Raw genomic sequence first — 144,179 nt, forward strand, 5'->3', positions numbered from 1 at the left:
AACAATTCCCCAGTGAGCTACTCCACCTAATTATTCTAGATTAGGTGCCAAGGAAAATCAAGATATAATAGCTCCTTCCAAAAGCTAAAACTGATACTACAAAATAAACTGCTGTTATTAGTATTGATTTAAACATGAGCTGGTAGTTTATAATGCTCGAATGCATGGTTTAATGAGTTCATCAGTTTTAGAGTATTAGTAACATAAACGACCTGAAAACATTCCATTTAACCGAAGACTATTTGTTAGCTCCACAACTACTCGGGACAGCGAGTGTCCTCCTCAAGAGCCGCAGTGTCATTACAGGGCCGAAATAGGCGGGCTGCACTCAAGCGCGTGTGGCGTTTGACATTGGCGCGAGTGGAGAGCAGGTCTCGGGGGCAGATACTACTGCAGCTCAAAACATGCGAGAATGTTACCTTGCAGCGTGCTGTTAAGAGGACTTTAGAACACGCATTCCTAATAATGACATGGCGACGAGTCCCAAACATCGACTTCTCGCAGCGGTACCCTCACAAGCGAGTCTCAAACGATCTTACTTGCTACGTCGAGAAAAGGATGCCCAGGTGCAGAAGAGCTCTACCGAGGTATGAGGCCTTTCGTGTCACGCACTTACTGTCCTCCCACTCTTGCGAGGTAGACAGGCATACATTGTAGTGGCTGCCCTCTCCTTTACTGCCGGGCAGAGGTCTCGCATTGAAGAGGCAAAACGGGTGAATTAAACGTGTGCTCCTGAAAAGCTAGCTAGCCCTTTCTGCACCAATGCTCTGCTATAGAATAACACCGCGATAACATTTTCATTAACAAATGAGACACTAAATCCATGCAATCTTCAATAAAACGAGGGGAGGAATAGCTTAAAGTGCACGGATACATTTGCTTAAATGTCATTCACCGAATAAATTGGCAGTTTTTCTTGAATCTACTAATAAATGCTTTATGATCTATGAATGATCTCCTTCCTTGACAGGTTCTTCGACTCTCCTTTTGCCAGTGGACAGCAGCAAAAGGGTAAAGGTCCTTCCAGTCCAGGTGTTCCCAGCGGACCCTAATTAATATCCAAAAATCAGGTTTAAATATTTGAGCTGCAGCAATTATCCAGCCAAGGTTTATGTTCTGAAATGTGCTTGACCTTCTTCCATCCACTTGTAAGAATTTAGCAAGAAAACTCTCATGTGGTACATAAGTCTAGATTACAGTCGGAAAAAATGCATGGATTGTGTATCTGGTTGATATAACTCAGTACGTTGTAACTATATCTGATTAATAGTGATGCATTTAAAATTTGTAGATAGTCTGCGTATGCGATGCTAACTGAAAGTGTTACAGCAATCAAATGATGGACGGAATGCTGATAATCCAAACATTCTCCCCCAGTCAAATCATCTGGGTTAAAACCATCATTCTTTTGCCCACTACGCCACCCCAATTTGGACCCAGCCATATGCGGATCAGTCTCAACCCTGTGCCCCATGGGAACAGTCCAGACCGAACTGCCAGGCCAGGTCATCCCTGGACCTGAAATAAGCATCCTGGGACCGGATTCAGGGTATGTTACCAGCCGGACTGGGAACCAAAACTGGCCCTGGCAAAGTGCTCGGCAGGCCCCCCTCGAAGAGTTGGGGGTGACGGCAGAGCTCTTTGCCAGGGCCGGTTTCGACCAATTTTGTTATTGTCGCTATGCTGCAAAAACGTCCCTGTAACAAAATCGGCCCCCAGGGGGCCAAAACCGGCCCCCACCCTCGCAGACCACTGGGGAAACACCCGGTGCCCGCAACGGCCAGTACGGGCCTGTATGTTACCCTTCTTCAGCCAGGCTAGCTTGAATCCAGTGGCACAGTGGGCAAGAGACCCACGTCTGGGCATGCCCATCCCACTTAGGGCGAAAAGTGTTACAGCAAACAAATGATGGATGGAATGCTGACAATGCAAACATTCTCCCCAGTCAAAAGATCTGGGTAAAATCCATTGTTCTTTTGCCCACTACGCCAATCCAGTTTGGACCCAGCCATATGCAAATCAGTCTTGACCATGTGCCCCATGGGAACAGTCCAGACAGAACTGCCAGGCCAGGTCCTCCCTGGACCCGAAACAAGCATCCTGGGACCAGTTTCAGGGTATGTTGCCCTTCTTGAGCCAGGCTAGCTTGAATCCAGTGACACAGTGATCAAGGGACCCATGTCTGGGCATACCCATCCCACTTAGGGTGAAAAGTGTTAGAGTAAATAAATGATGAACGGAATGCTGACAATACAAACATTCTCCCCAATCAAAAGGTCTGGGTTAAATCCATTGTTCTTTTGCCCACTACACCCAGGTGCGGAAGAGCACTACTGAGGGATGAGGCCTTTCGTGTCACACACTTACTGTCCTCCCACTCTTGCGAGGTAGACAGGCATACATTGTAGTGGCTGCCCTCTCCTTTACTGCCGGGTAGTGGTCTTGTATTGAAGAGGCAGAACAGGAGAATTAAAAGTGTGCTCCTGAAAAGCCAGCTAGCTCTTTCTGCACCAATGCTCCGCTATAGAATAACACTGCAATAACATTTTCCTTAAGAAATGAGACACTAAATCCATGCTCTCTTCAATAAAATGAGGCGAGGAATAGTTTAAAGTACAAGGATACATTTGCTTAAATGTCATTCACCGAATAAATTGGCAGTTTTTCTGGAATTTACTAATCAATGCTTTATGATCAATGAATGTTCTCCTTCCTTGACATGTTCTTTGATTCTCCTTTTGCCAGTGGGCAGCAGCAAAAGGGTAAAGGCCCTTCCAGTCCAGGTGTTCCCAGCGGACCCTAATTAATATCCAAAAATCTGGTTTAATTATTTGAGCTGCAGCAATTATACAGCCAAGGTTTATCATCTGAAATGTGCTTGACCTTCTTCCATCCACTTGTAAGAATTTAGCAAGAAAACTCTAATGTAGAACATAAGTCTAGATTACAGTTGGAAAAAATGCATGGATTGTGTATCTGGTTGACATAACTCAGTACGTTGTAACTATGTCTGATTAATAGTAATGCATTTAACATTTGTAGATAGTCTGCTTATGCCATACTAACTGAAAGAGCAAACATATGTGTTTTATTGCAAGTGTGAAGGCTAAAATAAAATAAAACAGTTAACTGTACGTAGCAGTAGTTAGAGAATATCATAGAAAAGGGAGGTTGGTATAAAAAGAACGACTCCAGTTAGTGAATAGAGCAACAGGACCATAAGGGAGTTCTATGGCCTCATTTAGAATTTCGCAGACCAGGGGCCCCACCGTTAATCAGAAAGGCCCTACAACCCTCTAAACTGGTAGTTCCACTGCTCTTTTTAGATTCAGGTGAATAGCTGGGCTTATACCATCAGAGTCTCATCTGGCTCTTCTGGAGTTATCCTTTCACCTGAAGAACAATTCAGCACAGTTTTCTGGACAAAGTGACAGTCATCTTATCCCATTTAGAGAGAGACAGCCATCACCAGATTTCCATGATGACGACCCCATTTGCTGTTCCTTCTTAAAGGCACTTTTGTGACGTGTGTGTTCTGGCTCTTTTTAGTTCTGATGGGTATATGTAATGTGCATTTGTAAACCCCACTATCACCTATAAGGTTATCTTGGTGCTGAGCAGGTGTGTGTGCCTAGCCCTGCCTATGGTAGATTGGTTAATTGAAAAGCCCGGTCTTCAGCTATTTGCAAAAATCAAGAAGGGAGGAGAACACTATGATTTTGAGCAGAAGATTGTTCCACCCTATAGGAGCATTGTAAACGAGTCCCCATCCTCCTAATCTGGAGTTGCTTAAATGTGGGATGTGTGCGAGCAGGAGTCCTGTGGGGTGGAGGTAACTGGGTGATCAGTGAAAGGAGATGCAACTGTTCAGGTAGGTGGGGCTGGACTTGGGTAGTGCCTTGAATGTGTGTGAGGAGTTTGAATCGTGCACATTGGTGTGTCAGGAGCCAGTTTAGTTCTCTGAGGTGTGGTGTGATGTGAGGTCTGGGTGGGAGGTTGAGGATGAGTCTGGGTGTCCAGTCCTGGGTGGTTTGTAGTTTTCTAGTGAGTTGCTAGGTGATCCCAGAGCTAAGTGTGTTCTCATAGTCCAAATTGCTGATGACTAGGGCATGAGTGATAGTTTTTCTAGTGTTGCATAGGAGCCATTTATAGATCATTCCCAGCTTTTTTTTTTTTTTTTAAAACATTTTTATTGCAGATACACAAGGGGCCATTATACAATCTGTCGGCGTCAGGCACTGTGAAAAGCATTTGGTAGTGCCACGCACCCTGAAAAAATACACAGCCCTTCAGCCCACACCCCGGAGGTCGGGCGGCGTGTGTCGTCAGCGCCTCATTTACACTCAAGGTTGTCAGTCATAATCAGCCTTTGGCTACCCAAGTTTCCGCTTTTTCTTTTATGTTGTAGGTAGTTAACTGCCCCCTTCCCACCCCCTCCCTCAACCCACGGTGGTCAAACGTTAGAAGACTCAGGATAGAAAGCAGCAATATACAAGCAGTTTATGGAAAAACGTATCAGTATCTCATACCTCTCCCTCCATCGCCCTCCCACCGTCCACCAGGTGTATACATTTGTTCAGAGCTTGTTATGTTCAGTGACCCTTTATACTGTTTGCGGGTGAAAGCATGCCCCGTCGGTCCCTCCTACACCCCAACCGGACAGAAGCAGCGGTGCTACCCTTCTACCCTAACCCATCCCACTATAACCCCCCATCCATACCATGGTAATGTCCCCACTTAGACCAAACTTTCCTGAATTTCCGGGGACAACCTCTCGCCTTGTATGTGACCCTCTCCGCTGCCATATACAGGTCTAAACCTCTCCTCCACTCCTCCAGGTCCGGGGGTTCTGGCACCCCACAATGTTTTGCAATGTCCCGCTTGGCAACTACTAATGCCAGGACCAGGAAGATGAGTAGCGGGCGGGTCAGGTCTACCTCAGTCGTCATACCAAGCAGCGCCAACTTGGGGTCTGTAAGGATGGGGGCCCCGAGGATTTCTTCAAGCTCCTGAAAGATCTGTGACCAGTATTTCTGTATAATAGGGCAGGTCCATACTGTATGGAAGAAGTCCCCCCCCTCTTGTCGGCACCTAAGGCATCTCGTTCCTTCTATTTTCCCCATTTTGTATAGACGTACTCTGTCAAAGTATGTTCTGTGGAGAAAGTTAAATTGGATCAATCGCAGCCTGGACTTAATGGCCACTTCCCGTGGGTGTGTCAATACTATCTCCCAGTCCAAGTCTTCCATCTCTCCTACCTCCGCCTCCCATACCTGTCTAAGTTTAGTTAAGTCACCCAACATATGGTTTGTCAGTGTCTTGTATGTGAGGGATACCACCTGTCCGACCATGTGTTCCTGGAGCAGTCTCCCCTCTAGTGGTGCATACTCGGGAATATCCAGCAGTGAGATATTCTGGGCCTGCCAAGCATGGCGCAGTTGCATGTACTTGAAATGTTGCGTGGTGTGTAACCCGAACTCCCTCTGGAGTGCCCTGAACGACTTTAGTTCCCCTTTGGCTATTACATCTCTAATATTAGAAATGCCAATGTCGTCCCATCTCTGGAATCCACGTAGTTTATGTAACCCGTGTAGCCAGTGGCAATGCCATAGAGGTGTCTGTCTTGTAGGTTTGTGTTCCCACCCCATGCGTTTCGTAGCTTTCGTCCAGGCCCTCAGCGTTAGGGGCATAGCAGAGAGAAGGTGCGCTCTCCTCGCACTCCCATAAAGATACTGCAGTATATTTCTGGGTGCCAGCTTAGCTCTTTCCAGGGAATATGTTGGGTGGTCCGCCGTCGCATGGAGCCAATCATTGATTGGAGTCAAATGCGCCGCCCAATAATAGACTTCCAAGTTGGGAAGCGAGATTCCCCCGCTATATTGGTGTCTTTGTAGTGTGGCCAGGGCCACCCTCGCCTGTTTCCCGAGCAAGAGGAAAGATCGCATGTCTGCATGGATCCTGGCGAAGACCGCAGTTGGCAGTGGATAGTACTCATTTTGGAGGGCGTATAGAAATTTCGGTAGTATAATCATCTTATACATGGCCGCTCTTCCCAGGAGTGTTAAAGGGAGGTGTCTCCAACGGTCCATATCCGCCACTGCGTTCATGATGATACGCTCTACTTTGTTTTGGAACGAGAGAGGGATGTTCGTCGTAATATAAGCCCCCAGGTACTGGAACCCGTCAGTCGTCGTCGACAGCTCCCCTGGTAGACTCCCCCACTGATTACTTCCCTTTGGGTCGTATAGTACTGATTTGTGCCAATTTATCTTGTGGCCCGCCATCTCCCCATATTGCTCCAATTCTCGGAAGAGCTCCGGCACGGTCGTCTCGGGCTCTGTTATGTAGAGCAGTACATCATCCGCGTAAAGCGAAATCTTTTCGGGGGGGAGCGCTGCTGTCCCGTCCGTGAAGCCGTGGATATTCGCATTAAGCCTGATCTTGTCTGCTAGGGCTTCTATAACAAGGGTAAAGAGAAGTGGGGACAGGGGGCATCCCTGTCTACTACCTCTCTAGATAGGGAATATTCGGGAGAGCGTTCCATTGACCTTCACCCTGGCCCTTGGACCGGTATAGAGTAGTCTGATCCACGCCGTGAACTTTGGGCCGAATCCAAGTCTCCTAAGCACTGCGAACAGGAAGGGCCAGTGTACCGCATCGAACGCTTTCTCAGCGTCTAGGGAAGGGAACCAGTGTGGGTCTTCCCTCTCCTTGACCTCCTGTAGCCAGTTGTGAGTTCTGCGCAGATTTAGCTTTGTTGCCCTGTCAGGTAGAAAACCTGACTGGTCCATCTGTACCAGTCCCGTTATAACCGCCCTCAAACGAACCGCTAGGATAGTTGCCAGTACTTTCACTTCCGTGCTGAGTAGAGATATCGGCCGGTAGGAGGCACATTCAATTTGTGGCTTACCCTCCTTGTATAGTGGTATAATTGTGGCCATAGTGAGGTCCGGCGGGAGTTCTCCCACCTCAAGGGCGTCCATTAGGAGACCCGGAAGGTGTGGAGTTAGCAGATCTAATGTGCGCTTAAAGAATTCTGCCGGGAATCCATTCAGGCCTGGTGTTTTACCCGGTCCGAGTCTGGCAATAGCGATCGTGATGTCTTCTGACGTTATGTCAGCTTCTAATGTTTCCGCGTCTTCCGGTGAAAGGACCGGCAGGGTGGTGTCATCTAGGTATTGAAGGGCCTCCTCGAAAGTTGTCAGGTCGTGCGCTTTGTAAAAGGTTTCATAGTGGGCAGCGAAAGCCTCCGCTATTTCTACGTCGGTATTGACTGTAATACCTCTCACCGTGACTATGTCATCTATCCATCTCTCTGCCCTCTCCTTCTTGCTGAGCCACGCCAGTAATTTCCCCGACTTATCCCCCACGTCATACAATCTGTGTAGGGTCGCTAGTGCTTGGGTCTTGGCCTCGTTGGTCACCAGTTCCCGATACTGCTTCTGAACGTCAAGCAACCGCCGCAGGGAGTTCTCGGACTTATGGGCCAGGAATTCGCCTTCCCATTTTAGAATAGACTGCTCCAGGGCTGCTACCTCCCCCTGAAGTCTCCGTCTATCTTCTCCTAGTCGAAGTCTAATCTTATCGCGCATGACTGGTTTCAGGGCCTCCCACAGGGTGATGTTTGAGTCAACCGAGCCTACATTGTCTTCGAAGTATACCTTTATGTCTGTCCTCACATCTTTTAGCAGTTTTGTATTCTGGAGATCCCATGTCGCAAGTCGCCAGCACCCCGCGTCCCCCGCTCTGCCATGCCCCACTCTAACATACAAAGGCGAGTGGTCAGATACGCCCCTAGCTCTGTACTCTGCTACATCCCCTACTGCTAGCTCCTGTCTGTGCATGAAGACATAGTCAAGATGGGAGAACGTTCGATGTGCCCCTGAGTAGTAGGAGTAGGCGCGCTGTGTCGGGTGGAGCTACCGCCATGTGTCAGTTAGCCCCAGGGAGGACATCAGGTCAAACAGTGCCGTTCTGTTTCCGCCGTCAACTGAGGTGCCTGATCTGTCGAGGGCAACGTCCATGACATCTTTAAAGTCCCCTCCCACCACCTGTACTGTGTCCGCCGTGTCTAAGAGAATGTTCGCGATGGAGGCATTTGTGCACGACTGCAGCTTAGGTGGTGCGTAAACAGAGATTAAGGTGTACGTGTTCCTATTCCATTTGCCCTGGACTCCCGCATAGGTACCCTGTGAATCAAGCCACGTATGTGTGATGGCGAAAGATTGGGATTTTTTAATCAAGACTGCCACTCCCCTAGAGTCCGAAGTGTAACCCGCATGGACCAACACCCTGTATTTGCCCCTAGCCACAAAGGCACACTGAGTACCCCTAAGATGCGTCTCTTGCAGAAAAATGATGTCTGGGTCAGTCTTCTTAATGTAGGCGATTACCAGCCCTCTTTTGATTTTCGATCCCAACCCGTTGACATTCCACGTCATTATAGTCAACCTCCTTCCGGCCACGTGCGGTGCTTCTACGGTACCGGCCATGGGAGAGAGTAGTGACCTTGTGTGGCCCAACACTTACGGTTGGCAGTGGTGCGATAGCACAAATTGCCGAAGTGATCATCTACCTGAGCTTTCAGTGTTCCCACCTGAGTCCCTCCCCGTACCCTGCCCCAACAAAGTAGTAGTGCAAAAAACTGTAATGCCTTCCCCCCTGGATCCCCACCAACTTGAGCATCCCCCTCCCCCACCCCACCTCCCTCCCCTTCCAGACGTGTCCTTACACAGGACATAGCTTTCCGAAGGAGTAGGCCTGTCGCCCACCCGCCAACCCACCCTAATAAACACCCAACAATTCTATCTACGTGTCAAACAAAGCCCACTAAAGTGGGTATGCCAACTTGTGTGCTTCCTGTTTGGCAGGCTGCCACTCCAGACCTCCCAGTCCTCCGGACGAATGACATTTCACCTGCCTCCCCGTGGCTCCAGACATAGAACGCAGATTGCGCTGCAGTCTCTTTTCCGTCAGGATTTGGAGTCCGGGTGTTCAGATTCGGGGGCACTGTAGTGTCCTGATAGTTCATGTTCCATGTCCCGAATCTCTTTCACCAGCGGATGGTCTGACTGTCCACCCTCCTCCTCGCCCTCTCCGCCGGACGATTGGCTATCCAGTGTCTCCGCTTCCTCGCCTTTCGACCTTGCAGAGGTGCACAATGCCGCGCCTCGCTACCCAGATGCCGCTGCCCCTCTTGGAGATGCGGAGCGCCCTTTCCTGGCCTATCCTGTACCACGGCTTCTGTATGGCGTCGCTGGGGTTTGCCTTTTTGATCTCCTGGATTTCAGTCTTTGCGATTTCGGATGTTCCCAGTGTGTCGCATTTCTCCGTGACCTATCCAGCACTTCACGTAGTGCACTCTCCCTACTGTTGAGGATCGGACGTTCCTCCAGCCACTGCCAAGCGTCTTCCGGGTGTACAAAAAAGAGAGACCGCTCATTGAAGATCATCTTAAGCTTCGCAGGGAACAGTAACATGTACGAGATTTTTAAGTCTCTGAGTTTAGCTTTCACTGAGTCGAAGGATCGCCTCTGCTTTTGCACCTCCTGACTGTAGTCCGGGAAGATCATAACATGCACGTTTTCCAGACGGATCTCCCCCATCTTCCTCGCCTCCCTCAGTATCAAATCTCTGTCTGCAAAGTTCAAAAAACGTGCAATGACCGGACGTGGTCGTGCTCCCTCAGGCGGCTTCGGGAGGAGTGCTCTGTGTGCCCTCTCTATTATGAAGCACGGCGAGAATTGCGCCTTAGGGAATGTTTCTCGTATCCACGCATGAAGGAAGGATACCATGTCGTTCTTCTCAATTCCTTCCCTGAAGCCTACAAAGCGCAGATTGTTGCGCCGAGCCCTGTTCTCTGCGCCGTCCACCTTCCAGGTGAGCTGGCGATTCGTGGCCTGCAGTTCCGCCATGTCTCTGCGAAGAGTTGTCATCGAATCCTCGGCTTCCCCCACTCGAGCCTCTGCAGCGGTGACCCTGTCTGATTGCGGAAGTCCTGTCGTAGGAGTGTCACTTCCGAGCCCACCTCGCTGATTTTAACCTCCAGTGCCGCCCTGGACTCCTGAATTTCTGTGCGGGAGGCCTGCATTGCCGCCATCAGTAGCTCTGTGTCTGAGCGGGTGGCCGAGGGCGCGGGTGGACCTTCCGCCCCCTGGCGCGGTGCCGCAAAGTTGTCCATCGGGCCTTGTTTGGGACCTTTCGGCAGGGCCTCTTTTTTCCCCATGGTTCTGCGGGTCGTCAGCGTCCGGGCACTCCGCAGGCCGGTCACCTCCTGCCGCCTGATGTCGTGTGTTTCCCCCAGGTGTTCAATTACTGCCTGCGGTCTTGTCAGCCTTGTTCCTCCGCCGCTCCCCGGTTGGATGTCTCACAGTGCGGCCCTCTGACTGGTCCTCAATTCCCTTTCCATGGCCCCGGGTGTCCCGCCTATCTCCACACCAGCTGTGGCCCCGTCCGAGCCACTCGCCCTCTCAATGGTTTCTGCTGTAATGCCTCAGATGTTGGTCCCTGCTGGCCCCCTGCAGTAAGTGTCGCGGGCGCCCTCCGAGCCTTGCCTTTTGGGTGTTGACCCTCCCGGGTTCTCCTACACTTCCGTCGCCCCCTTGCAATGATGTGGGCGTCGTACACCAGTATGTCCGGCCATAACCGTGTGCACTTCAGCCTAATACGTAGTCATGTGTGGCTGTCTGTGCTCCATTACGCCTGCGGATGCCCCAAGATCTGAGCAGTGGATGTAGAGCACATGCTTGTAGCGACGGCCTGCCGCAATCTCGCTGCCTCCCAGAGTTCACAATCGTGGTCAAGCCCCCAGGTTGGTGCTGGGTGAGTCACGCCTGACTCTGTTTTGCAGGCACTGGGCGCCACGGCCACCGGACTCCCGAGTTACTCTCCAGGGTGTGGCACGTGTAGCGGCACAGACTCGGCCCCCGCCTCCCGTGTGGCACTTCGGGCAGTCCAGGATGTGTCTCATTTAGGCCTCCAAGCGGCAGTTCGCTGCCAAGCGCCCCCCACAGGGTTTCACTGAAGGCGCCACCTCCTCTCTCCCAGGTGCACTGATTTCCCGGGCGTCCGCCTCCTCCGCCGTAGCACGGGTGTTATCTAGGATCCCGTTCTCGGATGTGCTGCGGTCCACATCTGCAGCGCGTCTCTCGCCCCCAGCAGCTCCCCCTCCGCTCCGCCGCCGCTCCGAGCACTGTGTAGGTCGGGCGGGATTCCGAATCACGGCATTCAGGGCCGACAGCTCACCTTCGCTGCCACGGGCGCCATGTTGGTGAAGGAGATTCCTCCACGGCCTCTCTCCAGACGCACCAGGCGGGGGGGCCGATGTCCGGGCTCCCTCGGGGCGCTCCTGTAGTTGACCGCAGCGCCCACCTTGGCCTCAGCAGACAGGGGGGGAAGACAGGGGGGGGGAGGCGCTCACTTGACTCGGGGTCCTCTGGCGCCAGCCACCCCCATGTTAGTGCAGCACGAAGACGAGCAGATGACTCCGGAGCTTGTCCTGCTTCCCCTACACCGATTTTCTTCCCATTTTCGGCACTCGCCAGCTCCAGGCACCTTCCGCCTCAGTGTAGTACCGGTTTGGAGGTCCAGGCCGGATTCTATATGTCGGATTACCAGGCAGCCTCACAGGAGCCCTGCAATTGCGCGTCCTAACCGGCCATGCTGTTGGCCACGCCCCCCCATTCCCAGCATCTTTAATGTGGGAAAGCAGAATGCAGTGGCGGTATTCTGCTGTTGATTCTTAGTCTGTGGTTTCTGGCATGGGTTCTGGGTGGGGAGTGTCCAAGTTCGGCCTGCCACGAGTTGGAATCCCATGTTGAGGTGTTATTGCCAAAGATCCCTACTTCTGTCTTGTCAGTGTTAAGCTTGAGACAGTTAGCTTTCACCCACCTAGCGACTTTGTAATGCAAGAGGTAAACTTGTTTCTTATGTTTGGGCCTTGTCCTAGAGGAAGAGTATGAGATCCATGTCATCTGGGTAGGAGAGACTATTGACATTGTGTCTGCAGATGAGGTTGGCAATGGGATCATGTATGTGTTGAAGAAGTCAGCTGAACAATTGAGCCTTGAGGTACTCTGCAGTTGAGTTTGTTGGCTCCCAAGAAGTAAGGTGTCAGTCTGACAGCTTCCTTTCTATCTGTTAAGAATGAGCTAATCCAGCAGACAGCATGTCATTTGACGCCAATCTTGTGCAGGTGTCTGATGAGGATGGAGAGTGAGATGGTGTCAGATGCTGCAGAGAGGTCCAGGAGAATGAGAGCTGCCGTGTCTCCTCTGTCAAAAATCATGTGGATGTCATTTGTGGTGGTGATGAGTGCTGTTTCTGTACTGTGGTTGGGCCTGAATCCAGATTGCATGGTGTCGAGGAACTGATGGTTGCTGAGGCAGTAATTTACTCGTTTGTCTTAGTCCTTTGCTGGGTAAGGGTTTGTCATTGGAAAATGTGGCACAGATGATTTCTTAAGCCAGGGCATGGTGGTGGCATGTTTCCTGGTGTCCAGTGTAGGATAGGTGTTACTGCTATACTGATTGATACGAGTCCATTACTGAAGATGTGGTGCAAGCAAGAGTCAGACGGAGCCCCCAAGTGGGAAGCAACGATTTTGGCAATGAAGACAGCTGGACACAAGGTCAGAGTTCATTCAGCAGCAGTGATGGGAAGTTCAGCTGTAACAGAATGTGGTTGAGGGCTGAAGTTGCTGTACCTGGAGATGATTTTGTTACTGAAGAATTCCAAGAGCTTGTTGCATAGGTCCTGTGAGGGATGATGTTGGAGGCAGAAAGATGCGTGTTGAAATGTTTGGCAAGATTTCCTTGCTTCTGATGGCGCTGGCATCAATGCAACCTGCAAGAGCTGTGCACTTGCTGTTCCGCATCTTCTAGTAGTAGTATTTTAGGTCTGCTTTGTAGATATATTTATCTGAGGTGCCTTGACTTTTTCTCCATTAGTACTCCAGTTACTTGCAGTGGCTTTTTGTTAGCCTGAGTTCATCAGTGTACCAGCTGGACTGAGGTCGGGCTCTTGCTGTTGAGTTGTGCTTGAGGGGTTTCAGGGTGGTGGTGCATGCAGTGATACAGCTGTTGACATTTTTATGGCTTTCGTCAAATCACTGGTAAGCTCTGACTGGTGCTCAGAGAGTGAGTAAGCCCACTCCTCTTATTAGATTCTTTTCCATCTGTGACAGGCGGTTCCATTAATGGTAGGCATGTGATGGTGGGTGATGTGTATGCTGAAATTGAATAGAGCATGTTCTATCAAGGTAATACTTTCTGGCTTATCACTTGTGACATTGCTGATTGAGAAGAAAACTGGGTATAATTGTTTTTTGGCAGTGTGAGTAGGTTTGGCAATGTGCTAGATACGTCCAAAGTTTCTGAGGATTTCTGGAAGAGCCATAGAGTTTGGGTCAGTGTGGTCTTCAAGATGACAGTTAAGGTCTCAGAGGAGGATGAAGCTTCTGCCATTGATTATGTGAGGTGTGAAGAAATCCATGATGTTTCTGGCAACCTTGTTGTGAAGTCTCCTGGTCTTGATACCAGGGTTCTGCGCAGGGAGAACTTGGCTGTGATGAGTGATTTGAACTTAAGTTGATCACTGCAGCTGGTGGGGGTGTCTATGTAGGCAGTTCAGCTAATGGTATTTTTGAATATGATGGTGACTACTCCACTCTGGGGTTGTGCTGATTGTCTAGCCTAACAATATTTTAGCCGGCAGGGATGGCTGTAGCAATGTCCCATGCCAAGGTTGAGTTAAACCGTGTTTCTGTGAGAAAGAGCGGGTCTGGAGCATGGCCATGAAGTATGTCCCACATCTCTGGGTATGTTTGGGAGGAAGCAGGTTTTGTGGAGCATGCATGCGAGTGGGGCATGCTGTTTGGTCTGTGTGAGCATCAGCAAATGTCTGGTTTGTGCGTGTGTGAGTGAGTAAGTTGCTGGGTGCTGTTGGTGTGGAGGTGTAGGAGAGTGCATGAGAAATTGCAGGAGGTATATGTGAATGCTCCTTCTATATGTGTCATGTGGCAAGGCATCAGTGCAATGAGTGGCAGCCAGGGTTAAGAGCATGGAGGTGTGTAGCAGAGTATCTGTGGGTAGTAGCAAAATCAGTCTTTCTGGTGCAGTCCAGGCAAGGACAGGCATAGCCTGGTGCAGATAGGGCTGTGCTTTACATGCTTATGCTACTTCTGCCATTAAATAGGTCCTAGGAGAGAGGGTGGAGCATAGGGTACTGTGGGTGGAAAACCAGTCATATTGCCCCCTGTGCCGATGCATGATGGGATATCAAGTGATGTCATTTCAGGCGCAGATGGATGAAATCCAGTGATGACACTTCCTGTGCATATGGGCAATGGAAAATGAAATCCCCTTGTTTGGCTTCTTCTTTTAAACATTTTAGAGGGAAACTAGTGGTGTCACTTCCTGTGCAGATGGATGATGGGGAATTCAGTGAAGTCACTTCCTGTGCAGATGGATAATAAGAAATTCAGTGATGTGACTTCCTGTACAGATGGGCTATGGGAAATTAAGTCCTCTCCCTTGGCTTCTTCTTTCAAAGACCGTTTTGGCAGGACATTAGTGATGTTACTTTCAGTGCTGTGCTGTGCTGTGATGGGAAATCTAGTAATGTTATTTCCTGTGCAGGTGGATACATAGGAAATATGACAGACATACATAACATAACAAAATATAACATGTGTATTTGTAAAGGTAGACAGAGACATGGGTGGTGTTTAGTCTCCATTAGTGTGAGCACATGGCTGGTTTGTGCATATATGAGTGAGGGGAGCTAAGTGCTGTTGATGTTGGGGTGGAGAGTGTAGAGGAGTGCACAGTGGTTGTAAAGATGCTGCAGTAGTCAAAGTCAAAGTCAAGTTTATTTGTTTGATTAAATAAAATCTTACAAAAATGCTTTAAAATTTCACCAGAGAATAAAAAGTTTAAAACACCATGTACATAATTATTGTAATATCGCATAATTTGTCAAATTAAAAAATATTTTCTTCAAGTTTTTTACCAATCACAGATAAAAGTTTTACAAATGCAGAATTCATAAATACGTCATGTGGGTTTAGGCATGCCATTAACGCTGGTCTACATGTTCTTACTCCACGAGCATTAAATAGTCTCTTAAGGATAATTTGTCTTTCAGCTTCTATTGCAGGACAAAAGACATAGTAGGTGTATAATATCCTCTTGGCCACATTAACATAGCCTACATATAGCATTTTCCTCACTAATCTTCCATGACGGCAGATGACACAAACCTGGCCAAAGTCCAAAACGTGCTTTTATAAAAATTTGCTTACTTTGCTGTGACCATGATGTTTCAAGATATTCTTAGACTTGCTTTTTTTTAAATCCATTTATAATTGGCCATGCGTTTCTTCTTTTTACAAGTACCTCTTTGTCTTTTATCAGCGAAAGATGATTAGTCAGTTTATTAATTGCTCTTTTGAAACTTTCCTGGGTAATTGTATTCTCCCAAATTGATATTACTCCGAATTCTTCCTTCGCTTCCTTAAAATATGCCCAAGCTTGCAGTTTCCGGTTGTCTTTCACTTCTTGCCATAGTATCCGGGACATTTGATTGTCAAGGTCATTTTTAATACGATTCCATACTTTCAGGATTTGACCTTTTCGTGCGTGTTGCTGATTATTTATCCCAAACTCCAACCGCACCTGTGCTTGCGAGGCATTATATGGTAGATGGAATAAAATCTTGTAAGTTTTCGCAACTGCATTATTAATTATCTCCGCATCCTTACCATTTAAAACTTCAGAGCCATATGTCAAGGTTGGTAATAATTTAGCTGATATGATCTTTAATAAAGGGCCACAGGACAGTGCTGTTAGTTTTTTTTTGTATAATCCTAAATGCAGCCACCAAGCTATTAGCTTTCCTAGTAATGTCTTTTTTCTGTGGGAGAAAATGTCCACTATCATTGAATATAACACCAAGATACCGGTAATAATCAACCTGCTCTAGTTGAGTTTGTTCCAGCATCCCTTTGCATTTATTTTTTTGTCGTCTGTTCTTTGTGACTACCATTATATTCCTCTTTGATTCATTTATTACCATTTGGTTCTCTTGTGCGTACATTGATATGCGATCAATTAGTCTTTGCAGGCCCACCTTAGTTTGACTTAGAAGTACAACGTCATCTTCGTACAGCAGATTTGATATTTGTTTTCCTGCTAGCTTCGGTGGGTGTGCATTAACTTCATTCAATGCAATGGTGATGTCGGCTATAAATAGATTAAAAAGTAGTGGAGCAAGGACACAACCTTGCTTTAGTCCTCGTGTCATGGGTATTTTATTAGATAATGTTCGGCCATCACCGATTCTCACCCTGACCCAGGTTTCAGAATATAATAATTGTATAAGTATTAGTAGTGGGTCCGGAATTCCTTGGTATTCAAGTTTTTTCCATAGAAGGTACCTGTTTACACAGTCAAATGCCGATTTAAAATCGGCGAAACAAAAGTAGAGAGGCTGTTTAGCTAAAAGCGCCTTATCCATTAGAACAGATAAAATTAATATATTTGTGGAAGTTCCTAAACCTTTGATAAACCCAGTTTGGTTTGGTGGTAATATTTGATTTTTCTTAACCCAATCTGATAAACTTGATAGTAAAAGACCCGTCAATAGTTTTGCGTCAGTATCTTGGAGGGTAATCAAGCGATAGTTCTCTGGTAGTTGCCAATTACCTTTTTTGTAGATAGGAGATATTAGTGATCCTCTCCAAGATTTTGGTATTTGCCCTGATCGGACAACTTCATTAAAAACCTTAGTCAAATAGGTAGCCCATAAATCTGGATCTTCCTTGTAAAGAGCAAACGGGATTCCATTAGGTCCTGGGGCTCCATCTTTTTGTTTCTTTATTAAATTTGTTACTTCAATTTCTGTGAAAGCAGTTTCCAGATCAGATTCTCATTCTTTTTCTATCATTATTGTCTGCTTGTCTTTCTGAATGTTAAGTTCCATTCCAGGGTCTAAGGTCTTTTTGAGGAATTTCAACCAATCATCTTCAGTTAGGGAGGAAGCTACCACAGATTTGTTGGGTCTACTTAGACCGTTAATAATTTTCCAAAACTCCCTCGAGTTTACTTGAAAGATTTTTGTCCATAACTCTTGCTGGATATTTATTTTTCGTTCCACAATAATTTCCTCAAGTTATTGTTGGTGCTTTTAAGTAGCATTTGAATTTCCTCTTTATTCGGGAGCCTGGTTAGCTGCTTCCTCAGTCTATTACGGGTCCGCCTGACTTTTTTGATCACGTGTGGGAGATTAATATTAGTATTTCTTTTTTCCATTTTAATCTGTTGTGTTTTTCTACTACAAGAAGTAACATCATTTGGTTGAACTTTTTTCTGCGTGAAATGTCCCCATTGCTTAATTGCTGACTGCATAATATGTTCTTTGATGCAATCTTTAATTAATTCTTGTGCCTTTTTTTCATGTCATCTTTATTATCAGTCTTCCATATAGGTTTCCTATAGTTGATAGTACAGGTCCGGCCTTGTGTAGTTAGATAATTTTGATGTTTCGAGCATGCCACTTTTATTTCTACTATTTGTTGGTTATGATCACTATCTTGCACTTTCTTTAAGCGATAGGAAACAATTTTATCAAAAATGTTAATAGATATCATTGTATTGTCTATTCTTGATTTTGATTTCTGTGTTTGGAATGACCAAACTGCGGGTGTATCGGTTGAGAACCTGCCATTTAATACTCTTAGTCCCAGTTCTTCCACATCCATCAAAAGTTTTTTTCCGATTGGATTATGCTTAGTATTTATGTTGAGATCCAGTGTTTGTTCGGGAATTGACCATTGGTGATTTTGGGACTGTATAACATCATCCCTTGTTAATTGTATTAACAAATTTATATTAAAGTTACCTGTAATGATAAAGTTAACAGTCGGGTCATCTATTATTTGTTCCAATAAAAATCCTGTTAGAGCGACACTTATATTCTTCTTTGACGAGTACTTTGGTGGAATATATATATTGATTACATTTTTAACGTTTTTATGTTTTTTTCCTCACTTGTTACATATTTTAACTTGACTGCTTGGATGTTCGAATTATTTGTGATCAACTGTTCATGTTCAATTCTCAAATTAATCAAAATAAATGTTGCCAAGCCTCCACATGGGCGACCAAATTTGCAATTTCTAATTGTAGGCACATAGTATCCTTTGTACCCTTGTAGCATAAATGGGTACATTTCCCATGTCTCCTGCAGAAATATGATTTGATAGAAGTTTGACAAAGTATCTATTTGAGCATTTATTTTTTTACATAATCCGTTAATGTTCCATGAACATACTCCTATCGATAGCTGATCCCCATTCACATCTTCTAGTTTATATTGCGATCTATCCTGTCACTGTTCATGTAATGCTGTCCTAATCCAATTTTCATTAATTTGTTTTGTTTCTACAAATTTCATTTCCTCCATAGCTTTTTCATCATCCCGATGTGTATTACCCAAGGGGTTTTTAATATTGAATACACTGAATTGTTCTTTCTCATTTTAGAGTTTTTTGTAGGGAATTCTTCCATTGTAAATGGAGTCGGATAAGGCTTGGAGGCAGGTTGAGTAATTTTTATCCCCCAGCCTTGAAAAACTTCTTGTTCCTGCAGGATTTGGTCCACTGAGTAAACTGTATTTAAGGTTAGGAGTGTTCGCGGTTGGATGCGTTCCGGGTTTGTACAAACCCCACAGAATCAATATCTCTTGTTGTCACTTTTTCTAATGAGGGTACTGATTTCATCAGCTGAAGCATATTACCTCTATTCAAAATATTGTTGTTTACCTCGTGAGTCGTATAATGGTGTAAGAAATATTTGAGCAGTCTTCTTCAAAGGCAACGATTCTTTTTGTCATCACAAGTTTGATGGTCCTTATAAATAATATGCTTATCTTGACCGACTTTTGTAATATTTATATCTTCCTTACTGCGTTTGTAATCTTTATCGTTGATCTCTTTATTTGATGTTACAGTGTTAGTCACAGATTCATCTATCCGGTGTTCTTTGAGATCTGGATGTTTTTTTTGTTGTGACAGACTCCTGTTTAATCTTAGAGGGTTATTTTGATCTTGTTGAATTGTTCTCTGTAATCTTTGACCTGAGCGATTTTCATCTCCATTTAATAAGGTATTAGACTCTACCAAAGTCAGATAATTCTTTTTTTCCATCGGGTTACTTTGGATATCATTTAAGTGGCTCCTAATAACACTTCCGTTTCCTTTTTGACCACATGTTACTTTTTCATCTTGGTCTCGGTCTTTCTTACCCTTAGTTTGCTTTGGGACCGGTTGCCGATCCATAGTGTCCACTAACGTAGTTGTGTTAGTTGTATGTAGTTTGTAGTCTGTCAGGTTTTTTCCAGACTTTGTAAATATATCATAGTATTTTCCATTATTTTCCACTGTTTTTGACGCCTGAGTCCTCAGTACCTCACTATTTTGTATTTCTGATTCCTCCTGAGTCAGTCCTTCATGTCTCATTTCTATAGGTCTTTCTAAATTAGAATATACTTTTACTGCATTTTCATTCTTTGCCTTATTTCTCGCCTTGCAAATTTTTTTTTCTATGTCTCTTTGTTATTATGTAAACTTGATGATTTTCCTTATCTGTATTTATCCTTTCATGTGCTTCTTGTGTACTTTCTGTTACCAATTCAATTTCCACATTCGGGTCTATTCCTTTTTCCGTTTTTCGTTATTATGATCTTCGTGTTTATTACATAGAGAGTAACATATCTCCTCTTTTTAGTTGTCATATTTTTTGTGTACTAAAGTCTTTAACATCTTCCAATATGGTGTTTACTACATCTGGGATAGTCGAAAGTTTATTTATGATAGGTTCACAAGTACATTCGAAGTAGTTGGAAGCGGCATCTTTTTGGGCTTTGTTTATTAAGTTATTTAACTCGGCCAGTTTTCGGTCTATTCCGGTGACTGCGTTGGCCATTGCTCCAAGTATTTCAATTTGGGTATCCATTTTTTTTGACTGGTATGTCAGTGCCTCTAATGCTAATGTTGATGTTTGATAAAATATATCCCATGTAGATCCACGTCTTGCTTTTCTGTATTTTTTGGATTTTGGTAGAATTGTATCTTACTATTAGTAGGATGGTTTTTAATATCAGCTTCATCAGTGTGATGATCTCCTTCCAACTTTTCAGTTTTAGCCGAGTTATCATAATTACCTGTACAATCTGCTTTAAGCTCACCTTGGTCTATACTTTCTGCATTTATTCCCTTTGAGATGGCACAATCTGAATTTACATAATTCACATCCCTGTCTTTTTCCTTGATATTGAAAAGTTTTGGAGTGACACTATCCTGATTTTCATATATTAGTTCACTGTCTTTTTTCCAGATTTTTTTTATTGGGGTTGTTGCCACTACGACCTTATTCATTGTGTCCATATTAATTGCATTTACTAGTTCCTGCTTTTTCTTTATTTCAACTTTAACTTCTAGTGATATTGGGATTTCTGCAGTTATTGAGCTTATAAAGTTTTCGGGTAGTTGTGAATTTAGTATTGACGCTTTCATCTCATTTTTATCCATAATCATTCCTTCCATTTGCGTTAGCTTTACTGGGCTATGATCTTTTAGTTCCCCTCTTAGATCCATAATTTCGCACAATAAGTTTTTATGTTGCGTATTGCTAATATTATTATATTCCTGGTCCGATTTAAATATTTTGGGTTTTTTTCCGTCAAAAATGTTTAGTGGTTTAATTGGGACCTGTAATCGGTTTTTGGCTATATCTGATTCAATTGACATAAGGGCTCCTGCTGGATCTACCAAATAATCGAATTTCTGTGGTATTTTTGTCGATCTTTCGAACATCCGTGCTATTGGTGAGATTAAAGATTGGTTTGGTCCTTTTATCTGTGCTTTTGCCTTTTTTTGCACCTTAGATGCTTGGGTTTTTCGTGACCGTCTCGTCTGGGGACCTACTGTTCTTTCCTTTCCTGAACGCATTCCCAATGTATTGTTAGTTTGTATGTTTGTAAAAGAATTTTTGTATCGCTAGTGTAGTAGTTAGTGACTTTCCGTTTCCCTTGCAAAATCCTGTTTGTCCTATTTGAGCCCAGGAGGGAGTCATCCAGAGGGTGTGAATCTACAGTTGACTCCGGTTGCCCCCTGGACCCACACCGCTGTAGCACACCCCCAATAGGTTGCCTCCACTTGCCCCAGCCTGTATGCTCGTTTCCTCTGCGAGCCCGTATCCCGACACAAGATTTATTACCAATGCCTATTCCAGTACCAATGCCGCTGTCACCAGGCCGCCCAGAACTGTTGCCAAGGGCAGCACAGCACAGCACAGTACAAGTAGCAGCGTAATATCCAACAGGCAGATGACACTGTACCGGGGCTACCGGGCTACCGCAGGGATATAAAGCACCTGTCGTCGGGGACTAACAATGGAGGGCCTTAGGTGTGATGCAGTTGGTTAGTTGGACAAACACAGTCCACTATGCTGGTATTAGACCTCTTTAACTATGTGGCCCCCCCAGCTCCGGCCTCTAGGCGCCTCTAGCCACTTTTTTTTCTGCAAGTTACGTGTTACGAGGGTTACGTGGCTCTCAGCACAATTACCAAGCTGTAGTTCAATTGAGTCTGAGCACTGCTCCAGCTACGGCTCGTTTTTTCCGTTTTTTCTACCTTTGGCTCTTGGTGGAGGGGCTCAAAACTCGAGGCTCAAGGATCACCCTCGCTGCCCGCTTCCTCCTCACCTCTTGCACGGCCCAGGACAGGGACAGCGCCTCTGCCACCTTGCTTCCTTGCTTCGCCGTTGCCTCGTCCCACCTCAACCACGCCTCGCATATTGAGTGTACAACTGAGCACCACACACGGCCCACAGGATCACCCTCGCCGCCTGCAGCCTCTTCTCCTCTGCTGCGCTTTGTTACTCAAGGTTTCAGTGGGGGAAGGTGGGTCTGTGGGAGCTGCCGCTTGCTCTTCCAGCCGCTACTGGCCGCTCCTCTCAGGCAACAGGTACCGGAGCTGTGTCCAATATGCCAATATGACTCTCTTGGGCCTCAGAGTACGAGATTCAGGGTTCAGGGTTCAGGGTTCAGGGCTTGGGCTCGGCACTCTCCGTCTCGGTACCAGCCCAATTTCACCCGTCAGCTCCGCTCCGTGCTCCGTGCACCGCACCGCTTCAGCGTCTCCCGACTCGATGCTCGCTGTGCTGCTCAATCTGCTGCAGTATGAAATACAGCTATGCAGCAATTTTGGTTCATCTACAGAATTCTCATAGACAGGTATAAAGCATGTAGGTTTGTTGAGCACTATTCCTGCCAGAATGAAAGCAGTGATGAATCTGATGATGAACAGTAATAAGACAGGCTGGATGAGTTTGTTTTTTGCATTGCAGATGTCTGAAAGTATTGAAGCAAGTTTAAGCATTTTAAATAACTTTTGTGATCATATCTATATTTATTGGGGCAGATACTTCTAAGGAACAGTTTAGGTTTGTGGAGGAATGCTTTTTTTAAGAGAGAGGAAGGTTTCATAATTAATGAGAATTGGTTGTTTGATGAAGAATAAACGTTTTTTACTGAGCTACTGATTAGAACATTTCATTGAACTATCAAGACGGGGTTACAATTGCTTCTTTGTAAATCCAGACTGGTACATTTGATGAGGGACTAGCTTGAATTATATGACTGATAGTGGGCATTTTTCTCTGAGCATGAATGTTTTGTAGACTCTGCCATGGTCAATACAGATGATTTTATTGAGTGGGAGGTGCAACATTTTCTGCTTTCTTTGGAGAGATCTACCTCTTTGTTTTGGATATCATTGTTGTTTGGAGAATTATTTGTTGTGTTTAGGTATGGATGATTTGAGTTTCTTATAAGTGATATCATCATATGCAGTAGTGATGATATGGAGTAGGCAGTCCAGCATGTTCAATGGATCCTCAAAGCATGTGCAACCCTTAAATCCAAGATCACAATGACACACCATGTTGAGATCATAATTTATGTTTGTTTTCTAAAGTGCGGTGATTTACCAAATGTTTTATGGTCCTATTACAAGTTGTATGGTAATGGTCGGAGGGAAGCCTTGCCCTTATAAACACCAGTACTGTGTGGCAACATTCTGACAGTACTTTGCAACTGCAAAATAATCCACACTAATTGCGGAATAACTAATCAGAGATGTTATGCCTGACATCTTTTGGCCGAGTTTCCTCTGTCCTTTTACCTCTGACTTTCTGTTTTGATTTGTGTAGTGCATTTTGTTTTTGCTGGTTTTAGGATTCTAGGGGGCATATTATCAAGGACCGGTGTTGAAATTATCGCTGTTTTATCGGCAGGAACCTGCCGATAAAACTGTGATAATGGGCTTGATAATACGCCCATGTTAATTCCCATAGAAGCCCATGTTCTGATGTTAAAATGGGCTTCTATGGGAATTAACAAGGGCGTATTATCAAGCACATTATCAATGTTTTATTGGCAGTTTCCTGCCGATAAAACAGAGATAATTTTAACACGGGTCCTTGATAATATGCCCCTCGTTGCTTTACCACTGCTGACCAGTGCTAAAGCGCAAGTGCTCCCTGTGTAAATTGTATTGGTGATTGGTGTATCCATGATTGGCATATCTGATTTGCAAGTAAGTCCCGAGTAAAGTTCACCAGGTGAGATCAGGCCTATAAGTCAAATGTGTCTAGTGAGCCTGCAGCACTGGTTGGTCCGCCCACATGAGTAACCCTGCAAACATGTTGCAGACCAGCCACAGTATCTGTGTTAGCAACCTTAAACTGCCAGGCCTACCTGGCAAATGCCGGGCGCTGACGTGGGGCGGGTGAGGGGCAGGATCAGGGGGAGTAAACTCCGGATTATGTTCTAATGGAGGTAAGTATACAAATAAATAAATAAATAAAAATCGGTACGCACTGCATCGCCAAATGCGATGCAGCACGCGTAATGAAATTCATCGGTTCCTTACTGCTAGGCAGGAGAGGTGATGCGTCATTCTCTTGCCCCGCAATTTATTTTCTCCTCACAGGCTCTGAGGAACAAAAGACAAACTTATATAAAAGTTATATATTTCCAATGTTCATAGATTCTGATTGTACTTTCTAGTGTTTGCAAACAATTTGCCAAACTCAAGGTCTCTCCGTTTTCCCCCTGTACTGTTGCTGGTTCTAGCATTCTTCGGCTGGTGTTTGAAAAAAATTGCATTTAGTCGAACTTTCAATGACAATGTGTTTCTGAAGCTGCTCAATGTTTTCTTAGAAAATGGGATAGTGATTACATGTATTTCTCTGATTTGTCAAAAATTTGATACATGGGCTCATTCCATGCTGATACTGTGAATTTTCTGATTTGATATGTGAAATTTGTGATTAAGAACGCTTGATTCTGGGGATGACTTTTCTGTTTCCCTAGGGATGCCGGCATTCATTTAGGAGGTTTTTCTGAACATTTGTTAGCAAGGGATACTGTCCGTTCCTCTCATGATTTGTGCTCTTCATTGGGACTTAAAATGATTCTGATTTATTGACTATGTACTCTGTATTTGAGCCTACATGCAATATATTTAGCATTTCTCTCTACTCCTTAGTTGAGGTTTTGTAATTAAATCATTTAACTTTCCCTAATCTTGAACTATGTTATGAGTGGTCCCATTTAGTTATTTACAACTCTGCTAAACTAATGTTGGGTCTGATGTTAAGGAGACTGTATTTTATTGCAAGATCAAGGGAGATGGAGCAGAACATCTAAGGTAAATCCGGTTGACCTAATTTTGGGGTGCATTAAATGTGGCCTTTATGAATTCGATCAAACACTATGCTGATGTGATTAATAAGATTTCGGAAAAAGCATACCCCTCCCTTATTTTATTTCTTTACTGCATATTATCTGAAAGATGTGGATGGGTCAGCAGCTTCTGCTTTAAGGAGTGTTCCCAGATCGGACCAGGAGAGACTAACACAAAGGTGATCTCTATTCAGAGGATGAAAAGGGAAAACGTATGAGCAGTCACAGGCAGTAACTTAATAACCAATTATATGATAAGGATATGAAGGCCCAAATCAATGCAGTCAGCATCTCCTGCTTTCACATCCTACAAATGGAAAATCTTCAAATAGCTGACATAGCACATGTACGTACAGTCACACAAGCGCTCATCACCAACAGGCTAGACTATGGCATGCCTCTATGCCAAAACCTCCAAACAACTTCTACAGAGACTACATACCATTCAGAACGACGCAGTAAAACTCATACTCAACCCGCCATGCCACACCCACATTACATACACCTCAAGAAGCTTCATTAGTTCCCTATCTACAAGCGCAGTCATTCAAACTCCTCACAAACACTTGCAAAGCTTTGCACAATACAGGACAAGACTTCTGACACAGCTGCTTTCACTTTCACCAGCCCACCAGAAACCTGCGTTCTGCCTCACTTTCACTCGTATACATAAAGGCAGGTAAGCAGGTTGGTCTTTCTCTTATGTCTCACCAAAACATGGAACGACCTCCCATAACACATCAGAGGATCCTCCTGACTTCTTGAATTCCGCAAGAAACTTAAGACCTGGCTGTTTGACTAAACCGAGTGGCCCACTCATCTACACACCAAACAAATCCTCTGGATACCGTCACAGGTGAGTACTACACATTGACATAACATAACAACAAGTGAAACATGAAACTTTGCTGCATTTTAAAACACAAATGTTGAATTGTGCGCTTCATATTAGGGCACACCACATTTTTAAATCTATCAGTTACAAGAAGATGGAAAATCTTTGGGAAAACTAATTGTTCTTTTAGAGTGCTAACTAATTTAATATCCCTATAATCATGGACGAGGGATATTAAGAGAAATTAGTACTGCAACATGAGAAAACAAGCAAGAAGGTAAGTCACTTTGGATGTTCACTTATGTAGGAGAATGCAGAAACCACCTCTCATAAACTCTTATTGCAGTCATATTGTAGAATGACCCAAAATCTGTCAAGAACCCAATAATTAATGTAGTTGGCAGAAGAGAGAACCCAGCTTTGTGCAGACTACCAAGGGCCTAGAATGTCGTAGCAACTGTATTTGGTATAGGAAGTTCATGGCCATATGAAAAAACTAATTTTAAGTTGGCAAAGAAAGGAAGCCTGCAACTCTGTGAACAAATTTTAATATTGAAGAATGAAGGGGAAAATAATTCATACTGAATGTAAGTATTGTCCTTATAATTCAACAAGATTTGTTGTAGCCTAGTCGATATAAAACTGCAGAAATAGGAGGGTGGTAAACCTTTCACGTGATAAAGATGAAGGGTCATGAGCTTTTGCATGAAGAATGGTGCAATATCTGTGGAACAACATACAATAAAATGACCACATTTGTAAGAGAAGTGACGATGGCTAACTCCATGAGCTAGCAGTGGCTCTTCACCTCCAAACAGATAAGTGCAGATACCATCACTAGATCCAGCTCTTTGTGTTTCTATGGAATATGTCTCTTTACACCGCGGGAAAATACCACGCCGTAGATTACAACGCGGACTTACATCGCCCGCGTTGTTACCACGCATGGCTTTACATCGCAAGTCGTTTCTACAGCCTGCACTAGATGGCGCGCTGGACTTAGGAATAGTATAAATTACTATTCCTACTCCAGTTAGATCAACAGCAGGTAATGTGATGGATTTAAAATCCAACACATTCCCTGGTGTTGCAGGCCATCTAGTCCAAGTCGTTAAAATGACTTGCGATGCAATGCCATGCGTGGTAACAACGTGGATGATGTAACGTCCGTGTTGTAACCTACCAGCATGGTATTACCCTTGTTGAAACCGCTGTTTCCCGTTTCTTTGCAGTTTTGTCTGAAACACATCCTGATAACCATGTCAGTGATTACCATCTCCTTCAAGACTACCAGTTTATCTTTCAATCACGCGGCAACTTTGAGACTGCTAAACAATGCGCACCTGACCACAGATGGCCGTCTGAAATGCTGGACTGCTTAGCTGCCTTCAACACTGTTGAACGTCCCACCATCATACACACCCTGGAGTCTAGAAATTGATTCTTTGGCAAAGTCCTTCACTTACCAACCAACACCAGTTTTTTCACATGGGCGCCTTCAGAACCTAAAAGATCCATATTCTGCTTCACCTAAGGCTCCATTCTGTTTTTTTGTCACCCTTAACCTCTATATTTAACTGTTTGGTTCTCTAATCACAGACAACAGCATAAAGATTCACACATATGATAATGAGACAGAGTTTTGCCTGAAAGTCTTCTCAGTTTGAGCGATCCAGGACCTCAAACACTGCCTGCATATCGTCCAGATCTGGATGTCCAGCCCCTACCTAAAACTCAACCCAGCAAGACAGAATTCCTGTTATTTGCCAAGAACAACAAACAAGAAACAGTACAAACCTTGGACAACTACATGCACCATGACGGCTTCAAACACGAACTGTCACCGAATGTCAAGTCTCCTGGATTCACCCTGAACACTACCCTTACCCTCAAGGAGCACATTGCCAAAAAAAATAGATGGTTTGATACCAGCTATTTCATCCAAAGAATGTGAAACAGTTTTTTCCAGAAAGTGATTTCACAACTGATGTTCAGGCTCTTACCCTCACATCTGGATGCCTGTAAATTCTCTCCCTTTATTCCCCCACACTCCACACTGACATTCATTAAGGGCATCGTACAATCCACTGTACATCTCATGCAGGACCTAAAGAAATATCAACACATCACGCCTATCTTGATGGAACTCCATTGACTTCCCTTGCTGGAGCATAACATCTTTAAAACCATCTGCATCATTTGCAAAGCCAGAACCTCCAGCTCCCTCGCTTATCTTAAAGATAAGATCACCATGTCTGGTATTTATCTGTACAGTCACAACCAGAACATCATCAGTTTAAGAAATGTGAAGAAGGAAAGAACAAGGAGCAGCTCTTTTCCATCTATGAATGCAGGATCTCGAACAACATTCCTGTATCTATCAGGGTCGCTTCACCGCTGCTCAAATTTAGGAAGCAGTTGAAGACACACCTCTTTAAAGAACACTACATCATAATGCATTAATAGTCCACATAGCAGCTGCCTGTTCTAGCACTCATTTACTTTTTTCTTGTCTCCGAGCCAATACAGCACCCTGCTGCCTTTTAGACATTCTATTGACATCCACACATACATATGTCCTAACTCATAAAGTTAGCACACTAAGGAGAGTTGTGTAGGCAGAGTGATCTGATTGTTTAACATCTGCATGTCCTGGTCTTAGTCATACAAGCTTGCACACAGACATGCAAATACATTTCTACCTCCATTCTGACACTAAAAAGTGTATGGCTAATTAGCAAGTTATTGTAAATGATTAATCTTTTCTATTTCTACAGTTTTTGTTTTACAAACATACTTTATTGATTTTTATTTGCCAACATCATATTCCAAGAGCCACATTATACATTCATCAACCAATAATAATGTTGACATGTATAAGCAAGGCTTGCACTTGGATAGTTAATAATGTAACCAAAATCAAAAAGAAAACACAACCATCTGCGATCAATATAGAATGGTAAAATATTATTACAGAATAATCTAACCCCTGGGTACTGTCTTGGCTTGCCCACCCAATCAGTAATTCGGTGACCGCACATATAAAAACAGCATTATGAATTGGTCCCCACCTTCAAGTCTAGTAAAATAGGTGGTGGAGTCAGAGGGGTCAATACAATTCCTCTATAGTCTGCCCATTGCTGCCATATATGAGTATGTTTCTGAAGACAAACCCGGGCCTTGAAAACAGGTTCTTCCATCCCCATGCAAAAGTCTAGACCCTGATTTCAGACACCTAATAGCGGTGGAGTGGGTGCTTTCAAGGAGCACACCATGTCTCCTTTGGCCAAGGTTAATCCTAAAAACAATAAGTGGCGCTTATATCTATTGCCCCCAATATCTTCTGCAATATGAAGTAGGGCTACTTGTGATGTACTGCCTATGGTCCATCCCAGCACCTCCGCTAAGCATCTATGAACCCCCCTCCAGAACCTATCAAGAGCTGGACATGTCCAAACCGTATGTAGGTAGCCTCTTCCACCTCACAGCGTAGACATGTAGGGGACTCAATGAGCCCGGCTCTATGAAGCCGCACTCGTATATAGTATATTCTATGCAGATATTTTATCTGTATCAACCGCAGTTGCGAGGAGATAGCAGCTCCCTGGGGTGACTCCAGAGTCTCTATCCTGTCATCGTTATCAATAGGGCCAATATCCGCCTGTCATACCTCTCTAAGGCAATGAAGCGCTGTGGGTAACCAAAGTTTGATTTATTTTGGAAATGTGATGGTCTTGTAGATCCCCCATAAGAAGTTTTCCCTCAAGTGGACTGAATTGAGGAAGGTCAGTGAGATTCTTGCGCTAGGGAGAGAGTGAGTGGAGAAACTGTAAATCTTTTTAGAATTGGGTGCGTAGCATGATCTACTCCCTCTGTAGGTCTGAGAAGGATTTAAGAGTGGTGCCTTAAAGAATGTCCCCCAATGTAGGGATCCCAATCCGGTCCCAACCTTGAAAGCCTTGCAAGTATTGTAGACGTGGGAGAAGGCAGGTACTCCATAGTGGGGCACTGCCTATTTAGACCGCTGATATGACGAAGAGACAACCTCCACAAAACTAGCAAGACCCTTGTGGCCAAAGGGAGAGCCTGGGCTATTAGCGCGACTATATAGGAATTTATGTACCAATGGATCTCCCAAGAGCCATATCTCTACATTATATGCAGGTTCCCCTCATGGGCAGTACCACCAATCACTGAGAACCTGTAGCTAAGGGGCAGAATAGTATGACTGTATATCAGCCTTTGTGATGCCACCACAGTATGTTGAGAAAAAACAGGTGCAGAGTGCTATCCTGAATGCTCCTTGTCCCCAAAGAAACCCATTTAACATGCAGTTAATCTATCTGAACCACGTTTCTGGAATGGGAAAGTGTAGAGTCAAGGATCACAGATGAATTGGTAATAAAAGTAAGTTTATTGGAGATAAAGAAGCACTCCCTGGAACATATCTGAAGGCTCCGGAGAGTCAGCGGTAACTGACTTAACAGTAACTGTATGACATAGAATGTACAATAATACACTGTGCTGTGTAGCGAGACAGGCATATTCAAATAACAATAAATGCACGAGGTACACAAGATACATGCGCGAGAATTTACACGTGCATGTAAACACAACACACCTTCCTCCCTTATAAAATGAAACAAATGAGAAAGAGAAAAGAAAAAAAAAAAAAAAACTTAAAACTTTCCTATCATGTAAGCAACAAAATCTGACAACCACTTTGGTTTCCTAGTAGTTCTTTTCTGTAAAGAAACATTATTACTATGGATAGATTGGGATTGGGGAAGAGATTGGACACCCATATCCTGATTGATGTTACTACTACTGGAACAACAGGGAGTAGCAGCCATGTCACTACAAACAACATTTCCACTTACATCTTCATCCAAATATGAAAAATCAGAATGTTTCAAAGTAGATTCCTTACAATAAACATCCTTATACGCCTTGAGAATAGCAATCCTACTGAGATTCCAAACTTTATTGTCTGATAATCTCACTGAGTTTTTTAAGATCTCAATGACTTCAAAAGGACCCATAAACAAACGTTCACCTTTCTTGACCTTCCAGGGTTTTTTTACCTTAACCATCATGCCAATTTCTACTTTTGGATCCATTTTGGAACCAAATTTTTCATCAAAGTACTTCTTATTGGTACAATGGGTACGAGTAAGATTCTCTTTAACCTTTCCCAAATCCACATTAGAAGAAGTTGACTTCACTAACCATGACGGATTCACCTTAGTTCTAGGAATTCTTCCCCTCATGATTTCAAAAGGAGAATATCCAGTCATTGAATTCATGGTCGTTCTGTACATCCAGACTTTCTTAAAAATTTCAACTTCCCATTTCTTGTCATCATTACCAACAGATTGTATAGCACCCTTCAAAACTCTATTGAACCTCTCTATCACTCCATTCCCACTCGGGTTATATAAAGAAGTAGTGGAGTGGACTATGCCAAGCCTTGAAAAATAATCATTGGCCTTTTTTGAATTGAATTGAACTCCATTATCAGATATGATCCTTACTGGTAGCCCTTCTTCAATGAAAACTTTATCTAGAAAACACAAAACGGAATCAGTATCTATTTTATGAACAATTTTTATAATGGGCCATTTAGAGAAAATGTCAATAGCCGCAATGATGTACTTAGAATCACAACCAATGGGACCCATTATGTCTATAGCAATGGTCTCCCATGGATTGATAGGAATGGTATGCACTCCCATATTTGGTTTAAGAGTAACTAATGACTTGTCAGAATTCGCACAAACAACACAGTTCCTAACTAATCGTTCAATAAACACATCCATACCTGGCCACCAAAATAAATGCTTAACTTGTTGTTTAGTTCTGACCATGCCACTATGACCCTCATGGCCTTGTAAACCTATAATCTTCCTCACACCCACTGGTGGAACAATGCTTTCACCTCTTTTAATGACATTTTCACAACCTGAAAGCTCTGCTCTCACCTCCCAGAAACTCTTCAATTCTGAATTAAGATACTTCTTATCAGGCCAAACACCAGTGATGTAACTAGCCACATTCTTTAAAACCTCATCATCCTCAAATTTATCCCTCCAAAGAGTCTGATCAATAGAAATGGGACCCTCATCATGAATCATGGCAATCTGAAAATCATCCCATTCATTGTGCAGGTCTTCCTGAATGGGTAAAGGCATCCTTGATAGAAAATCAGCAGATACATTTTCCCTACCAGGTACATATTGTATATCATAAATAAAGTCCTGTAAACGCATGGACATGCGTGCAATGCGGGCTGAAGCTCTTAACATCCCTTCAGTAGTGAGAAGACGTACTAACGGTTTATGATCACTCCTCAGTATACACTCCTTACCCCAAACAAACACTCTGAAATGTTCCAAGGCCCAAATGCACGCTAAAGTCTCCCTTTCTATTGTGGAATATTTTTCCTCAGCAGGAGTAAGAGCCCTGGAAGCATGTGCAATGATGACTTCTTTTCCTTCCTTAGTTTTTTGGGTAAACACAGCCCCCAGCCCTTTTGAGCTAGCATCAGTGGTAATGACATTTTGTAAAGAAGGATCGAAACAAGAAAGTGCAATCGCAGAACAAATAGCACTCTTCACATCACAAAATTCCTTCTCACATTCATTTGACCATTCAAAAGTAACTCTATTCTTAATCAACTGTCTGATATTATATGTTCTACATGAAAAATCAGGTACATACCTGGCATAAAACTCAACTAGTCCTAAAAAGGATCTTACATCATCCTTAGTCTGAGGATGAGGAGCAGACTCAATGGCTTCTAAAAGAGAGGGTTTTGGTTTGATACCTTCTTCACAAAGTTCATGGCCTAAATAATTTACAGAATGAACACCAAATTTACATTTCTCATACTTAATGGTAAGGCCATGTACATTTAGTGCGCCTAAAACTTCTTCTAGAGCAGCAATGTGTTTATCCTTGTCATCATTGAACACCAAAATGTCATCTTGAAAACAGATGGCATTTTTGCAATCCTTTAGGATGTCCTGCATAACCCTCTGAAAAATTGCTGCTGCGGACGCCAAACCAAAAGGCAGCCTATTGAATCTGAAACACCCAAATGGTGTAATAAATGCAGTTAGATCCTTACTTTTCTCATTTAGCTCTATCTGGTGGTAAGCAGCAGATAAATCGATGGTTGATAAAAACTTTGAACCACCAACAACGGATAACATTTCAGAAATGCGGGGAAGGGGAAATTGATCTACAACAATATTATTGTTGAGATGGCGAAGGTCAATACAGAGTCTTACCTTGCCATTGGCCCGTCTGGCAACCACTATGGGCGAAACCCATTCAGACGATTCAATCCTTTCTATTATGCCACCTTCCACTAAAGCATCTAATTCATTTTTTACTTCTTCTCTAACGGCAAAGGGAATATTCCTATCTTTATGTACCTTAGGACAAGCATTTTCTTTAAAACGAATTTCATGTTTAAAATTGGTTAACCTCCCAATGCCTTTTGAAAAAACATTAGGAAATTTTTTTAACATTAGAGAAGAAATTCCATTCTGTTCATCAATTAACATTACAGGATTGGGACTATTAGGATTCAATATAATATCAAGTTTGCCCAGGTCAAACCAGCTAAGTACTGAAGGACCTTTTTTTGAAACGTACAACTTTGCAATACACTTTCTGTTTTTAAATCTGAAAACTAAAGTTCTGAACCCTAAAATGTCTATCCTTCCACCAGAGTACCCTTCAGGATTGATGTCACTTTTCTCTAAGTGGCTACTTAATCTTTGCACAAATAGCTTCTTCCAGACAGATTCACACACAATAGAATAAGGTGATCCAGAATCAGCATACATGTTGATTTTTACACCTCCAATAACCATATCACATAATGGCTTTTTCTTAATGCTGGTATCATTTACATTCAGAACCACGGACTCTTTTACATTTAAAACAAAGGAACAGTTGTTAGAGTCATCTGTGAAAGCTTCATCATCACTATTGTCGCTTTGCTCAATACATTTCACCTTCTGGTCAATTTTGTCCCATTAAACCACAATTTGAGCATTTCTGTTTTAAACCAGGACAGACTTTGTTATTTGCCAAATGTGATTTGCTGTTGCATCTGAAACATTTTAGGTTATTTTTGAAGTCTTCAGAATTTCCTTTTGGTGAAAATGTTTGTTTCTTTTTTGAAGAATCCCTATTCTTATTATCATATTTAGGATTAATCTTTGAAACAATATCTTTACTAATAGAGACTTCTTTGCCTTTAACCTGTTGCGCACTCCTGCAGGAAAGTTCCGCTTTTCTTACAATGGATACAACAAAATCTAGATTCTCATCACCATTGATCCATAACCTTTCTTGTATAGTTTCATTACTGGAATGCATAACAACTTGATCTCTAATAAGGTCTTCTTGTAAATTTCCAAATTTACAATCTAATGCTAGAGTTTTTAAGGAAGATACAAAATTGTCAATAGATTCCTCACTTAACTGTTTTCTCTGGAAAAACTTATACCTAGATATTCCTATACATACCTTAGGAGAACAATATTTATCAAAATCATATACGGCCTTATCAAAAACATTCATATCACCACTGGCTTGCGATACAGGTAATTGATTGAAGGCTTTTAAACCTTCAGGTCCTAAGCATGGCAAAAAAATACCTTTCTTTTCTGGAGCTTTCATCTTCCCATTGGCATCTAAAGTTTCAATATAATTTAAGAAATAAGCCTTCCATTCAATCCAAGGCATACAAGGAGAACTACCTGCTGACCAATAACTTTGTGGTGGAGCAAGGGTATAACCCTGTGCACACATAGTGAAGAGAATATGAAAATTGAATTACACTTAGCATTAACGATCTGTATATCTAGCACTCTAATAAATAAATAAATAAAAATACATTAAATATATGTTCATCAGTATTCGTTGAGTAATTTCAATGAAGGAATATAGTACTTGTGAAGGAAGTAATGAGGTACTTGTAGATGGCTGTAGAAACAGAATAAACAGTCACACGATCCCTGAATAAGTAGGACGCTTTTCCGTTTTCACTACTTATTTTGTAATTGAATCAGAAAAATAAAATGAAAAAGTCACCTCTTTCCATTCCCACTTCGTAGTTAGTGAGCTGTATTTTTATCGTTTCCAAACTGTACTTAGTAAACAAACGGAGAATTGAAGTCACCTCTTTTCTTTTCATTCACAATCAACCGGAGAGTAGCGTCTCAAAGGAAGTACTCCAATCGCTTCCGCCCAAAATCATCCACGCGTCATCACAGCGATCAAGAAGACGATGTTCGCGCACACAGCGCAGGGCGGGGAACCGAGGAAGAGACTTTCAAGAGTTTGCAGAAAAGAGTGAGTAAATAGATTCCAAACCTCAATTAGGTAATCTCCATTTAACTTGTAGGCGCTGAAAATTCCTTCTGTATTCAATAAAAACGTTTTCCGATGCTCATTGAAAATAAGTTTAAAACGTAAAATAAACCAGGAAATGCTTCTAGATAGTCCGTAAATGCTCCGTCCCTCGTCGCCAAATTGTAGAGTCAAGGATCACAGATGAATTGGTAATAAAAGTAAGTTTATTGGAGATAAAGAAGCACTCCCTGGAACATATCTGAAGGCTCCGGAGAGTCAGCGGTAACTGACTTAACAGTAACTGTATGACATAGAATGTACAATAATACACTGTGCTGTGTAGCGAGACAGGTATATTGAAATGATACACTGTGCTGTGTAGCGAGACAGGCATATTCAAATAACAATAAATGCATGAGGTACACAAGATACATGCGCGAGAATTTACACGCGCATGTAAACACAACAGAAAGATTCTGAAGCTAGTATAGGAGCCTGGGGAGAGAGATCATCGTAAATATTGCAGAGCGTCCATACAGGGAGAGGGGTATGCCGGCCCAGGATTTCAGTTCTGTTTTAACCTTGGTAAGGACCGTGTCGGGATCGTGAGCCCATGCCATGTCCTGCCTATCTGTGATAAAGACCCCTAAATATTTCAATCCTTCCAGAGTCTGAGAGAGGTCTGTAGTCCATCTGTAATCGTCATCCACCCCCCAGAGTGGCCATAGTGTGGATTTTTTTACAAACGTAAAGAGCCCAGAGGTCTCGACAAATATTTGCATAATTTGGAGAATTCGGGGCCCTACCTATGAGGGTCAGACATAAAGAAAAGAACGTCATCAACATACAGAGCTAGCCGGTCAGAAACTTTTGCGGTCCACTAAAAGCCCCTGACCATAGCGTCTAAGTGAATCCAGGCTGCCAACGATTTGATGGCCAGTGCGAACAACAAAGGAAAGAGTGGACACTGCTGTCTAGTGCCCCGCCTGATTGGGAATGGTGCAGACACCCTACCGGCTAAACCCATTGAAGCAGTCAACCCGTGATATAGCATACGAATATACGATAAGAACTTTGAACTAAAATGGAGGCACCTTAAGAGAATGAATAAGTATGCCCAGCTGACCAAATCAAATGCTACGTCGATATGATCTAACAAGAGGGCAGCGGAGCGGTGAAGACAATCTACAGCCACAAATGCATTATGCGGCCGGCGTGGCCTCAAGAGAATGAGGGCCTAACAGGGCCATCTAGGATTTATAGAATTAGCTGGGGAGGCCATTCGGGCCCGGTGCCTTACCTATATGTAGATCAACCATTGTGGTGGTCATTTACTCTAGGGACAGGCGGGCCTTGAGTGACTCAATGGTCTCTTCAGAGAGAGCCTTTGGAGGGATGTCATTAGAGAATTGCTGTATCTCTGAGGGATCGAGGACCTGATTTGCTGTATATAATGGTTGATAATAGTCTGCAAAGCTGTCAGCCAGCACTGCCGGATTGGCAATTAGAATCTCATCATCTGAATCTCAAAGGCTCTGAAGGGGAGTATGTGTTTGCACTTGTTGGCATAGTTGAAAGAGGAGTCTTCCAGAATTGTCGCCCCACTGATAAATTCTGCATCGTGTAGCAAGCCACGTGCCCGGGTTTCATCTATCTGCATGCTATGATGTTGTTGTTAGATAACGTGCAGCTACCGACGTGTTTCCACCCCGTCCGCATCCTAGGCCTGCCGTTCCATTGTCATGATCTGTGCTTCCAGTTGGATAAGTGCCAGCCATCCCATATGTCATTCCACTGTACAGAAGCTAATGTCCACTCCCAGGAATGTGGGCTTCATGACCTCCCAAAATGTGCATGCCTACAATACTGTCCGTCCCTTTGTTATACGAGATATAATCGGACAGCACACTATGAATATGGGCTCGGTACATTGGGTTTTGTAGATGCCACACCGAGAGTCACCAAAGAAAGGGGTGTTGGCTCTGGCCAATCTGAAAATGTGTAGCTACAGGCGAGTAATCTGACAGACCCCTGGGTATGATCATTGCTTTCAGAACTCTATGGGCATTCAAGTCTAGAATAGGAGGTATGGTTGTGGGAGAAGTAAGTGTAGCTGGCTTCCTTGGGGTGATATGCAAGCCATGTGTCAACCCATCCCACCATGTAGACCAGTGTACGTAGTTTAGAGTCAGATGGGTTTGTCACGTCTCCTGCAGAACGCCAACTACCTACACTTGAGAACATTACATCATTCCAGTCGCCCCCACTACTGCTAGATCTTCCGGCATGCCACCCCATATCCCGACCAGGTGATCTAAAAAGCTCTAACCAAAAGGCCGAGGGCCATAGACACAGCCAAACACAATCAACTCCCCAGCAACCTCCGCATTAACGAAAATATATCTACCATGTATGTTAACCCACATTTGTATCAGATTGAACGGTACCGAGCGATGAATCAATACGGTAACACCTCTGGAGTCTTTCACAAATCTTGCATGGAGGGCATGTACAAAGCCATATCGAGCAAAACAGGGGGCCTATGTACCAAGCATATGTGTCTTTTGTAGGAGAAGGACATCAGCTCCTACGTTTTTAGCATGGCGGAGTACAGCGCCTGTTTAATCTTTTCAAGAATACCCCTAGAATTCCAACTCACAACATGTATCTACCCTGGAGAGTGTCCTATTGGTTCTGTTGCTATTGTTTGGAGTTAGAATGGTTAGACTTCCTCCGGGGTATCAGGTACAGGAGCATGTAGGGCATCTTGAGATCGCCAAGGCGTGCCTTGGCAGCGGTGAAAAGACTGACTCAGCTGTTGAACCATTCTTGTGTAGTCTGGGAATATCATGATCCGCTGGGACTCGTAGACTAGACCCATCTACGACCTCGCCCGCTGCAAGATGACATCCCGGTCCCGGAAATTCAAGATTCGTGCAATCATGGAGCATGGCCTGGCCGCCCTCTGACCACAAAGCACAGTAGGAGAAAGTCAGTCGGGATCCAAGAGTTAAGCCACTGCATAAGAAACTTTCCTGTGTCCTCTCCCACGCAGTTTTCAGGAAAAGCCTTGAAGAGGAGATTGTTTCTCCTTGCGCGTTCCTCTGCATTTGCCACCCCGTAGGGCCAGTCCCTTGGTCAATTGTCCAGGGAGGTAACTTTGTGTTGCAATGTGGTTACTGCGTCTTCAACCCTTGCCACTCTCATCCCGGTTGCTGTAATGCAATCGACAGCAGTATGATGGTCCTGTTGCAAGAGTGTGACCTGTGTCCCACTGCGCCGATCTGGGTCTCCAGCGCTTGCCTGGCCTAAGTAATGGCTGCCAGGAGTGCTGCATTGTCTGTGACATCGATGGACTGCGCCACTGTGGGTGTGAATCAGTCCATAGTGCTTTGTTTTGGGCCTGCCCCAGGGGCCTTTCCTTTGGACATTACATGATACTTGTTAGTTAGGGACCTGTGCTTCTATCCCAGGCCAACCACACACATCCAGCAGCGCTGCACACCAAACCACTACAGCTGGCCGATCCAGTCCCCCAACAGTCGACTGAGAAGGGGTGAGGCTCAAAGGATCACTTTGCCAGAGGCCGATGTGAAAGGCGGTGTACAGCCTATTCTTGGAATCAGTGAAGAAGTCAGTGAACCCCTCCTTCTGCACCCAGAGCACATGTCAGATAAGGGACAGCCTTCTTTGTTCGTTATTGTGAAGGGAGGGCAACTAACATAGGTGAAAGGGCCTTTAGTAGGTGAAAGGGCATGCTTGTCTTTGTGGCACAAAGGATTTGTGCCTCTGAAATGACATGATGGTGCGCGCCTATGTTAGGGCCCCAATACAATACATAACACCCACTCCACTCTATGGACAACCGGGAATAACCCATTAAAAGCAAACTACATGACTAAAATAAGCATTTGCACATAAATGGCAGGTAGTTGCATGAAAGTGGTTAATGAGCTGAAAAAATAGCAGTTGTTAAAAAATTTAGAATCATTCTAAAAGTCTAAGAGAGAATAAAAATAAAATTACTATAGAGTCTATGGAGACAGTAAAAATCTATAGTGTCAGTAAAAGACACTACTCGGTAGAGTCAGTAGTTACTTCTAAAGGTTCCTGTTCATAAAATTGAAAACTCTTACAAGCTGTTCAGTAGACCATGCTTTCTTTAAAAAAAAGGTAAATTTGGAGGGAAAGCTCCAAGCACTTGGTGAGAGTTGAAACAGTCAGAGAAAAAATATGATCCAGGACATGTTTAGCTAAATAGAGATAAAAAGTGCTGGCTGGGAGAGACAACATTTTTGTTGCTAGTTACTGCAGGGAATGGACATTGTAACACATTGCAGAATCGTTGTGGGAGCACAGATGCAACAGAGCTGCCATTTGCTGGTTCTGAGGCAGCCGGTACTGTAATCGATACCTGGGTGCTGCTAAGGGAAGCAAAAGGCACCCCCTGGATTTGCAAGTAATGCTTTGGTTTTGTATGATGGGAATACGCTTGGGACTTAGCCAAGCATGGGACATCAGCAGTTCCAGCCTGATGGTAAATGCCACTGGCGTTTCCTTTGGAAGTGTCAGACAGATGCTGACCAAACATTCTTCACTGCAAAAACATGCATCGAAGTACAGGTATGTTGCAGTCCTTTCAGGCTGTTCTTTAAACATTAGAAACCATGAGGGGTTTAGGGGCATATTGTCAAGAACAGCGTTCATATTAGCACCGTTTTAGCGGCAGGAAACTGCTGCTAAAGCGGCGATAACGGGCTTGATAATATGCCCATGTGAATTCTCATAGAAGCCCATGTTCACACCAGAACATGTTTACAACAAGGGGTGGTGAGGGACAGAGTCTCTGAATTAAGCAGAAAGCTCTCACCCAGTCAAGAGATCAGGGCTAGATCCAACACCGTTTTTTAGCTCACTGCACCATCCCAGTTTCAGAACCTGGCTGTATGCAAATTAGTCTGTTCCTGTCCCAGTGCATGATGGGAACAGGGCAAACCAAACTACAAAAGCCAATTCTTACACTGGGAAGGAAACAAGCTCCCGGGGACCGGTTTCTGGCATTACAGCCGTCTTCGGCCCGGTTTGCTTGAATCCTGATGGTGCAATGAGCAAGGGTCTCACATCTGAGAATACCCTTCCACGCTTAGGGTGGACAAAAATATTTACAACAAGGGGTGGTGAGGGACAGAGTCTCTGAATTAAGCAGAAAGCTCTCACCCAGTCAAGAGATCAGGGCTAGATCCAACACCGTTTTTTAGCTCACTGCACCATCCCAGTTTCAGAACCTGGCTGTATGCAAATTAGTCTGTTCCTGTCCCAGTGCATGATGGGAACAGGGCAAACCAAACTACAAAAGCCAATTCTTACACTGGGAAGGAAACAAGCTCCCGGGGACCGGTTTCTGGCATTACAGCCGTCTTCGACCCGGTTTGCTTGAATCCTGATGGTGCAATGAGCAAGGGTCTCACATCTGAGAATACCCTTCCACGCTTAGGGTGGACAAAAATATTTACAACAAGGGGTGGTGAGGGACAGAGTCTCTGAATTAAGCAGAAAGCTCTCACCCAGTCAAGAGATCAGGGCTATATCCAACACCGTTTTTTAGCTCACTGCACCATCCCAGTTTCAGAACCTGGCTGTATGCAAATTAGTCTGTTCCTGTCCCAGTGCATGATGGGAACAGGGCAAACCAAACTACAAAAGCCAATTCTTACACTGGGAAGGAAACAAGCTCCCGGGGACCGGTTTCTGGCATTACAGCCGTCTTCGGCCCGGTTTGCTTGAATCCTGATGGTGCAATGAGCAAGGGTCTCACATCTGAGAATACCCTTCCACGCTTAGGGTGGACAAAAATATTTACAACAAGGGGTGGTGAGGGACAGAGTCTCTGAATTAAGCAGAAAGCTCTCACCCAGTCAAGAGATCAGGGCTAGATCCAACACCGTTTTTTAGCTCACTGCACCATCCCAGTTTCAGAACCTGGCTGTATGCAAATTAGTCTGTTCCTGTCCCAGTGCATGATGGGAACAGGGCAAACCAAACTACAAAAGCCAATTCTTACACTGGGAAGGAAACAAGCTCCCGGGGACCGGTTTCTGGCATTACAGCCGTCTTCGGCCCGGTTTGCTTGAATCCTGATGGTGCAATGAGCAAGGGTCTCACATCTGAGAATACCCTTCCACGCTTAGGGTGGACAAAAATATTTACAACAAGGGGTGGTGAGGGACAGAGTCTCTGAATTAAGCAGAAAGCTCTCACCCAGTCAAGAGATCAGGGCTAGATCCAACACCGTTTTTTAGCTCACTGCACCATCCCAGTTTCAGAACCTGGCTGTATGCAAATTAGTCTGTTCCTGTCCCAGTGCATGATGGGAACAGGGCAAACCAAACTACAAAAGCCAATTCTTACACTGGGAAGGAAACAAGCTCCCGGGGACCGGTTTCTGGCATTACAGCCGTCTTCGGCCCGGTTTGCTTGAATCCTGATGGTGCAATGAGCAAGGGTCTCACATCTGAGAATACCCTTCCACGCTTAGGGTGGACAAAAATATTTACAACAAGGGGTGGTGAGGGACAGAGTCTCTGAATTAAGCAGAAAGCTCTCACCCAGTCAAGAGATCAGGGCTAGATCCAACACCGTTTTTTAGCTCACTGCACCATCCCAGTTTCAGAACCTGGCTGTATGCAAATTAGTCTGTTCCTGTCCCAGTGCATGATGGGAACAGGGCAAACCAAACTACAAAAGCCAATTCTTACACTGGGAAGGAAACAAGCTCCCGGGGACCGGTTTCTGGCATTACAGCCGTCTTCGGCCTGGTTTGCTTGAATCCTGATGGTGCAATGAGCAAGGGTCTCACATCTGAGAATACCCTTCCACGCTTAGGGTGGACAAAAATATTTACAACAAGGGGTGGTGAGGGACAGAGTCTCTGAATTAAGCAGAAAGCTCTCACCCAGTCAAGAGATCAGTGCTAGATCCAACACCGTTTTTTAGCTCACTGCACCATCCCAGTTTCAGAACCTGGCTGTATGCAAATTAGTCTGTTCCTGTCCCAGTGCATGATGGGAACAGGGCAAACCAAACTACAAAAGCCAATTCTTACACTGGGAAGGAAACAAGCTCCCGGGGACCGGTTTCTGGCATTACAGCCGTCTTCGGCCCGGTTTGCTTGAATCCTGATGGTGCAATGAGCAAGGGTCTCACATCTGAGAATACCCTTCCACGCTTAGGGTGGACAAAAATATTTACAACAAGGGGTGGTGAGGGACAGAGTCTCTGAATTAAGCAGAAAGCTCTCACCCAGTCAAGAGATCAGGGCTAGATCCAACACCGTTTTTTAGCTCACTGCACCATCCCAGTTTCAGAACCTGGCTGTATGCAATTTAGTCTGTTCCTGTCCCAGTGCATGATGGGAACAGGGCAAACCAAACTACAAAAGCCAATTCTTACACTGGGAAGGAAACAAGCTCCCGGGGACCGGTTTCTGGCATTACAGCCGTCTTCGGCCCGGTTTGCTTGAATCCTGATGGTGCAATGAGCAAGGGTCTCACATCTGAGAATACCCTTCCACGCTTAGGGGGGACAAAAATATTTACAACAAGGGGTGGTGAGGGACAGAGTCTCTGAATTAAGCAGAAAGCTCTCACCCAGTCAAGAGATCAGGGCTAGATCCAACACCGTTTTTTAGCTCACTGCACCATCCCAGTTTCAGAACCTGGCTGTATGCAAATTAGTCTGTTCCTGTCCCAGTGCAGTATGGGAACAGGGCAAACCAAACTACAAAAGCCAATTCTTACACTGGGAAGGAAACAAGCTCCCGGGGACCGGTTTCTGGCATTACAGCCGTCTTCGGCCCGGTTTGCTTGAATCCTGATGGTGCAATGAGCAAGGGTCTCACATCTGAGAATACCCTTCCACGCTTAGGGTGGACAAAAATATTTACAACAAGGGGTGGTGAGGGACAGAGTCTCTGAATTAAGCAGAAAGCTCTCACCCAGTCAAGAGATCAGGGCTAGATCCAACACCGTTTTTTAGCTCACTGCACCATCCCAGTTTCAGAACCTGGCTGTATGCAAATTAGTCTGTTCCTGTCCCAGTGCATGATGGGAACAGGGCAAACCAAACTACAAAAGCCAATTCTTACACTGGGAAGGAAACAAGCTCCCGGGGACCACCCCTTTTCTGAATCGTTTTTGGCCACTATAGGTGTGGCAGGGTATACTCAGACATGAGTCCCTTTCTCACTGCTCCATCAGGATTCAAGCAAGCCGGGCCGAAGAGGCTGAAATGCCAGAAACCGGTCCCCGGTAGCTTGTCTCCTTTCTGGTGAAGAATTGGCTTGGTAGTTTGGTCTGCCCTGTTCCCATGATGCACTGGGCCAGGGACAGACTAATTTGCATATAGCCAGGTTCTGAGCTGGGATGGGGCAGTGAGATAAATAACGGTGATGGATCAAGCCCTGATCTTTGGACTGGGTAAGAGTGGTCTGCTTAATTCAGACACTCTGTTCATCACCACCCCTTTTCTGAATCACACCAGAACATGGGCTTCTATGGGAATTCACAAGGGCATATTATCAAGCCCATTATTGCCGCTTTAGCAGCAGTTTCCTGCCGCTACAGTGGCGATAATTTTAACGCTGTTCTTGATAATATGCCCGTTAGTTTCTGTTGGCAAGGTATTCCCATGGAGTACCACACTACTTGAATGTGAAAGATACAACCCATCAAAAAGCAAAAGGGGCAGTCTGTATTTAAGAGTGCTATTTTGAAAAAGAAAAAAATATGTCTTGTGCTGAATTGAAATGAAAAACAAAAGTGCAATAGCATGGTGTTCAGATTGTTTAAAGCAGTGAATTTTACAAAGGAAACCTTTGTTTCACAGAAGTCAGTGTTGGGGTTTCTAGCCAAAAAAGAGGCACAACTTCCCTACACTGTAGAATTTCACTACCTCTGGATGTTATCTGTGCATAGCGTAGTATTTGCCTTTATATACTCAGTCCCTTGGTGACGTTCAGGAATCATTTTTGTGACAGATATTTGTGTCAACTGGCCAAACCACCCATACTTTCCTAACTGGGTCTGTCCTGTTGTTTAATAAATGGCATCTGATTTTGCCCCTGCATGTCAATTATTCCACCCCATGTGATGGTGTTTGATGGTGCATGGCAACGTTCCTACTAGTGTTTAAACAACCACATTTCTAGATGGATTACAGTTGTGTAGGAGTTGATATCCATAATGATGGCAACAGTTATAAAGCGTCACAAGAATAACTCTCTAACATTTCATGATCGAAAATGTAGCAATTATTCCTAAAACAGACAGCATGTTAATCCAATTTTCAGAAAATAATGCACTGCAGGTATTAATATCACTGAATGAATGATAAAATGAATGAAATAATTGAAAGTTCAAAATACATTATTCAGAATTAAAACTGGATGATTACATAGATTATTTAGAATACAAGGGCTTGTTCAGGCCAAATACATTTACATTCTCTTTGCTTTTGAATTGAAAATAGATGTGGCTTCAGTATTATGTTGAGCCTGTTTTGTAGAAAGTGTCCACTAAGAGACATAATAAAAAAAGCTAGCTCTAAGCAAAATCAGAAAAGAAAAAATATGAATCCAGAAATACCCTGTAGTTCTACCCATGGTAAAATCAGGTATGTATCTTTTGGAAAAAGAAAAAGGTTCAAAAGTTTGTGCTTCAATGGTTTGTTGCTTTGGCTGGCGTTGTTTCCTGTTCACCAGTGTTTAATTTGTGCTGGTGATTTCTGGTGCTTAGCACCGGCACTTATTATTCGGGCCGGGTCTAGACCTGCGTTTGACTGCATAACGTGTGTCACACAATAAAATGTGTTCACTTCTCACTTTGTCTCTGAGTCTCCATGAAGAGCTGTGCCAGTAATAAATCCATTCCCTTCAGTCAGTGTTGCCGGTAGGCAGGCCACTGATTGGACTGCATTTGTTAATGTGGGGCTGCGTGAGGCAGCATGCGTAACCTTTTTAAATTGGTGCCGCCGCCCGCCTTATGATCAGGACACACGCATGCCATGACGCAGAGGCAGTTCAGCACTTTTATTTGAAGCTGCGTGTCGTGCAGCAGCTGGTAACCAGTAAGTTTGTTTTCTTGAGCATGGTGGATTGCATGAACATTACAGTTCCAGGATGTGAGATTAGGGCTGAGGCAGTTAGTTACATGCCCGTTAGCCTTAGCCTCCTCTTCGCATCTCAGAGGCGGTGACTTGATATTTCTGACATTGTCCCACGGCAGGAAAAAAGCCCACTCAAATATGATTTTGTTTCTTTGCTCTATGATTAATGCCTTGTGCGCGGAATGATCTCTTACTACCTGAACTCCTATCCTCGGTTTTGGCTCTACTCTGCATTGGCACAAAGGTTTAATGTATGGCAGGCACTTGCCCCTTCAGTGAACATAGCCAGCCTGTGGAGTGCTGCAGAATTTTAAAACAAATGAATATGAAAAAACACAAGTTTTGTCAGAAACAAAACTGCATTCGTTTTACAGAATATATTTAAAATATTAACCCATGAGTAATGATTTAACTTTGCTATTGAAGCACGGACATGCTGTTTTGTTAACTGTATGCTTTTAAGTGAACATTGCGCTTTTTAGCAAAAAGGCTGCAGGCTGAAAATCACCCGATGCAGAAATATTTCAGGCCTCCTGGCCTCGCCTCGGGGTCAATGTCAAACTGTGGTTAGTTTCAACTGTAGCCGAGGCTGTTGAATAATAATGGCGGCTCACAGTGTGACCAGTGTCCCGGCGCATTGATGAATGTTATGGCTGGCAGGGTCCAGATGGTTGTCAGCCTTTGTTTTGGGCACAAGGAGGCTGCAGCGACATTTCTGGCCTTGCAATTCACCTAAAATAGGCAGAGGCGAAGAGAGGAAACCGAAAGGATCCAGGTCCGCATTCCCAGGTGAACGCGTGTGCAGCCAGCTCTTAAGTGCAAACTCCAGTCTTAACTCTGAAAAAATGCCTAAATATGGTAGTGCCCTTGGTCTTATGTAACATTTTCTATACACTGACTTACACATATATTTTTCACTGTCTTTATGTGTGTTTGATGTAAAGTGCTCAGACACCATAATCTGGTATGAGAAGCACCATAAAACAAATGAAATATAGGAGAAAGGGGCTATGGAGAAATGAGGGGCGGGGGGCTTCCTAACAAAACTTTGCTTGAGGAAGGCTCCTATGCTGAAATTCAGATCATGTATTACAGCTGGCTTTCTGCAGTGCCAGTTGAGGATGTGGGTGGAGCCAATAGAGTGGGTGGGTTGAGCCGGGGAAAGTGGCTGTTGGCCTCTGACAAGCATTTGGGCACCTGGACTTCATATTTTACACATTAAGCACTGCTGGTTACGTGGAGCCATGGAAAACATATCAAGGTTAATGAAATTGCCAGAAGCTGTGTAATCAATTGTTGAAATTGCATTGTGTTTAGTTGAAGTTATTTTTGCTGTTTTTGTTGAAAAACCGTTGAGATGTTGAAGTTAATACGTGATGTTTTTGTTGAGAAACATTGGAGCATTTATTATTTTATGTTTTGTTGAAAAACTTTGAAATGTTGAAGTTATTATTTGATGTTCTTTGTTGAAAAAACGTTGGTGTACACATTTGTTTTTGGCCAAATTGCAACTTGAGTGTTGTCTTGACTTTTATTTTAAATTTGAAAGGTTGGTTCAAGGGGAACTAGTTCCATTGCATTGTTGCATATCCCCGACTCCTTGCATTTGACTCCTCAAATGTGATGAGCCTTTCAGTTTGAACTTCTTGAATAAAAGCGAGAGGGACGTCTACTACTGTTGATTCCATGAGGCCTACTCCTCATTATTGGCCACATAGTGTTGGTTGATTCTTTCAATTGAAACTTATCTGTTTTCCTTTTTCACTGCAAGATGGGGCAAAAGTACAGTTCTTGTTATTTTCACATCAAGGACTGGCACAGAATTTCCTGTATGAGGGGCCAAATTCCTTTGTGTCCACAATCTTGTTCTCTCTCTGCCAAGATCCCCAACTTTGGGATCCAGACAGGTCTTGCCGTGATTACCTCGACTTTCCAGTGGCGGCATGTTTCAGAATATTTCTTTGTTTCATTTAGTTCCTGAAAAACAGCCAAATGATGATGGACACAGAATATTTTTCATCCGCCACTGTGCCTTCACATTCAAGATCAGGTCCCCACATTCGTAAATGGAGTTAGACATCCTAGAGAGGTTCTTGGCTGGGTGTGTATTGCCCCCTGAATCCATTTAAGTGTTTTACCCAACTACCTCCCCTGCCTAATATTCTAGCTGTTAAAGATTGCTCTATGTCCCCGTCCACCCTCTCCACTACCTAAATTCCCTCAGGATGGTGTTGGAGAGGAGTACCGCAATGTTACGCCCATCCCTTCCAAGGCCTCTTTGTAAGGCTGAGAGCCAAACGCAGACTCACAAGCCATGGTGTAACGTTGACTGCGTATCTCCTGATAAAGACTCGCAAATCTTCTATAACAGTTTGAGTGTCAGCCGAGTGCTGAGGCCATACCTATAAGAAACTAGAGCACGGATCCACTGCCACTAAAATGTATTTTTCAGCTACCTCAAAATTTGAGGGGCCACAGTGGTCCTATTACACAACACGATCTAGTGGGCAGTCTGACGCTGTCTAGCAATGGGGCCTGCGTGGGTTTTGTGATGGTGGAACCTGGCATCTGTTTACAGATGTTGCAGTTCAAGGCAAAGTCAATAGTCTGTCTTTTGAACTCTGGCCACTAATAGCACTGTTGCAATTAGGAAATAGTAGCTATGACCCCTGAGTGCATGGAGCCCATGCTCTTGTGTGCTTTAAATGATTAATTCCTGCCTATGGTCCATATTTGGAATTACTCTGTCCCCCACTCCAGGAATCTGAGCATATGGAATGTTGTTTGCACCTAAGTTGTAGGAGTATTTGAGTGGAGAGTTCTTAGGCACTGCTGTGCTGCCATTGCGTGAAGCAATTACAGCCACCAAATCTAACCATCTATTCTCGTTGTTGAACAAGTGTGCACAGCTACGGAAGCCATGTGAACAGCCTCTTGTGTGGCTTCAACAGCCAATGAATGCCTCTCAATGTGCACGCCTTCACGTTAATGACTCAGCGTGTGGATCTCGTGAGCTTTTGGTAGGTCGTTTTTCAACTCCACCAGCTGTTCCCATCATTTTTTGTGTTTAATGTTGCCACCTTTTGCATCTTTAAACCCATTTTGTTCCCAATGGTGTAAATATTTATTATACAATTGCACTCAGCAAAAGGAATCACTCACCATGAGTGTGGGGAATTCGCGATCCGTGTTTACAAGGTCAGGTATCATGGCTTTTAAAGCTGCCAACCAAGCTGTACTTTTACCTAGTATTAGTTTATTGGTGAAATGAGGACGGAACTAGCCATCCAACATCTGACTTTTAATGATGGCGGACGTTGAGGCATACCCACCAGTGTAAATTAAAAAGTCATACTGATCTAGAGGCAAGCTTTCATTTGGTATAGGATGTTCTTTTTCATATTGCAGGAATGCCTGTGTTTTTAAACTTGGATCAAATCTGTATTCAACCTCTGATGCACCAAAACAATAAGCCCATTGTATCCATTCTGGATGTAAGGCTTTAGCATTAGAAATGCAAGCCATTATAACAGCTTCTAAAGCCGGTACTGGGATGATGACAATAATGCGTCTCCCATGAGCCAGTGCTCTTTCTTTTGCTACAGTAGGCTGAATGGCTTTCAGAATTTGTCAGTTGAAGTAAAACGCATTTCTGCGTTTGTGTACAGATAAGATTTGTATGCGATTGGTACAGTTTCACTTTCATTAAGGGTTAAATAAGTGTACCTGCATTTACCCAAAAGTATACAGATTACCAGGTTTTAAAGCTTTCCCACCTAAACTGTCCCTTCCCAGTTCTGCATATGTAGTTTCAATTATTTTGGGAAGTTCTTGTGGTTGGTCTATAAGACTGACCTCTCCTATGCGTTGGCGGATCGCCACTGAAGCTGTTTCCCCTTTAATGTTAGCAGGTATTATTGTTGATACCTGGTCTTAATTACTTAGTAATTTCATACCTAAGTTCAAAGCTGGTTCATCTCCATACTCGTTCTGTATCTGTCGTAAAACATCTGGAAATACAGCTAAGGAAGGAATACCATGAGTTCTGGTATATATGGCAGCAAAGACTGTACCCCAAGTGGTGCAATCATCTAACTGTGGTGTGATTCCCATGGACAAGCTGATTGTTAGCATTCTGTGCGTTTCAAATGGTGTGGTATTTTGAAATACTGGTTCTAATTGGGTCATTTTCTGAGCTACCCAGAAAGGAATCTGTTCAAGTTTCGTGGGCAGTTTACCCGTTACTGCTTGTAAGGTTTGAAGACTGATTTTATTAGCGGTGCTCTGTGTAGGAGCTGTGTGAATTTTAGCTACTGTGGGCTCATAAGTTGGGTTCGTGTTGTTAGAGCACTGAATCTTGTGGTATTATGTCAATGTCAGGATGTGCGTCGTGTAGCCGGCTAGTTTTGGCCATGTAGCTCCTGGTCTACCATTAAACCAGAAATTGTGGTTCTGAAAAGTAAGCAGAATCTCTATCTCCTCAAATGGAGTGATGATTGCAGGGACATCTTCATGTATGTAAGAATGAAAAGTCTGAGTTACTGCTGGGAATGTAACCCAAGTTTAGAACACCTCTGATTGATGATCTTCGTGTGCCTTTATCAATAAGCCTGATATTGGGTGCAAAATTTATTGCATTTGCTTCCTCTTCATCGTTTGAAACCTGTATCCCAGAGACAGGAGCAGCTGCCTTGACAGACATTGTGTTATGAAAACAAAATGTCCTAAAAAACGGGTTTTAAGATAAGGTTTTAAAAGGCACAATTGTTCAGAACCTATTTCCTTCAAGCTTGATTAACCAACAGCCAATACATAGGATTGCTCCTACTCAGCCGTGGCAGAATTTTGTGCCTACCCTCCCCAGACGTCTCTGGTTGTTTACGGTGTACCAGCTAGCTCACAAGCCACTAGAAACCTCTTGAATACAAGAAGGGAATAGCTTCTGGCAACCACATAACATGAAACCCTCATCCCTTAGAGTCGTGGAAACAATATACTACTTTTCACTGAGTCATTCTTCTCAGAGAAGTACATAGAAGAAACAGTCGATGTATTTACAATAAAATGTACTGCACAGTCGTTCTTCTAGGACTTGTTATATGTGCTGCGACAATTGGTGGAGAGTAGCAGAAAAATATGGTCAGCAGTGCAGTAAATAAAAATGCATTCTACAGTTCTACTATTTTGCAATAGTAATGAACACATTCAAGAATACAGAATGCATAAGATAAAGCCTATGCTCCTAAGATGTCTGAATAGATGTACCTACGTGTACCTAGCTTGTGTGTAGGTCTAAAGGAGCCAAGAATTCCCCTGGGATTTGGTCTAACCTCATTACCTTAGCAATGTGTGAATGGGACTTTGTCCTGATCTCAAGCTCGACACCCCGGGAGGGGTGGGTGGACCTCTGCCTGCTGGAACTTCAGCATGAAGTAGTTGCAGCATCTCGGTCAGAGAGTTGGAATGCAAGTCTCGGTCCCCTCTTCCTAATCTACAGAGGAAAGGTGTATTTATACCCTAGGTGCTTAGCCACTTTTGGACATGGAAATGACGTATTTAGAACGGACCGTCTTCTTCTGAGGAATAAGTGTGGAAGGAGGTGTAGAGCCCATTCAAAATCAGCGAAGAAGTCAGTGTACCCCTCCTTCTGCACCCAGAGCAAATGTCAGATAAGGGACAGCCTTCTTTGCTTGTTATTGTGAAGGGAGGGCAACTAATGTAGGTGAAAGGGCCTTTAGTAGGTGAAAGGGTCTGCCTGTCTTTGTGGAACAAAGGATTTGTGCCTCTGATATGACATGATGGTGCACACCTATATATACAATGCATACAATGGTGCAGAAAGAGGGAAGAGAGGTATAGAAAGGGGCAAGAGAATTGCATATATAGGCAAGAGGGGTTCAGAAAGAAGCAACAGAGGTGCCGACAGAGGCAAGAGAGGTGCAGAAAGAAGCAAGTGGTAAAAATAGGCAAGAGAGTTGCACAAATAGGAAAGAGGGGTGCAGAAAAAGGCAGGAGGGGTGTAGAAAGAATTAACTGAGGTGCCGAAAGAGACAAGAGAGGTGCAAAAATAAGTAAGTGAAGTACAGAAAGAGGCAATAGAGGTGCAGAAAGAAGCAGGAGAGGCACAGAAACAAGCAAGAGAAGTACAGAAAGAGCCAGGAGAGCCACTGAAAGAAGCAACAGAGGTTTAGAAAGAAGCAAGAGAAGTGCAAAAAGAGGCAAGTGAGGTGCAGAAAGAAGCAAGAGAAGTGCAGAAAGAACCAACAGAGGTGCAAAAAGAGGCACAAGGGATGTAGAAAGAGGCAGGAGAGGCACAGAAAGAGGCAAGAGAGTTACAAAAAGAGGCAGGAGGCGTACAAAAAGAAAGAAGAAAAGTGCAGAAAGAGGCAAGAGAATTGCTGAAAGAAGCAACAGAGGTGTAGAAAGTAGTGTAGTGCGAAGGGTGCAGAAGGAGCAAGAGAAGGTGGGGTGCAGAAAGAGGCACGAGATTTACAGAAAGAGGCCACAGGGGTACAAAAAGAAGGAAGAGAATTGCAGAAAAAGGCAAGAGAATTGCTAAAAGAAGCAATAGAGGTGTAGAAAGAAGCAAGAGAAGTGCAGAAAGAGGCATGTGAGGTGCAGAGAAAAGCAAGTGCAGTGCAGAAAGAACCAACAGAGGTACAATCACAGGCAAGATGGGTGCAGAAAATGGTAGGAGGGGTGCAGAAAGAGGCAAGAGATATACAGAAAGAGTCAGGAGGGTACAGACAGAAGGAAGAAACGTGCAGAAAGAGGAAAGGGAATTGCTGAAAAAAGCAACAGAGGTGTAGAAAGTAGCAAGAGAAGTGCAGAAAGAGGCAAGTGTGGTGCAAAAAGAAGCAAGAGCAGTGCAGAAAGAACCCAGAGTAGTGCTGAAAGAGGCAAGTGAAGTGCAGAAAGAGGCAAGAGATCTGCAGAAAAAAGCAACAGAGGTGCTGAAAGAGGCAAATGAGGTACAGAAAGAAGCAAGAGATGTGCAGAAAGAAAGAAGATAAGTACAGAAAGAAGTCATATAGGTGCAGAAAGAGGCAAAAAGACAAGAGAGGTGAAGAAGGGTGCAGAAAGAGACAAGAAGGGTACAGAAAGAAGCAAATAGGGTGCAGAAAGAGGCAACTGGCATGCAGAAAGAGGGAACAAAGGCACAGAAAGTAGAAGAGATTTGCAGAAATAGGCAAGAGAAGTGCAGAAACATAAATGTGTAGAAAGAAGCAAAAGAAATGCAGAAAGAGGCAAGAGAAGTGCAGAAAGAAGCTAGACCAGTGCAGAAAGAACCAGCAGAGGTGCAAAAAGAGGCAAGGGGTGCAGAAAATGGTATGGGGTGCACAAAGAGGCAAGAGAGGTACAGAAAGAAGCCTGAGGGATGCAGAAAGAGGAAGAAAAGTTTCAAAAGAGGCAAGAGAATTGCTGAAATAAGCCACAGAGGTCTAGAAAGAAGCAAGAGAAGTGCAGAAAAAAGGAAGAGCAGTTAGGAAAGAACCAACAGAGGTACTGAAAGAGGCAAGAGGGGTATAGAAAATGGTAGGAGGGGCTACTCAAAGAAGCAAGAGAGGTACAGAAAGAGGCAGGAGGGGTGCAGAAAGAAGGAAGAAAAGTGTAGGAAGAGACAAGAGAATTGCATAAAGAGGCAAGTGAGGTGCAGAAAGAGGCATAAGATCTGCAGAAAAAAAGCAACAGAGGGGCTAAAAGAGGCAACTGAGGTGCGGAAAGAAGCAAAAGAGGTGCAGAAAGAAAGAAGAGAAGTGCAGAAAGAAGTAACAGAGGTGCAGAAAGAGGCAAAAAAGGGTGCAGAAGAAGTAAGAGGGACACAGAAAAAGGGAAGAGAGGTGCAGAAAAAGGGAAAAAAGGTGCAGAAAGAGGCAAGAGGGATACAGAAAGAAGCAAATGAGGTGCAGAAAGAGGCGACAGACATGCAGAAAGATGGAAGAGAGGTCCAGAAAGTAGAAGAGATTTGCAGCAAGAGGCAAGAGAAGTGCAGAAATAGAAATGTGCATAAAGAAGCAACAGAAATGCAGATAGAGGCAAGAGAGGCATAGAAGGAAGCCAGAAGCTTGCACACCATTAGTACCAATTTAACACCCACATTTGGCAATAAGTAACAGATGACCATTCAAGGGTTGCAAAGGGCCTTCCACAATGCTGTAACACTTATCGCTACATTTTTGGTAACGTTTGATCCGTTGAGCACTGCTGCTCGGAGGATGAAGTCCTCCTATCTCCTGAGGTCCTCAGGACACAAGAGGACCTCATTGCCCCACCAGCAGTGAGCCAGGAGGCGCTTTTGCAGAGTGGTGTAAAAAGAGGCGTGGCGTCAGACCATCTCTCTGCATTCCAGCTGTGTGGCGCTTACTAGAGGTACCTGGTGGGTTTTTTTGGTGATGATTATCGCGTGTTCTTGAGATTATCCCCCATAGAATGCAAAAATATCAACTCTCTACACTTAAACAGGTAAGAACGAAAATATTGAGAAAAAAATCGATGTAAAAAATATAGTACAAAAGATCGAATTTTATATATATAAAATAAAATAATATATATTAAATATGTTAAATAATAACATTTATATAACAAATAAAGTAGATTTAATATAAATTCAAAAAAATATAATACACCTAATTTAAAAACTTAAAGACATACATAATTATTCATATATATTTACTTTAAAACAATTAATGAACTATTAATTTTAATTAATTTGATAATTGTACAATTATATAAAAATTTACAAATATATATATATATATATTCACTGAAAAAAACACAGATTTCAAGGACGTTATAGTTAGAAATTACCATTTAAAAAACATTAGAAATTCACTGAAAAAACCACAGGTTTCAGGGACATTATAGTTAGTTGGACAGTTTACTCATACCAAACCAGTGAAATTCGCCCGTTATAGTTAGTTGAGCTAAATATAACTAGCGCCCCCGCAATGCACTGCTGATGACGTCACATATTACATCATTCATGACATGGTTAGTGACATCACTGATGACATCACTGATGACATCTCAAATGACATCACTGATGACATCAACCGCAGTTGCGAGGAGATGGCAGGTCCCCGGGGTGACTCCAGAGTCTCTCTCCTGTCATCGTTATCAATAGGGCCAATATCCACCTGTCATACCTCTCTAAGGCAATGAAGCGCTGTGGGTAACCAAAGTTTGATTTATTTTGGAAATGTGATGGTCTTGTAGATCCCCCATAAGAAGTTTGCCCTCAAGTGGACTGAATTGAGGAAGGTCAGTGAGATTCTTGCGATAGGGAGAGAGTGAGTGGAGAAACTGTAAATCTTTTTAGAATTGGGTGCGTAGCATGATCTATTCCCTCTGTAGGTCTGAGAAGGATTTAAGAGTGGTGCCTTAAAGAATGTCCCCCAATGTAGGGATCCCAATCCGGTCCCAACCTTGAAAGCCTGCAAGTATTGTAGACGTGGGAGAAGGCAGGTACTCCATAGTGGGGCACTGCCTATTTAGCCCGCTGATATGACGAAGAGACTACCACCACACAGCTAGCAAGACGCTTGTGGCCAAAGGGAGAGCCTGGGCTATTAGCGCGACTATATAGGAATTTATGTACCAATGGATCTCCCAAGAGCCATATCTCTACATTATATGCAGGTTCCCCTCGTGGGCAGTACCACCAATCACTGAGAACCTGTAGCTAAGGGGCAGAATAGTATGACTGTATATCGGCCTTTGTGATGCCACCACAGTATGTTGAGAGAAAACAGGTGCAGAGTGCTATCCTGAATGCTCCTTGTCCCCAAAGAGACCCATTTAACATGCAGTTAATCTATCTGAACCACGTTTCTGGAATGGGAAAGATTCTGAAGCTAGTATAGGAGCCTGGGGAGAGAGATCATCGTAAATATTGCAGAGCGTCCATACAGGGAGAGGGGTATGTCGGCCCAGGATTTCAGTTATGTTTTAACCTTGGTAAGGACCGTGTCCGGATCGTGAGCCCATGCCATGTCCTGCCTATCTGTGATAAAGACCCCTAAATATTTCAATACTTCCGGAGTCTGAGAGAGGTCTGTAGTCCATCTGTAATCATCATCCACCCCCCAGAGTGGCCATAGTGTGGATTTTTTTACATACATAAAGAGCCCAGAGGTCTCGACAAATATTTGTATAATTTGGAGAATTCAGGGCCCTACCTATGAGGGTCAGACATAAAGAAAAGAACGTCATCAACATACAGAGCTAGCCGGTCAGAAACTTTTGCGGTCCACTAAAAGCCCCTGACCATAGCGTCTAAGTGAATCCAGGCTGCCAACGATTTGATGGCCAGTGCGAACAACAAAGGAAAGAGTGGACACTGCTGTCTAGTGCCCCGCCTGATTGGGAATGGTGCAGACACCCTACCGGCTAAACCCACGGAGGCAGTCAACCCGTGATAAAGCATACGAATATACGATAAGAACTTTGAACTAAAATGGAGGCACCTTAAGAGAATGAATAAGTATGCCCAGCTGACCAAATCAAATGCTACGTCGATATGATCTAACAAGAGGGCAGCGGAGCGGTGAAGACAATCTACAGCCACAAATGCATTATGCGGCTGGCGTGGCCCCAAGAGAATGAGGGCCTAACAGGGCCATCTAGGCTTTATAGAATTAGCTGGGGAGGCCATTCGGGCCCGGTGCCTTACCTATATGTAGATCAACCATTGTGGTGGTCATTTACTCTAGGGACAGGGGGGCCTTGGGTGACTCACTGGTCTCTTCAGAGAGAGCCTTTGGAGGGATGTCATTAGAGAATTGCTGTATCTCTGAGGGATCGAGGACCTGATTTGCTGTATATAATGATTGATAATAGTCTGCAAAGCTGTCAGCCAGCACTGCCGGATTGGTAATTAGAATCTCATCATCTGAATCTCAAAGGCTCTGAAGGGGAGTATGTGTTTGCACTTGTTGGCATAGTTGAAAGAGGAGTCTTCCAGAATTCTCGCCCCACTGATAAATTCTGCATCGTGTAGCAAGCTACGTGCCCGGGCTTCATCTATCTGCATGCTATGATGTTGTTGTTAGATAACCTGCAGCTACCGACGTGTTTCCACCCCGTCCGCATCCTAGGCCTGCCGTTCCATTGTCATGATCTGTGCTTCCAGTTGGATAAGTGCCAGCCATCCCATATGTCATTCCACTGTACAGAAGCTAATGTCCACTCCCAGGAATGTGGGCTTCATGACCTCCCAAAATGTGCATGCCTACAATACTGTCCGTCCCTTTGTTATACGAGATATAATCGGACAGCACACTATGAATATGGGCCCGGTACATTGGGTTTTGTAGATGCCACCCCGAGAGTCATCAAAGAAAGGGGTGTTGGCTCTGGCCAATCTGAAAATGTGTAGCTACAGGCGAGTAATCTGACAGACCCCTGGGTATGATCATTGCTTTCAGAACTCTATGGGCATTCAAGTGTAGAATAGGAGGTATGGTTGTGGGAGAAGTAAGTGTAGCTGGCTTCCTTGGGGTGATGTGCAAGCCATGTGTCAACCCATCCCACCATGTCGACCAGTGTACGTAGTTTAGAGTCAGATGGGTTTGTCACGTCTCCTGCAGAACGCCAACTACCTACACTTGAGAACATTACATCATTCCAGTCGCCCCCACTACTGCTAGATCTTCCGGCATGCCACCCCATATCCCGACCAGGTGATCTAAAAAGCTCTAACCCAAAGGCCGAGGGCCATAGACACTGCCAAACACAATCAACTCCCCAGCAACCTCCGCATTAACAAAAATATATCTACCATGTATGTTAACCCACATTTGTATCAGATTAAACGGACCGAGCGATGAATCAATACGGTAACACCTCTGGAGTCTTTCACAAATCTTGCATGGAGGGCGTGTACAAAGCCATATCGAGCAAAACAGGGGGCCTATGTACCAAGCATATGTGTCTTTTGTAGGAGAAGGACATCAGCTCCTAAGTTTATAGCATGGCGGAGTACAGCGCCTGTTTAATCTTTTCAAGAATACCCCTAGAATTCCAACTCACAACATGTATCTACCCTGGAGAGTGTCCTATTGCTTCTGTTGCTATTGTTTGGAGTTAGAATGGTTAGACTTCCTCCGGGGTATGAGGTACAGGAGCATGTAGGGCATCTTGAGATCGCCAAGGTGTGCCTTGGCAGCGGTGAAATGACTGACACAGCTGTTGAACCATTCTTGTGTAGTCTGGGAATATCATGATCCGCTGGGACTCGTAGACTAGACCCATCTACGACCTCGCCCGCTGCAAGATGACATCCCGGCCCCGGAAATTCAAGATTCGTGCAATCATGGAGCATGGCCTGGCCACCCTCTGACCACAAAGCACAGTAGGAGGAAGTCAGTCGGGATCCAAGAGTTAAGCCACTGCATAAGAAACTTTCCTGTGTCGTCTCCCACGCAGTTTTCAGGAAAAGCCATGAAGCGGAGATTGTTTCTCCTTGCGCGTTCCTCTGCATTTGCCACCCGTAGGGCCAGTCCCTTGGTCAATTCTCCAGGGAGGTAACTTTGTGTTGCAATGTGGTTACTGCGTCTTCAACCCTTGCCACTCTCATCCCGGTTGCTGTAATGCAATCGACAGAAGTATGATGGTCCTGTTGCAAGTGTGTGACCTGTGTCCCACTGCGCCGATCTGGGTCTCCAGCGCTTGCCTGGCCTAAGTAATGGCTGCCAGGAGTGCTGCATTGTCTGGTAAGCCTGACACAGCGTGTGTGACATCGATGGACTGTGCCACTGTGGGTGTGAATCAGTCCATAGTGCTTTGTTTTGGGCCTGCCCCGGGGGCCTTTCCTTTGGACATTACATGATACTTGTTAGTTAGGGACCTGTGCTTCTATCCCAGGCCAACCACACACATCCAGCAGCGCTGCACACCAAACCGCTACAGCTGGCCGATCCAGTCCCCCAACAGTCGACTGAGAAGGGGTGAGGCTCAAAGCATCACTTTGCCAGAGGCCGATGTGAAAGGCGGTGTACAGCCCATTCTTGGAATCAGTGAAGAAGTCAGTGAACCCCTCCTTCTGCACCCAGAGCACATGTCAGATAAGGGACAACCTTCTTTGTTCGTTATTGTGAAGGGAGGGCAACTAACATAGGTGAAAGGGCCTTTAGTAGGTGAAAGGGCATGCTTGTCTTTGTGGCACAAAGGATTTGTGCCTCTGAAATGACATGATGGTGCGCACCTATGTTAGGGCCCCAATACAATACATAACACCCACTCCACTCTATGGACAACCGGGAATAACCCATTAAAAGCAAACTACATGACTAAAATAAGCATTTGCACATAATTGGCAGGTAGTTGCATGAAAGTGGTTAATGAGCTGAAAAAATAGCAGTTGTTAAAAAATTTAGAATCATTCTAAAAGTCTAAGAGAGAATAAAAATAAAATTACTATAGAGTCTATGGAGACAGTAAAAATCTATAGTGTCAGTAAAAGACACTATTCGGTAGAGTCAGTAGTTACTTCTAAAGGTTCCTGTTCATAAAATTGAAAACTCTTACAAGCTGTTCAGTAGACCATGCTTTCTTAAAAAAAAGGTAAATTTGGAGGGAAAGCTCCAAGCACTTGGTGAGAGTTGAAACAGTCAGAGAAAAAATATGATCCAGGACATGTTTAGCTAAATAGAGATAAAAAGTGCTGGCTGGGAGAGACAACATTTTTGTTGCTAGTTACTGCAGGGAATGGACATTGTAACACATTGCAGAATCGTTGTGGGAGCACAGATGGAACAGAGCTGCCAATTGCTGGTTCTGAGGCAGCCGGTGCTGTCATCGATACCTGGGTGCTGCTAAGGGAAGCAAAAGGCACCCCCTGGATTTGCAAGTAATGCTTTGGTTTTGTATGATGGGAATACGCTTGGGACACAGCCAAGCATGGGACATCAGCAGTTCCAGCCTGATGGTAAATGCCACTGGCGTTTCCTTTGGAAGTGTCAGACAGATGCTGACCAAACATTCTTCCCTGCAAAAACATGCATCGAAGTACAGGTATGTTGCAGTCCTTTCAGGCTGTTCTTTAAATATTAGAAACCATGAGGGGCTTAGGGGCATATTGTCAAGAACAGCGTTCAAATTAGCACCGTTTTAGCGGCAGGAAACTGCTGCTAAAGCTGCAATAACGGGCTTGATAATATGCCCTTGTGAATTCTCATAGAAGCCCATGTTCACACCAGAACATGGGCTTCTATGGGAATTCACAAGGGCATATTATCGAGCCCATTATTGCCGCTTTAGCAGCAGTTTCCTGCCGCTACAGTGGCGATAATTTTAACGCTGTTCTTGATAATATGCCCATTAGTTTCTGTTGGCAAGGTATTCCCATGGAGTACCACACTACTTGAATGTGAAAGATACAACCCATCAAAAAGCAAAAGGAGCAGTCTGTATTTAAGAGTGCTATTTTGAAAAAGAAAAAAATATGTCTTGTGCTGAATTGAAATGAAAAACAAAAGTGCAATAGCATGGTGTTCAGATTGTTTAAAGCAGTGAATTTTACAAAGGAGACCTTTGTTTCACAGAAGTCAGTGTTGGGGTTTCTAGCCAAAAAAAGAGGCACAACTTCCCTACACTGTAGAATTTCACTACCTCTGGATGTTATCTGTGCATAGCGTAGGATTTGCCTTTATATACTCAGTCCCTTGGTGAGGTTCAGGAATCATTTTTGTGACAGATATTTGTGTCAACTGGCCAAACCACCCATACTTTCCTAACTGGGTCTGTCCTGTTGTTTAATAAATGGCATCTGATTTTGCCCCTGCATGTCAATTATTCCACCCCATGTGATGGTGTTTGATGGTGCCTGGCAACGTTCCTACGAGTGTTTAAACAACCACATTTCTAGATGGATTACAGTTGTGTAGGAGTTGATATCCATAATGATGGCAACAGTTATAAAGCGTCACAAGAATAACTCTCTAACATTTCATGATCGAAAATGTAGCAATTATTCCTAAAACAGACAGCATGTTAATCCAATTTTCAGAAAATAATGCACTGCAGGTAATAATATCACTGAATGAATGATAAAATGAATGAAATAATTGAAAGTTCAAAATACATTATTCAGAATTAAAACCGGATGTTTAAATAGATTATTTAGAATACAAGGGCTTGTTCAGGCCAAATACATTTACATTCTCTTTGCTTTTGAATTGAAAATAGATGTGGCTTCAGTATTATGTTGAGCCTGTTTTGTAGAAAGTGTCCACTAAGAGACATAATAAAAAAAGCTAGCTCTAAGCAAAATCAGAAAAGAAAAAAGATGAATCCAGAAATACCCCGTAGTTCTACCCATGGTAATTAAATTGTTGCCGCCGCCCGCCTTATGATCAGGACAAACGCATGCCATGACGCACAGGCAGTTCAGCACTTTTATTTGAAGCTGCGTGTCGTGCAGCAGCTGGTAACCAGTAAGTTTATTTTCTTCAGCTTGGTGGTTTGCATGAACATTGCAGTTACAGGATGTGAGATTTGGGCTGAGGCAGTTAGTTACATGCCCGTTAGCCTTAGCCTCCTCTTCACATCTCAGAGGCAGTGACTTGATCTTTCTGACATTGTCCCATGGCAGGAAAAAAAGCCCACTCAAATATGATTTTGTTTCTTTGCTCTCTGATTAATGCCTTGTGCGCGGAAGGATTTATTACTACCTGAACTCCCATCCTCGGTTTTGGCCCTACTGTGCATTGGCACAGAGTTTTAAAGTATGGCAGGCACTTTCCCCTTCAGTGAACTTAGCCAGCCTGTGGAGTGCTACAGAATTTTAACACAAATTATTATGAAACAGTCCCTGGTGCTATAAAAAAACACAAGTTTTGTCAGAAACAAAACTGCATTCGTTTTACAGATTATATTTAAAATATTAACCAATGAGTAATAATTTAACTTTGCTATTGAAGTACCGACATGCTGTTTTGTTAACTGTATGCCTTTAAGTGAACATTGCGCTTTTGAGCAAAAAGGCGGCACGCTGAAAATCCCCCGATGCAGAAATATTTCAGGCCTCCTGGCCTCGCCTCGGGGTCAATGTCAAACTGTGGTTAGTTTCAACTGTAGCCGAGGCTGTTGAATAATAATGGCGGCTCGAAGTGAGACCAGTGTCCCGGCGTAGTGATGAATGTTATGCCTGGCAGGGTCCAGATGGTTGTCAGCCTTTGTTTTGGGCACATAGAGGCTGCAGCGACATTTCTGGCCTTGCAATTCACCTAAAATAGGCAGAGGCGAAGAGAGGAAACCGAAAGGATCCAGGTCCGCATTCCCAGGTAAACGCGTGTGCAGCCAGCTCCTAAAATGCAAACTCCACGTCTTAACTCTTGTGTGCCCTTGGTCTTATGTAACATTTTCCATACACTGACTTACACATATATTATTCACTGTCTTTATGTGTGTTTGATGTAAAGTGCTCAGACACCATAATCTGGTATGAGAAGCACCATAAAACAAATGAAATATATGAGAAAGGGGCTATGGAGAAATGAGGGGTGGGGGACTCCCTAACAAAACTTTGCTTGAGGAAGGCTCCTATGCTGAAATTCAGATCACGTATTAAAGCTGGCTTTCTGCAGTGCCAGTTGAGGATGTGGGTGGAGCCAATAGAGTGGGTGGATGGAGCCGGGGAAAGTGGGTGCTGGCCTCGGACAAGCATTTGAGCACCTGGACTTCATATTTTACAAATTAAGCACTGCTGGTTACGTGGAGCCATGGAAAACATATCAAGGTTAATGAAATAGCCAGAAGCTGTGTGATCAATTGTTGAAATTGCATTGTGTTTAGTTGAGGTTATTTTTGCTGTTTTTGTTGAAAAACCATTGAGATGTTAAAGTTAAAATGTGATGTTTTTGTTGAAAAACACTGAAGATTTTATTATTTTATGTTTTTGTTGAAAAACATTGAAATGTTGAAGTTATTATTTGATGTTCTTTGTTGAAAAAAACGTTGGTGTACACATTTGTTTTTGACCAAATTGCAACTTGAGTGTTGTCTTGACTTTTATTTTAAATTTGAAAGGTTGGTTCAAGAGGAACTAGTTCTATTGCATTGTTGCATAGCCCCCCACTCCTTGCATTTGACTCCTCAAACGTGATGAGCCTTTCAGTTTGAACTTCTTGAATACTAGTGAGAGGGACGTCTACTACTGTCGAGTCCACAAGGTCTACTCCTCATTATTGGCCACATAGTGTTGGTTGATTCTTTCAATTGAAACTAATCTGTTTTCCTTTTTCACGGCAAGATGGGGCAAAAGTACAGTTCTTGTTCCTTTCAGATCAAGGACTGGCACAGGTTTTCCTGTATGAGGGGCCAAATTCATTTGTGTCCACAATCTTGTTGTCTCTCTGCCCAGACTTTTGGAATCCAGACAGGTCTTGCCGTGATAACCTCGACTTCCCAGTGGCGGCCTGTTTCACGTTGTCAGAATATTTCTTTGTTTCTTTGTTTCATTTAGTTCCTGAAAAACAGCCAAATGATGATGGACACAGAATGGTTTTCATCCGCCACTGTGCCTTCACATTCAAGATCAGGTCCCCACATTTGTAAATGGAGTCAGACATTCTAGAGAGGTTCTTGGCTGGGTGTGTATTGCCCCCTGAATCCATATAAGTGTTTTACCCCACTACCTCCCCTGCCTAATATTCTAGCTGTTAAAGATTGCTCTATGTCCCAGTCCTCCCTCTCCACTACCTAAATACCCTCAGGATGGTGTTGGAGAGGAGTACTGCAATGTTACGCCCATCCCTTCCAAGGCCTCTTTGTAAGCCTGAGAGCCAAATGCAGAGGGACAAGCCATGGCATAACGTTGATGGCGTATCTCCTGATAAAGACTCGGAAATCTTCTTTAACAGTTCGAGTGTCAGCCGAGTGCTGAGGCCATACCTATAAGAAACTAGAGCACGGATCCACTGCCACTAAGATGTATTTTTCAGCTACCTCAAAATTTGAGGGGCCGCAGTGGTCCTGTTACACAACATGATCTAGTGGGCAGTCTGATGCTGTCTAGCAATGGAGCCTGCGCGGGTTTTGTGATGGTGGAGCCTGGCATCTGTTTACAGATGTTGCAGCTCAAGACAAAGTCACTAGTCTGTCTTTTGACCTCTGGCCACTAATAGCACTGTTGCAATTAGGAAATAGTAGCTATGACCCCTGAGTGCATGGAGCCCAAGCCCTTGTGTGCTTTAAATGATTATTTCCTTCCTATGATCCATATTTGGAATTACTCTGTCCCCCACTCGAGGAATCTGAGCATATGGAATGTTGTTTGCACCTAAGTTGTAGGAGTATTTGAGTGGAGAGTTCTTAGGCACTGCTGTGCTGCCTTTGCGTGAAGCAATTACAGCCACCAAATCTAACCATCTATTCTCGTTGTTGAACAAGTGTGCACAGCTACGGAAGCCATGTGAACAGCCTCCTGTGTGGCTTCAACAGCCAATGAATGCCCCTCAATGTGCACGCCTTCACGTTAATGACTCAGCGTGTGGATCTTGTGAGCTTTTGGTTGGTCGTTTTTCAACTCCACCAGCTGTTCCCATCATTTTTTGTGTTTAATTATGCCACCGTTTGCATCTTTAAACCCATTTTGTTCCCAATTGTGTAAATATTTATTATACATTTGCACACAGTAAAAGGAATCACTCACAATGAGTGTGGGGAATTCGCGATCCGTGTTTACAAGGTCAAGTATCATGGCTTTTAAAGCTGCCAACCAAGCTGTGTTATTACCTAGTATTAGTTTATTGGTGAAATGAAGACGGAACTAGCCATCCAACATCTGACTTTTAACGATGGCGGACGGTGAGGCATACCCATTAGTGTAAATTAAAAAGTCATACTGATCTAGAGGCAAGCTTTCATTTGGTATAGGATGTTCTTTTTCATATTGCAGAAATGCCTGTGTTTTTAAACTTGGATCAAATCTGTATTCAACCTCTGATGCAGCAAAACAATAAGCCAATTGTATCCATTCTGGATGTAAGGCTTTAGCATTAGAAATGCTAGCCATTATAACAGATTCTAAAGCCGGTACTGGGGTGATGAAAATAATGCATCTCCCATGAGCCCGTGCTTTCTTTTGCTACAGTAGTCTGAATGGCTTTCAGAATTTGTCAGTTGAGGTAAAACGCATTTCTGTGTACAGATAAGATTTGTATGCGATTGGTACAGTTTCACCTTCATTAAGGGTTAAATAAGTGTACCTGCATTTACCCAAAAGTATACAGATAACCAAGTGGTGTAAGTTTACACATGTATGTAAGTGTTTGGAAGCAATCATGTCTTCCTGGAGAGAATGAAGAATATTGGTGTGTTCTTGTGTTCAATGTTTGACTAAAAAGGCAGATTTGAAAAGGTCGTAGAAAGGTTTTATTCTCTCTGCAAAATCAAAAGTGTATGTTCTGCCAAAATCTAGGAATCCTAGTACTGATTGTAAGTTGTTTAATGTCTTTGGAGGTTGGAGCAGCACAAACGTTTCTAAAAAAATAGCTGCCAGGCTTTTCCCTTCACTTGAACACTTGTATCTCAAAAATAGGACACTGATGTTGGCAATTTTTGATTTCTCAAAATTTTATTTGTAACCCTTAGAAGAAAATCCCATAATAATGGTGCTCACCCTGGTCAAGTTTTCCCCCAATCTCTCATCCGTCAGATAAATATCATCCATATAGGACAATGCTTCTTCATTAAATCTCTTTAGAAATTCAGTAACTCTTTCAGAAAATACCCATGAGCAGTTCTTATACCCACATGAGAGATGACAAAAGTGCCGCTGGGCCTCTAACATACAAAATGCTGTTAGGTACCTGCTTTCCGGTGCAATATTTTGACAGAAAAATACATTTGAGATAGGGGTTGGTTTGTATTTTTCCCCCGCATAATGTTGTTCTTTAATGCGGCACTCTTTGCATGTTGGACAGCATATGTCTTTGTGCAAGTGTTCAAGTGTCTGTAATTGAAAACTAGACTAAATGTATTATCAGGTTTTGATAAGTAAAACAAGGGATTGTTAATTTGTGAAGTGCATTTTTCAATGATCTCCTGGTATTCAAGTTGATCTAAGATCTTCATGACCTACTGTCTTTGAGCATGGTTGAGTCCTCATCCCATCCAGTGTGATTTTTATACAGTGCTGGAGCTTGGGCTGCTAACCACTCCCATGCATATATATGTTTAAGGTGAACAGGAACATGGTCAGAAAATTCAGGAAAAATTATACTTTGGGGCTCATGCATCAATGTGTTGATTTGCGATTCGGAATTTGCGAAAAATAGAGAATCGCAAATTCCGAATCGCAAAACGGAATGCATCATTATTATTGCGAATTTTTACCGATTCGGTAAAAATCGCAGAAATGTGCGAATCGCATTAATTTATGCGAATAAATTGCGAATTCGCATTTTGCGATATCGCAAAATGCGAATTCGCAATTTATTCGCATTTTCATGCATCACAGCCCAGCCACACCCAGGAAGCCAGGAGCCTAATTGCACACACCTGCCAAGCAGATTCAAACTGAAAACAGGCAGTTGGTGCATTCAGCTCTGTTTGTCTGCAGTGGAGGAGTGTTTTGGAGTGCTGCTGTTGGAGAAATGGAGCCAGAAACTGCCAGTCAGGATGTACAAGTCAGAAAAAGGAAAATCAAGTTCAGTGAGCAAGAACTGGAGATACTGATTGAGGAGGTGACTTCACACCACGACCAGCTGTTTGGAAAGCTCTCTTTGAAGGTCCCTGAGGCTGCAAAAAGGAAAGTGTGGCTAGCCATACAGGCTAAAGTGAATGCAGTGGGGGTTGCCCACCGGGACATCACCAACCTACAAAAGCGTTGGTACGATTTACGCTCACGAGCAAAAGACAGTATAGCGTCCAGAATGAAGAGTAGTTTGAAGACTGGTGGTGGCTCCCCTGACAATAAGGTCACAACTCCCCTTGAGGATTTGGTTGAGGGGACACTTGTTGCAGAAGCTGTTGTTGGAGTGACCAACATAGACACCTCTGAGCATGCTGGCACTTCTCAAGGTAAGATTAATTTTTTTGGACAAATGCAAACTTAACTTAAATTGGGCTGCAGGATGTATTTAGTCATGTGTTTGATGTAGTAACATATAATTGTAATCTTCTGTTACATCATAACTTGCATAGCACTAGTGTAAAAGGCAATTTCATTGAACAGTGCAATGCATCATGGGAGTTGTAGTTTTTAGGTCTAAATCATTATTCATCAATGCAATATGTACATTGTCAGTTTGCCTATCAAATAATTGTTACACACATGGTAAATGAAGATTTAAAAGGCGTCCTTCTTCTGGAAAACATTGTCTTTATTAGAAATCTTTTTTCTGAGAAGACATTACATTGATTTCATGCTTCATTTTTTTAATTATAGATGTACTAAAGGCTAATGAGGCAAACCCTTTTGATGACATCAGCATGGATGTACATAGCCATTCAGACAATAACACCATGAGTTCCTCACCCTCTGTGCATGTTAAAAAAATCAGAAAGTCAGTGCGGAAAGTACTTGAATCAGACTCTGAGCAAGATGCCAATGTCACAGAATATGTGGTTGAAGATTCTGAGAAGGCTGCCACTTCCAAAAAAAACTTTAGTGGTCGTAGAAGAATCCAAGAATTCTACCGAAGAAGGCCTCGCACTACAAATCCAAATGACTCCACAGTGGATGATGTCCATGCTAGTACAGTAGAACTCAAATTATTGAAAGTCCAGCGTCTTCAGGGGAAAGACCTGAGAGTGATAAAGGGACAAATGAGTCACATAGTGGAAGACATCAGTGGAATCAATAAGAGCTTGAAAACATTATGCAAGGTCATTGAAGGGGCACATACTGCCTCAAATCTGAATTCAGAGCGTGTAGCAAATGCATTAGTCACATTAACTGACATTTTTCAAAGTCAAAACATTGCCAACTGCAATAGACATTTGAGAGCTGTTGCAAGTATGCACACATATGCCCGGGCTCTGAATAGGGTGACCAGCAGCAATGCACGTGTCATAAAACACACAATGCGCATGCAAAAGGGCATCAAAAAGTGTTGTGCTGAACTATGTGAAGGATTTAAAAATATTAAAAGAGGGGATCATGTGCTGCCAACTGATGACAACAAGAATACAGCTTTTGAAGGCAATGTGATCAATGAATCTGCAGGAACCAGTGTTGCTGCACACACAGATGACGTGTGTGAAAGGCGTAGTAAAAGAGGAAAAGAAATGTATATTTCCCCATGCATGGTTTCTGAATCCGTGAAAACTAAAGCTTTAGGTTTGCGTGGAAGGAAGAAGTGATTACTTGTAATTGTTGAATTTTATTTTACACATTTTCAATGTTCAATGATATGGACTAAGAATTACATTAGGCCAATTTCTTGAATTGTTTATCTTTTAAGAAAGTCTTTTTTTGAATATTTTTTTCAAACTACTACTGTGTGCAACATGGTTTATTAAAGTGTTCACCTTTTGAAGCATCAAAATATGTTTCCTACCTTTTATTAAAAGTAATGTTGTGTGATTTCTTCCCTTCTTCTTCTCCCTTCCGCTGCGTCCGGTCCATGAACTCTTGCATGTCGTTGTTGTGGCTGGTTGAAATTATTTGGTAGCAAATCATCCTCATGTAGTTCAAGGCCTCTCCTAGTTGCTAGGTTGTGCAACACTGCACATGTTGCAACTATTTTGCAACACACATCAGGCCGATATTGCAAGGCTCCTCCAGTCTTATGCAGTATTCTGAACCTGGACTTCATGACCCCAAACGTCCTCTCTATTATGCTGCATGTTGAGATATGGGCCTTGTTGTACAGTTGTTCTTTGCGGGTAGTTGGATTCAGGTATGGGGTGAGAATGTAAGACCTCAATCCATATGCACTATCTCCTACATTGATAGATGACATATGTAAGTAAAACATCACAGACATTGCAATGGATGTCAGAATCATTACAATTTGCATTAAATTAAATAATAATTACCTAACAAATATCCATCTCCAAATTCTCCAGCAAGTAGGCGATCATGAATGGCACTATGTTTGAAAATATAAGAATCGTGGGCACTACCTGGGTAGCTGGCAACTAAGTCAGTGATGATTCCTTTGGAATCACAGATTGCTTGTATATTTAAAGAGTGGTAACTTTTTCTATTTCTAAAAATGTACTCATTAGCAGCTGGTGGACAAATGGGGACATGTGTTCCATCAACACATCCTATGACATGTGGGAAGTGTGCCACGTTATAAAAGTCTAACTTGGTCTGCATTAACTCCTGATGCGTTGAGGGGAAAATGATGTGGTGATTTATCCTATGGAGCATTGCATTCAGGAAGTCATTGAAGAATCTAGACAATGCACTCTGTGACACACCCCCTGCAACTGCTATTACCCCTTGGAAGGAGCCAGAGGCTAAAAGGTGTAGACAACATAAAACCTGCACATGGGTGGGTATAGCTTGAGTTCTACGCGTCTGCCTTTGCATTAAGGGGTCCAACTCTGCAATTAAATCAATGATAGTGTCTGCATTCAGTCTATACTTATCATATATGTCAGCCTGTGTCTGCCCAAGCAAAGTAATGCGCAACCTGAAAACCCTTTCACTGAGTTCTCTTCTCCTCCTCCCTGCTGCTCTCATCCGCCATCTACGTGCTAGGAAAATTGCTGCTGCCATCCTGGAAGGGTTCCAGAGTCATTCTGAGGTCCCTTTTATAAGTTGGTAATCATTTCAACATGTGTTGTTTTGAAAAAAATATTTACCACCTGCTCTCACTTCTTCTTATTTTTGCACTTCCTAAATGTGTTTTCTGAGAATTACTGACATGTGCGAAAATTGATGCATTCCGTTTTTCGCATTTTTTTAAGGAATCGCAAAATTTGCGATTTTTTAACGAATCGCAACAAGGATTGCGAGTTTCTAAGGAATCGCAATTGATTTTGCATTTTTTTAAGGAATCGCAAAAGTAATTGCGATTCCAAAATGGACAAAAAAATGATGCATCTCATTTTCAGATATTGCATTCGCAAACGGCCGATTTTTGCGATTCGCACCGTTTGCGAATGCAAAATCTGTTGATGCATGTGCCCCTTTCTCCCTTTGGGCACTCCCTGGAGAATACTGTCTAGCAATGTCTGAGCCCATTCCTCATTCAGAAGTTGAGTCCTTAGGATTCTGTGCATGTCTAACTTTGATACCTGCAACTTTCTTCTTTTTAAACTGATGTTTGGATTTTGGCTTGTCTTTAGTTTTAGAAAAGACCTGAGCGTGCTTGTCCCTGGACTGCTTGCACTCTTCTGTGGGTGTTGACCTTCATTCTCTCTCTGTGTTTTTTGTCGAGAGGAACTTGTATCAGTATCCTGATACTTGTCAGGTTTCCTAATATTACCCTTATTCCTGAGGTTATACCTCTTTTCAGAGGGCTCCTGTTGAGGAGTCCTACCTCAGGACTGACATCTTTTTTTCTGAAAAAGTTTGTTTTTTATTATTATCCCACTACTTTTGAGAAGTAGGTGTCTGCCTAGAAGGGTCCTTCATAGGACTAACCATTTAGCTGTGGTTTTAAAGCTTTCCCACCCAAACTGTCCCTTCCCAGTTCTTCATATGTAGTTTCAATTATTTTGGGAAGTTCTTGTGGTTGGTCTATATGACTGACCTCTCTTATGCTTTGGCGGATCGCCACTGAAGCTGTTTCCCCTTTAATGTTAGCAGGTATTATTGTTGATACCTGGTCTTAATTAGTTAGTAATTTCATACCTAAGTTCAAAGCTGATTCATCTCCATACTCGTTCTGTATCTGTCGTAAGACATCTGGAATTACAGCTAAGGAAGGAATACCATGAGTTCTGGTATATATGGCAGCAAAGACTGTACCCCAAGTGGTGCAATCCTCTAACTGTGGTGTGATCCCCATGGACAAGCTGATTGTTAGCATTCTGTGCTTTTCAAATGGTGTGGTATTTGGAAATACTCTTTCTAACTGGGTCATTTTCTGAGCTATCCAGAATGGAATCAGTTCACGTTTCATGGGCAGTTTACCCGTTACTGCTTGTAAGGTTTGTAGACTGATTTTATTAGTGGTGCTCTGTGTAGGAGCTGTGCTAATTTTAGCTACTGTTGGCTCATGACAAGTTGTGTTTGTGTTGTAAGAGCACTGCATCTTGTGGCACTATGTCAATGTCAGGATGTGCATTTTGTAGCCGGCTAATTTTGGCCATGTAGCTCCTGGTCTACCATTAAACCAGAAATTGTGCTTCTGAAAAGTAAGCAGAATCTCAATCTCCTCAAATGGAGTGTAGACGGCAGGGACATCTTCATGTATGTAAGAATGAAAAGTCTGAGTTGTTGCACTTACTGCTGGCAATGTAACCCAAGATTAGAACACCTCTGTTTGATGATCTTCGTGTGCCTCTATCAATAAGCCTGATATTGGGTGCAAAATGTATTGCATTTGCTTCCTCTTCGTCGTTTGAAACCTGTATCCCAGAGACAGGAGCAGCTGCCTTGACAGACATTGTGTTGTGAAAACAATATGTCCTAAAAAAGGGTTTTAAGATAAGGTTTTAAAAGTCACAATTGTTCAGGAATTATTTCCTTCAAGCTTGATTAACCAACAGCCATTACATAGGATCGCTCCTACTCAGCCATGGCAGAATTTTGTGCCTACCCACCCCAGACGTCTTTGGTTGTTTACGGTGTACCAGCTAGGTCACAAGCCACTAGAAACTTATTGAAGACAAGAAGGGAATAGTTTCTGGCAACCACATAACATGAAACCCTGATCCCTTAGAGTTGTGGAAACAATATACTACTTTTCACTCAGTAATTCTTCTCTGAGAAGTACATAGAAGAAACAGTCAATGTGTTTACAATAAAATGTACTGCACAGACGTTCTTCTAGTACTTGTTATATGTGCTGCGACAACTGGTGGACAGTAGCAGAAAAATATGGTCAGCAGTGCAGTAAATAAAAATGCATTGTGCAGTTCTACTATTATGCAATAGTAATGAACACATTCCTGAATACAGAATGCATAAGATAAAGCCTATACTCCTACGATGCTTTAGTAAGTTAAAGGGTCTGCCTGTCATTGTGGAACAAAGGATTTGTGCCTCTGAAATGACATGATAGTGCACACCTATATATACAATGCATACAATGGTGCAGAAAGAGGGAAGAGAGGTGTAGAAAGGGGCAAGAGAATTGCACAAATAGGCAAGAGGGGTACAGTAAGAAGCAACAGAGGTGCCGACAGAGGCAAGAGAGGTGCAGAAAGAAGCACGTGAAGTGCAGAAAGACTCATCGGAGGTGCACAAAGATGAAAGAGAGGTGCAGAAACAAGAAAGAGAAGTACAGAAAGAGGCAAGAGAATTGCTGAGAAAAGCATCAGAGGTGTAGGAAGAAGCTAGAGAAGTACAGAAAGAGGCAAGTGAGGTCCATAAAGAAGCAAGAGAGGTACAGAAAGAGGCAAGAGTGGTGGAGAAAGAAGGAAGAGAGTAGTAGAAATAGGCAAGAGAGTTGCACAAATAGGAAAGAGGGGTGCAGAAAGAGGCAGGAGGGGTGTAGAAAGAATTAACAGAGGTGCCGAAAGAGACAAGAGAGGTACAAAAAGAAGCAAGTGAAGTCCAGAAAGAGCCAATAGAGGTGCATAAAGAAGCAGGAGAGGCACAGTAACAAGCAATATAAGTACAGAAAGAGCTAAGAGAGCCACTGAAAGAAGCAACAGAGGTTTAGAAAGAAGCAAGAGAAGTGCAAAAAGAGGCAAGTGAGGTGTAGAAAGAAGCAAGAGAAGTGCAGAAAGAACCAACAGAGGTGCAAAAAGAGGCACGAGGGATGTAGAAAGGCAGGAGAGGCACAGAAAGAGGCAAGAGAGTTCCAGAAAGAGGCAGGAGGGGTACAAAAAAAGAAGAAAAGTGCAGAAAGTGGCAAGAGAATTGCTGAAAGAAGCAACAGAGGTGTAGAAGGTAGTGTAGTGCAAAGGGTGCAGAAGGAGCAAGAGAAGGAGGGGTGCAGAAAGAGGCACGAGATGTACAGAAAGAGACCACAGGGGTACAAAAAGAAGGAAGAGAAATGCTGAAAGAGGCAAGAGAATTGCTAGAAGAATCAACAGAGGTGTAGAAAGAAGCGAGCGTAGTACAGACAGAGGCATGTGAGGTACAGAAAAAGCAAGTGCAGTGCAGAAAGAACCAACAGGGGTGCAATCAGAGGCAAGAGGGGTACAGAAAATGGTAGGAGGGGTGCAGAAAGAGGCAAGAGATATACAGAGAGTCAGGAGGGGTACAGAAAGAAGGAAGAAAAGTGCAGAAAGAGGAAAGGGAATTGCTGAAAGAAGCAACAGAGGTGTAGCAAGAAGCAATAGAAGTGCTGAAAGAGGCAAGTGTGGTGCAAAAAGAAGCAAGAGCAGTGCAGAAAGAACCCAGAGTAGTGCTGAAAGAGGCAAGTGAGCTGCAGAAAGAGGCAAGAGATCTGCAGAAAAAAGCAACAGAAGTGCTAAAAGAGGCAAATGAGGTACAGAAAGAAGCAAGATAGGTGCAGAAAGAAAGAAGATAAGTACAGAAAGAAGTAACATAGGTGCAGAAAGAGGCAACTGGCATGCAGAAAGAGGGAACAGAAGTACAGAAAGTAGAAGAGATTTGCAGAAATGGGCAAGAAAAGTGCAGAAACAGAAATGTGTAGAAAGAAGCAACAGAAATGCAGAAAGAAGCAAGACCAGTGCAGAAAGAACCAGCAGAGGTGCAAAAAGAGGCAAGGGGTGCAGGAAAAGTTATGGGGGTGCACAAAGAGGCAAGAGAGGTACAGAAAGAGGCCTGAGGGATGCAGTAAGAGGAAGAGAAGTTTCGAAAGAGGCAAGAGAATTGCTGAAATAAGCAACAGAGGTGTAGAAAGAAGCAAGAGAAGTGCAGAAAAAAGGAAGAGCAGTTCAGAAAGAACCAACAGAGGTACTGAAAGAGGCAAGAGTGGTATAGAAAATGGTAGGAGGGGTTACACAAAGAGGCAAGAGAGGTACAGAAAGAGGCAGGAGGGGTGCAGAAAGAAGGAAGAAAAGTGTAGAAAAAGAGCAAGAGAATTGCTGAAAGAAGCAACGGAGGTGGAGAAAGAAGCAAGAGAAGTGCAGACAGAGGCAAGTGAGGTGCAGATAGAAGCAAGAACAATGCAGAAAGAACCAACAGATGTGCATAAAGAGGCAAGTGAGGTGCAGAAAGATGCATAAGATCTGTAGAAAAAAAGAAACAGATGGGCTGAAAGAGGCAACTGAGGTGCAGAAAGAAGCCAGAGAGGTGCAGAAAGAAAGAAGAGAAGTGCAGACAGAAGTAACAGAGGTGCAGAAAGAGGCAAAAAGGTGCAGACGATGTAAGAGGGACATAGAAAAAGGGAAGAGAGGTGCAGAAAAAGGGAAAAAAGGAAAAAGTGTGCAGAAAGAGGCAAGAGGGATACAGAAAGAAGCAAATGAGGTGCAGAAAGAGGCGACAGACATGCAGAAAGAGGGAAGAGAGGTGCAGAAAGTAGAAGAGATTTGTTATTGTTATTGTTATTGTTAACTACAACTTATATAGCGCCAAATCACATACAGGTCTCAAGGCACTTTATGACAGAAGGAAGCTAAGCTAACACAACAGAAACATAACAACTATACCCCTAGGTGGAGATTAAAGCTTCTCTGAACAGGAATGTTTTCAAGGATTTCCTGAAACGCAACAGGTTAGATTATTTACGAAGAGATTAGGGAAGTTTGTTCCAAACCTGTGGGACGACCACCGAAAAGATCTACCTCCCTTTGTGGCTAGTTTATAGCGAGGGCAGGACAGTAGTTGGGTATCTGAAGACCTTAGTGATTGTGTCGGTTTATAGATTTCAAGGCGTTCTTTAATGTAAGCCGGAGCTTGACCGTAAATTGCCTTATGGGCAATGCACATACTTTTAAACTCCACCCGTTGTTTTATGGGGAGACAATGCAGCTTACACAGCAATGGTGATGCATGAGTGCGTCTAGGTAGCCGAAAAATCAGCCTAGCTGCATCATTCAGGACCACCTGCAGTCTCTTTATCAGGGTTTGGGGAAGGCCCAAATATAGGGCATTCCCATAGTCAAGTCTCAAAATGATTGTAGCCGAGACAATTGTCCGAAGTGCAGAGGGGGAAAGCAAAGGAACTAACTTGCGTAGCTGTCTAATTAAGTTAGTGCAGGTCCCAACCACTGAGGAGATCTGGCTGACCATTGACAGCTCCTGGTCAATCTTAATGCCAAGACTTTTAACGTTGGCACAGGGTTTAGGGGTCGGGCCAAGATCTTGCGGCCAAAACAAATCACCCCATGAGGATACTTCTGATGAAACCACCAGGTCCTCCATTTTTTCGGGATTGATCTTCAACGAGTTTGCTGTCATCCAACTCACCGTATAACTAAGTGTTCTTTGAGCATGGGTCTGCGCCGATGCAGTGTTATCGATACTGAATAACAACTGAGTATCATCCGTGTAAATATAGGTTTTACAACCCATGCGTACTAAAGAGTCAATTAGGGGCTGCAGGTAAAGATTAAAAAGGAGTGGGGACAGGGCGGATCCCTGGGGAACCCCACATCTCAAAGTACCCAGGTTTGATGTACAATCCTCCAATTGAATCCTCTGGGAGCTTTCAGAGAGGAAGGATTTGAGCCAATCATAGATTACATCTTGTATCCCAAACGCGGCCAATCTGTCCAAGAGCAGGGTATGGCTGACAGTATTGAATGCCGCTGACAGATCTAATAATATCAGGGCACTCGGTTTTTTACTGTCAGCCATACCTCTGAGCTCATGAAGCACAGAAAGCATCACTAATTCGGTGCTGTGATGCGCACGAAACCCAGCCTGACGTTCGTGGAGGAGATGGTGTTAACCAGAAAAGATGACAAAGACAACAAAACATGTTGTTCCAAAATCTTGGACAAAAAAGGAAGTTGAGATATCAGCCTGTAATTCTTTAGATTAGTAGGGTCAGCTCCCAGCTTCTTTATTAGGGGCCTGACTCGAGCTTCTTTAAAGCTAGATGGCAGCCAGACAGAATCTAATGAATTATTTAGTAAGGAAACAAAAGAACTTCCCAAAGTAGGAAGTGCCAGCTGAAAGATACTGGGAGGACAAGGATTTGCAGGGGAACCAGATTTTGTACGATTCATAAGCTGTTCCAAGATCTTAAGATCAATCGGGGGAAATTTAGAGATGGTATATTTTGGTGGAGCGAGAGGGGAATGTGGAAGACAGGGATAATTGCTCGAGGTATTCTGAATATCAATCAGGATAGTTTGTACTTTATCGAGAAAGTAGTGTTGGAAAGTATTACAATCAATGTGAGATTCTGATCTATCTACTTTCTTGCTCAACTCAGATAGGATCCTAAAAGTTTCTTTTTGAACATTGTCCGCATTCTTAATTCGAGTTTCATAGTACTCCGCTTTAGTTAATTTAATATAGTTCTTGTACGATTTGAGAAACGTTTTATAGTGGTCCTTATCGACAAGATCGTTTGATTTCCTCCAACGTCTCTCTAACAGGCGTAAATTGATTTTATGTTCCCTCAAAGTGGAATTGAACCATGGGGCTCCCTTTACTGCTCTGTTTATTTTTTGATTTCTTTCAGGTGCTATTTGGTCGATAGCCTGACCAAGATTTTGCATAAGATAGAGGTATTCCTGATCGAGGTCCCCATGTACATTGTGAGACTGTACATTTTTAAGAAGGGTATCTGAAGGAGTTTCTGGGTCAATTTTTTTCCATTGTCTGACTTTTTTAAATTTAAGAGATGAAGGTTGGGACGAAAAACCTTCCACTGGAATGTCACAGTTTATCATATAGTGATCTGACCATATGCAGGGTATAATGCCTGTCAGTGCTACGGTCGGGTCAGAAGTCCAGACAAGATCCAGCGTGTGACCTTTGATATGAGTAGGAGTCTCTACTAGTTGTTTAAGTCCAAGTGAGGTCACAGTATTTTCCAACAGACGCATTGCCCCGTCTTTACATGGGTTGTCTCAGTGGACATTAAAATCTCCAGTTATAAGAACCCTTTGATAGCGTGTGCAAATGTCTGAGACAATTGGGGTCAATAAATCATTAAACAATGTAGTAGATTTTGCAGAAAGAGGCAAGAGAAGTTCAGAAATAGAAATGTGCAGAAAGAAGCAACAGAAATGCAGAAAGAGGAAAGAGAGGCGTAGAAGGAAGCCAGAGGCTTGCACACCATTAGTACCAATATAACACCCATATTTAGCAATAAGTAACAGATGGCCATTCAAGGGTTGCAAAGGGCCTTCCACCATGCTGTAACACTTATTGCTGCATTTTTGGTAACGTTTGAGCAGTTGAGCACTGCTGCTCGGGGATGAAGTCCTCCTATCTCCTGAGGTCCTCAGGACACAAGAGGACCTCATCGCCCCACCAGTAGTGAGCCAGGAGGCGCTTTTGCAGAGTGGTGTAAAAAGAAGCGTGGTGTCAGACCATCTCTCCGTATTCCAGCTGTGTGGCGCTTACTAGAGGTACCTGGTGGGCTTGTTGGCCCCCAGGGACCCTCAGTATCCAAGGGAACTTAATGCCACAACTTAGGGGGCGCGTTTGCAGAGTCATGCAGGGAGGGGCGGAGCCTCCTGCGAATTTCCGGTTTCTTTTTTTATATATATTTTTAAAAGGGGACTTTGTGGCCCCCCTTGTTTTAGTTTTTGAGGCCCTGGGCACCCCATCCCAGGGCCTGATCCTTTTAAAAAAAATGTAAAGTGAAGGGGGACTGAGTGGCCCCTCTCCTGATCCACTTCTGGCCTCAGGGACCCCATCCCCTGGGGCCTGGCCTCATGTTGGGGACGTGGGGGGAGCCCCAATGCCCCCATGGTCCCAGCTGGCTCCCTGCCATTTGCAGGAGCGGGTATTGCTTTTATTATTATTTTATTATTTTAAACATTTGTAAAGCGCGGCTGACACCTTGCAGGTTTCCTGGCGCTGGCGAATACTCATAACTAAGGGGAACAGACGGCGAGGAGCAAGGGAAGTTGGGGTTTTTCTAGGGGAATAACCACGTTTTGATGCGTTTCCTGAAGGGGAGGAGTTGTGAGATTTGACGGATATCAGGAGGCAGACTGTTCCACAATTTAGCCTCAGCGACTCTGAAAGATCTGCCCCCGTCCTGACTTTGTTGTATCTGGGAACAACTACCAGACAGGCTGAGGCTGAGCGTAGAGTTCTGGTAGGGGTATACCAGGTAAACATGGCCTGCAGAGGTTTGGGCCCAGCTCCGTGGAGCGCTTTAAAGACAAGGCAGAGGGACTTGAAGGCCACTCGTTGTTTAAGCGGAAGCCAGTGTAATTCAGCTAGGGCCGCTGAGGCTGAAGATCTCCTGGTCCAGCCCAGAACTAATTTGGCTGCGGCTGACTGAACTCTTTGAAGTCGGTCAAGTAGAGCAACTGGGGACTCAAGTAACAGCGCGTTGCAATAGTCCAGGCAAGTGAGGATGGTGCACCTGACTATCAGCTCCCGAGCTTGTGCGGGAAGCAATGGCATAATTTTGCGCAGGGAGCGCAGGAGAGCTGTGCAAGTTCCCACAGTTTTAGCAACTTGGGTTTCTGTGTTCATTTTATTGTTCAGTGTGGCCCCTAGGTTGCGGACCGATGTAACTGGCCGAGGTTTATCTGGTGTTTCTGGGGGCCAAAAGTTGCCGGGGAATTGCCGAGGAATGCGACTTCCTGCACAGTACAGAACCTCCGTTTTGGAGGAATTAAATTGCAGCGAGTTATTATGTAGCCACCCAGCCGTCTCCCTTAAGCAGTCATGAAAGGCTGCAAGGGGGGTAGAGTCTTCTCCCTCCCAAGAGAGGATGAGCTGGGTGTCGTCCGCATAATTTATGGTTTTTAACCTGTGGGCCTTTATTAGCATGATCAGAGGTTTAAGGTACACGTTGAAAAGGATGGGGCTGATGGAGGAGCCCTGGTGCACCCCGTGGGGGACAGAAGAAAAGGTAGATTGATAAGGGGGGAGAAATACCGCCTGTCTCCTGTCCCGTAGGAAGGAGTGGAACCAAAGTAGGGCTGTGCCGTCTACCCCAGCCACCCGGAGTCGCTCCAGCAGGATCCCATGGTTGACCGTATCGAATGCGGCAGACAGGGGAGCTGCTGACATGCAGCCCCACTTGTCGAAAAGCAATTCGATTTGGTTTTTGGAAGCGAGAGCAGGGTTTGCTATAGCAGGGTGGGAGCTGTGCTCCCACCCTGCCACAGCAAACAGCAATGTCCCCGGGGTGGGCACTTTGGGACATTGCAGGAGTCAGCCCTGGGGGCTGGTGCTCCCAGGGCCTTAAAAAGCTTCACGAGGGGGGGCGCGCAGCCCACTTCCAACATGTAAATACCCCTGGGGAGGTGGTGGTCCCTGAGGAGAGTGGGGCCGCAACGGACCACCGTATTAACATATTCAATGCCCAGGGGAGTTGGTGGTCCCTGGATCAGTGTGGGGGGCTTGAGCCCCCCCAAACTAATTATTAGTTATAGTCCCAGGGAGGTGGAAATCCCTGGGGCTTGGGGGCCCGCGAGGCCCCCACTCAAGTTTAATAAAGCCCTGGGGAGGTGGCATCTCTGAGGCTTGTGGGGGGCCCATGAGGCCCACCCTTATTTAATTAAAGCCCTGGGGAAGTGGAGGTCCCCGGGCTGCGGGGGCCCCCACACCATAATTTAGAATAGCCCCGAGGACCTTGCCTACCCGTCGGCTTTTTAACAAACGAAGCACGGTAGACCGTGCTATGTTTTTTTAAAAAGAATTTCGGACGGATGATGGCCCCGGGCTCTACCATGTTACATTGTGCTGTGGACAGCGGATGCAACCATGTCACCTCAGGCAGTGGGTAAGACCTTGGACATGTAGCTTTATTGCACCCCCAGTAAGCATAAGCAGAGTGGACTGGGCGGCGTACGCCAGTTCGGCATAGGGGTGTTGCTGAATTTGCCCTTGGCTCTGGGCATGGTTCAGTTCTGGCCTTGACAAGGAACTAACTAATGTTTGTGTCTCTGTTGTAGTGTTGGCGCCACCTGGCCCACAATCAACAATGTTGCAATGTAGTATTCATAAGGAGGGCGGGTTCGCACGAACATAGAATGAAGGAGCGCCAGACCACTCAAGGTCTTGCCTCATACATGCCAAGTGTTGTGTGTATCTATATTGCTGCAGCATGAGCCAAATGCCTAGCCCTAATTGCAGCACGAGTTCAGCCAGGCAAGAACTCTAAATCTGTGTCCGCACTATCCTTACCATAGGCCTACACTCAGGTGGCCGCCCACCTTCAACGGCCAACATCACAGTGTTGTTGTCAGGCTTGTGGACATGCACAGACAGGCATGAAAATGGTGTGCCGTAGGAGTTCAAGTGATGCAACCACGCAGCGCACACAAGTAAATAGGCTTGGGGGAGGGAGGGGCAGCTGTAAGGCAATGTAAGACACAGTGATGCCGCTCATTTGCCACAAGCAGGACATGTCAAACATTAATCCCAAAGTCGCACACATTCCACCCCACCCCCAACAAGCCACATCACATTTCCTGAATGGTAGCAGATGACAAACTAACATTAGAGATGAGAGCTCCTTTCTCTGAACTATCAGGCGGAAGCACATCTTCACCTCCGACCTCGGAATGGCATGTGCCCGGCATCCCCTGATAGATACTGCAGCAGATGATGACAACTCCCACACTACTCACAGCCCAACGAGAGACCAACGTATACACACCCGCCACACACAGAAGTCCTTGCTTGAAGTTATCTTGCATGGAATGGCCTTCACACTTACTCCCACACCATCCCAGGCATACAACTGTTGCACACTAAAACAACTCATTGATCCAAGCTGTGGCATTTCATCCACAGAACTGGCGCAGGTCGGAACAGTGCCATTTCAACCAGAGCCACTAATGCAATGGCAGAACATCCCGGACACATGCACAACCCCTGACACTTGGAACTGTACCATGCACGTATGCTCCATTTACTGGGGACACTGCCATTGGCAATGCTGTGGATCAGTTACCAGCTAAGCTTCCGCCTTGCCAGCGTCACCTGCGTTCAGCCTGTGTTGCATTGTCGATCATGCATATTCGAGTGGTCCATGGATGCCTGCCTATCCAACAGGATGTTAGCTGTACTGGATTTTGCCATGTGGGTTCACCCCCTGTTGGCCCACGACCAGGAGTGTCACTGTGAAACTCGTTTATGGGATGCCTTGACACTTGGCAGCTGGACCTAGGGGATTGCATAACTCCTTGTGTGCAGTGACCACATTTAACCGCCCCCCTATTGGGCTGTAATTGGTGAAAAGGGGTGGACGCAGCACATCTGACAAAACCTGCTAATGGATCGCCTTGCAGTCCTGTTTGGTAAAGACGACAAAAAACTCATGTTGGAAATGATAGCATACAAAGCTGCAATCACTTTCATGGATGAGTAACTACGTGCCTGCAGCCACAACAGATTGGAACCCATTACACATGTCCAAACACCTTGTTTCATCTTGGTGATCTGTTCAGATATTCCACGACAACAGTGGACATGGCTGCATTCTCCTGGAATCCGAATACATGAACGGACAACAAGGTGGGTTAACACACACCTGAGAAAGGTAAGGGACTCCCCGGAGTGGACAGCAGTGCTTGGCAACGTTCCTCATTCTAACATACTGCTGCATTGGTCTGCATGTTGTGGCGCTTATCTTTCCCGTACTAACATGCATATGCATATAATAAAGTCTACGCACCTTCACTTGTATTTAACTGTGATGAGTGTCGAGTTGAATGACAATGTGTGTCTCACTGCCTATCTGCGTCACGCCATACATGTGCATTGATAGCATTACATAGGAAGTACCATTATTAGGAATCACTGCCTCTACATTCATCCATACTTTCATACTTGATTGATCATAGCCATGACACATCTGTGTGAATTGGAATGTTCTTTTCACATTCAGTGGAGTGTTGAAGCTGGACCAGTACAGAGCCATGCAAACCCCACTTTACATTGTTGCCCCAAGGAGGGCCAGCCAGAGTCCTTTAGGGATTGACTAGTCCATCGGAAGTGGAAGACTTCAGTCTGCAGTGTGATTGCTGTGCCATTGCTAACAAAACAAAATATGACAGTGCATGTTGATGTCCAAGGTGAGTGTTGCTTGTTGTATCAGGACAGTGGAAGGTGTTATTCCAGGGCATGATGTTGAAGGAAGAACCAAGTTGAAACCGGCCATATGGCAGAGATGAATACTACCACTTCAATCTTGCCACAAAGCCAGATTCATCATCATCTTCATTCTCTGATGTGTCAGATGCCGCACATGTGGTTGGTGGTATTTTGTCTGCATCACTGTGTGGCAGTGACACATCAGGATCTGGAGGTGGAATGTCTGCTGCACTGTGTGGCACTGACACTACAGGGGATGGAGATGTGGATGGAGTAGCAGCAGCAGCATTCATCTGCACCAGGCCTTGTGGTGGCAATACCATGATGAGGATCTGCAGGGCATGGAGGATCACAGCTACATCTCGTTGGTGTGCAGCCGTGGCAAACATTCTTTCCGCCTGCTTACACTCCAAGCTCTCCATCATCAAGTGGGTATCTGTTAGGGACTGTAAGTTGTCCCTGATGGGACTTAGACACCCATGTATAGCATCTAGTTTGGCTGCATGAGGTCTAACCCTACAGCAGCTGATCAGCCTTCTCCTCCTGGCACCCTAATACAAGGCATTGGAATGCCATGTGTTGTTCATGGTTTTGGGTGCTTCCTGCTGTGTGGTCTGTGCAGGGGTAGGGTCTCCTCGATGCAGCTGGGCTGCCCTGCTCCTGGAGGTGGAGTGCCAGAGCTGTCCATGAGCTGTGGGGGGGGGGCGTCAGTGTGGATGTTGGGGAGATCCTCTTCATCATCAGTGCTGAGTTGTTGGGTCAGCTCTGCAGGAGGTGTTGATTCTCCCTCAGCAATGTGAATGGGAGATGCGGATTGACACATTGTTCACATGTATGTTCACACATTGTACAAATTTACTAACATGCAGCATGACAATGTACATTGTGACTGTTTATGAGGAGATGCCTATTTGATGCTAGACAGTTGACATTTATACACCATCACAGATGTGAGGTTGTACTTTTTATATGATCATCTCACAAGTTCCTGCTATGCCAAATGCAAATGGGCATTTTCTACACACAGGTGGCAGCAGCTGTGTCCTCTGTTCCGTTGTGAAAGTGTTGCAGTTTGTACCACATTGTTGTCAATGTTGTCGTACTCTGATTCTTATGTGTGTGTGCTGCATTGTGGGTGAGTTGCCCCTTCAGCTCTGATTTGGCTGGCCCTTATCCCTTTCAGGTGGTGTGCCTTTCACTTCTGTGCTTTTACAGTGGTGAGATGCTCTTGGTCGGAGTTGTGACTCTTGGGCATGGTTTGTCCGCAGATGTACTATACTTAATTGTGCATGTGTTCCATTGTGCCCATCTCCCCCGTACCCCCAGTTCCTGGTCGTTACTCACCCTGTTGCTGTTGGCTCAGTTCATGTTGTGCAGCATCCGGTCCCCCAACTCCTGCCTCCATCTCCCTAATGATGACTCGGGAAACCATTTCCTCAATCTCATCCAGCTCCTGGTGTGTCACTGGAATCCTTCCTCCAGTCTGCATTGCAGCTTTCAGTTTGGCTGCGAGTTTCAGGTTGGTTTTACACTTCACATCAGTCCAGCGCTTCTTGCAGTCGTCCACTTCCCTTCTCTTCACTTCGATTGCATTCACATTGGCCAAAATGGGCTGCCATATTGTATTTTTAGTTGCCAATGACATAGTGGATGTGATGAACAGTTGGTGGTGGTGTTCTATCACTTCCGTAATGAGGATCTGGTTTTCCTGTGGACTGAATAACGGGTTCCTCTTCTTCTTCTCCTTGCCCTTCCCTGACCCAGAGGTCCCAGGCTGGTACTCCGTGGGGCTTGTGGGGTTCTGGTTGTCCTCTGTACTTGCCCCTCTACCTCCATGGTGCTCTGCAGTTGTTTGTGTTTTGTTTTTGTTTTTTGTTGCCGCTTTTATAGTGATTTCTCCCACCTAACTTGTGGGACTTGCAGGCGCTGCTTATCGCTGAATTTTTTATCGCAATTTCATCGAAACTTTTTTCATGTTTGGGTTTAGATTTTTATCGGCGTCCCAGGGATTTTATCACAGACATTTGGTGCATTATCGGGAAACTATTGAATGTTACCGCTGTGTTGTGAATACGACGTTAACACCGAGTTATTTTCCCGCGGTAGACGGCATTATGAAAAATTGTGTTAACTTATTTTGGTGATGATTATCTAGTGCTCTTCAGATTATCCCCCATAGAATGCAAAAATATCAACTCCCTATACTTAAACAGGTAAGAACAAAAATATTGAGAAAACAAATTGATGTAAAAAATATAGTACAAAATATCGAATTTTATATATATATATAAAATAAAATAATATATATTAATTTGAATTTGAATATAAAAATATTTATTTAGCGCACTTTTACCAAGCGGTTTCATGGCGCTTTACAGATTACGACCAACGTCAGTGGCAAAGGGGATTAGGCAACAAAAGCTCGGGAGAAGAGTAGGGTTTTAAGGTTTTTCCGGAACTCTGTGTAGGAAGATGAAGTGCGAAGTCCCACAGGGAGGGAGTTCCAAAAAGCTGGGGCGAGGACAGCAAATTTTGTTCCACCAGCCTTTTTCTTTTTGAAACGTGGGGTGGTCAGGAGTGCCATGTGAGTAGAGCGAAGTTCTCTTCCTGGTATATAGGGTTTGATGGCAGAGCATATAAACTCAGGGGCGGTGCCCATTCTGGCCTGGAAGGTGAGGCATCCGAGTTTGAATAAGGCTCGCTCTCTCACAGGCAACCAGTGTAGCACCTGCAGAAGGGGGGTGGCACGGTGAAATTTGGGCAGGCCATGAATCAGACGAGCAGCCTGGTTCTGCACTAGTTGCAGGCGATGGATAGCATAGGCCGGCGCGCCATTATAGATTATGTTGCCATGATCAAGGCGTGAGAGCACCATTGCCATCACGATGATTTTTAGAGCCGGAGGGAAAAGAAGCGGGAAATCTTCCTAATTGTCCTGAGGGAAAAGAAACAGGAGGACACAACAGAACTAACCTGAGAGTGAACAGAAAGTTGGGAATTAAGAAGAATACCGATAGTTTTGACTTTGGGAACTGGGAGTGGGGGAACACCAAGTGAAAGGGGCCAGTGGGACGGAGACCAGGGGCTGCAACCACCTCCGGTCAAGACCAGCTCTGTCTTGTCCGGATTGAGTTTGAGGTGGTTGCAGTTCATCCAGTCCTGAATGAACAGCATGACAGTTTGGACATTCTGGGCGGATGAGGGAGAGTGGGAAAGGTTGAAAATTAGCTGGAGGTCGTCGGCGTAATTAAACACCGTGACCTCAAGCTGCTGCAACATAAAGATGAGCGGGTAGATGTATAAATTAAACAAAAGAGGGGAAAGTGAAGAGCCCTGGGGAACACCACACACTACCTTGCGGGAGGCAGCGGTGAAACCAGCAAGATGGACCGCCTGAGCCCTCTCGCTCAGGAAAGACTCGAGCCACGAGAAGGCTAAGCCCTCTATGCCCGCCGCCCTGACACGGGTGAGAAGGATGGAGTGGTCCACCGTGTCAAAAGCGGCGGACAGATCTAAGAGGATGAGGGCTTGCGGGAGGTTGGTGTCAATGCCTTCACGTAGCCCGTCCATCACTGAGATCACCACCTTCTCCGTAGAGTGAAGGGGCCGAAAGCCCGCCTGGCAAGGGGAGAGGCAGTGATTAGTCTCCACGTGGGTGCTCAGGGTGCTAGTCACGTGGGTTTCTAAAACCATACCCAAGTAAGGCAAAAGAGAGATGGGGCGATAGAAGGGGATGATGGGTCGGCGCCGGCCTTTTTTAAGATAGGGATGACGACCGCAGATTTATGGGGGGTACGGACGACCCCATTGCTAAGTGAATCATTGAGAAGTGTGAGGGGCGGAGTCGGACAAGCTAGAAAGATTTCTCTAAGGATGTGGGCAGGGGCAAAGTCCAGGGGGGAGCCCGACTTCACCCTTTGAAGCAAGGGGAGGAGAGTGGCTTTGGTCAGGGGGGGAATGGCGGTTAGTTTAGAAGTGGTGGAAGGAGGGGAGGGATTAATGAATGTGGAGGATGGGGGAGGAATGTTGGTTTTAATCTTTGCGACCTTTTCAATGAAGAAATCGTTGAGCGAATCGCAGAGGGGTTGGGAGGGGGGAATCGTAGCCGTGGCTCTATCCGATGAGGCCAGTTCATGCACGGTGGCAAAAATTTCTTTTGACTGAGACTCCGCTGCCAGAATCCTATTGGAGTAGAATTCAGTTTTGCGTCAAGAATGCCTTGTTTGTATGTCTTGAGGACAGATAAGTAAGTGGCTTTTAGAACAGGGCAATACGCTCTTCTCCATGCTCGCTCGGCTCTCCGTGCGGCCAATTTCTTCTCCTTAAGGTCTAAGGTTAAATAATAACATTTATATGACAAATAAAGTAGATTTAATATAAATTCAAAAAAATGTAATAAACCAAATTTAAAAACTTAAAGACATACATAATTATTCACATATATTTACTTTAAAACAATTAATGAACTAATAATTTTAATTAATTTTATAATTTTACAATTATATAAAAATGTACAAATATATATATATTCACTGAAAAAAACACAGATTTCAGTGACGTTATAGTTAGAAATTACCATTTAAAAAACATAAGAAATTCACTGGAAAAACCACAGGTTTAAGGGACATTATAGTTAGTTGGACATTTTACTCATACCAAACCAGTGAAATTCGCCCATTATAGTTAGTTGAGCTAAATATAACTTGCGCACCCGCAATGCACTGCTGATGACGTCACATATTACATCATTCATGACATGGTTAGTGACATCACTGATGACATCTCAAATGGCATCACTGATTACATCATCCAGTGACTATGTGTTTCTGTAAAGTTTAAATATGTTTTATATAAATATATATTTGCTAAGGTGTATTGAAGAATGAGTGGGTGTATAAGTGTCTGAATGGATGATTTAGTGGGTGTGTGACTATAAGTGAGTGACTAAATATGTTTTAGTGATGCATTGGTTTGCGACTAAACTGTGTGAATGTCTCAATCAATCAGTCTGTCAGACGGTGTGTATGCGGATGCATTGGTTGGTGAGTAGCTATATAGTGTATGGTAATTTTATAAGTGCTTGTGTATTGGTGGAGTGATTGGATAAATGCATAGGTACTGGCTTGGTGATTGCAGGAGTGCATCAGTAGTGCCTGTGTGATTTTGTAAGTGCATATGTTTTGCCTGAGTGATTGCATGAGTTTATGGGTAATGCCTGGATGATTGCATGAGTGCAAGGGTAGTGTCTGGGTGATTGCATGATACCTGGGTACTGCCTGCATGATTGGAGGAGAGCAAGGATAGTGCATGGTGATTTTATAAGTGCATGGGTAGTGACTGGGTGATTGGAGGAGTGCATGGCTACTGGCTGGATAATTGAAGGAGTGAATAAGTAGTGTATGGGTGATTAGAAGAGTGCATGGGTAGTGCATAGGTGATTGGAGAAGTGCATGGGTAGTGCCTGGGTTATTGCAAGAGTAGATGAGTAGTGCCTGGGTGTTGGACTTGGCCCTTTTGGCAGGTTCACCCCTGAACTTTTTGCCTTAGGCTCCAATGAGAGGGGCAGTATTTATTTTGTTATGGGCCCCAGTGGGCTTGGGGCAAGTTCTTTTTGGCGCGTATTTGTTTAGGAGAGCCCATGTGCTCCAACGTGGGTGCCAATTTTATTTAAAAGCCCAGTAGGGCCCCTCCAGTTTGTGTATCCCAGCTGCCCCGCTTTCAGAGGGCAACTGCACCAAGGGGTGGTTTTATTTAGAGAGCCCCCTTTGCTTTTGTCATAGCTGTGCTGCACCTGTGGGGGCAGCTGCAACGGCTGGCAGCCTTTCTTTGTAATAGGAGTCCCGGTGAGGACCCTCGCCTACAGTGAGATTCACAGCTGTGCAGCCCTTAGTGCCAGTTGCTCTGTTTAGGTCCTCATTTGATATTCCCAGCTGCCCAGCAAGTAGTGGGCAGTTGCTACGTTTAGGCCTGCGCACAATTGCGCTCTCTTGACTCCTGCTGTGTTGGCAGCATGCCCTGACTTTGGGCCTTTGGGCATTGGCGCCCCCTTTGAGATGGCCAGTTGGCCATGGGGACTGCTGGGTTTATAGGGCACCAGGCTCTAAATGTGATTTCTGTGGTGCTAGGAAATGTGATTTATATAGTATATTGGACGCACCCTGTTTTGATACCTCTAAATTTGCTTTTTATGATGATGAAGTTGTTTTGCATTTTATGGTTTATGCTAGTGAGATTATGTTCCACTGTGAGATTTGTGCCCCTAATGTGAGCTATGCTTAGGAGGTTAGGGTCTAATGCATTTAGACTTATGAGATGATTGCATAATGACTTTATGCTGGTGGGGTTGGCGCAGAATGTAATTTGCGCCTAATGTGATACTGTGCAGAATGTAGTTTATGTTACAGGCTGATGCTAAGTACAGTGATTACCAGTGGTTACTGGTTGTATGTTTATGATATGTTTTACTTTTACTAAGTTCACTCTGTGATGGTTCTGACAGTGGTCCAGTGGGCCCTGTCAGGTGTATATAATCCCTTGTAGATATGACCTAGTGCCTCGTGGCACCATGTATATTATGTGTTTACTATTCTAATGTGTTATGAGAATGCAAAGGCTCATTTTGATATAACCTTGTGTGGAGTTCCTTTTGTAGTGTGCCTGGGGTGTTGTTGCTGTCTGCGTGCGCAAATGCTTTACACATGGCCTCTGGAATAAGCCAGACTGCTCGTACCGTGCTACCAAGGGGGTGAGCAGGGGTTATACTTGGCTTGTAATTCACTTTCCCTGACTAGTGTGGTGGTCTCTGCCTGGCTTTGGCGCAAGTCATAGCCAACCAGAGATCCCATTTCTTACACTGGGCGATTGAAGGAGTGCATGGGTAGTGCCTAGGTGATTTTGTAAGGTCTTGGTTAATGCCTGGGTGATTGCATGAGTGCAGAGATACTGCATGGGTGATTGGAAGAGTGCATGGGTAATGCCTGACTGATCGCATTAGTTTATGGGTAATACCTGGATGATTGCATGAGTGTATGGGTAGTGCCTGGGTGACTGTAAGAGTGCAAGGGTAGTGCATGGTGATTAAATAGGTGTTTGGGCATTGGCGGAGTGATTGGATAAGTGCATGGGTACTGGCTGGGTGATAGGAGGAGTGCATGGGTAGGGCCTGGGTTATTGCTTTAGTGGATGAGTAGTGCCTGGGTCATTGGAGTTGTGCATGTGTAGTGCCTGGGTGATTCTATAAGTGATGAGTAGTACCTGGGTGATTGTAAGAGTGCAAGGGTTGTGCATGGTGATTTTATAAATGCTTAGGTATTTGCAGAGTGATTGTATAAGTGCGTGGGTACTGGCTGGGTAATAGAAGGAGTGCATGGGTCGTGCCTGGTTTATTGTATGAGCGGATGAGTAGTGCCTGAGTGATTGGAGGAGTGCATGGGTAGTGTCTGGGTGGTTATATAAGTGCATGAGTAGTGGCTGGGTGATTGAATGAGTGCATGAGTAATACCTGGGTGATTGCATGAGTGCAAAGCTAGTGCCTGGGTGATTATATAAGTGCATGACTACTGAGTAAATGATTGAAAGAGTGCATGAGAAATACCTTATTGATTGCATTTGTGCATAGGTAGTGCCTAGATGATTGCATGAGTTCAGCAGTAATGCCTGAGTGATTACAGTAGTTAATATGTAGTGTCTGGATCATTTGAAGACTGCATGGGTATTACTTGAGTGTTTTTATAACTACATGAGTGTTGGTCCTAGCCAAATATAAAGCAGCACACTATTACATGATTCAACCATAACTCTCTCCATATTGTTAAAAGCGTGCATCCTTATGTCTCTACCTTTTCTCTACCTTTTCAAATCTAAAACAAATAGGTATACAATATTTCTGGAATATAGTAAAACCTAGAAATTGAGACATGTAATAGATCTGCCAGAGTGATTCCAAAACTCCTTGGGTAGTGCTTGGGTGATTGAATGAGTTGAAGTGTAGTCACTGGATAATTGCAGGAATAGCTGGATAGTGACTGGCTAATTGCATAAGTGCAAACATACACGTTGAGTGCATAGATAGATGTATAAATAGCACTTGAAGGCATAGATGAGCTTTTGAGTAATACCTAGGTGAATAGATGATTGCAACAGAAGGGCCTGGGTGATTATATTACTGCAAGGATAGTGTATGTGTTATTATATGACTATATAGGAACACCCTGCCTGATTGGATAACTTTAGGGGTAGTACATAACTAGTGCCTCAGTGATTGCATGACTGCAGGGGTAATATTATCTGCGGGATTACTGGAATACAGTGAGTGGGTGATTTTAAAAGTGCATGAGTACTGTCTGGGTGATTACAGAAGTACCATGTACTGCCAGAGTGAATACAGGAGTGCAAAGGCAGTGCCTGGGTGATTCTATAACTATATGAGCAATTAGACACACACTTCAGTCACAACACCATGCACAGCTTCACAGAGTACACTTCAATTTCAAACAGACTCTGGAAATAATGTGGTATATATATGAAATACAACTTTGTTCACATTATACATTATACACATTACTCAAATAAATAACATCTCTACAAAAATGTCAAACCTCAGTTTCAGGCTACTGCTTAACAATTCTACAACTACTTATAATATTACATCTACCAAAATAGAAAGAAGTAACCCTTCACATATATTTAGTAAAAGTCTCACCATATTACTAAAACCATACATGAATATGTATGTACCACAACACTTTCCAAACCTAAAACAAAACACAGAACAAATTTCCTATTTCAAGCAAACATCAAAAACTGTGCAGCATACTTCAACTGTACCTTTCTAGAAACTTGAAAAAGAAGCCTAAATAATAACACCTTATGTCACCATCTTTTGCACTACATTTTGTGCTGCATCTTTACCATTCTACTAGTACTCAATGTCTTGAGCCTCCCGCATAAAAAGCAACAACACCACTGTGTTATACATAATGCACCACCAAATGTATAAGACATATGAAAACACACATACAAGCAGAAGCATACTGGAGACAGAAGTCCATGCACACCTTAAAATTTGACAGACTCCACCTCCAAATGTAATGCAACAGCTAAACTGATGCGGTATCCTTCAAATATACATATCCGCACACTAAAACAAAGTACCATAATCACTAATCCATATTCCAATAATACACATAATACTGTACAGAATCTATTTCAAACAACATTTAACTACAATAAACATCTCTACATTTAATGATATATTTCAAACATCAAAGTTCTTGATTAATTATTTACCTTGAAAAATAAACCTTTCGCGTAATACACCTCACAAATTTATAACTCACCATCTAAATTGATTTATAGGATATAAAATATCAGAATCTCAGAAAAGATTTTCTTATGCACACAATAAATGTATTGCACGGCTCTCAGCAAGGCAAAACCAGTAATGGCAATGTTTCCCTCTCTTTCTCCATACACATACATGTAAGTAACAAATCACATTCCTTCCTATATTATTTTAAATTATAAAACACATTTCTATTGGTTAGACACCCTTACCAACTGACTTCTAAAAGTGCCCGAACTGGTTATGGAATGTTCCACTCTTCTGTCATTAGGCTATACGTGGGCTACACCTGGGTGATATTTGTGCTACATTTGGGCTCCTTTTTCACTGGTTGGGAGACTTCAATTCAATTAAAAAACATTTTTCATTCTGATTTAGAAACATAGATCATAAAAGTGTTCATAAAAACAGTAAATCCTCTTTCTTAATACAATACAATGAGAATTAATTAAAACCAGTATGTAAAAACGGATGTTACAAAGCCCATCTCAGAGCAACTTTGGGAAAACAGAATGGTTAAGTTCAATGTTTCGCAAGATCAATCTCAAGTACTTTGTACGCAATACGGGGTCCAAGTAAGATGCAACACTCCAATACCTGACTAGTCTGCACTATATAAAACAAAAAATAAAAAGTGTTTTGCTCACTACTGTCATTGGGCTATATGTGGGCTACATCTGGGTGATAGTTGTGCTAAATTTGGGGTCCTTGTCCTCCGGTGGCTATCTTGGGAGACTTATTTGTTATGAAGTTTCTTAATTTCCTCATTTACTACAGTCTTGTCAGTAGGAAATGCTTTCAGTTTTTTACTTTGAGTCCATCAAGAAGACATTTTGATGTGTCACACATTTGCCATAAATTCAGAATGTTAGCACTCTAGTTTCTGATTAGATCACTGTAGTAAAGCTCCTGCTCACCAGGGACTTAACTGGAAGTCTGCTGCTGGTATTGAAAGTGCATGTTTCAGTCTGCATGTCAGAATCTTTTTATGAAATAGAAGAGAATTTGAGAAGTCACTCAAAATGTGCCCTAATTAGTTTTCGGCAGCACTAACCATAATTTCTGTCTAAGTATAACAGAAAGATTTTTGAGGTCTCACTTAAAACATGTCCTAATTTTTCTTTCTACAGCACTAACCATCATTTCTATGACAAAATTAACCCCCTCATTTTGATCCTTTTTAAATTAAATGTTTTAAGTGTTATCAGTGTATTCCAATGAAGATGGCTTCAGGTGTTCCATACTTTTGTCATAAGTAAGACTGTTAGCTCTCTTGTTGATCCTTAGAACACTCTGGGAAGCTGCAGTAGAACACAAAGGAATCAACTGACAGTCTCTGCCCTTGTTGGATGTACATGTTTTACTGACAATGTCAGACTTCATTGTCACATGACTGAGAAAAATAATGTGAATTTACAAAAAATATGCTCTCATTTTAGCTTCTGGAGCTCCTTCCAAACCTCAATGGGACAAGCATGAGAATATAATTTTCTCTCAAACATGATTCATGATATCCCAGCAGAAGGTTTTTCACAGGGAAAAATCACCTTAGAACGCACCACAATTCCTAAAATTAGTATGGTACCATCAACAAATGAATTCTAATGTAAATAAAGTCTGTTATCACCCCACCCTTTATAGTTCTCCTTTTGGTGACCCTCAAAATCTTCTGTTCACTACAATGCATTTAAAGGAGGTGATATCATGTATATTGGCCCCAAGATGGCTGCCAGCAATTCCAGGATGAAGTGCTGACAGCCAATCAGATCTCACGATGAGATATGTGGTTAGGCTACACCCAGCTATCGATATTGTTTTATTTTTGAATGTCTTAGAAACTACTGAACATATTTACACAATTTTAGAAAAAAGCACACTTTCTAGACCAAGACCTACCTTTTTGCCAAATTTGGTGTAATTCCGTTCAGCAGTTCGGGCAGTAACCTGTTTCAAAATTCCAATGGAAAATAACACCCTTTGAGACCCCCTTTTTTTCTAGACCCAAGCTTGATTAATCACCCTGAAACTTTCAACACACAAGCTGACCAGTCCGCCCCATTAGTTTTGAAAATTTGGCGGAGACTTGTCAACCGGTGCCAAATATATTGGCAAAAGAAAAAATTATTTTTGAATAGAAACAAGGTCCTAACTATAACTACCTACTGGTGACCGCCAGTAGGTAATATCTATATATATTGACCAAGACTGCTGGGCAGTCAAAACGCGTTGTGTGAAATAAACAGCTCTCTGCATACCTGTGACTAGTTATGCTGCATCCTGAGAGTGCACCTACCTACCTTTGCATTTGGAATTCTACTCGGTATGCTATGCCGGCATGCCAACCACCTCCCACGGGTCCTTCAGTTCCAGAAGGGTAAAAAAAGAAAAGGATACATATATATATATATATATATATATATATATATATATATATATATATATATAAGTGTTTATGTATCAATACCATAAAATCTAATAAAAATATTTTATTATAAATAAAAACATTAAACTATTTAAAAATCTTCAAACTAAAATTTACCACTCAAGTGAGTGCAACAGTAAGGAAAGTGTTGTATAGCGGAGGGGTAAAAATTACTATTCCCACTCCAGTGAGTGCAGCAGTAGGGAAAGTGTTCGATACTGGCAGGATACAATTTACTATTCCCACTCCAATAATTGTAAAAGTAGTAAAAGTGTTAAATAGGGAAGGGGTAAAAATGACTATTCCCTCTACAGTGAGTGCAACAGTACTGAAAGTGTTGGATTTCAGAGGAGTAACAATTACAATTCTCACTCCAGTCAGTTCAAAATGAAAAACAAACAAGATTTTAACAACAACAAATATATTTAAAAAACAAATAAATTAAACATATCAATATGTTAGAAATTCGAATACAAATATATTTAATATAATAAAAATATATTATAATGTTAAATACACATAACACATACCTACAAATATTATATTAAATAAAATAAAATACTATTTCCAAACAAATATACATTTTTAATTTACAAATTTAGAAACAAAAATGTTAACTATTATTTATTAATCTATTTATTTAGTGTTTTCTATAGCGCGAACATGACCCAGTGTAGGGTATAAGAGCGCTTCACAATAGCATTTCATGAGTCATTAATGTTTCACACTTCAGTTTACCACATAGACATATATACATTCAATAATACAGTTGCCATGGCGCAGTTAAAATACAGGATCATCTTTGAGCATGACCCAGTGTGGTGTAGCAGAGCTCTTTAAAATATTGTTTCATCCGTCATAACGTTTTACACTTCAGTTTAGTATATAGACATATATGCATTCAGTAATAAAATTGGGCAGTTTATAGATAGCAGGCCTCCAATATAGTCTTTATGGAAGAAATTTGCTCATATAATACGATTTTGCTTCCTTTTTGAAGGTTGCAATGGATGTAATTCTTCTGATGTTTTGTGGGAGTGCATTCCAAATTCTCGGTGCTGCTCCTGAGAATGCTCGGTCATAAGTCTTTTTCTTGCAGAAGCGAGCTGGTTTCAAAAGAAAGTCTGCTTTGCTCCTAGAAGGTCGGTTACCTCTGGATGGCATGAGTTTCTGGGCCAGGTAACCTGAACTTTTGTGGTGTATTGCATTATGAGTGATGCATGCCATTTTGAATTGAATTCTTGCTTCGAGAGGCAGCCAGTTTAGCATTTTCAGGTGAGGGGAGATGTGGTCGAATTTTTTCGATCCCGCTATCAGCCTTGTGGCTGCATTAAGACAAGCTTTCAATGGGGCAGTTGAGATCTTAGGGAGTCCAGCCAGGGTAGTGCATCCATATTCAATCCTTGATATGACCAGCGCTTGAACTGCGGTTTTAAGATCTGTTTTGTTCAAGAAAGGTTTAAGTTTTCGCAAATTGCTCAAGTGGAACCTGGCATTTTTTGCCATTGTATTAAAATGTGCTCACATATTCAGGTTTTTATCTAGGGTAATTCCCAGTGATTTGGTGGAATCTACATTCTTTGGAGTACAGTTTAGAGCAGTGATAAGTTTGATCCATTCTGTTGAATTTAGTTTGCTTTTATTTGGTGTAATCAGTCGGAATTCGGTTTTCTGTGGGTTTAGTTTCAGGTGATTCTTGGTTAGCCATTGGAGGGTTCTTGATAGAGTATGGTTCATGGTCTTAATCTCTTCTGTTGATGTGACCTTGATGTACAACTGTCATCCGCATACATGTGGAAAGCTATGTTGGCTTTTTGTAGTATTTCTGTGAGTGGTTCAACATATAGGTTGAATAGAGCCGGTGAGAGCGTTGATCCCTGTGGAACTCCTATTGTATTATTTGTTGAGCCAGAAATGGTTTGTTTGACCATGAACTTTTGTGATCTGTTCTTAAGAAAGGAGCTGAACCAGTTAAGGACTGTACCCTCTAGGCCCTTTCCGTTTTTCATGCGATCTATAATTTTGTCGAACGAGGATGACAGGTCGAACTCGTCCTCACCAAACAATTCACAACCCACATTAATTAAAAAACAAATAAAAACTCATAAAAAATATTTAACCTCCCATACTTTACCCTGTAATCCCCACAACCCACAGTTAAAATTAAACTGTAAAAAAATAATTACACAATTAAAATGTATTTTCAATTGCAAAACTAATAGTATTTAACAACTAATTATAAAGTAAGTAAAATTAATTTACTCCCCACACTACACCCCTATAACAATAAAACCCCCACAAAAATATAAACAAATACCCAAATTACATTTAAATTAATTAATTGATATTAATGATGAACTAATTCCTAATTAATAAAACAAAAACTCACCCTTTACCCCTAAAACCGCACATCCCACAACTAAAATTAATTACACCAATTCCATATTTAATTTTAATTAATTACTTAACAACTCATTATCAATTAATTTATACATAACTTACTTCCCACCATTTACCCCTATAAACCCCACAACCCATACCTATTTTTTTACACAATTACCATATCAATTATTAATATGTAATAACAACCAATAAATAATTAATTACAAATAAATTACTTCCCACAATTAATGCTATAAAACCTGAATTAAATAAATACAAAATTATCATTCATTTATTATAATTAAATAACTTCCCACCTTATTCACCTATAAACCCACCACCCGCTACATACCTAAAAAATGCAAGATTTTATTCAAATAAAATTCATAACGACTAAAAATGTAACACATATATTAAAAACATAAACAATACATCACATACATTTAAAATATTAACTAAAATACATAACACTAATAAAAAAATCGATATTTTAAACATCTATATTTTTGCAATATTAATGACTTATTATCCTTCGAAACATAACATAGAGCTAGGTGTAAACTGTGGGGATATTTCCGCGACTGCCCCGAATGGAAGATCTGTTGGTGTAGGTGAGCTGGGGTTGCCTGCTACCCCTGCTGTACCTTGTCTTAATGAAAATTACAAAAAACAATTTGATGGACAGAATGTAGATCAATGTCTTACATTCACCCCAGTACAAGGATCTGGGCCTAAATCCATCGTTTTTTGCACTCCACACCACCCTGGGTCAGATAATGGCTTTATGCAAATCAGCTCTGACCCTGTGCCCCATGGGAACAGTCCAGTCCGAACTACAACAGCCATATCCTTCCCAGACCGGAATCAAGCATCCGAGGACCGGACCGGTTTCGAGGTAACACCTCTCATCAGCCCGGCTAGCTTGACTCCAGTGGTGTGGAGGCTCTGGGACCCACGTCTGAGCTACCCCAGTACACTCAGGGAGAAAATTACAAAAAACAATTTGATGGACAGAATGTAGATCAATGTCTTACATTCACCCCAGTACAAGGATCTGGGCCTAAATCCATCGTTTTTTGCACTCCACACCACCCTGGGTCAGATAATGGCTTTATGCAAATCAGCTCTGACCCTGTGCCCCATGGGAACAGTCCAGTCCGAACTACAACAGCCATATCCTTCCCAGACCGGAATCAAGCATCCGAGGACCGGACCGGTTTCGAGGTAACACCTCTCATCAGCCCGGCTAGCTTGACTCCAGTGGTGTGGAGGCTCTGGGACCCACGTCTGAGCTACCCCAGTACACTCAGGGAGAAAATTACAAAAAACAATTTGATGGACAGAATGTAGATCAATGTCTTACATTCACCCCAGTACAAGGATCTGGGCCTAAATCCATCGTTTTTTGCACTCCACACCACCCTGGGTCAGAAAAAAGATGGATTTGGGCCCAGATCTTTTGACTGGGGGAGTGTGTGACATTGATCCACATTCAGTCCATCACTTGTTGTTTTTGCAATTGCCGCCCTAAGTGCGCTGGGGATGCCCAGACGTGGGTCCCAGGCACTCCACACCACTTGGAGTCAAGCTAGCCGGGCTGATGAGAGGTGTTACCTCGAAACCGGTCCGGTCCTCGGATGCTTGATTCCGTTCTGGGAAGGACATGGCTTTTGTAGTTCGGACTGGACTGTTCCCATGGGGCAACAGGGTCAGAGCTGATTTGCATATCGCCATTGTCTAACCCAGGGTGGTGTGGAGTGCAAAAAAAAGATGGATTTGGGCCCAGATCTTTTGACTGGGGGAGTGTGTGACATTGATCCACATTCAGTCCATCACTTGTTGTTTTTGCAATTGCCGCCCTAAGTGCGCTGGGGATGCCCAGACGTGGGTCCCAGGCACTCCACACCACTTGGAGTCAAGCTAGCCGGGCTGATGAGAGGTGTTACCTCGAAACCGGTCCGGTCCTCGGATGCTTGATTCCGTTCTGGGAAGGACATGGCTTTTGTAGTTCGGACTGGACTGTTCCCATGGGGCAACAGGGTCAGAGCTGATTTGCATATCGCCATTGTCTAACCCAGGGTGGTGTGGAGTGCAAAAAAAAGATGGATTTGGGCCCAGATCTTTTGACTGGGGGAGTGTGTGACATTGATCCACATTCAGTCCATCACTTGTTGTTTTTGCAATTGCCGCCCTAAGTGCGCTGGGGATGCCCAGACGTGGGTCCCAGGCACTCCACACCACTTGGAGTCAAGCTAGCCGGGCTGATGAGAGGTGTTACCTCGAAACCGGTCCGGTCCTCGGATGCTTGATTCCGTTCTGGGAAGGACATGGCTTTTGTAGTTCGGACTGGACTGTTCCCATGGGGCAACAGGGTCAGAGTTGATTTGCATATCGCCATTGTCTAACCCAGGGTGGTGTGGAGTGCAAAAAAAAGATGGATTTGGGCCCAGATCTTTTGACTGGGGGAGTGTGTGACATTGATCCACATTCAGTCCATCACTTGTTGTTTTTGCAAGTACCTTGTCTTAATGGAATATCTGAAGACATAGGGGGTGATATTGGCAAACTAGTCTCCTGGAATATAGTGGGGTTAGGCTCCAAGCAAGAATCTCAGGAATGGAGAAGCTTTGTAAATACCTATGATGTGTTTATCTTCCAGGAGACTTGGCTCTGTGAGCCATGTTTTAATGAAGGCTATCTGAATTATCACATCCCAGCATTAAAAGGCGTAAAGGGGCGACCAATGGGTGTCCTTACTGTTTGGGTATGTCAATGTCTAGTGCTTACTATTAAAGTAATTGACACCTGAAGCAGAGACATTCAACTTATTAAAGTCGACCTGGGTTCTCAGGGTTGGCTTGACATTTATAATGTCTACGCCAGGGGTAACAGGGGAGGGAGGTCAGAAGTTTGTGCGGCTTTGGGTTCCCTCCTTGAAACCCATTCGCTAGACAGTAGTGTTGTGATAGCGGTTGATTTAAATAGAACTTTCGAACCCCTGGCTATCCAAGAAGACTGGGCTGGAGATGAGGAGGATAGGCAATGGGGCGTCCCTAAATTACATCTGAAACCTGTCACTTGTTGGTCTGAGGATATCATCTCCCTAAATGCAATATGCTGCAAAAGTAGCTTGAGGGCATTAAACAGAAGGACCTTGAGCGATAAGTCAGGGGCAAATACCTTTGATAACCGGCGATATAGTAGCTGAATAGACTACGTTTTATGTAGTTTAAAGCTCTGGGGACAAGTGGTCGATATGGAGGTAAAATCTAGAATAGAAAGCGATCATAATCCGTTATGTGTCAAACACAAATGGTGGGTTCCAAATAGTGTGGGTATGGCACATGAGGTAGTTAATGCCCCTTTGCTTGTTCCCACCAACGACATGCGCAGGCTGAAATGGGTATACGTTAAGGCTAAACAGCAAACTATAAATAGTATTATTACTCAGGTTGATGAAGCGGTAAAGTTCCTTGAACAAGCAAACCTAAATGACCTAGGCAGCGATAAAGCAACCAGAATTCATGAGAACCTCTTCGTAGCTATTAGGGGTTATTTCCAGAAACCTGCAAAAAAAGTTAATGCAAGAAACGCCAAACCAGCGAAGTGCTATAACGCTGAGTGTAGGCAGACTAGAGCAGCTTTAGGAGCCGCGATCAGGGGGAGGTATTTGGTTTCAATTCGCCTTGCTAGAATAGAGTATAGAAAAAGCATAGCCAATGCGAAGAAACTGTGGGACGAGCTCCATTGGCCTGAGTTAAAGGAGGCCAGTGACAAAAAAGACTCTAGGCTATTCTGGAACATTGTCAAATGGGGCAAGGGGGGTTTATCGGAGGCTCCGGACAATAATGTATCCCAGGAGAACTGGATCAAATATTTTAAGCCTCAGTATGCAGACATTCAGCCCAACAATCTGATGGCTGATTACAGGCCTTCTTTTTATAAAGACAACTTATTCTGTAACAGTGAAGTTATGATGGCCTTGAGCACAGTTTCTAATGGCAGAGCCCCGGGACTAGATGGGGTGCCGGCGGATCTTTTCATCAATGATAAGGAGCGTTGGAGTAAATACATCCTTCTCCTACTGAATGCGGTTGCCCAGGGCGCTACTATACCGGCGTCATGGCAATGCGCAGTTATAATTCCTATTTTCAAGAAAGGAGACAAATCGCAACCAGGAAATTATAGGCCCATAAGCCTTATTGACACCATCCAAATGGTGATTGGTAGGGTGGTTGTTGATAGACTTTTGGATTGGGCCGAAGAGAACAACGCCTTGTCGCCATTTCAAGCAGGTTTTCGAAAATCTATTAGCACGATGGACCAGGTCTTCCGCTTCACTCTATTACAATGGAAGACCATGTTACTGAGGAAGGGCAGCCTGTATGCAGCTTTTGTAGATTTACGGGCTGCCTTTATCTCGTCCCAAGGCCTAAACTGTGGCAAGTGCTGAAGAACCTGGGTCTACCAGAAGAACTTTTAACAATGTTAATGAGGCTCCATGAGGCAAATTTTGCGAGGATCCAATGGGGAGGACATGGTATGGTCACTTCAGATTTCCCTGTGGAGCGAGGGGTACGTCAAGGATGCTCAATGGCCCCCACGCTGTTCACTCTGTATATTAATGGAGTTGTTTCCCGCATGTTGTCTGAAAATGTGGACGCCCCATCATTGGCTGGTACTAAGATACCGATTTTAATGTTTGCAGATGATACTCTGATTTTATCCAAGACCCCGAGTGGTCTACAGCGCGCCTTAACAATCTTTGATCAATTTTGTAAGGACCAAGGACTAGAAATCAATGTGTCCAAAACAAAGTTAATGTTTTTTAATCCATGTCGAGGCCGTAGATCTCACATTGTTATGAATGATCGCCCATTAGAGACTGTTAATGCTTTTACATATTTGGGAATTCATATATCAAATGACCTAAGATGGACCAAACATATAGACACTGCAACTATAAGACACAGGCAAATAGCTGGTGCACTTGGCTCTGAGCAGAGAAAATCCTTAACAAAACCAGTAAAACCTGTGCTCCAGGTGTATGAGGCCAAAGCCCTAGGATCATCACTTTATGGGGCCGAGCTGTGGGGCTATGAGAACCTTGGGAAATTGCAAATTTCAGAAAATAAGTTCTTCCGACTTATTACTAGCCTCCCCAAGGGTACTCCTTTGTTGCCGCTTAGGTACGATCTGGGCAGGAAGGCAATAACTGATTTAGCAAGACTGAGGCCTATTATGTACTGGCGTAGACTTTGGACTATACCTGAACTCTTACACTACGCCGAGGGATTTATGGGCATAATCAAGGCAGATGTGTTCCACAAAATAGGATGGCTAAAAGAACTTAGAAAAATGTTGCTTGCCCTTGGTCTCTATACGCTATGGGAAAATCCAAAGGCTGCCTCATTTCCAACAAAGACTAATCTTAAAGAGATCTAGGGGAGTGGCCAAGATGGCGAGGTGAGCGGACGCACTCTCCGCGAGCTCCTCCGACCTCGAAGCCCAAGACCGTGAAAAAGCTGCCGATCTCCCCCCGTTTGGCGCTGGGGTGACGGCGGACGCGGAGGGACCGGAGTACGCACTTCTGCCGACCCCCGGAGCTGCACTGGGACTGCCTCTCGGAGTTTACGAGAGTAGTGAAGTCGAGGATCGGCCATCTTAACGGCCTGCCTGGCGGCCGTCCGGGACACCGCAGCGCTCTATTCCAGACGAGGCGGCGGTGGAACTCCTAAATGGCCCAGAAGCGGTGAGTGGCGGCCACTTGTGTGGCCACGAGTGGGACCCAGAAGTGTGTTGGTGCCTCGAGTGGTGCGGGGAGCGACCGCAGGAGTGGAAAGAGGCGGAGTCCCAGCACGCTGACCTAACTAAGAGAGGCCGGGGACGCGGCCTAGCCCGAGGATTCCCCTGGACGATTCTGGAGACCGGACTTCTGGGCTGCGACGGTGGCCGATGATGGATGGTGGACGGGCCCCAATGAGCATCGGGACTCGGGTCCGGACTGGGCGCTGAAGACGGCTCTCGCTAAGCAAGCGGCGGATGAACAGAAGAGCAGGCCTGAGATCCCGGCCTGAGCACCACACACACGCGGCCCCACAACGACTGAGCTGCCAAGGAGGGCCGAGCGAGGGAGAGGCCCGGACAGTTTGGGGTCATCAACGGGGACTGGCTGCCGTCCTGGAGGTCTGAATCACACCAACGCCCCGTCATACTTGGCCGGGGAGCAGAACTGGTGGTGCGCGGTCTGGGCCGCGACCCCCCACAAGACCCGGACGGCGCCGGGGTAGCCGCTGGAGCGGATCGGTCTCAAGAGCGGAGTGACCAGAGGACACCCGGGCGGACCCAGGGGTAACACCGGGACTGTGGTCTGGCAGCAGGACACCTCCGGCAATTGGCCAACGGGAGGCCTGAAAGCACACACATGTCTCCGTAAAGGGACAGAAAATCGTCGATTGTGAGTCGACGGAGTGGTGGCGGAGATGCAAGGCGGAGGAGCCGGAGCCTGGTGGGTGGACAGGACACTATTACACTCTCCTGCGAGGTGCAGCTTGCCCCGCTAGGCCGGTGCCTCATTGGGTGTGGCTGATTTGGTCTGCGGGGTGCGGGCCCGTGCTGCCTGATCCCGGCGCCCTATAACCGAACCACTGGGATACGCTCCCGACTCCCGGGCCGGGGAGAGGGGCTCGACGAGACAAGGAGGAGAGACGCTGCAGCTCTGAGCTCCCTACGGGACTGGGCCGAACCAGCTCGGAACTATTGCCTTCCTTCTTGGAGTTGCCCCAGGTGAGCAATTTAGGAGGCGTCATGGCTGGCAACAGAGGAAATAAGAAGGGGGATCGAACTCTGCAGGACATGCTTACGAGGGGCCCGGCGAGGCAGGATAGGGGACAGCAATCATCGAGTCCCGCGAGCAGCTCCCAGGGGGCAGTAGGTGGCGAGCCCCCAGTGACCAGGTCTTTCCTGGAATCTCTTTTTAGCACGCTCAGGGACGATTTCCAAGCACTGAAACAGGAGGTGGCAGGAGAAGTGCGGGAAGTGCGCAGAGAAGTTGATGGATTGGGCGAGAGAGTGGCCACTGCAGAAGCGGCAGGACACACCCGGGACGAGGAGATCACGCAACTGCAGCAGGAGGTGCTGCGCCTGCAAGACCAGCAGCTTGACCTCCAAGCACACAATGAGGATCTTGAAAACCGTTCTCGCCGCAAGAATATTAGGGTCTGTGGCGTTCCATCCGGAGAGGAGGGTGAGGACGCGACAGGTTATCTGCAGGACCTCTTCAGAGAGATTTTGGGAGAGCCGACGGACTTTGTCATTAGGATAGACAGAGCACACAGAGTGGGACCGCCGCGCCGAGCCTCAGCCCCCCCCACCGGATATCTTGGCCTTCCTGCCGGACTATCCTTTGAAAGAGCGGATTCTCCGTGAAGCTCGACGGCAGCAGTCCCTAAGTTTCCGGGGACACCGGGTTGCCCTTTTTCAGGATCTCTCGGTGATCAAGCTTCAGAAGCGCAAAACTTTCAAAATTGCCACAGATTTCTTGAGGGACCACGACACGCAATATTCCTGGGGCCACCCTTTCCGGCTCATCTTCAGGTGGAATGGAACACTGCACCAGCTTCGCTCTTTGCAGGATACCTGTAGCGTCTTGGGGATCACCGCGACGGACGACGCAGTGCCTACTCCACGTAGACGTTGCACTACCAGGGATGGTTGGCAATCGGTGACACGGAGGCGCCCCACTGCGTCCTCAGCACGACCGGACCCACCCACCATCAGAGCAGACATGGCTGAGGCGATCCAGCAGGTGGACAGGTCCACTGCAACCGGCGAGGTCGCTTTGACAGCCTAAAAGGACTCCGGGGGGAGATCGATGAAGCACTACTGGAATAGCAGGTTTGGGGATCCAGGGGAGAGGGGTGGTGGGTGAGTGGGTAGTGGCCGGACATCCACTTGAATACTTTTCCGCAGACTTGTCCGTTCTGGACTGGACTGGGACAATGGGTCCTCAGGCTCGACTGGAAGAGGGGGGGAGGAGGGAACTGTTGGGGTTGGGTTGGTTGTGGTTTGCGGGGGAGGGAAAGGTAGGAGGAGGTTGGGGAGTTTCTGGTGGGGTTTGGGGTTCAGGGTAGGGGAGTTGGGAGGAGGATGTGGGTAGGGAGGGGGGATCCATCCGGTGCTCTTGGTGCGTACACGCTGCCCTGAAGGGGGCTTCCGGGCTCATCTGGCCACAGCTCTGCCACTTACAGATATTGCTCAATTGCTCCTGCCACTTAGGTTTGATTACTTATGGCGACCCTTAAGGTGGTGACCCAGAATGTTAAGGGGCTCAACAATCCGGTTAAAAGAAGAGCGATCCTGTCTCTACTAGAGGGTACGCAGGCGGACATCTGCCTTCTGCAGGAGACTCATTTGCTGGCGCGTGATTGCCATAGGATGCGCTCACGCAAGTTCCCCACACAGTTCTTCTCCTCGAACACCTCCAAAACAGCGGGGGTGGCAATCTTGGTGTCTGGGTCCTTTAGGGGGGAGGTTCTCCACAAACTTGCGGAGCAGAAAGGGAGGCTTTTGGCGTACAGGTTCAAACTGGGGTCACTGATGCTCACTATAGGGACAGCATACAGCCCGAATGACCAGCTCTTCCTTCACTCTGCGCTGGTGGACATAACAGCGTCCCCAAACAGACATATCAATATAGGGGGGGACCTGAACATGGTGCTCGATTCCTCTATGGACAGATTAACACAACGTTACCCACAGACGGGGGAACTGTCGCAAACTGGAAAAGGCCAATTGGCGGATCTTGATCTTCATGATCTATGGCGCCACTTCCACCCTACAGATAGGGACTATTTCTACTATTCTCATGCACCTAAAACTTACGCAAGACTAGACCAGATTTTAGTCACTGACCCAGTCCCTGACTTGGCCACAGCTTCTGAAATTGGGGTCCTCTCTCTGTCAGATCATGCACCGGTCTCGGGCGTTTTCACGCTGAAGTCGACGCAGGCTCCCCGCGTGGTGTGGCGGCTCAGAGATACTCTCTTGCATAAGAAAATGGTGGTGACACGCATAACGGAATCGATCAAAGAATACCAGGCTAATAATGACAATGGGGAGACCTCGCTAGCAACTCAATGGGCAGCGCTTAAGGCGGTCTTGAGAGGCAAATTCATTGCTATCTCCTCTGCAGACAACAAGGAACGGCGTCAGAAACGTGATGAACTGACGCAAAAGGTCCCGGAACTTGAGCAGGTGCACCACCGTACGGGGGCCCCTAGAATCTGGAAGCTGTTGAAGGCGGCGAGGAAAGTCCTGTCAGCGTTGGACATGGATAGTGCCGAATATGCGGTGCTGAGGTTGCGGCATGCGTATTATACAGGAGGGGACAGGTGTGGCCGACTTCTAGCGAATAAATTGAGAGTCTCACCAATGTCGTCGAGTGAAAGAGATTGAGGTTGGAGACGGAGTGGCGGTTTCTGACGATGCTCAGATAGCAGAGGCCTTCCGGCGCTTCTATGCAGAGCTATATACGGAGGACCTCCTGGGGTAGGGAAATGCGGAGGATTACTTAGATACGATCACCCTCCCATCTTTGGCGCCGATACAAACAGAGTACTTGGAGAGGGAAATCCGGGTCGAGGAGGTGATTACAGCCATCTCCAGACTCAAGCATGGCAAGGCCCCGGGCCCTGACGGGTACTCCACATTCTTTTATAAGACGTTCAGTGCCGTGCTGGCGCCCATTCTAACCGGACTCTTTAATTCCTTATCCACCTCGGGAGCCATTCCACCCGATCTCCTACAGGCGACGGTGTCAGTTATCCCCAAACCTGGAAAGGATCGGACCAAATGCAGCTCATATCGGCCGATCTCTCTCCTCAATGTTGATCTAAAATTATATACGGGGGTCCTTGCGGCAAGGTTGGCGCGGATGTACCATGTTACAACGCATACCGTTACAACTACCTACCATTACAACGCGACCATTACAACGCATACCATTACAACGCATAGCGCTTTGAGGTGCTGGATAGTGGTAAGTATAATTTACTATTCTAACTCCAGTCCCCGTGGAACCTAGGGAAGGTGTTGGATAGTAAATTATACTTATTCCCTATCCTAGAGCGCCCCCCAGCGCAATGCGTTGTAATGGTATGCGTTGTAAAAGTCGCGTTGTAATGGTAGTGCGGATTAACAAATGCGTTGTAACAGGTGTATACCGGTTGGCGCTCCACCTGCCGGGACTGGTGGAGTCGGACCAGGCGGGCTTTATACCGGGGAGGCAGACGGTGGATAACACCAAACGGATAGTCCACATTTTGGAGAAAGCCTCCAGAATCCCGGGGGAACGAATGCTGTTATCTGTCGACGCTGGGAAAGCATTTGACCGGGTGCACTGGCCCTACTTAGAAAGTGTGTTGGAGAGAATGGGGATTGGACAAAAGTTCCGCACTATGGTATTTAATTGCTATAGGTTCCCAACTGCGGTGGTACGGGTGAACGGTTGTAACTCCCAGGGATTTAACATCGAGAGGGGAACCAGACAGGGCTGCCCACTGTCACCACTTCTCTTCGTCTCGTATCCCAGAGGATACGCCAAAACCCGGACGCGACAGGCGTAAAAATGGGTGGATATGTCTATACAGTCAGCCTTTATACTGATGACATGATATTTTCCCTGGACCATCCGAGGCGAGCTCTCCCCGCGTGTATTAGCGAACTGGAGGCTTTTCGTCAGTGGCTGGCTTCCGCATGAACATGGGGAAGTCAATGGCATTGGATCTTTCTCTAACGGTTGCCACTCGATCGGAGCTGCAGGGGCTCTTCCCTATGCACTGGTCGTCGCACCAAGTACAGTACTTAGGTATACTGTTGGCTCCTACGTTGCCGGCAACGGTCACGGCTATTTTGAGGCTTTGAGTAAGAAGATCAGGGAGGAGCTGGGAAGATGGGGCAAGGGCATGATATCCTGGCTTGGCAGAGTGGCGGCGGTCAAGATGACAATCCTCCCCCAGGTTTTGTATCTGTTTTGGGCACTGCCACTCCAGCCGCCTAAGGGGTGGATCCAGCAGACTCAAGCAGACCTGGCCCATTTCATTTGGCAGGGTTGCAAACCACAAATTAAAAGAGTTGGCTCCGGAGTCGGGGGGACTGGGTGTCCCGGATCTGCACAAATACTTTCAAGCGGCACAATTGAGGTATCTGGTGGAGTGGAGTAGGTGGGAGTCAGACAAACCCTGGCTCTTCCAGGACCAGGCAGTCACAGGCCGCCCACTGCAGGAGGTGCCCTTTCTGCGTAGGGTTCACCGCCCTCCTAATCTTTATGCTTCCTTTGTTACGCGGGTCCCACTGAAAGTGTGGGATGCCACTTAAAAGGTCCATGAGCTCACTACGTTCCCCTCCCCGTTTACTCCAATAGTGGACAACCCGGACTTTACACCAGGGTTGGAACCAGGGGCCTTCACGCACTGGCGCACAGCCGGTTGTAGGGCGCTCTCACAATTGTATGACACAAAAGGAGTTCTTCCTTTTCGGAGCCTCAAAGAGGAATTCCGGTTGTCTGAATCGGATAGGATGCGTTACTAGCAGGTGAGGCATTGGGCGTTACAGCCACAGGTGCGGGAGTTGGCTGACAGGAGGCTGTTACCGTACGAAAAGTGGTTGATCACGCACACGTCCCACACTAAACAAATCTCTGATCTTTACAAAATGTTGCAGCCGCCACCCTTCCACTTTCACAACCCAGGCAGAGAGCGGTAGAATCGAGAACTGGGTAGGACGCTGAGCCATAAGGAATGGGACCAGATCTCGTATCAGGCTAGGCATTCTGCATACCATATAGGGCTCACTGTAAGTTCACCAAAGTATCGACTTATTGGTACTATACTCCAGAAAGATTACACGAGATGAATCGCAATGTTGAAAACACCTGCTGGCGGGAATGTGGACAGATTGGCACCTTGACACATGTATTATGGGACTGCCCCCTGCTAGAATCCTACTGGAGAGAGGTGCTTGATGAGATTGACGCACACTTTGGTATAGAGCTCCCCCGCTTCCCAGCTTACACACTGTTAGGTCTCCCAAATGGGTTGATGTACCCCCTGAAGACACGTAGGGGAAGACAAATTGCAATAGCGTTGGGATCAGCGGTGCAAAACATTTTAATACACTGGCGCTCGACTGTCATCCCCTCTACCACGGTTTGGCTTAATGGATTGTGGCATGTCCTGGGTATGGAAAAACTATCACTTATGGTGGCGGGGGAAGTGGAACAATTTGAGGAACTGTGGCAACCATTCCATGCTCTACTGACCACGGAATTTAGAGAGCTCACATGTCCAAGGTACCTCCGATTTCTGAGACTCGCTCCGCCGATGGCCCACGCTGCTTAAGAACTCACTATCTGGGTATGGGAAGCACCGATGGGAAGCGTTATGGGCATGACGTAAAAGAAAGGACAAGCTCTGGATGGGGAGGGTAGGGGACGGGGGGGTCTGGGGAGGGCGAGAGAGTTGGGGGGGTAGTTCTGAAAAATTGGAAAGAGTACAGAGGGACTGCACTATCTTTGTTTTGTATTATAATGGTACTTGCTGAGTCTAAGCTGAAGGAGGCTACGCTGCACGGACTTAATGCACGGCGCACTCATCTGGACAGCCTCCCGGGGTATTGCGCAATCATTCTTGCCTGTATGTTTAATTTTCTTTCTCTGTCCTCATTCAATAAAATACTTTAAACATAAAAAGAGGTCTATTGGGAGAAGGTGATCGAACGAACCTGGAATGAAACTAGCCCGGAGACTATGGCGGGAAAATTCCTGGAAGTAAAGTTTCTTCCCACCCTCGAACCTTACTGGGATATCATCACTAGCCAGAGGGATAGGAAGTTGCTTTTCCAGATTAGAGCAGGTGCTCTTCCCCTTAGATCTCTGACAGGCAGGTGGGGAGGCCCATCAAATAGTTCTTGTCCATCCTTTGGAGTGCATGATGAAACAATCGGACATTTTTTATTCGCATGCAAATTCTACGCAGAGCCCAGATGCATCTGGCTTACCCCCATGTGTAAGAACTTAGGTACGACCAGCAGTGCCGTGGCTTTAAGAATTATACAAACCAGTTCTTCACTGTTTATAGTAACAGCCATTTCTATATTTCTTGGCTGGTCATGGTTCATTAGACAAAAGTTTTTAGACAGATGAATTAGGAAGAGGTCATTATCTATTCTATCTGTAAAATTTTACGTGGTAATGCAACTGATACATTTTTACTAAATTTTTTAGCCTTATTTTTTAAATATAAATGTTTTTTAATGGTTTTTATTGTTGCTTGTAAAAGCTTTTATGAGTTAATCCTCGAATAAAGCAAATACAAATTGAAAATTGACTAAAAATGTAACACATATATTAAAAAACATAAACAATACATCACATACATTTAAAATATTAACTAAAATACATAACACTAATAAAAAAAATCGATATATTAAACATCTATATTTTTGCAATATTAATGACTTCTATATTTTAAAAAAATATATTTCTTACCTTAAATTAGATATTTTTGACCACAATATTTTTGCAGTTGATATTTCTGAATCACGATATTTCCAACTCGATATTTGTGTAAGTCAACATTTCCAACTCAATATTCTGTCTCAGCACTGACAAATATGTGTGGTCAAGCATCTGGAGACATGTTAAATATAATATCAACAAGGGGAGTCAAAAATATCTCTAGGATATATTGCATTTGTAAATGGTGACTCCCCACTAGGATAAATCTGTACAATACTGCAATAAATTGTAAGCCCATAGTTATAATCGATGCATATAGATCCTTAGTTGATCACCATTATAATGAAAAACATCTTTCTGACTAGAGTAAGCTCTGCATTTAAGCTTAAGTTGCTTTCCAAACCTCATGGTGGAAATATTGGGAGCGTTCAACCTTTAAATCTGTTGTGGCATGATAGGACACTGAATGACATTCTAGATTCCTAAGGAATACCTGTGACCATCTTCCCCAAGGTGGAAATAGCAAAGCTTGCACGTACGTCTCGAAATGGCATGTTCTACCTAAATGGGTGCTTTCCTTCTGGTAAACCAGGTGTATAAACTTTCATTTTGGTAATCAATCTTGTCCTATAGGGTACATGTTTACAAAAGCATAGAACTACAATGAATTCATTCATTTTAAGGACCTCTCATTGGAAAACAAGGTTCATCATCTGCTAGGTTCTTCAATTTAATTTATTTGAATGTTATTAAGGACTGTGATAAGGCATCATCAATTAAAGTAATCTACCCAAGAGTCCTTATAAACAAAGAACATCTGGCACAGCTTGTTCTACAGCATACCATACTTCCTAAAACCATCTTGGATCTTGTAATATTAACATCTGGTGTGGGGAGTAGGGGTGGGTGGTGAATTCCTCTCTGCTGGCAAAATTGTACCCACTCTGTTCTCCACGTAGAGTGTGGAGCTCCCAAAAACTCCGCAAAGAAGCACAGAGTATTTCCTCTCATGAGACTCACCAACATTAAGGTGGCGAGCACGAGCAAGGAAAATCATATGCTAGACCACCTACCAGTGACATTTCTCAACACAGGCAGTGGCGGCAGGTCGCTACCACTCATGTTGAGAATCCTGCTGCTCATATTGAGGATGCTCCCATTAGAGTATAACTTTTGGGCTGCATGTGGAGCATTTCGCACTGATTTTACAGAGCAGACAAACTCCCAGAGCAAACAATCATTGTAAGTAGCGCCACTTCCCTCACTCCACTGCTTGCGGAACTCCGTGGAGTGCGGCAAAGCATTTTGCTGTTTTCCACGTAGCAGAACTCTGGGAACTCTATCCAAGCCTAGTAGGGAGATAATAACTCATGCTGATTTTTTTAAAGCTCGATTGAACATCACAATTCACTTTTAAAATCAAATCCAAAAACCTTAGAAAACACTGTTCCTTGCTTTGAGACAGCATGCCAGGTAGCACAAAATTACGTAGGAAATTGACAACTAAGGTTGAGAAAGAGTCCCAATAAAGAACAAATGCTGATGCTCAAGCATTTAACGGCAGAATATAAAAGTCTTATAAATAAGAAACAGCAGGAGTAATTCTCCTGAAATGGGATGTTGATGACAAATGTTATCAAATTTGATAAATGGGTTTTGGAAATTGGTAAAAGATGCCTTTAATGAAAGCAAAGTTTTTGGATGTAGTTTATGATAGTCATAGTGGTATTTGAAGGCATTTAAATTATCACCCTGACCCTGAATTGCTACAGTTTTTCTCTGTGTCAGCACCACAAAAGATGAGCATGTCTTTTCAGTTAAGTAAAGCAAAGGTCTGCATAATCTTCCAGCAATTATTAAAAGGAGAACTGTAAGAAACTGAGTGATTAGTTCAGGGGCGGAAGCCCCACTTAGGCAACAATACCAATCCTTGTCAGGCTGAACCACAGAATTTACTAAATTAACCTATGCTTAACCCTCCAGGTGCTTGGCATAAAGTAGCCAGGTTTAACTTAGAGGCAAAGTGTAAAGCATGTATGCAGCATTCAAACAGTAAAAAATGAAAACAGAATATAGGAAAAATCCCAAATTAATTTAGAAGCATTGAGTAGATTTTTATAATTAAAGTGACACCTGAAATACAAAAATCCAAACAGTGGAGCTGGAGATATTCAATTTTGAAGTTTAAGGTTTAGAGTAGATATAGGGCCAGATGTACAACCCTTACATTTTGCGACTCACAAAATGCAATTTACAGCAGTGTCTCAGACACTGTTAGCAATTCGTAATGGGGTCACAATTTGCCTGCCCCAATAATATTCATGAGGCAGGTGCTATTTGCGACCCCATAAGGAATGGCCAGCACAAGCAGTGATGGTGGTCTGCTGGGGTCAGCAGGCCACCATATCTGTGACTGCTTTTTTAATAAAGCAGTTTTTTTTTAAATACCGTTTTCCTTAAAGAAAATGGTCTGCATGTAAAAAAGAAAAATGAAACCTTTCTGTTTAATTTTTTAAGAGCAGGCAGTGGCCCCTGGGACCACTGCCTGCTCTTAAAAAGTATTTTTGCAAACTCAAAACAGGGAAGGGGGTCTCCTGGGGACACCTTCCCGTTTGCGAGTGGCTTACCATCTACTTGAAGTAGGTGGTAACCTGCTTACATTTTGCGACCACAAATGCAGTAGCAAAACAATGGTACATTCAACTGTGACTGCTATTAGGAAAGGGCACCCCTTCCTAATAGCGAGAGTAGCATACACTATTTTGTGAGTCACAGACTTGCAAGATCACAAAAAAAGTCACTGCCTTGCCTTACTCTGCAGCAAAGAGGCTTTGCCATGGGTGTTGCTGTGGGTGTTTTGATGCAACATTCATGGAATTTGATACTGCCCTAAATGTACAATATCTCGTAAACCTGGGCAAGCACCAACAATGTGTGCCTCCCTAGAGCAGACATAACCTCCTCTTTATCCACAAGTACTGCATTCTGCATCACACACAAAATTAGGAAAATGCTTTCGATTATTGTTTTTGTGCAGGAAGGGACACCTTCCTGCCAACAACACAGACACCCTTGCACCTTGGTGCCAGGGTGCCTGTGTTGGTGCATGGTTGTTAATTGTGTACCAGTGCTGGCTCAAAGGAATGCACGGTATCTTGTAAGTATGGTGCATTCCTGTCCATTCGAATTAGCATAGGTCAGCACAGCAAAAAGACTTGTGGTGCTGCCTTGTGCCAATTCTTTGTGAATATGCCCTAAAGTTCCATTTACTGTCACCTGTTTGTACTAGAATGGGGGAAAGTCACAAGTTCAGGCTGACTACGATGGAGCACAGGCCAGATAGAGGGACCAGGTTAGTCCTGCTGAAAAAGCTAGTCTCAAACTATGGCACAAAAAGTTCAGTTCACAGTGGAAGAGCAGGGAGAGCATTGCAGATGGTTGCAGCTGTAGTCTGAAGAGCAGGCCTGGGGTCACAGATGGTCATTGCTGTGGTGTGAAGATTGGGTCAGGCGTCTTGGATTGTCGTTGCTGGAGCTTTGCATTGGAGGTCACCACGAGCTGTTAAGTAGCTGTCGAGTAGCACAAAGTGCAGATCTTGCATTGCGGGTGATCACTGTAATGCAAAGAGTCAGGTTCACCAGCGCTTTGCATTGGGGGTCATTGAGGATGGCACTAGCAGGGGCCAGAAGGGCTCAGGAAAGTCCACTTGCAGGTCCAGGCAATTCCAGTTGCAGCAGGTCAGCTGGGCAGTTGCAGGTATACCTCTAGAGCTAGTTGTGTTTCTGTAGCTCGAAACAGTCAGTCAGTCACCTATCCCCTGGAGTCATTCAGAATAACCTGGGACGAAGGGAGCAGGTTGAGGCTTCATTCTCAGAGAGCAGGGCCAGCCTAAAGCATCAGGGCAGTCCACTGTAGGACAAGGCATGTCTCAAGCAGCAGGACAGGCCTCTAGAAAACCAGGCAGTCTCTCTAGAAAACAAGGCAGTCTTTCTTCAGTAGAGTGTCCAGTATTTATACCTAATGCCAACCACGAAGTGATAGGATTCACTCTACTAACCCCACATCTTGTTCTGAAAAGTTTTTCCCTTCACCTGTCAAAGCCCCAAGACGCCTGGGGTGACAAAAGACTAGTGGCAGGTTGATTTGTGTGTGTGCTGGAATAAGCCCTTTGAAACGTAAGTGGGGCAGGGAGCAGCTCTGCACCAACCATCCCGGCATAATGACATATCTTGCTAACACTTAGCTCCCCCCTTTTCCCGATGTCTGTGACGAATACACAAAGGCAAACAGCTGAGCTATTCACAGTCATGTGACCCAGGACACATGTAGAAGGTGCAAAATAGTTCGGACAAGACATAGGCAACTTTTATAAGTGAAATTCTCAGAATTGTGACCTAAAATCTGACCTATTTTTTAATAGGAGTTTACATTACAATGAATGTGTTCCAAACTTGACATCCCTATCTGTTGTCAATCAAACTTAGGGGCTCATTACGATGGCGGGCAGACTTGGTCTTGGCAGTGGCTGCTGACAGCAGCACCGCTGCAATGTTAAAAAGAGCATGTTTTGCATTTCACTGCACTACGTGGCATGCACTACACTGTTCTTGCCACTTGGTGCAGTGAAATGTAGGGGGGTACCATAGGTACCCCCCAGTGCACCCACACATCCCCCAACACCAGGGGGGCCCGCAACGGGCCCCTGAAGACATTCTCTGCCAGCCTTTTAACAGCGGTTCAACAGCCAAGGAAAGGCTGGCTTCTGCCGGCATCCAAATTGTGCCGGCGGAGCATGCTAGGCTCCGCCACCATTGTGATCCTGGTGACCGCTCCACCAGGCAATCATGACGATTGCTACCAGCGGAAAAGCGGCAGACGTACTTTCCATCCACAGCGATACCCACTTCCATCATAATGTGGCGGGGTAAATCTCATGACGATTGAGGAACGATCGCCACTGCCAGCCCGGCAGTGACTGTTTTTCCACCATCGTATGAGCCTCAAGTGCTTCCCAATTTTTTATGTCCTGGTGTCCAAGCTCTATATATTCTTTATCCAAAAGGAGAGATAGCCCTTACAGTAGTGAAAAATAAACATAGTAGTTTTTCACTACCAGGACTTGTAAAAAAAAAAAAAATGTGTCCTAAATTTTATATAAAATGAATCGTGACCACCAGGCTTTTTACTGCCTACCTTAGGGGAAACTTTTAAAAACATTTCGGCCTAGCAAAAGGTTTATTTTGACAGTTTGAATTGGTAGTTTTAAAGTGCTCAACAGGATGCAATCCTGGCTTGAGACTTGGTTTAAAGTGCTACTTTAGTGGGTGGCATAATGAGTGCTGCAGACCCACTTGTAATATTTAATTTATAGGCCCTGGGTACTTGCATTACCATATACTAGGGACTTATAAGTAATTTAAATATGCCAATCAACTGTAAGCCAATTGTACTACGTTTTAAGGAGAGAGCACAAATACTTTAGCACTGGTTAGCGGTGATAAACTGCACAGGGTCCTAATGCCAACAGAAACCAAATTCAAAAATGAGGAGGGGTGAAGATGGTCCACACCAAGGATGACAGGTCTAATACTGGTATGCAACTTCTTACTGTGCCCACTGTTCTGCTATCTGGGTAGCAGAGTACAATTTCCACTCATATCTATTACTATTTCTCAGCCTTGCTTTCTGCTGTACTACTTTTGCCTAACACATCTCTCATTTCGACTATCTACATATTCTTATGTTTTTCCCATCCAATGAGCTCTTGGGTCTCACCATGCCTTGTTTGGATGGTTTTTAGCCTTCCAGTGCTGATACAATTAATAACAATTTTCTTTATTTCTCTCCTTCCCTCTCCTTTGTTCATTCTGTTCTGCCACTCACTTCCTGATCTCACTCTTTTTATTGACAAATTCGGACTGCACCGTGCACTTTCTACTGCACACCACTGATTCAGTGGGAGGAGGCAATCTTTGAATACCTTTTTAGCCATTTCAAAATGCCCACCAAGTTGTTCATTCATGCACAGTGGCTGTTAGATTTGGGGATCTCTAGTTGGCAAAGGTTGGTACCTTTGATCAAATAGGGACCCTTGTGTCTAGTCAGGGTAAGGGGCTACACTCCTAAAATAACAACAGTACAGAGGTTGTATTATAAAAAATAAGTATTTTTATATAGACTTAACACATGGGCCAAACGACAAAAATCCACAATACTGTACTCAAAAATAGACTCTAAAATGTTATAAAATAGCTCAGTTCTCTCAAGTTGTAAATGCAACACTTTACTCTCAATGTACCTTGAATGCGTAATGGAAAGAAAACAAAAAGGTCGCAGGGAAGGTGATGCATTGGTTCCTTACTGCTGCAATGGGGAGTTGTTGCTCTCTGCCTTACTGTGTGGAGAGGTTATGTTATGTTACAAAACATTTATATCACGCACTGATACTCAAGAGTGTCCCGGCGCGGATGGTGAACATAATAGCAAAGCATCAAAGATTAGGTGGCCTAATTTAAAAGAAAAGTAATCAACTGTTTCTTAAATAGCACAGTATCCTGAATGTAACGCAGCTGCAGAGGGAGGGAGTTCCAGGCCTTCGCTGTTTTAACAGAGAGAGAACAGCCCCCCAGACGGACCCTGTGGAAGCGGGGGACAACTGCCAGGAGCTGGATAGCAGAACGAAGACTTCTGTGTGGGACGTAGAAGGCAAAATGCCTCCGGAGGTAGGTCGGGCCTAATCAATGCAAGGATCTATGAGCCAGAGTAAGGACCTAAAACTTGACTCAATGGACCACAGGGAGCCAGTGCAGGTCCCGTAAATGCTGTTTCATACTTGATCTCCCAGGGATTTGCAGGATAACCCTAGCTGCCGCATTCTGTATTGTTTGTAATTTTGTTTATCTGATACCCTGGAAGGCCAATGTACAAGCCGTTAGCATAATCAATGTGGGACAAGATGAAAGCCCGAGTCACCATTTCCCTAGCTGGCTTAGGCAGCAAAAGGAAAAACTTTCTGAGTGATTTTAAAATACCAAAACACGCCCCGCAATTCTCTTTGTCTGCATGGTAAACCTAAGGTCCTCCCCAAACCAGATTCCCAGATTTTTTACAGGGTTGCCAGATGAATTAGGCCGGGGGTACTCTGAGGGTCACAGAGTCTCCCTAAAGAAAGGAGGGAAGGGACCATAGAGAAGGACCTTGGACTTGTCCTCGTTACACTTCAACTGTGCCCCAGCCAGCCATTTAAAAATGGCCGAGAGACAGCTCTGGGCTACAGTTGGGGACAGATCGCTTTCCCTCCAAGTGAAGAAGAGCTGGGTGTCATCCGCATGGTCTATGACTTTTGCTCCCAGCTCCTCTGCAAGAAAGATCAAGGGTGTGATATAGATATTAAAAAGCAAAGGGCTCAGAGTTGAGCCCTGCGGAAATCCGGTAGACACCCTCCTAGGGGGTCCAGGAAAAAGGTGGCATTCAGTCCTGCTAGGTGCAATCTTCTAGGAAGGATTTAAGCCAATTCCAGAACCGGCCAGACACGCCAATGCTGGAAAGCCGGGTGAGAAGTTGGGGGACCGTATCGATGGGGGACCGTATCGAAGGCCGCAGTTAGGTCTACTAAAAGAAAGGCCGCTGTGCCGCCCGCCTCCAGACATTCCCTTATTGCCTCCTGCATTTCCACAAAAGCGGTCTCTGTGCTATATGAAGCCCTAAATCCGTATTGGGCCGGGTGAAGAATGCCAGATGACTCCACGAAGGTGGCTAGCTGTCTAAAGACTGCTTATTTGCACACCTTGGCCACCGCCGAAAGAAGGGAGATAGGACGATAGCTAGTGAGTATATCCGGGACTGAGGAAGGCTTCTTCAGAGGCAGTAAAAGTTTAGCCTGCTTCCATACCAGAGGGACAATGCCAGAGGTGATGCCTCGGTTTCTTCCTGCTCTCCAGTGCGAAGCGACAAGATGGCACCTCGAGGCGATACTCTTCTCCAGTGCGATGCGACAAAATGGCGTCTTGGTTACGATGCGACAATGTTGATGCGATGCGTGCATGCCCGACGGCAGTGCGGCGGCTCGATGATCTTTGGAGCCGCCACAGGCCCTGTGACGCGCTTCTCCAGTGATGCAATTGCGACCTCTGCGGTGGCAAAGTCTCTCAGAAGGCCCAGCACAACAGCCCGCACTTCAGTTCCCAGCAAGGGAATTCATGGCGGAGCTATTTGGGGAAGTCTTGTATCCCTGAGACTTCAGGCAGGATGCAAGCTCTAGTTCAAGCCCTTTGAGATTCTTCTTCAAGTAGATAAAAAGCACACGAGGTCCTTTTCTCCTTTATTTGGCAATACAACAACCACTGCAGGCCAACCCCCAAACACACAGTACAGGGGTAGTCTCCTCCTTCAGCTTCCTGTTTCTTCTCCTCAGCAAAGGCTTGTCTTGATTCCCAGAAGTGATGTAAAGTTATTGGGTCTGGATCCCAATATTTATACTCATTTTCCCTTTGTTCTCTGAAGTCAGAGAGGCCTTTGCTTAGTCCAAACCAGTTCTGGTCAGTTTGGAGCACGTTGTTGACAAGACTCCTTCTTTCCTTTAACAGTGTAGACCAGACGCACCACAGGAGGTGGAGCCAGCATAGTGGGCAGAAGGCACAGCCCTATTCAGGTCCCAGGTGCAACTCCTCCCTGCCATCTGCATGCACATCTCTCTATTCAGCCCTGTGTTGACTCACCCTGACTCCTGGAATACCGCAGCCCATGTCACTCAAACTCCAGACAAGGAATTCACACTCTAGCAGAGGCAGGCTTGGATATTTAGGCAAGAAAATACCTACTTTCTAAAAGTGGTATTTTCCAACACAGAATGTTAAAACCACCTTCACTAAAAGATGTATTTTATCATTCTGAGTTCAGACATACTAAACTCAACATTTTACCTAGTTCCCTGAGTCAGTTAGGATTATCAGATGTTATAATCAAACTGCCCATTCTGGCCTATAGGGAACAGGTAGCCTTGCAATAGTGAAAAACGAAAAAGGCTGTAAATCACTATTAGGACATGCCACACACATCAGGGCATGTCCTAACTGTTACCTACAATGCACCCTGCCCTTGGGCCTACCTTGGGGTGACTAATATGTTTAAAAGGGAAGGTTCAGGGACTGGCATGTGGGTGCACTTGCCCAGTCAACATGGCAGTACCAGACTGCACACAGGCTCTGCAATGGCAGACCTGAGACACACTTTACAAGCTGCTCCGGTGGGTGGCACAATCAATGCTGCAAGCCCACCAGCAGCATTTGATTTACAAGCCCTGGGAACACACATTGAACTGTACTAGGCTCTTACAAGTAAACCAAATCAGCCAATCATGGAGTCACTAGTCCGTACATCAATTTACCATAGGAAGCACTTGCACTGTGGTACTGAACAGCAGTGGCACAGTGCCCAAAAGCATCTAAAACCAGCAAAAACATAAGACGTAACAGCAAAAAATATGGAAGGGAGACCAACGCCAATGGTGCCAGGTCTAACAGTGGCCATCTAGGAACAGTGTTTCATAAAATCTTAAGAGAAAGCATTCCAAGGTGACTGCCACGCTTACTCGTGCAAGGAGGCTATCTAGAAACAAGAATTGGAAATCACAAATATAATCAATTTGAAGCATAATTTGGCATCAAAGTTGCTGTGATGACTGCTAAAACCACTTTTTGACCTTTAAGGACACTTCTAAGTCTATCAGTTTTAACTAATCCTAATATATGAAATGTAGCATTAAATTGTAGGTAATATTTTGTACTGTTAAAAAAAATTGCAAGGCTACATCTGACATGCTTTGGCTAGATTTCCGTTTCATCAAGTGTTTAGAATTAAATAAGTTACGCTACAGCCTAAAATATTCTGCCTCTAACGCATATGTTTTTCACAAGTATATTAAAAAAGGAAACAAATATGTTCATTTTCAGAAAATTCCTCCTTTTTCTTTGATAATCTCAATTGCAACCCCGCTAGCACGTGTTATTAAACATGTTATTATGAAACGATCAAAGAGCCTAAGTGTGATGTTTTAATAGCAATTACATATTATCACAGTCCTAAATCCCTGCAAAGTGCATTCTGTTTCTCTGGATGATAAATTGTGTCTAGACACAAAGAGTGCCAAAACAACAGTGATTTTAGAGTCTTTTATTTCTGAGTAGGTAGTTAATGGATTTCATCACAGTTTGTACTCTAGCATCCAAGTATGTAAGTAAAAAAAGGATAGATGATTAATTATTGAGCTCAATAATGTCCCATTTTCAAATCCCACTCTTCTATTTACTTAGTGGCTATTTCAGAAGGTTTTGTCACAGAGTGCAAATCAGTCAGTAAATTAAACTGACTATATTTTCTTTTCAATCACTGGCGAGATTCTGGAAAGGCAAGTGGTTAGTGATATAAAAGGGTCTACGTTTCGTCGGAATCGGGCACTTTCGCATTTACTATCCCATTTCTAGAGGGAAAGATTTAGGCATAGATGTATCAAGCGAAATTGGGATCGCAATCGCTGCGAAACAGCGATTGCAATAGGAATTCCCACTTCCACAACGCATCAAGTACAAAAGCAGCAAATAGCGAATTCGCAAATCAAAGAATCTCTAAACCCGTTGAAACCTCCATTGCGATTCCTTAAAAGCGAGTTCCCACATATTTAGCGAAATCAATAGGAAATTTGCAACCAAATAGCGAATTCGCAAATAAATCTCTATCCACATGCATCAGCAATTGCACATAGCGAAAATACCATAATTTGCTAAATATGAGTTGCAATTTAAGGAGAAGCTAAACCAGGTAGTAACCATGAATTCAAATTGGCAAAAAAAAAATGTTGCAAAAAACAAACAGGTGTTGGCTAAATCAAACACACTTAAGAGACTCAGTAGGAGCATGAGGAAAGTCACAATGGCAGGTCTCTACATCGTGGCAAGGCGGCTGAGGCTCCAGGCTGCAGCCCAGAACCGACGCAGGATCCATGAACGCATCTTCCAGCTGCGGATTACACTACTGCGACAGACTGAAGAGGAGATCTACTCCAAATACAGGTTTAACGGGGCAATGATTAAGAAGCTCATCAGAGACCTGACCCCCTGATGCAGCACCCAACATGGAGGACCAATGACGTGCCCACCCATGTCAAGGTCCTGTGCTGCCTGCACCTCCTGGCCTCCTGCAGCTTCCAGGGGATAGTTGCATATGCAGGGGGTGTATCCAAGAGTACACGTTCACACTGCCTACAGAGTTTCCTGGACACCATGCTGAGCCGGATACATCATTACATCACCTTCCCAACAACCCAACAGGAATTAATGCAAACTAAACTGGTCTTCTATCATACCGCACATTTCCCCTATGTATTTGGCTGCATCGACTGCACCCACATTCACATCTGTCCACCTGCAGAGACAGAATACATGCACCGGAACCACAAGTCATATCACTCCCTCAACATTCAGATGGTCTGCAATGCGAAGACCATCATTACAGACATTGTGGCACAATACCCAGGGAGCACGCATGATTAGTTTATCTTCCGGCACAGCGGCATACACACCCGCTTGGCCAGGGGTGAATTTGGCAAGGGACATCTCCTAGGTAAGTACACATTCCCACATGTAGTATGTTAAGACCATGTTGCCACGCATAACATGTACTGACCCTCTGCTCCTCCCTTCAGGTGATAGCGCCTACGCCCTCCGTGAATACCTCCGCACCCGAAACCTCAACCCAGCAACACCACAGGAACGGAGGTACAATGGTGCGCATATACACACCAGAAATGTGATAGAGCGGATATTTGGCATGTTAAAGAGTAGATTCTGCATCCTCCACAAGACTGGCGCCCTCAAATACCGGCCTGAGATCTGCTGCCGCATCGTGGCCGTGTGCGCCATACTTCACAATATTGCCACCAAGCGGAGGATACCTGTTGAGGTGTCTGGTAGTGAGTCGGAGGGGGACAACTTGCCACCTGCACATGTGCATACGGGGAGAATCCTGATGAAGGTCACAGGCGCCGCACGCGCATCACACAGAACTATTTCTAGTGCATCCATACCCCTCATACAACACTGCACTCATGCAAGCCACATCAAAGATTGACATGAGGATGAATTGTTTTCAGAATAAAGCTTGTGTTTATTTCACACAGTCTCAATGTGCTTCCATTAGCAACAAATATGGGTAAGGTATTCAAAAATCCAAGGTCATGTAACCTGAGCTGGTGTGCATGGTTGCCTCACCACCACACAGCCTGTGATGTAATGTAACTAGCGCCTCCTGGCACGCGCACCCAGTCGCATCTCACCCTCCAAGTTAGGCTGCTCCTGTCGGGATGCAGGTTGGGCCGGGCACTGCACCTCCTGTCTGTTTGCACTTGGCACAGACAGGCTGCTGAGGCTAGATGCCTCTTTGCTGGCATCATCCCCCCCTTAAATTGATATGGTCAGCTGCCTGTTGGCGCTCCACAGCCTTGGTGACCTGCTCCAGGGCCCTTGCTATGTCCGCACAGCATTGGACCATCTGGATCTGCATTGCCAATGATCTCTTCGAGAGCTGGGATGTGGCATTCCCGATAAAGTGATTTGAACGTGTGTAGGCTGACAGCCGTGTGAGCAGCTGCCTGTGGCGTCTGCGGGTGACGTCCTGCTACGCTACCATCAGGTGGTTGCTCTCCCTCACCACTGTGGTCAGTTCCTGCACACTCTCTGTGAGGAGACTGATATTGCGTGTTGTTTTGTACAGCTGTAGCTGCATTGCTGCCATGTGCAGCGCCGGTTTGCAGTGCACACACAGCATCTGAGCCTCAGTGCCCAGGCCCAAGTTGTGTGAATGTTGCTCCATGGCTGCTGTGGTGGGCACAGAGCGCTGCTGCCTTGACCTGCTGCTGATGTGGGCCCGCACACTGTCTGTGGTTTGTGTCTTCCTCCTGGGTGGTGGTGCGGTCTGCTCCACTGCCTTATGTGACGGGACGTGCTGTTATGCTCCGGATGTAGCTTCAGGTGATGGAGCAAGGATCCGCACGTGAAGCGACTTGCTTGTATTCATGAACCTCGAATAATGTTAAAACACTAATCAACATGTTTGTCTTATTAATATTACATTACACAACTCAAAATGGGTGTCCGAGAGAAGCTTGCTTATGTGTTTTACTAACTGTAATACGCTTGCATCTAAAATGGCTGCTGCTATGCGAGGGCTTCTACTGCGCATGTGTCTGTCATACTCACGTGACAAGACGTACTTATAAAATGGTTACAATGAAGAATAAAGGCAGAACAACATTTCTAGTAGTTAGGTGGGTTTATTAAAACCTCATCCCAGAGCAGCCAACAGCAACTGAAGCAACAAGAACACTTGAGAGCATTCATTCTACAATCTAAGAACATTAATGAAAGCTCTAAGGGCTTAAAGGGGAAGAGGAGAAAACATCACACATCTCCCTTCCTTACATTTAGATAAATAGCATTGTAAATTATAAGAACATTGAAACTAAACAAGTTAAAGGTTAAGCATCAGAATGACCAAGGAAAACATGAAAAGGAAAGAATAGAATTAAACATAGTCTTTTAAATAACAAGGAGTCCTACGAATTCTTTGACTTCTCTTGAAAGAAGGCAATGACCTGTCAAAGGAAGAGTTAGGAACAAAGTGAAAATTGTTACACAAATCAGGATTGTGGACAGAGTCTCTTCGAGTATAGAGATTAGGATCAACTACGACTACACGACTCTTATTCCAGATCCTTCCATCTTCAGTCTTAACTGCATTTTTGAAAATCTTAACAACAGCTCTTATGTCAGTGTATTTAGACCACGGTTTGTGCCCAACAGGAGTCTTTATTTTCACCACATCACCCACTTTGACCTCTTGAAAACATACACTTTTCTTTTTATCAAAGTAGGTCTTGCGGGCATCTTGTTTAAGCAATTCTTTGTTTCTCCAGTCACCAATATCATTATTAACCAGACCCTTATTCAAACACGTCGCCAGTATAAAATGGTTAAAATGAAGAATAAAGGCAGAACAACATTTCTAGTAGTTAGGTGGGTTTATTAAAACCTCATCCCAGAGCAGCCAACAGCAACTGAAGCAACAAGAACACTTGAGAGCATTCATTCTACAATCTAAGAACATTAATAAAAGCTCTAAGGGCTTAAAGGGGAAGAGGAGAAAACATCACAGTACTCTTTGCTTTGGAGGGAATCTTTCACTTCTGCGCACTAGTATTAATATTGCTGCTCTATGTTCTCACATGCGAGAAGCTTGCACTGCTGCTTTTGCTAAGCTGTTCGTTCTGCCTAATCCTAATGCTATAGTAAAATCAAAATTAATGGGTATAGAGAAGAAATACATTGTATACAGTGTATTCATTTATTCTGTGTTCTGAAACTGTTTCTTTCTATTCTTTTTTGAAATGATAAAATTTGGCCTGGGAGACGTAATAACTCCATTTTGAAAGTCCTTCTGCGCATGACAAGCTCCAGAGAGAAGCTGAGAACATTTGTCATTGAATGAGAGCCAAAGACAATCACAGCCAAGATGCGCCTGGGAAACTGACCCTTAAGCCTGCCTGAGGAAGCTAAACTGAGCCCATTGTTTTACAATGTATTTAATGATAAATTATCCATTGGTGGGTGGAATAAAGATGACATATGAAAATATATTGATGGACTGGAACGTTAAAATTAATGTTCAACACTGAGGTATCAAAATTTGGTGTGGTGTGATGACCTCTCCTCTTCTTTTTTCTAATCAAAATTGGGAATCCTTACACTTGCAACATTGGGGGGTGGTACACTGACCTGGAAAATAGTATAACTAAAGTAGGCTTAGTTAGTTTTTTGTCCGACTTGTCCGAATAGCTGACCTGTCACTTACCCAACGCACTCAATAGGTGATCGAGAACAGAGAGGCTACGAAGCACTCTGTCAGAAGATTCGCTGACCCAATCGGGGTTCAGGAAGCTGAGGTGCTGGCGAAGCACTTTGTCGGTGAATTGATAACCCAATCGGGGTTCTGGCTGTTAGCTGCCGAGAGGGAGTAGCGCAGGCATTGCAACTGAACTGCGGGTGCCAGTCTTTGGTGGTTCTGTCCTGATCCAAATCTGGTTTTCCCTGTCCTGATTCTGATCTGCACCTGCTGGCCTACTGGCCTACTGGCAACTGCAACTTTTGGGGTTTTCTGTCCTTCAACTGACCCGTGGCCAGGGTTGGTCTTCACACCATTCTAGGTAAATATAAATCTGTGCGGGCTTATCATCATATATTTGTCCCTTCTCTTCACCTCCCTAACGTAAAGCTTTGATTGCATATATATGTTCCCTTTTCTTACCCGCCCTATGGTTAAAATCTTTAGCAAAACTATTTTTAGCATGTTCCCTTTCTTACCCTCCTTTTGAATAAATGCTCAAATCATTTTATTTTATTAACATGTTCCTTTTTCTCACCTTCCCTTTAAAAATGTTAAATTGTTTTGATTACTTAGCGTGTCCCTTTTCCTACCCTTCCTGAAGTATAAATGTTAGAATCGTTTTAAATGTGTAGCATGTTCCCTTTTCTTACCTTCCCTTATTGCTAAATGATCGAAATTAGTTTAATACATCTTTTGAATAGTTACATTTTAGGTCTGACTTTCATTATTAAGAGTCTTGTGGTGTTTAATCTTTGGATCATGACCATTTAAGAAATTTAGATAAAGAGTTTAAAACTTTCCCGAGTCTGTGGTTATTATATGAGTGCAAAATGTTATTGTTTCCTATTATGCTAACTCCTTGATCCAATAGGTTACAGGTACCAGCGACAAGGAATGGTAAGTCAATGGTATAGGACTCAGTAAATAAAATAGACTGATAGTAGAGCGAAGGTTACCTGGCTAGGTTATCAAGTTATTGATTTATGGGCCCAGGTGAGTATGATAAAAATTATAGTCGGGTGACCTGCGCACTCTATCAGTATATTCTTTTGGTAGCAGAAGTATGGTTAGGGTTGAGTTAAGATAGGTAGTTAGTTGGTTATGATTTTACTATTGATCGATCAAATGTGATATTATTGAAATATTATTGAAATTTCATTGGTACTGTTGATGCTGTATTGATTTTATGTATTAACCAAAATTGTTTGTGCCTTTTATATGTTTTGTCTGAATCCCCGGGGACAGAATAGCGGGTGGTAAATGGAAGCCACACTGCAGCAAGGTCACTTGCCTAGAGGAAATTAGTGCATGGTTAGGTAGAACCGGAAGCACTATTTAGGGTTTTCTGAATGAATGTGTGAAAAAAAGATAGCAAAGAGTTCGCTAGCAAAACTGTTGTTGTGATATCACCTAGAAAGGGTCACACAGAAGGAGTAGCAGGTTCTTCTAAGCTTGATTGATAGCAAAGGGGTTCGCTGGTGAAACTTTGTCCTTAGTATATCCCGGAGTGGATAAGTCTGAAGGAGTAGCATGTTCTCTAATGCTTGCATGAAGGGTAGACGGAAGGGATTTACTCGTAGTATATGAAGAGTAAGCGGAAGGGATTGAAATTTGACTTTCCTTTGAATTAGTCACTCAGGTACAGTGGCAAATGTTTTTACGTTGTTAAATAATAAAATCTGCACTTTTAAAGAGAAAAGAAAAAGATTTACGTATTACCTTGCAAAGGAGGGAGTCAGTCGCGGTGCTGCGCTGATGTGACTCAGAGCCGTGCTGGTATTGGTTAAGACAGCAGGTGTGTAGCTAAGGTAGTAAATTTTAAAGGAGGGGTGAGCCCAGGAGCGTGTGTCTTGACAGGTTTTTTGGCTCTATTTCGGAGTGATGAAGACTTTAAGCTTGCTCACATCCATCATCTGTATTCTTACCTTGTGTTGGCCCTTTTAAGCCCTTTTTCCAGACCTAGAAGAGGATAGCTGCTTTATATGATGATAGATCCCTTATTCTTGACTCTAATCCATCTATTGCCTATTGGCTTTGACATAATTTTGTGTCCTTTCATTATCCTGCCTATAGTAGAGGGTGGATCCTGTGGTCCTGACTTTATATTACACATTGGTATGGTTTGTGTAGGTACTCTGACAGAGCTAAGGGTTATTTCATCCTTCTCAGGCCTACAAGGCCCAGAACTAGAGAGACTCCATTTTGCTTTCTGCCCCTGCAGAGCTGAGATGCTTGAAGGGGAAAGGTAATATTTTGGTTTTGAGCTGTTGTTCGTCCTAAGCGAACCGGAGAGAACCGGCCAGAGCTGAATCTAATCAAGAAGTGTCCCTGGGCTCAGGTCTCTAGTCGAAACAAGCAGCTGATCACTGTGGGAGCGTCTAGAGCAAGGGGCCCGGTGCATGGACCTGGTGGGAGGAGGCTACTGGCTGGAGCTTTCCACTAGAGGAGAGGATTCCATATTAGCGAACTGCAGGGGAGGAGGAGTGGTCAGTTTGGTTCTTGAAGTGTGGAGAGTAGGATGTTTGCTGGAGCTGCAGAGTACAGTTCAGTTCTATTGGTTTTCTGGAATGGAGAAAGAAGGCAGATGATTGCTGAAGCTGGAGAGAGCAGTCATATGAACAAAGTTGGAACTATCAGCTGGGACTGCCAGTTTATCAGAATGCATTAAAGCAGATGGAGGAGTTGAGGCTGTCAGCTGAAGCAGTTGAGCCAGAGGCGTGAAGCTGTGGTGACGGAGGGAGAGACAGAGAGCCCTGATCCTACCAGAGAGAGAGATAAACATTCCTTCTAATAGGTGAGGTAGTCTAAAATAGCTTGCTTTACACTTACACCTTAATCTTGTCTTTCTTCCCTAGGCTATGGTATGTCTAATCCTTTTTCTTTCAGCTGTGTGTTACAGTTCCTGTTAGTCACAGAGACCCCGCAGATAACATTGTCCCTGTTATATGTCTAATCCCTTTTCTTTCAGCGGTGTGTTACAGTTCCTGTTAGTTACAGAGACCCCGCAGATCTGTGTATGAATCCTTTTCTATTGTTATTGTAATAAAGATACCCCAGTTCTTAGTGAACTAGTGTGCATGTGTTGTTCTTATAATAGAGAGCGTTTAAATAAGGGAATAACTCTTGCATACAGTGTGTGTCTCTTGTTCTTAAAGCACAGGTAACCTTTCCTTCTAGTCAGGTGTTACAGCCAGAACAGATGCTGCCCCTGATCAGGTAAGTAGCCACTGAATAATTAGGGAGAGAGAGGAGCCCTTGGGCTAACGGAACATTCAGACACTAAGTGATTCGGCCATCCCATAATATTATTGTAGTAGCGAACCTTTAGTGAATAGTGAGAGAGACTTCCCAACATAGAGAGAGAGAGAGAGCTGAAGGTATTCATAGGAAAGTGATCGTCGTTGTGTAGCGGCGTTAGTGAGAGCACTGATTGTGGTCAGTGTGTATACCCACATGATTGTGGCTTGAGAGAGCACCGGGGGGATACGGTGTGTAATGAGATCGCCTCTAGGGAAAGCGGCGTTGAAGAGAGCATCAGGTGGAAGCCTGATGTGTAGGTCCACCGGATTGTGGACCGGATTGTGAGGAAGAGAGCACTAGGGCTGCAGCCTAGTGTGTAGACACGCCGGATTGCGTGTCGAGTGAGCACTGATGGTGATCAGTGTGTAATGGTGGATAATCAGAACTGCCCCAGGGTAGATTAGTCTGGACCCATGTGGTCGCGAGACTATGAGGTATGAGTGTGGTGTAGGGCATGGACGTCCTTAGTAATCAGTGAGTATTCCTAGTAATCCCTATAGATTTAGTGGTGTTTCTGATGATATGAGCTTGTATATTGCGAGTTCCCCATCCTCAGGTAGGTACCCAGGTGCCTGGATAGATGGGTACTGAGGAGGGAGGTGGTTACGTTCCGGATGGGTTGGAGGTGCTCCAAGGAGCTGATCCCATCTGGTTCGAGAACCCGGTCGTTACAGGGTGGTAACTCGTCTCTCAAGAAAATACGAGCAATCATTGGCTATTGTTATTTGAAACAACATTGTTGATTGGTTAAAGAGAAATAAGAAACGCACTGGTATTGGAAGCACTTTAGGTAAACAACCAAGTATAATTGAAAATTTTGAAATCAAGTTAAAAATATATGTGGCATATAGGTCCATTTGACAGAAACAGACCTGATAGGAAATACTTAGGTTTTGCTAGAGAACAGTTGATAAGAGGCAGACCTTATAATATGTACAGAGGTGAAAGAAAAATGTAATTCGTAAATAGAGTGAAGAATTTATTTAAAAAAGACAAACAGATTAAAATAAGAGAAGGAATTATTATTCCACTACCGAATATGCCTGCATCATACATGATGTTTGACAGAGGCTACCACACTTGTGTATGGCTAGAAAATTGGGTGGAGTACACTAAAGATGACGGAGTGTTGGTATTCCCCAATATGATACTTTTAATGGCAGAGTTCTGTTTAATTTAAGGACACGTATGAATGATTTAAATCCCAGACCTAGATTAACCCAGTATGAGGCACTAGAAGAATGGGAGATTGAGGCTTTCGAGCGAGACAGACCCAGAAGTGACAAAGGATTGAGTAAATTCTACCCTAAGTTTCCACGAGAGACTAGGATAAATAAATGAAACAATGGCGACAGAACATGATAGTGGAAGGACTTTATACAGTATTAACTTTAGAAGAACCTACTGGAAGTAAAAGGACTGAGAAAACAAAACATTTGATGACTAGTGGTGAGTCAGATGATGATTATTTGGAGGATTTATTAATGAAAAATCCACCACCCTATAATGAGGAACCAAGTACAGTAAATCCAAATGCACCGTTTCTGAAACCACCTCTGATTCCTCAAGTGGTACATGAGACTTCAATAGAAAAGGTATTACAGAATAGAGAAAGAGAATCATTAAATAAACAGAGAAGTGAGTTAATTCAGAAGATTTCTCAATTAAAAACAAGTCCCGAAGCCCTGACAATACCGGTAACTATTGGCCCAGTTGTTCCTTTGTACGGAGATAAACAAGCTAGCCCTAAAAGTCCTGTTTTGACTACATCAGTAGTACAGTCAAGAAAGGAACTTTTGATAATAGACGATCAGGCAAGTGAATGTGAGTCAGTAATCTCCTCAATGGATTTACCAATAAGAGAACCAGAAAGTAGTTAGATTAGGAAAACCACTCCTGTAAATTTAAGAGAAGTACAAATGGAGACATCCACAGGTACTAGAAGTGCCACAGTAGTAACCCCAGAAGAAATAGAGACATGGACACGAGAAATAGAGAAACCAAAATTACAGCCAAAGCCATTGGATGTATATTAATTAAGTGTTGAATTGGAGGAAATGATGGCTGGAAATGTGGGATTGGACAGGTTAAATACATTTAGTGAAGATTAATTGTTATTTATTTGTAAAAGCATTACTAGAAATACAAAAATGTTTCATGAGAAATTAATGGACACAGCAGCTAGTACGGTAATTGACATTGGAAAATCTAAAGTATTACAAAAACCATATTGAGTTGAATTTTCTGACAAAGATCTAGAAAACATGAATGTGTCAAGGAAAAGGGTACAAATCAAGGAATTGATGACTTTACTACAAAAATGGGGTGAATTAGAAAAATGGAAAACTAGATGGGCAAAGAAAAAGGAAGAGGTTCGATCTTCTGAATATTTATTAAAAGACACAGAAAAGGTGGAAAAATTATGTCCTATGAGAGACGTACCAGGTGGAGGTTATGTGCATGTCCCATGGTCCCAACAGGATATTTTATCCTTTACAAATGATTTCCCAAAACTTTGTGAGAAACCTGTAGAACGGTATAGACAAGTCAAGAGTTTTGTAAAAGTTTCAAAATGTCTTTAAAAAGATTTAGATGGACTATTTGACATTGTAGTTCCTGTAGATTTGTGGACAGAATGTAAAATTGCTGTTGATTGGCCTAGTGATGAGTACCCTAGAGACCGAAAGACAGGGGCTCCTTCTGAAGAAGTTATGAAGAAGTACAACCAGGTAATAGTCTACCTCAAGGTGAAGGTGCCAGCAAAGGAGACAGATTGGACGAGAATACATAGAACTACACAGAATAAAGATGAATCAGTGCATGCATTCTATGAACGATTATTACAAGTGTTTTAACAGTATAGTGGTCTGGACAACATTCATATGAAGGACATAATGCATTTCATTTATCGATTTGTGTCAGGATTAAGGCCAGAAATTTCACAATGGATTAAGGACCATAACATTTGCTGGCAAGCTAAGCCAATTGACGAAATCCTTAAATATGCTAAATAATGTGAAGATGAGCTGGATAATAAACAAAAAGAGTTAAAAGAAAAAGTAATGTCGGCCCAAGTAAAATTAGCAGAGCAACAAGAGCTTCAGTTAGCCAATTAAATAGTAACCAGAATCAGGGTGATGGTAAAGGAGGAAAGCCGAGAGGAAAGTTCAATAGAGAGGAGGCAAGGAAGAAGTTCCCTTGTCATGGGTGTGGCAAGTTGGGGCACTGGAAGAATGAGTGCAAGGCTGTGCAAAATGATAATGTCCAAAATAATGATTTAAATTCACAGATGGAGAATGAGGTGCCACAGAAGCAACAGCAGCAGGTAATACCAAACCAGTTACCCCTTGCACCTATGCCAAATTACAGGAGCAAGTTTGCAAAAACAACAGGTGATGGACCGAATGAGGATCAATGTCACACATTCAACCCAGTCAAAAGATCTGGGTCCTAATCCATTGTTTTTTTGCACTCCACACCACCCTGGGTTAGACAATGGCGATATGCAAATCAGCTCTGACCCTGTGCCCCATGGGAACAGTCCAGTCCGAACTACAAAAGCCATGTCCTTCCCAGAACGGAATCAAGCATCCGAGGACCGGACCGGTTTCGAGGTAACACCTCTCATCAGCCCGGCTAGCTTGACTCCAGTGGTGTGGAGTGCCTGGGACCCACGTCTGGGCATCCCCAGTACACTTAGAGCGAGTTTGCAAAAACAACAGGTGATGGACCGAATGAGGATCAATGTCACACATTCAACCCAGTCAAAAGATCTGGGTCCTAATCCATCGTTTTTTTGCACTCCACACCACCCTGGGTTAGACAATGGCGATATGCAAATCAGCTCTGACCCTGTGCCCCATGGGAACAGTCCAGTCCGAACTACAAAAGCCATGTCCTTCCCAGAACGGAATCAAGCATCCGAGGACCGGACCGGTTTCGAGGTAACACCTCTCATCAGCCCGGCTAGCTTGACTCCAGTGGTGTGGAGTGCCTGGGACCCACGTCTGGGCATCCCCAGTACACTTAGAGCGAGTTTGCAAAAACAACAGGTGATGGACCGAATGAGGATCAATGTCACACATTCAACCCAGTCAAAAGATCTGGGTCCTAATCCATCGTTTTTTTGCACTCCACACCACCCTGGGTTAGACAATGGCGATATGCAAATCAGCTCTGACCCTGTGCCCCATGGGAACAGTCCAGTCCGAACTACAAAAGCCATGTCCTTTCCAGAACGGAATCAAGCATCCGAGGACCGGACCGGTTTCGAGGTAACACCTCTCATCAGCCCGGCTAGCTTGACTCCAGTGGTGTGGAGTGCCTGGGACCCACGTCTGGGCATCCCCAGTACACTTAGAGCGATTTTGCAAAAACAACAGGTGATGGACCGAATGAGGATCAATGTCACACATTCAACCCAGTCAAAAGATCTGGGTCCTACTCCATCGTTTTTTTGCACTCCACACCACCCTGGGTTAGACAATGGCGATATGCAAATCAGCTCTGACCCTGTGCCCCATGGGAACAGTCCAGTCCGAACTACAAAAGCCATGTCCTTCCCAGAACGGAATCAAGCATCCGAGGACCGGACCGGTTTCGAGGTAACACCTCTCATCAGCCCGGCTAGCTTGACTCCAGTGGTGTGGAGTGCCTGGGACCCACGTCTGGGCATCCCCAGTACACTTAGAGCGAGTTTGCAAAAACAACAGGTGATGGACCGAATGAGGATCAATGTCACACATTCAACCCAGTCAAAAGATCTGGGTCCTAATCCATCGTTTTTTTGCACTCCACACCACCCTGGGTTAGACAATGGCGATATGCAAATCAGCTCTGACCCTGTGCCCCATGGGAACAGTCCAGTCCGAACTACAAAAGCCATGTCCTTCCCAGAACGGAATCAAGCATCCGAGGACCGGACCGGTTTCGAGGTAACACCTCTCATCAGCCCGGCTAGCTTGACTCCAGTGGTGTGGAGTGCCTGGGACCCACGTCTGGGCATCCCCAGTACACTTAGAGCGAGTTTGCAAAAACAACAGGTGATGGACCGAATGAGGATTAATGTCACACATTCAACCCAGTCAAAAGATCTGGGTCCTAATCCATCGTTTTTTTGCACTCCACACCACCCTGGGTTAGACAATGGCGATATGCAAATCAGCTCTGACCCTGTGCCCCATGGGAACAGTCCAGTCCGAACTACAAAAGCCATGTCCTTCCCAGAACGGAATCAAGCATCCGAGGACCGGACCGGTTACGAGGTAACACCTCTCATCAGCCCGGCTAGCTTGACTCCAGTGGTGTGGAGTGCCTGGGACCCACGTCTGGGCATCCCCAGTACACTTAGAGCGAGTTTGCAAAAACAACAGGTGATGGACCGAATGAGGATCAATGTCACACATTCAACCCAGTCAAAAGATCTGGGTCCTAATCCATCGTTTTTTTGCACTCCACACCACCCTGGGTTAGACAATGGCGATATGCAAATCAGCTCTGACCCTGTGCCCCATGGGAACAGTCCAGTCCGAACTACAAAAGCCATGTCCTTCCCAGAACGGAATCAAGCATCCGAGGACCGGACCGGTTTCGAGGTAACACCTCTCATCAGCCCGGCTAGCTTGACTCCAGTGGTGTGGAGTGCCTGGGACCCACGACATTGATCCACATTCAGTCCATCACTTGTTGTTTTTGCAATTGCCGCCCTAAGTGCGCTGGGGATGCCCAGACGTGGGTCCCAGGCACTCCACACCACTTGGAGTCAAGCTAGCCGGGCTGATGAGAGGTGTTACCTCGAAACCGGTCCGGTCCTCGGATGCTTGATTCCGTTCTGGGAAGGACATGGCTTTTGTAGTTCGGACTGGACTGTTCCCATGGGGCAACAGGGTCAGAGCTGATTTGCATATCGCCATTGTCTAACCCAGGGTGGTGTGGAGTGCAAAAAAACGATGGATTTGGGCCCAGATCTTTTGACTGGGGGAGTGTGTGACATTGATCCACATTCAGTCCATCACTTGTTGTTTTTGCAATTGCCGCCCTAAGTGCGCTGGGGATGCCCAGACGTGGGTCCCAGGCACTCCACACCACTTGGAGTCAAGCTAGCCGGGCTGATGAGAGGTGTTACCTCGAAACCGGTCCGGTCCTCGGATGCTTGATTCCGTTCTGGGAAGGACATGGCTTTTGTAGTTCGGACTGGACTGTTCCCATGGGGCAACAGGGTCAGAGCTGATTTGCATATCGCCATTGTCTAACCCAGGGTGGTGTGGAGTGCAAAAAAACGATGGATTTGGGCCCAGATCTTTTGACTGGGGGAGTGTGTGACATTGATCCACATTCAGTCCATCACTTGTTGTTTTTGCAATTGCCGCCCTAAGTGCGCTGGGGATGCCCAGACGTGGGTCCCAGGCACTCCACACCACTTGGAGTCAAGCTAGCCGGGCTGATGAGAGGTGTTACCTCGAAACCGGTCCGGTCCTCGGATGCTTGATTCCGTTCTGGGAAGGACATGGCTTTTGTAGTTCGGACTGGACTGTTCCCATGGGGCAACAGGGTCAGAGCTGATTTGCATATCGCCATTGTCTAACCCAGGGTGGTGTGGAGTGCAAAAAAACGATGGATTTGGGCCCAGATCTTTTGACTGGGGGAGTGTGTGACATTGATCCACATTCAGTCCATCACTTGTTGTTTTTGTAATTGCCGCCCTAAGTGCGCTGGGGATGCCCAGACGTGGGTCCCAGGCACTCCACACCACTTGGAGTCAAGCTAGCCGGGCTGATGAGAGGTGTTACCTCGAAACCGGTCCGGTCCTCGGATGCTTGATTCCGTTCTGGGAAGGACATGGCTTTTGTAGTTCGGACTGGACTGTTCCCATGGGGCAACAGGGTCAGAGCTGATTTGCATATCGCCATTGTCTAACCCAGGGTGGTGTGGAGTGCAAAAAAACGATGGATTTGGGCCCAGATCTTTTGACTGGGGGAGTGTGTGACATTGATCCACATTCAGTCCATCACTTGTTGTTTTTGCAATTGCCGCCCTAAGTGCGCTGGGGATGCCCAGACGTGGGTCCCAGGCACTCCACACCACTTGGAGTCAAGCTAGCCGGGCTGATGAGAGGTGTTACCTCGAAACCGGTCCGGTCCTCGGATGCTTGATTCCGTTCTGGGAAGGACATGGCTTTTGTAGTTCGGACTGGACTGTTCCCATGGGGCAACAGGGTCAGAGCTGATTTGCATATCGCCATTGTCTAACCCAGGGTGGTGTGGAGTGCAAAAAAATGATGGATTTGGGCCCAGATCTTTTGACTGGGGGAGTGTGTGACATTGATCCACATTCAGTCCATCACTTGTTGTTTTTGCAATTGCCGCCCTAAGTGCGCTGGGGATGCCCAGACATGGGTCCCAGGCACTCCACACCACTTGGAGTCAAGCTAGCCGGGCTGATGAGAGGTGTTACCTCGAAACCGGTCCGGTCCTCGGATGCTTGATTCCGTTCTGGGAAGGACATGGCTTTTGTAGTTCGGACTGGACTGTTCCCATGGGGCAACAGGGTCAGAGCTGATTTGCATATCGCCATTGTCTAACCCAGGGTGGTGTGGAGTGCAAAAAAACGATGGATTTGGGCCCAGATCTTTTGACTGGGGGAGTGTGTGACATTGATCCACATTCAGTCCATCACTTGTTGTTTTTGCAATTGCCGCCCTAAGTGCGCTGGGGATGCCCAGACGTGGGTCCCAGGCACTCCACACCACTTGGAGTCAAGCTAGCCGGGCTGATGAGAGGTGTTACCTCGAAACCGGTCCGGTCCTCGGATGCTTGATTCCGTTCTGGGAAGGACATGGCTTTTGTAGTTCCGACTGGACTGTTCCCATGGGGCAACAGGGTCAGAGCTGATTTGCATATCGCCATTGTCTAACCCAGGGTGGTGTGGAGTGCAAAAAAACGATGGATTTGGGCCCAGATCTTTTGACTGGGGGAGTGTGTGACATTGATCCACATTCAGTCCATCACTTGTTGTTTTTGCAATTGCCGCCCTAAGTGCGCTGGGGATGCCCAGACGTGGGTCCCAGGCACTCCACACCACTTGGAGTCAAGCTAGCCGGGCTGATGAGAGGTGTTACCTCGAAACCGGTCCGGTCCTCGGATGCTTGATTCCGTTCTGGGAAGGACATGGCTTTTGTAGTTCGGACTGGACTGTTCCCATGGGGCAACAGGGTCAGAGCTGATTTGCATATCGCCATTGTCTAACCCAGGGTGGTGTGGAGTGCAAAAAAACGATGGATTTGGGCCCAGATCTTTTGACTGGGGGAGTGTGTGACATTGATCCACATTCAGTCCATCACTTGTTGTTTTTGCAATTGCTGCCCTAAGTGCGCTGGGGATGCCCAGACGTGGGTCCCAGGCACTCCACACCACTTGGAGTCAAGCTAGCCGGGCTGATGAGAGGTGTTACCTCGAAACCGGTCCGGCCCTCGGATGCTTGATTCCGTTCTGGGAAGGACATGGCTTTTGTAGTTCGGACTGGACTGTTCCCATGGGGCAACAGGGTCAGAGCTGATTTGCATATCGCCATTGTCTAACCCAGGGTGGTGTGGAGTGCAAAAAAACGATGGATTTGGGCCCAGATCTTTTGACTGGGGGAGTGTGTGACATTGATCCACATTCAGTCCATCACTTGTTGTTTTTGCAATTGCCGCCCTAAGTGCGCTGGGGATGCCCAGACGTGGGTCCCAGGCACTCCACACCACTTGGAGTCAAGCTAGCCGGGCTGATGAGAGGTGTTACCTCGAAACCGGTCCGGTCCTCGGATGCTTGATTCCGTTCTGGGAAGGACATGGCTTTTGTAGTTCGGACTGGACTGTTCCCATGGGGCAACAGGGTCAGAGCTGATTTGCATATCGCCATTGTCTAACCCAGGGTGGTGTGGAGTGCAAAAAAACGATGGATTTGGGCCCAGATCTTTTGACTGGGGGAGTGTGTGACATTGATCCACATTCAGTCCATCACTTGTTGTTTTTGAAATTACAGGAGCAAAGCACAACAGAGTGTAGATACCACAAATTGGGAGGGAAGTGAAAAGAGAGATACAGCAACCTCACAATTTCTTTAGTAGATCCAAAAGATACAAAAATACAAAGATAGTTACTATCTATTTCTAGCCATGTTTTTTGACTAATATTAATTATTTTTGTATTTGTTTATCTTTTGGATCTACTAATGAATTGTACATCTATACTGTAGTATATTGCGACATATAAAAATTACAAAGTGCACAAGCATGAAACTAATTGCTGGATCTAAATCAATGAACGTTAGAAAGTTAGATCTATAATAATATTATTAAATAAAGTATCTTTTAACTACATGCTATAATGTGTATTGTCAATCCATAGTCAGTACTCCTTGTTGTCAGTTTGCGTCCACCTGTAATTCATGTTCCTAAATTCCTGTCTTTTCAAATAATATAGTGATCCCGATTTAGGAACTTTAGTCGGGGATACCTCCTTTTCTTACACACGTTTTCTCAGTATCACCAGTCAATTAAACACTGGTGGTGTCTGAAAGTAGTGAAAGATGTTATTTGCTTGGACCAATGGGCATGACACAGAAGTATGCCTAGCCCCTGGGTGTGAAACAGGGTGCAATTCTGATGTTAGGGAAAAATATGGACCTTGAAGAGTAAGGTGCGGCTTGTGCTTGGCCAAGAACGACCTGCAGTTGTAAAGTTGCTCCTTCTTCTCCATGTAATTTGTTGCTATATTTGTCCTTGAGCTGATACTGAGAGACTATCGGGCTCACTTAGGGCAAGATGTAGGTAATCTCATTGTCGCGCACTCAATAGTGCTGGAAAGACTAAGACAGCTTGGTGTGCAGGGGGTGCCACTTGCCTGGTTCCAGGCATGCGTGGAAGACTGTTCTCAGTTGGTCTTTCTCTGCCCGTTCTCCTCCTCACATAAAACCACTATTACGTGGAGTGCCTCAGGGTTTGCCTTGAGTCCGCTGCTTTTTAGTGATTACCTCGCCCCTCTGGCTTATCTTATTGCTGCCTCCATATCTCTGGTGGCCTGAAGAGCTGTGTCATCCGCCTGTGCCTCTGGACTCAGCTAGAAATCTTAGAATTAGGTGGGAGACGGATCTATCCTTCACAGCACAAGTCTGGCAAATTTCTTCTGCTTGCTTTGGGAAAATGAGAAACATCGGGAAATTCTTAGGCTTCCTACAAGAGGAGAGCCGTAGGATTAAGGTCCAGGTGCTAGTGACCTCTCAGCTAGATTATGTCTTCAGCCTCTACCCGGGGTTGCCTACCTATCTGATCTGCAGGCTTTGCCCTTATCACCTTGATTGAACTCTGAGATCTTACCACCTGTGTCTCCTCTGTGTCCCAAGGTATGTTCATTCTAGACAAGGGGGCCGGTCCTTCACAGCCAGGGACGCCAAACTCTGGAATGCATTGCTTTGCCACTTGCTCATGATAGAAACAGAACCTGAGTTTAGCAGGGCTTTCAAAACCTTGGCTCTTCAAGCAGGGGTAGTACCTCAGGCTAATCTTTCTCCTTAGTCTGTTGCCAGCACCGGGACGCATCCTCGTGTGGTGCTATGCACTTTTAAATGGACATTGATTGATTGAAGCAAAGCATCCGCACCTCCTCACCAAACACAGGTACAGAGGTGCTTTCTAATGCCATCAATCCCTGCCGTTCCTCCTCTAGGTTACATCAATTTGCCGGTCGTGGGGGCCAAAGGGCCCCAGATGGGCAAAAAACCACTAGATATAGGGCAGGGATGTTGCCTGAGCGGCAACCCCAGACAATTCTGGCCTTATCCCAGTTTGGTGCCAGGATTGCCCGAAGTTCGACCCCCAATCCATCACATGCAATCCACCAAGCCCCAGCGATGCAGTGAGCCTTGTCTCCAACACGTCCGGAAGAGCACTCTCAGGTAACTGGGAGGTTCATAGCAATTCTGGTTAGTAACACCACCAGTGGGGGGGGGGGGGGGGAGAGGTCTCAGCCCTCCAGGGCCCGACATTGAGGGGGTGCTGCTCGGTACACTCCTCCAGGGTATGCTTAGGCAGCAGCAGAAACAAGAGGAAGTGAGCTGAAGGACAAGTTCCTACCAAGGAGAACCGCATGCAGCACTGAGCAAAGGAGGCAGCCTTGGTGGTAAGTAGAGGAGAGGTGCAGATTGAGAATGGAGAGACAGAGCGACAGCTCTCACCTAGGAGGCGCAAAGGGAGAACAGAACCACGCATCCTTCCCCGGAGAAGAGAAGAACTAGGTCCTGGGCCCCACATGCGGAGAAGCGAAGGTAGGATGTGAAGGGAGGACACTATCGGGAAAACAAACACCACCAGTCTGTTATTCTAGGACAGGGGGCAACCAAAAAATAAGAGATCAGGCTAACATGGCTTAAAATCAAATAAAACAGAGGAGAAGCAGAATGGCATCTCTGTGAATGCATGAAGAGAGCAATGACTAGGGCATCTGTCACTCTCCCAAATGCATGTAGATGCTACCAAGACGGTCGCAGCACTGCGCACTGTTCACAAAGTGGTCATAAAATGACCCTCCACATCATTAAACAAGATTATACACAATGAACCAAAAACTTTATAAAACACATTGACACAGTATACTTGTAAATATAAATCTTTACATGTAGTTTAGGGTCAAAGGTTCATTAACACCACATTTTAGTAGTGTTCACATATAAAGTGAAGTACAATTCATAGCACAATTATCATCATAGAGTATGCATAAGTACAAATGATCATTTCTTGACAATAGATCTTGTGGGGGCCCGATGCATTTCGGGACCGAAGAGTCCCTTCTTCAGGGGACAAACTGTAAAGGAAAATAATGAGCATATATCACTCAACAGGGTTACATGGTAAAAACAGCAAGTGGTTACTCAATAATGTACATATTGCCATAACCAAAAGATAATATAGCTAGTTGATGCCTGCAGTGCAGAAATAACTACCACTTAATGCCTGTGTTCAGAAAAGCCAATAGGCTCCACGTGCATGAAATAGTACTAAGAATGATGCGAAAGGAAGAAAAAGCAGTGTAACCCTGCACCTAAAGCGATCAGGAAAAAAGAAGAAAAGAAGAAAAGCAGACTGAGGCTAAACCACAAAAACCTCAGGCTTAAACCCTGTTTAAAAGGCATACCTGAATGTCAAGAGATGTCGATTTCTGAAACATAAATGCGGAAACCACTGGTTGTAAAAACGTCACAATTCACTGAGAGCTAAAATGCTCGAAAACAGAGCACCATATTAACATCCAGTCATGGGCACCCACCTAAACAAGATTCAAATTCCGAATGGGTAGCCAGTCGAAACATCTAGACCACTGGCGGCAGGCGAAGGTTCATATCTAGTGCTAAAAAGGACATGAAAGGTGCAATCCAAGTTCAAATAAAACAGAAAAGAGCCAGGATGTGTGGAATAGTAATACAAATAATGCACTCACCAAAACGTAAGGCATAAACTCCACGATGTTTGAGATTCTCACTAGCCCCCTGGAAAAAGGGGACAGTAACGTAAATCTAAAGCCTACAAATCAAGGCTTCGCTAAAACATTTTGGGGAAAGGCAAAAGCATTGAGTATCACCACACAAACTCACCCATTAGTTGCTGAATGGGGGAATGCCAAAGATACCACCAGGTTGAGAAACGCTCCCGGACTGTCTGTGGCGTGTTAACAGCCCGACAGTCCCGAGGGGGTGCGTCAACATAAACAGAGGACTCACGCCGCCAAGATTTTCTGGAAATTAATCTCTGTTAACTCCTCTAGTGCTAACCATCTGGAGCTAACTATACAACCTGAGCTATGGGTCTCAAACTTTAGTGGCCTGTAAGAAGGCAAGCTGAACCAGAATAATCCTACAAGTCTCCAGCCTGGAGTCATGAGTGACCCGATGGGAAACTCAATCCATGACGAGTATAAAAGTCTTGATATCTTAAAGCTTAATCTTATATTTACTATTGATGAAACCTACGTTGCATATAAACTAATGAAAAAAGAAAAGGCGCCAGGAAATGGTGGTATTCAGGTGATCTCTTTTTATCTCAACCGGACATCTGGGTATCATACCTGAATGCTGTATGTAATAGCATTTTAAAAGGTAATTCCATTCATGGCATGGAGCAATCATCATACCGATCTTTAAAAAGGAGGATAAAGAAAACTCCTCAAATTACGGACCCATCAGTCTATTGGACGACACTCAAAACTTCTGTAGACAGGTGTAGAACAACATCCTAAAAGAGGCGCAGGCTAGGTTTAGTCCCAAGATTAGTAAATTGGACCAGGTCCTCTGCTTCAAGGTGATAACCTGGAAATATGTCACCTTGAAACATGACCATTTATATGTCACCTTTATAGATCTGAGGGCGGTATTCGACCTGGTTCCAAGGGAAACACTCTGGGAGGTATTGGATGTATATGGTATTCCTCCAGACCTACTTAGGATTCTGATAGTTCTACATACAAGCACCTATGCCAAGGTCAGATGGAACAATGCTGGGGATTTGCCAGATAAGATTAAGATTAACCAAGGGGTTATAGAGGGGTGTGTCCTCGCCATGACCCTCTTTAGTCTCTACATTAATGGAGCAGTAAGTAGACTGAAGAATTGCATGCAGACTGAAGAATTGCATACATGATCCCCCTAAATTAGCAAGTGTGTTGACGCCTATTTTGATGTTTTCGGAGCACACCCTGCTAATTTCATGCACTCTAATGGGGCTACAAGCACAACTAAATGCCATTGTTTCCTTCTGTGAGGAAAGAGGGCTTAAGCTGAATTCCACAGAGTCAAAATGTCATAACTAGTAAATCCATAGAACATATAGAGGTAATGTGTATATATAGAGGTCTGCCTCGAAAAAGTTCCACACTTTGACTACTTGGGAGTTAGGCTGATATGGGGTCCCCAACTGGAGAAAAGTAAGGCCGCCCTCCAATTGAAAACTGCTGCCATAGGGAGTAAATACAGGATTGCAGCAGGAGACGCCCTTTCCCTGGTCCTTTCTGTGTATAGAGGAACAGCTGTAACATCAGCGACCTATGGAGCTGAAATATGGGGCCATGTTCGAGCAGAAGTGCTGACAAGAACCGAAAATGAGTTCATAAGGGTTCCTTTTGATCTTCCCCCAAGTTTCCCTGTCACCCCTTTAAGATTTGATCTTGCCCTCAACCATATACACTTAGTGATTCAACTCAAACCTCTACTTTTTTTGATAAAACTTTGGTACACTAGGGAACTAGCAACATACAGAGACAGTGTGAAAGAGATAGTATCCCTTAATAAGGACGTAAGTACACCCTGGCTGAAGGCAATAACATTGTTATCCCATAGAATAGGCATGACTAATTTATTGAACACTCCAGAGCAGATCACCAAAAGAGACTCCTGTGGAGTGAAAACTGGTTCCGGGAGTGAATTGTATTGCAAACGTGGAAATTACACTAGGAAAATTCTATTACCAGTCAATTTCCCCTCAACAAATGCTCTCCCTGCCCGGAGCCCTATATTGACTGTATGTATTCAAGCCATTGTAAGTGCTTGTAGGTCCAATTCAGGTGTGGTATATTGCCCCTGAGAACGCATTCTATGAAACGGGACAAGACTCTTCCAAATAACAAGTTCTGCCCAAATTGCTCTACCATCGCAGAAACTGTAGTACATGTCATGTTCTTCTGCCCACAATATAGAAACCAGCGCAAGAAATGGCTAAAAGCGGCATTAAACTCTAAGGATGTGAGACACTGGGGGGAAGCATTAAATTTCCTTAAGAATGACACTAGGGAATTATTTGCACTGGCGGTATCACGTTATCTGCTTTGTGCTTGGAACCAGAGAAAGAAGGTCATAGGCAATGGGCCTTCTAGGATAGCCAACTTGTAGAGCAAGACTTAGTATGCTCATGTAGCATCCTATCACCCCATATGCGCCCTTCCACTAACATCGACATTGGGGATTTACCATTTTTATGGCCAGTTCACATAATCTATTTTAACCAGAGAGCAGAGCATGGTGCACAAAGCAGCGAGATGAGGGATTTCTGCACTCTAAATGGATTACTCATGTGTGTGTCTGTGTGTGAGAGGGCTTGGTGTAAATATTTTCTTTTTCCGAAAATTATCAGTGTATTACCACTGTTCTTGAAACACAACATAAGCAATTTGGTCACCACCGCAGCATCAGCGCAGCTGCATCTTAAAATCAGCACATCACCACCTCTTTGTCATTGCACCACATTCAGCACCGCTCCACCTCAGCACAATCTCCACCCCACCTCAACAGCAATTCAGCTCCAAGGCAGCATCCCTTCAGCATCACTGTAGCACCCCTTCAGCATCAGCGTACCATCACCACAGCACATAACCAACTCAGCATCACTTAGCACCTCCTGAGCACCAGTTCAGCACCAGATATGTGCCAGTGCAGCATCACCAACTCAGCTGAATCAGCACCAGAGCATCACTCCGCACCAACTGAGCATCACCTCTGCCCCAGCACATCACCACCTCAGCTCCACTTTAGTCTGACCTTGGAATTTGGCATCTGTTGATTCTCTCCTGGTGTCCGTCCACTGCTTATGCTGTAACTCAGGTAGTATTACCCAACCTCCACCCTCCCATTGTTTATGTCCCTCTACTCTAATAATAACAAAAAAAGCTAAACCAAACAAGCAGGCATTGTAATGTTAATTCTTATTTGAATAGGGTTGTTCAGTTGTTCATAATATCTTCTTGGTTATATATAAGGTAACAAAAATGCTTCTAAACCTTTTTTATTATATCTTTTCAACATGCTGCACAGCACCTAAACCTCTCTAGAACACATTATAAAGACAATGGCAAAGCCAATAGCTCTGGCAAAACACTTAGACGGTCCCAAAGATGAGACATATTGGCTATGCCAGTTCTTGTTTTACCTTGAGAATGCTGGGCCATTACTTGGCGAAAGCCTTTACGTTAAAGTAAAAATAAATGGGCACAAAGTGAAGCTGCACAGAAAACAGAAGCGGCCATTGCATGGAGTGAACCAGGCACATCAGGAAAACATGAGTGCAGGACAGTATGAGTAGGGGAGCACAAGCAAGGAAGATACTGACGGGTGCATCATTGGCACCTGTGTTTCACAAAACCAGCAGCATGAGATGTGCTGTTGGGGTGATGTAACAGATGCAGAGCAGGGCCAGCCGAACCTGCTCTGCTTTGAGATGTCAGTGACAACATTATATATACAAATATCATCAGCAACAATGGAAATTTAGAGAAGTGCCAGGCGCTAATTCCCAGATCCCTGTGAACTAATTTCGCGAAACATGCATTGGCTTCATTGTTTGTACCACTACTATGTGAAGATAACTATATATATATTACCTACTGGCCAGTAGGTATATATAGTTAGGATTATTTGTCTATGGAACTTTTGAAAATTCTATGTCTAATAACTTTGGCGTTTGTGGACGGAATCGGCTGAAATTTTCAGGAAAATGGCACATTTTGTTTCTGAGCAGCCCCCAAAAATTTGGGGGGGTTTCGTCAAGGGGGGGCCGAGAAAAAAGGGGGGTCCCAAAACGCGTTTTTCCCATGTTAATTTCCATAGGGCCTTTGGCCTCACTTTTAGCTCGAACGGCTGAATGGATTTGCACGAAACTTGGCAAAATTGTAGGGACTGTTAGCCCGATGTGCCTTTGCTAGGTCTCAATATATGTGCTCCAGTGGATTTTGAGAAATTAACGTTCAAAACAAGATATATATCTGTAACAGCGCTCAGGGCTGCGCTCCGGTCCGCTTACTTTTCGCGAAACGGAACTTTGCGATGCGAAGCTGATTGGCTCCCCCGTGTCTGTCAACATTCTAAACAGTCCGGAGCGGCCGCCATCTTATCTCTCGGTAGGATCGAGAGAGAAGAA

Source organism: Lissotriton vulgaris, chromosome 7 (assembly GCF_964263255.1).
Source record: "Lissotriton vulgaris chromosome 7, aLisVul1.2, whole genome shotgun sequence".
Classification (NCBI taxonomy): domain Eukaryota; kingdom Metazoa; phylum Chordata; class Amphibia; order Caudata; family Salamandridae; genus Lissotriton; species Lissotriton vulgaris.